Source organism: Fusarium tjaetaba (genome assembly GCF_013396195.1).
Source record: "Fusarium tjaetaba strain NRRL 66243 chromosome Unknown NRRL66243_c0000254, whole genome shotgun sequence".
NCBI lineage: Eukaryota > Fungi > Ascomycota > Sordariomycetes > Hypocreales > Nectriaceae > Fusarium > Fusarium tjaetaba.
This window is the reverse complement of record NW_023501450.1, coordinates 6,348-140,917: the sequence shown is the minus strand read 5'-3', so window position 1 is coordinate 140,917 and position 134,570 is coordinate 6,348. Positions and strand designations below refer to the sequence as shown.

Below are 134,570 nucleotides of genomic sequence, written 5' to 3'. Positions count from 1 at the left end.
TAAGTAATCCGTAGGAGAACCTCGAGAGGGATTCGTTGGAATGGAGAAGTTGCTGTTGCAGCCACCGTCAAGGGGGTACTGATATCGGCCATGGCGGTGTCTGAGTCGGCTGTCATGTTGCGAAGTTTTGCAAAGTTCAGTAAAATTTTATAAAATTTTATAGAAACTTAGGATGAGTTTTGTAAAGTTTAGAAGAGGAAGAGATGAAGAGAGAGTTGACCGTGTGAAAAACAAGAGTAGGTTTATCGCGTGGGCGATAAAGTTGTAGTAAGTTGATCACAGTGGTAGATCTGAACAGGCAGCAAACAGGCAGTCGCTCCACTAAATGTACGTCTGGATAGAGAAGTGTCAGTAGGAAATTCATGCCAGTGGCACTTACGTACTGCTCGATGTACTTACGTGACTCAGCGCCGACCTTGAGCAACTTATGCAATCAAGTCGCAGCTCTTTCTGTGTTTATGCATTCTAAGATGAGACGATTGAATGAGGTGAGAACATGGAATTGATCAAAATGACGTTAAGGTTCGGGTGAGGGGACCTTGGACGCTATTGATCCACCGAATCATGGCCCTTGCCCCTTTCTCACATCCCTCCGTTCATCCAATGCCATCAGCTTCAGGGTATTTTAGTCTGACATGTCACTTGAACAACGATCCACGATTGAACAAGAATGAAGGGGAAGCAATCCAATAGTAATAGCAATTCATGTAAAAGAACTGGCTTTCTACCAGTATTAACACCATACATGCCCACACATGGTATCTCATGTAACAAAAACCCTGCGTCAATGCGTATCTCCAAAAACATCTAATCCTGAAAATGCATCCAAAAAAAAATAAAAAAAACTTCATCTCGCCCTCTATAAAGCATCCATATAAATCTTATAGACGCCCAAGCGCCAAACATAAAAACACGGGGGGTATAATATTCAGCACCAGCACCAGCAAGCAACTCAGCGACCACCCATAAACTCATTCTGTCGCAGGAAGCTCGTTGCCAGCTCGTCGCCTCCATGCTCAGCCGCTTCCATCCAGTGAACCGCGACACACATCAGTCCTGGGTCACTTCTCACATCGCTTTCCTTGCCTTCGCCTCCGCTTGAAAACCCGGTGCGGCCTCCTCCGTTGCCCAGACGTCCATATTTGTCCATGACCGTCTGCTTAAACACCTCGCGAGGCTTTGAAAGAGGGAGCGTTGTCCGCTCAACGTATTCCGGGTTCGAAAGGTAGAACAACGCAAGCTCGCGCTGTGCTGTTGGGAATCCTTCCTTGGCCGTGATTGTCCACATCTTACCCGCGTCATCCAATTTGTATGTTGTGGATGGCGGCGGTGGTGTGCCTGTTGTAGACTGTGGCACGTCTGGTATCGTGTTGTCGTTTGGCTTGCGCACATGTGTGTGTGCTGCAACTACTTCATCTGCCATCTCAACCATTGTTCGACACACTTCTGACTTGAGTTTGAGGGCAGCCAGTGCAGTGTTCCAAAATGCTTTGCCGCGTTCTTGCTTGTCCAGCACCGATGGTGGGACGAAAGATGCAATGAACTGCAGGTCGCGGAACAGTGTCTTTGGTCGAATTGATGCTTCTCGGAAGAGGGCCTGCAGCTCTTTGGTGATGATGTCGGTATTGACGTTTCCTCCCGACATAATGGACCTTGTCTCAGAATTGGCCTGTCGAGGACCAAAGAAGGGCGTTTGAAGTTGAGATTGTTGCGCTTGCGATCGACGTTCTCTGACGTTGTCGATTGTCCCTTCCAGTGGTGTAGGACGGGCATTTGTGTTGTGCTCCGTCACCACGCTTGACCCAGCATCAGATCGATTCCATCGTGGCCTCTTCTGTCCACTTGATTGCAGCGCAGCTACAATAAGGTTCTCAAGTTCATGCAGAGCATTGAGCTTCGCGTAAGGGTTGGGGTGTACGCAAAACATGTTCAGCAGTCGCTGGTATGCCTTCTTGAAAGGGAACTCTGTCTTGTCTTTGTCTTCCTTCGCTACCGACAGGCGTGGCGTGGAGGCACTGGTGCTTGATTCCTCAGTAGAGCCCAGAGGGAGAGATTCCGAGGTTTCTGAAGCCCGGTCATCACCAGCGCCCCGTAGATTGCCAAAGCTCTTCTTCTTCTCAATAACTCGTGGTCGCCCCGAACTTCGCTTCTCCTTGATCTCGGATCGACGTCGAGCTCGACGATCCAAAGCATCTTTACGATCGATACACTGCTGTCCCAACTGGTCGAACCAGCCATCTGTCTCAGAACCACGTGAGAAAACTTGGTTGCCGAGGTCAGAAAGCAAAAGGCTGGTAAGGGACTGTCTCAGTTCGTTGAGGAAGCGTGTCTTCTCGTCATCCACTTTCTGCTGCTGGAAAACTGTCTCTTGAGATGACGCCGAAGTGCCAGGGCGTCCTGTAGAGAAGCTTGAAGTAGATGGAGCAGTGCCGTGATGAGCTGGGTGAGAGAATGTGGTCGACAGGTTGGTTAAGCTTGTGGTAGGAGAGTACCCCCGAGAAGCTCCTGAACTGGGAGACATGATCGGCTGGAACGGTGACCAGAAGGTGCTTGCCGAATCATTTGTGTGTGCAGGCGAAGCACGATCAAAGTACTCTTGCCCATCGAGAATATCTGAGAGCGCCGAGCTTGCCCGAGGCATGCTCTGTCGAACTGAGTCAAGCGACTGCTGGCTGGGGCTGTGAATTGACAGCGACCTGAGATCTCGCGCAAGGGAGTTGGGCCTGCTGGAAGTCGGACTGAACTTGCGATCTTGTTCGCTGATGATGCTTCCAGAGTCATCTCCATTCCAGGAAAGTTCCTTTTCTCTGGCCCTTGCGCGGTCATAACCAAGCTTGTCGCGCTTGTACAACTCACTGGACCACAAGACAGGCGCCTCTCGAATAGTCTCACCGACCAGTCTTGATATGCACTTGTCAACCTCGTAGCAGAAGCGGTGAATACGTTCTTCACCCCTACAGAAGTTCTCGATGCCACGGTTCTGAAGCCAAGCTGCAGTCGCCTCGGCAGGATCATCGCTCAGTTTGTTTGGTCCTCCTTGTTCCTCTGACGCAGCAAGTAGATCCATGATCTGTGATTCGGTGCGATACAGATAGGATGCACTTGGACCTCTGGCCATGTGGGCGCGAGATCGTTGGAAAGAGTTCCAGCGACGAGGCATGCCCATGGTCTTCAGGGCTTGACAAATATCGCGACTGTGGGCATACTCTTTTGAGTTGCGCACATCTGTCACGTACCACATCTTGTCACGCACAGCTCGTACCCGCTTCATCATGCGGTCGATGATACCCTCGTGGCGTTCTTGACTCTGCTTCAGCCAGACAAGCCAAGCGTCATACTCTTCAATGGCGGAAGCAGATCGCCGGATAGAGTCTCTTGGGCCGCGAGAGAAGATATTGATGAGGACTGCGAATCCATTCTCTCGAAGCGAAGGAGATGCGAGCGCATTGAGCTGATTGAGTGTCTTCCAATACTGGTGTGACGAGACAAAGTCAGCAAGAGCTTTGGACTGTGACGAGGCCGCTTTGAGCATTGTGATAAGAACGGCTTCTGGCTTGTCGTCCTTAGTGTCAACCTCAGGAATAGAGGCCTCTCGCTTATCGTTTGTCTCTTTGCCAAGCTGTTTCCTGTATGGGTTGCGACTGGCCATTGACCGTTCTGTGGTGATAATTCTGGTCTTTGACTTGTATCGCTTCAGGCCAGAAGCACGGTTACTCAATTGTGTCCTGTTTTCAGGCTCGAGGCTTCGAGGGATCTCATAGTCCTCAACAAGCTTGAGGATGGAGTCTCGAAGCTGATGGTAGTCCTTGCCGAGTTCGGGTCCATCTGGAGCATCTTCCTCATCCGTGTCAGTGCTGGATGAGTTTTCATCGTCATCCAGTTCATCATCGGGATCGAATGTCATGTTTGTAGAAAGACTCTTTCCATCAGCGGAGATGAAGAGCACAAGCCATCGCTCAGCGCAAGGGTGGCATGATCCACGGACAATGTCAGAACCAAGATTCTGCGTCATCTCGTGGAGTGCCAGGCGCAGCCGGTAGCCGTCATCCTCATACTTGTTCAGACGTCTCTGCATCTCCGAGTCCATTGCTGGTGGAGAGTATCGCTGAGGTGTCACTGATGTCTGTTCATCTAGATACCCGTCTCTTGTGGTAGTGTCACTAAATACCGAAGAAGCGCTGGTGCTGATGATAGAGGCAGTCTCAAAGTTGTTCCTTGGGTTTGACATGGAGATGGGCTGCGAGATAGCAGACATGCCGGAAATGGAGGCCGGTCCTGATCTAAAGCTTCCTGAAGCCGAGTGGGGTCTTCTTTCGGGGAATATGGCATTCACCAAGGTCGCGATATCAGCAGGGCTAATTACCAGGTAAGGATGGACCTCCTTGGTTTCTCGCAAGGACGTGATGGACCTTGCTGGGAGGAGTTTGGCAGCCGGAACCTTGGATCGTGATCCTTGGAAACGAGCGAGAATACTTTCCACATGGCCCTTGATTTTGGGTGGGATGTCCACAGGAACACATGTTGCCGAAGGCTTACCACTCCACATGCTGGAAACATACTCATGAGCCTTCATGGCTACCTTTTTAAGGATCTTCTCGCGCGCATAAGGCGTGATGTGGTACTCGGCCAGCATTCCGTACGATTCTGGATGGATAATGACGCCCAAGAGGAAAACGAAGAAGAGGCATCTCCAAACTAACCAACGGGAGGTATTTTCGACATACTTGTTTTCGAGCTTTCTCAAAATGGCATTTCCAAGTTCCAAAAGTCCTTCAGGGATTCCAGTAGCATCTTCATCGTCGACAAGCTCAAATAGTTGGTTTACTGCGCGCTCGTAGAACTCCTTGGCTGCAACTTCATCTGAATGGTTCCAGTCGGACAAGTTGAATCGTGTCCCATGCTGGTCTTCTGCTCGGTCGAGCAAGAAGGCTCCATCCTCGAGGATCTTCATCAGATACCATTCCATATTGGACTTGCCAGACCAGTCACGCATTGCCGTCCAAATATTGAGAACTGATATCAAGAAATGCTCGCCAGTGGATTTGGGTTCAGAGATCAGTCGTGCCAAAGCAGTAGCCCAGATTTCTGTACGTCGTTGATCCTCAGAGCTGTCAGGTCCAGCAGAGTTGGCAAAACAGGTGTGGATGAGGATGGACAAGGGGTCGTGTCGTTGGAAAGACAGCAATCGTTCTATATCCACAGCAGTGCTGTTTCGTCCAGACGCGCTTGCGTGAGCTCTACCTCCGGAACGTCCATGGAAAGGAAGAACGGATTCCACGGGCTCCAAACCTTTATGATAAGACAAGAATGAGTTCAACTCGGAACTTGACAGGGAACATATACGAGTGGCCAAATAATCCGGGTTTGTACGGAGCTGTGTAAGAAAATCCAAAAACGTATCGCGAGCAGAGGCAGAAATGTCGTTCAAAAATGGTGTAATGGACTGGAGAGGACCAAGAGCTGCCGAGTTAGTAGGAGTATCCAAACTTTCAGAAGATGCGAGACCGGCTGAGGCGAGACCCTCCATCTCGGGATCGAGAAGAGCATAACGACGAAGTTCATCGCAGCTGTTGCGTACATCATGGATGGCGCTGTGGAGAGCGGCAAAGTTCTCCTTGTCGTCACGACGGAAACTGTCGACCAAATTACGATGAGCTATTTCTCCGCAACGGGTCAAACGGGCGCTGAGAGCGGTAGAAACCAAATTCCTCTGAAGGCGCAGACGGGTGTTTGCGCGCTTTCGCTCCTGGTATTTGGACAGTCGTACTAAATGAGCCAGCTCTTCGAGTGTTGTACTTTCGGATTCGGGGGAAAGATGTGGATTTGTGTATTGCGAAACATCTTGTAATAATGGCTTAAATGGAGAATGCCCCTCACTGTCGTTGTCGCTAGGCTTTAGAGAAGAGACCCGGGGGCTATTTCTTGGTGAAGGCTGGCCTGGCATATTCGGCTGTGCCACAATGGGCTTTCTTGACGACATGACTGGTGAATGTTGTTGACCATGACCCCGATGGTCTCTGTCTTCAGTCTGTCGTTGTGAAGTCTGCTTCGATTCGCGGGTTGGGCTAGGGCTCGGAGAGCGTCGTCGTCGAGATCGAGATGGTTGTACATGAATATCGACAGATGGCGGGGGCGACCCCGAATCTTGCGCTAAAGCGGACACAGCTACCGTTAATTAGCAAAAGTTGTAGACAGAGTCAGGCACAGCCAGCAGTCGGGTAGTTCAGACTATGGCTGAGGGGCAACGTCGGAGACGTACTAGGAGCAGAATGAATGCGGACAGGTGAAGACAAAGATCGTTGCATAGAAACCATTCTGAGCTCAGGGAACTCTACGTCGCAAATGAGCAGCTATTATAGCTGTCGTGAGGCGCCGCTCACTGGCTTGTAAACAAAGGTATATGACTCGACAAATGCAGGCGGGAAGAGCAAGTCGCAATGAATACGTGGTTGTACGAGGATTCGAGAACGGGTGCCAGACCTGCCAGCGAAGATTGGAGCAAGTAAGGAATGACAGGGCGCGAGGTTGGAACCTGAGATGATGGATGGCGCGTTCCAAAAAGTTCTAGCGTATGAAGGACCAGGATGGTATCACGAGTTGGAGTCGCACGTCGAGTTTTGGTGAAAACAATGCAAGACAGAGAGAGATACGGAGAACGAGGGAGGAGTATGTCTATTGCTGATCAGGAGAAGAGGAGAGAAGAGAGAAGATGTGGGAGGAGAGAGGAGGGAGTTGAGGGGAGTTTTTGGAGGTGGGGGAGAAGTAGGTAGGCAAGGCAAGGCAAGGTATCGTGGGAATAGAGGGACTATGCTATGGATGATATGGTGCTTGTAATAAACAGCGACCGAAGGGGCCTCACAACTGGCACCTGTCGGTTGCGCCGACCGACTGCAGCATAGACCAGACGCTGATGCAGGCAGGCAGGCTCAGACAAACCAGAAACAGAAACAAACAACGATGAACAACGAGATCGGACTGGACTTGGGACTGGGATAAGCACAGGATCCAATATGATGGGGTAGAAGTATCCCCTCCCCGTCCCTACGCTACCTCGCTATAACGGACGGGAACAGGCGGTGCGCTACGGTAGTGGGTACAGAGCATCGTTGGCAGATGCTACACGCTAGACCTGTTACAGTCGGGAACGTCGCGGCAATGCGGGTGAGCATGAGAGTCAATTGGCCCAACAGCACTCTTGTGGGTCGGTACCTGACGCCCTGTGCGATTCGCACGTGTCCATCAGCGCTGGGCGGTCTCTTTTTCCCTGCCCTGGTCGGTCGGGCCGGGTCATGAGTTGTGCGTTGGCAATGCCCAAGCGCTACAATCAAGTACCTATGAGTCGGGTTAAACAGTTATCAAGGCTGAGTTGTTTAAAGAGACTGGCGGCTCTTGAGAAGCTGTGGGTTTAGCCTGTGGACCTTGGACCTTGCCTTGGAGCAGAAAGACTTGCGCCCTGTCGTGAACACCTGTTCTTGTCCCGTCGTTATGGTTGAGAGTGGAACAAGCAAGGCATCCACAGGTTGAACCAAGTCATGATCGACTATGACGGTAGGACAATCATGACTTGCAGCGTGAATGTGTGTGCCTGATTTACAATGTAGGAGTAAGTAATCTCGGCGGCAGAAAGTGTATCTTGTTTACTCTCTGTGTAACTTGGAATTATGAGTTGTCATGCATTCCCGCCAGCCAGCAATTTAAGGGACATGAACATCGAACCAGGCAATTATGGCCACGAGGACAAGAGACAGTGGACAAGGACAAGAAGAAATTGAAGATGAATGATAGGAATAAACAAGCAAAACAAGAAACACCTGCATGTCCCCGTGTTCGGATTGACTTTTACTATCGGGTAATTTTACACCTGTATTGTAAGTTACCAGGGTTTAAACTATTGCCTCGTCCACTTATACAACTCACGATACTCAACAATGAAACCAAGAAAAACTCGAACCGTCGAATAACATGTGATGAAAGATAACAAGCTGTTCTTTTCAAACAAATACCTCCCCTCTAACAATTGATATCGTCCTCCTACCAGACCTTCAGCATCGCACAATGTACCCAAACCCCCCTCCCTCCATCCACACCAGCAACCAATCTGATCGCACCACGCCAGTTCCCTCTATGCGAGGCAAAGAAAACAGTTGCTGCAACTCTACAAGCAGCAGCTGGGTTGTGTGTGCCAACGCATCCATCCCCCCCAAGACCACCAAGACACCAATCATGCGCTTACCTCCACATGCAACCTCTTCCAATCACTGACTGCCAGACGAGTTCTGCGCTGAGAGCTCACCGAGAGGCCCCCAGCCATTCATATTTGTTAGACAGACCGACTCGTCGACTCTCTAGCCAGTCATGCAGCCGTATTCGGTATATCATCGACTATTTTCAGCTGCCTCCGGCTCTAACTCGCCACTTTAGTCTAATGCAACTATCCTTATTCGTCTGAACATCCAGTGAACGACATTTTGTGCTACCTGCTCGACTCAGATTGTATTTTGTACAGGCGGTGCGCTGGCCATGCTGCTCCACCATCAAAACTCCACCGCCTCCCAACAGTTCACGACAACTTCATCCGTATCTAGCTCCCGCCTTTTCCCCAGGCCCTATGTATGTCCTTATTCAGCCGAGTATGTCTTTCCTTTCATGCACGTCAGCGCGTGACTATCCCAACAGCGGTTGACAGGTTGCCATGCTTGGCCATGGTGTGTTGGCATTACTCATAAACAGTCATCACCACCCATCGACGTAGCTGTCTACAATCCAGCTCACTGCTGAGGCTCTACACCTGGGTTATACCCTACAGCCACATGGCACTTTGGACACCGTTCTTCTAGCTCAATCGGTGCACTCATCCCATCTACTTCGTCTACGTCTCTGACTGGCCAAATCATACAAGCTCGCCCTAGTTGCACAAGTTCTTCTAGAACCCTGCTATGCACACATTATTAAATGCATCGCCGGGACATGTCTCAAATCAAGAGCATTCATCTTAATAGACGCATAAATTCATAGATGCATAGACAAGTGAAGTCTACATCTTAGCCAATGAAGGGTATAATATCAACGCTCCAACCAGAACCCAAACCAGTGCCATATTAGGCATGCCGCAACTCTGTCACGAGCTGTATGCTCACTAAACCACCATTTTTCCTTTTTCATGTACTCAATATCTTTCATCCAGTTTAACGGCTTGGGATCCCATTAGATTCCCCTCCCAAACCGAATATCAAAATCCTTCAGGACGCTCATTATACTTGCTGCTTCAACCTCAATCGGCATCATTGCACCTGGCGGTGCTGGCCGAGTACTAGGTCTAGGTGTGGCCTTCAGCTTTGGTAACCAAGAACCAATATCGTCAGCAGCCTTGGAAAAGTTGCGATGGCTAGATAGTGTCTGGTATGCCTCAGCGCAACTCAAGCCCAGGCTTGGTAGACTTGGGAGATTGATCTTCTCTGGTTGTGGTGGCTTCTGGGTCTTACAGCAGCCGCCACCAGCACCTTTGCCACCACAACAGCCACCAGAGCTACCGTCCTTACGGTTCAGATTGGCGGCCATCAGGCGACAGAAGAGTCCAGACTTGGGATCGGCCTGACACTGAGCACAAGTACCAGGTCCGTTTGGACCACAGCCACGACGCTCGGTCGATTGATTTTGGGGACGGCGAGGAGGAAGCTTGACAGCACCATCGGCCGTCATCTCCATAGCGAGAATGGGAGGGTCAGTGTCTTCAGGAGGTGGGGTCTGAACCTGCTGAGAGATGGGAGGAAGAGTATCATTAGGAGTCATGGCGGGAGTAGCGAGAGCGGTATCAGCGCAGACGCAGTAGGTTCCATCCTTGCAGAAGCCGCAGCCATCTCTAAAAGGCATGGAGTCCATGGAAGGCAGTTGAGAAGGAGCAGAAAAGGCCTCTTGGGTCTTGCGGGAGAACATGGCTGTGAAATCAGTCTCGGCATCGGCATTAGACCGATGCCTCTTCTTGGTAGATACATTGGCCGATGGTGAGGCAGGACGCTTCAACTCTTGAGGCCGATCAAGAGCCTCAGCTACTTCGTCGAGACATTGACAATTTGATGTAAGAGTGCACTTGCCGCAGCCATTAGCCGCCGAGTTCAGTACCTCCTCGGCACAGGCACAAGGTCCATTTGGAGAACAGTTGCCACAGGTTATGGCCGTCTCAGTATCATTGGACGCGCTCATGTCGAGGGTTTCTGGGGGAGAGATGATTTGGGAGATGGAAAAGGAATGGCCTGATTGACGATCAGGTCGTGCATCAGGAAGACTGTGTCTCAGTCCCTGGCTGGTGGGACTGTGAAGTCCTTCAAACGGGTGCTGAGAACTCATGCTTCGGGACTGAAAATTTGAGTTAAAGACGCCTTCATCTAGACGACGTTTGAGGGTCTCGGCTTCTGTCTCGACTCTGATACGGTCCTGTCTCTCCCGCTCCAGCATGTTTTCAAGCAACATGCATCGAGATCGGAAGGATTGGACATCGAGTTCAAGTTCGTGGATCTTGTCCTTGAGTTCTGATTCATGTTTCTCCTGGGCCTCACGTTGCTGATCAAGTTGTTCCTCAAGCTCTCCAACACGAGCAGCCCTCCTCTCACGGAAGGCCCTCTGAGCTGCGCGGTTTTGAGCCTTGCGCTTAGTAGGTGGTGTATCGGTAGCGGGCTTCCTGCCAGGCTTGGGCCTTGGAGGGATCACCCATTCTTTAGAAGTCATAGACACCTTTGGAGGCTCCGGCGGAGCCGGCTGGGGGCTGATTACGGACGACATGGCCATCTTGTTGATGGAAGGAAGAGCAGTGCGCTGGTGAGGTTGTGTGGGTGGAGGTGGCTTCGCACTCGGCTTAATGGAGAGTGGCGTCCTGTGGCTGTGGGGACCGGATGTGGCTGGTGAGGCAGCAGGACTTGGTGCAGCTGAGATGGCACGATGCCTGGTTCCTGAGTGTGAAGCGACAGGTGTCCCAGCTCCAGGGGATGCAATGGACTGAGGTGATGAAGCCGACATGGTGGGAGTCGACGAGTAATAGATGTTGTGGTTGTGGCGAGATCGGTTCTCTTTTCGGTCGGTCGCGCCAAATCGGGTCGGAGTTCCGAGAGGTAAATCTTGAAAAAATTGCCGAACCAAGATTGTCAAATGAAAATCGTCGTAATGGAGTTGTTATTGTTTTGAGTTCTAATTCGAGCTCTTCGTGGACGTCAATGGTGGTTTCAGTTGACAGTCAATGCTGCAGATTGATAAGATTGATTGGGACCGAAGCTGACGCAACTGCGATGTGACAGCTCGGTGCGATCTCGGCTTTAGCTTCGGTTGATTGATAACGGGCTGAGAGCCAGGTTGTCAGATTGATAAGGTGATGAACCCATCCAAGTACAGAAGCCGGAAGATTTGTAAAAGATCATCAATCAATCAGAGCAAAGTTGGAGAGGGGAGAAAGGGTAGCAGAGAAGGAAATTAATCGCGGGGTGCCTCGTTACTTTTGTGCCCCGAGCACAACCGACGGTTGGGAAGCCAATGGTCCGATTCCAGGAGAAGATAGTGGATCTAATCAGATTGATAAGATTTGATTGATAAAAGTTTTGCGGACGTCACACGCCAGGCACGAAGTATCTGCGCCAGGCATTCAGAGACAACCACCCAGATGCAGTTTCATCAGATTACGACCGAATTGAACAGCAACTTTTCTCGTAATATGATTGCCGACCAGGCATTTTTCAGGCATCCAGTCCCAGCGGAGGATCTAATCAGTCATAACTTGTTGTGGCTCCGCAACACCTTGACCCCCTGAACGCATCCAACCGTGAGACCCTTAGAGCAAGTTATTAAGGCTCAATTATTGACGCGACAGCCAGAATTCGGCATTTTATCAGCAGTAGCTCGTCGATCTTGCTGATAATCCTCCGCGGCAGTTCAAATCATGTTGCAGGATATCCGCATTCTCGTCATAATGTAACGAAAGGTAGCATCATCACTGAAGATCTCCAATAGTTATTCTCTGTTGAATGGATTCCTCCACTAAAGCCCCTCCAAGCCATTGACACTCACCTTCTTAATTCGTCCGAGGCTCGGGGCTCACCTGGACTTGGCCGGCATAAGTCGGAGTTGCACGAGCGAATCCGTGATCACGCAGCCATCAGATAAGATCTTTTCAGCATGCATAACTTTAGTGCCGATCCCAGGGTCTTACTCCGACTTCGCTGTGCAATAGCTTCAACTCTTAACCGTTTCTTTACACAGGTGCGGAATCTCTATGGAATTTGCGGCGAACTGTTGGGAAATGTCCCGCTCACGTGGGTGAAGTCGTTATATCCGGACTTGAACAGCCGATCATAGGACCTCAATTGAACCTGCATCTTCCTTCTACCCAGCGGCTGGTGGTTCGTGCGGTGGACGTTGGGGCAAGCTTCGGTCTACCGAGCTTGGGGCCAGATGATGTGACATTGAACTGTAGCAAGGGTTCAACGCCGCCTGAAACAGTCGGGAATTTTTACATCTGACATGGCCAATTTGAAGAGGCTCGATGTTTGATGACACCAATCAACTCAAAACTCTTGTATCGAATGCGATATTGACTGACTCCAATACTTGAACTTCAATATGCTCAAGCCAGCTGTCCTTTAGCCTAGACTTATCCTCGGTAAACACATCCTTGGGGTCAGCTCGTCAAACGTAATGTGATCCGCTTCGTCTCGGTTTCTCTTTGCCCCCATCCACCTGATCCAGTCATGGTGTCCAGCACTCGATCTCCACGGAGCTAATCCTTTTACCAGGTTACACGGAGCAAGTCTCGAACCAACATGTCGATAACGGCCAATGAGAAGTGACTCCTCACACGGAACTTGGAGTTCCAGATGAGGTGATCTTGGCAGTCGGTATTCGTGTCGGGAACAAATGACTTAGATCCAGGACTGTGAGCGAGAGGAGGGTTTTTATGTTCCCTCGTTTTTAGGAGACTATCACAGGAAATAAAAACTAAATTCGCATGGACAATAGCCATTCCCTACGTGAAATTCTTATGTATTATAATTACCAAAGACAGATATTATAACATGCCTCTTGTTTTGAATGGAAATGAATTCGCATGAAGAGTGATATGCCAGTTCCACGATCTGGGGTCCATTGATAAGATCACAGCGTCCAATCAGGGCTAGCACCGCCGAACCTCACCCTCAGAAGCTCCTCCACCAAATCCATGCCACCTAACCTTTAGCCTACGTCGAGACACTTACAGACAACCTACCACACGGTACGGAGTATACAACCAACAAAAATGGCCGCCGCGCCAAACGACCTCTCGTACCCAATGGCAGATCTCAGAGTATCCGCTCCATTTACCCTCTCCGGCTCCGACACTTCCTCTGTCGACGAAGATGCTCCTCTACCATTTCCTGAAGCTCTCCCTCGCGTCGACTTCTTAGCTCCAGACTTCCAACCTGCCGCTTATCTATCTGCTCTACCACATCGTCACCAGACCCTTGAGGACTTGCGATCGGATCTTCGCGACAGGAGTGCTGCGATCAGCTCTGAACTTCTCGAACTTGTCAATTCGAACTACACAGCCTTTCTTTCACTCGGTAGCGAATTGCGCGGCGGCGACGACAAGGTCGAGGATGTCAAGGTTTCTCTACTTGGTTTCCGACGAGCAGTAGAGGAAGTCAAGATGAAAGTTACGGAGCGGAAAGAGGAAACGAATGCCCTCAATGGCGAGCTACGTGGTGTACGATCAGCTATCGAGAAGGGCCGAAAAATGATTGAGCTATCTGAGCGTCTTTCATCATTAGAAGAACGGTTGTCTCTGGATAGTCTGCCCAATAACGAGGACTGGGATGAAGAAAGCGAGGAGGAAGACGAGGACGACAACTACGGAAGCTCCCCAACAAGACTGCTTGTCTCGGCACAAGAGTGCAGCCGCATCACAAAGCTTCTCGAGTCTTTAGACCCAAATGCCCCGTTTGTGATCAAGATGGAGGAACGTTTGACACGGTGCAGAAACACATTGCTGCTAGACTTGGGCAACGCTCTAAAAGAAGCCAAAAAGGCTGGTATAAAGGGACAGGATAGAGTGCTCAAGTGTTTGGCGATATATAGAGTGCTAGATGCACGAGCAGAGGCTGTCAAGGCCCTCAGAGGCAGTTCATAGCCGCAATGAATAATGATACCCACGACGCTCACAAGGTCTATTCGTAATATGACATATGATACAATTATACAAGCTCAAGGCTATTTTTACATGATGCTCGACAATGCCTCGGGGGTAATCTGCTCCTCTGCATCCTTCAACTTTCCATTCAAGCTTATGCCAGGTCCATGGGTTGTGCTGAGAATGACCTCGTGGACCTCCTTGTGCACCTCCTCTGAAATCTCCGCACACTCCGCCTTGACCTTGTTCAGCAACACCTTGATGTTATTCTTGAGCTGATCAGGCGAGTAACCCAGCTGTCCAATGGCCATGCGGATAACACCCTGTCTCTCACGGTAATCAGCTGCACCAGCAGAGTCTCGCATCGACTTGACGACATCGGGGACGATGGTTCGCATTCGCTTGCTGGGCATGAGACCCTTGGGACCAAGGATCTTTCCTAGACCGGCTTTGTTGAGCGCTGCTTCGCTGGCCTCGTGGCAGATGAGACGGTCGAAGTTGATCTGCTCCTTTTTGATGGCTTCGAAGAGGGTTTCTTGACCGACGGCTACAGCACCTGCGGCGGTGGCTTGCTGGGCGATCTCGCTGCCTTCGGGGCAGATGACGGCAATTCGCCAATCGCTCTGGACTGGGTGAGGAAGTCGGACGCTATTCTTGATGACGGGTCCGTTTCGGGCGGTCTTGAGGTTGATGTGAATTTCGTACTTGACCGAAGCAGGCGGTTGTCCAACTTCAACAGCTCGTAGGACTCTGCACGATATTAGTCTCCCCCGCTTAGTGCCGTGTTCCCAATCCAACTGACCTCATAGCTTCACATAATGAGTATTGAGGGAATTCCCTCTTAGCCAAATTATGTCTCTTAAAGTCCTTAGGCAACGCCTTCTTCTTCTTTCCAGTCTTCTTGATTCTCACAACCGAAGCCTGTCGAACTTGTTGAGCAGCTGCCGGGGCGAGGAACTTCGGTATCGTGGGAATTGCCGGCCGAGGAGTCTGGAGGAGGGATAGCCTGGCCATGGAGGCCAAGCAGCGGTCGATTGGCGCCATTGTGAGGGGGTAATTGAGAGCTCTGGCGACCCGGCCCTTGATCGTGATACTCGGATAGCGCAAAAAGTCGAGGTTGCTAAAGTGTTTTAGGTGGGCCTGGAATGTCAGGTATCAACGCTTATCGATAAGCCCATCGACTCATTGAAACGTGAACTTGGGAATGGAATCACTTTTGTTTTGTCATACAAGTAGAATTATTTGAGATATTCAATTGATCATGCTAATATAGTCTATATACATATTAATCTACTCAAATCACCCGTTATGCCACTTGCGATCTAATCGACACAAACAAGCATGTCCTTCAACTTACCCAACACAACCTTCTGTCGCGCAGCATCAGCAGTGGTTTTATCAGCAGCATCTCCAACACTAATAGAAGCATAACATCCGCTCTTAAGAGCAATCTCGGTCTCAGTAGGGAGACGATCCTCACCACACCATTCAGTATCACGCTCAGACAGAAGACCAGTATTGATGCGAGTCAGCACCCACTGGAACTGGGACGCATCGGTGCATTTGCCCTCAACCTTGCCAAAGTTGACGTTGAGATAGACGTCCTCGGGCAGATAAGGCTTTCCAGAGTCGACAATCTTCTTGACGAGAGTGGTCGCGAGCTCAGCGTAGATGAGACTGCGCTTGGGAACGGGGCTAGTGTTGAAGGCCGTATTTCCGGTAGACGCTCCAGAGAAGGCAATGGCTGGGATGCCCTCTTCGTGAGCAGCATAGCAAGCAGCGCCGACGGTGCCAGAGAAGGGAACTTGAAGCCAGAGGTTGGTTCCAACGTTGGGACCGGCGACAGCAAGCTCAGGAGCCTCGCCATCCCACAAGCTGGGACCAAAAGTGTCGATACCGTACTTCATGGAAGTGACAGGGAACGAGTTGACCCAGTTGAGATCAGGACGCTTGGGATCGTGCCCAACAGGGCCGCTGTTGGCAGGGCAGCTATCGTACTGACACGCTGTGGTGCGGTCCTTGGGTTTCTCATCCCTAGAGCCTATATGATGTTAGATGTGATTGAAACGCGTATTGATGTGACTTACTGCTGCCAGACTTGTTCTCTGCAGGCGCGGAGAGAACGACATCGTAACCCGCGCTGTTCAGAGCGTCATTGAAAGTGCGGATATAAGACTCTGCCCATCCATCATCATTGGACTGAACGATCCTCACGGCCTGAACCGCGAGAGGGAGAATAGCAACAGAAACGAAAGACTTCATGATGATTGAGTTGAATGAACGAAATGAGTATGTACCCGTATGTGTTCCTTGACCTTTGTGTATTGGGGCTGAAGCCTCTCAACCTTATACCAAAGTTGAACGAAAGGAGGTGGGAAACAACAACAACGCGAGTTTCAAAGTAGGAGTTTCGAAACTATATATCCCCTTTCGCATATCCATCCCAATATCTGATTCCTCTAATCATCCACTCCGTCCAATACCACCCTCGTGAGCTCTTAGTGCACCCTAGTCCCAAGCCACCAATCAGCATGCAAAGCATCCTCCTCACCAGGTTCGCATCAAAGTTTGAAACCCCCAGGTCATCAGCATCGACCACCCACGTGCCGATCTCCAGAGCTAATCAGCGATAGCCTTCGACAGTTTCGACGTTTATTCATTTCCACGTTCACAGCTCAGTGGTGAATGGCCCCTGGAATAATGTAACTTTGTATGCAGGTCCAAGAGCGCTTTATTCGTTTTCAGGTAACGGCCCGAACCGTTCGATAAGTTTTTAAGCTTTCGAGAAGGATTCGGTGACTGTTTTGAGGATTGGTCCGGGGTGGAATCGCGAACTGCCGTAATCGGGTCAAGAGCCGGCCCCGGTTCGGGCGCAAGTGGAGAAAGCTCCGGGCTCGCTACCGGAGTGCGAATGTAACGGCGACGATCATCGAGAATCACTTGCATGTGACATTCAAGATCTTGAACACTTCCCCAAGGATGTCCCGGCGATACCCAGTACTTATACAGAGTAAAGATGTCAGGATTCCAACCCTAGCACATGGACAGACATAGACAAGTCTAGGGTAGTGTATGGTTTCATAAGTAATAGTTTCTTTCTGTGGTATTTAGACGAGTACTCACTAGAAGAACAGGCGTGTTGGTATTTACTTAAATGGTCTGGCCATGATAGAAGGCGCCTAAAACGGTGACGAGGTTAATGAGGGAGAGCTTAATGTATACGATCGTTCACAGACTCAGTATGGAATAAATGAATCTTTTTGTAGTGCGCAATTTACTCCCATCTTACCACTCAAGGAATGCCAAGTATGATATATCTAGTGTATCCTCATGCGCACACAAAGCATTCTGAAGACGCCCGAACCATCACGGTTGAGAAAGCTTGCACCGTCTTTGGCTTTAAGTTGTCCATAGTGAACGCCATGATTGACCTTCATCTGGGACATGCTACCGCGGAGGCTAGCGACACATCATTCAAGCACAGAGTCCTGTATAGAGCCTTTTAAGTGCGGAGATTTTGCTGGCTACTTTGTAAGTATGAACGTTATCATATACTTTTCACATATCAGACGCGGTGTCCATCATGGCGCACCGCATGTCCATCAGCCCCTGAGGTCCAGACTGCAGTTCATAGAATTATAGCAGGAATGAATAAAAGAAAGAGGGAACAATAGTTATCAAGGAGGAAGAATAGGCAGTATTTGTAGATATATTACCATACACTGTTTAGCACTGGTGAGCCTCTACCCTAACAAGTGGCAGTGAATCACACCTAATGCCGGCAAACAAAAGTCCAACTCAGAAACAGCCCAAACTGTCAAACTTCTTCTCATCCTTAGCATTTCCGTCATCTTCAACGCCCTCGAGATGACTGAATACTCTCCAAATGATTTGGTGCATGTCTCCCTGCCTCTCCCGCCACTGGCATCTCCGGTTCCTCCGTTCCCCGGCGCGGAGCCAGACATAAAGCAGAGGCGCGACTATGTTGAAAGACTTCTCTCTCACAACTTTCCGAGAGAAAACAACAAAGAGGCAAGAAAGGTTTTGCACAAATACGCCACAATCATCGCAGCCAAACTCCTCATCAATGGGGACATAGAAACAACCACTGTCTCCCGCTTTGCATGGAAAGTCGACAAGGTATTCTGGGACCTTTGGCGTAAGTACCACTCAACCCAAAATCGTTTTATCTTGAGCTGATCAAATAATTTGCAGTCGCCGCAGTGCTCCCGCGCTCGAAGCCAGATTGGCCATGGCCGCAACCCCCCTCGCAAAAGAATGGAGAGCCGCTTTCGACAGTGTTTGCCGCTCTGAGAGAAGATCACCTTTACGACGGGTACCTGGACACCAACCGTGAGTATTTCACTGAGGAACTAGAGTTCCAAGAGGTACAAGCTCAAAATGAGTCTACGTCCATCCAAGCCCCTGTTTGCGATGACATGCATGAACCCCTGCCCATTACACCCCCAACTCTGGAAAGCCGAAGAATCGCTTGGGAGGCGCTCTACCCAGGGGTGGCTCCCAGAAAGATAGACCGACCATTCACACTGATCCTCCCAGCCGAGTTCGATTTCTGGACATTTGTCTACGGCCCCGATGGCCGCGACTTCAACAAGATCCGAGAGCGCCTCATGGAGGAGCGTGTTGACCTGACTTGGAACTATGAGGAAATAGGGCATAGTAGCGAGTCGTATCGCACCAACCCCGAAAACCCCCCCCGAGAAAGGCCATGCTCTTGTACTTGGACCTGCCAGTATCCAGGGTATGGATGGAAGCGTACTCTTCGAGGCATGTAAGCCAATCAACTTGGAAGGCATCAGCAGAATCTGGCACGACATTCTAGTCTGGCACCGCGAATTCACCGAGACTCGAGTGACTACTCTGCGAAGCTACTTGGAGGACCTCTCAGAAACCCGAAAGGCACGAACAGTCAAGGGCGCTGCAACTCTCCCAGGAGGATTCAAGGACGTCCTGGACGGGATTAAAAAAGAGCGAAACGTCTGCAAGGATCTGATCACCAAATTTCTCGACAAGAACAGCCCAGAGTTGACTACCATCGTTTTCATCAGCAACAGGGCTATTAAAGGCAAGGAGGGCAACTGGCTTGGTATCCCTGAGCGTATCAACCTCGCTGGTGATCTGTGGCGAGAGCGGGCTGAAACTCCTGAAGAGAAGTTGAAGATCTCGGAGATGATCTTGGGGATCAAGGAGCGTGCTAAGTCTGGTCTCTTGCGCGACTATGGGCTTTTGATGATGTAGTTTCATGGCATGGGGTAGGGTGCATTCAGAACAAATTGGTACCAGATTGATGGATTCGGCGGGATGTGTAGGCTATCGTGGAAGGATCAGCTCGCTGTCTTGCTGCATCAAGGATACATATGAGATCGTGCGTTCATGTGTAAGACGGGACGGAGTTGCTAGATACTCTGTGGCCTGGGACTACCTTGTAGCTAGAAACCTCATGAAAATCGACACCTACATTAAAGAATGCCAAGCTCTGTGTATGGTCTACACTGATGACTCTATGAAGAATAACAAGAAAACAGAAAACCCCAGTCAACAGAAGTCCAAGTTCCGCGCAGCCCGTTCACGAGCTGCATAACACTTACAGGGGGAGGCTGCTGGGAAGACTTAATCTTCGAGAAAACCGTGTCTCTTGCTGTACCTGAACTCGCCTCATACATATTGTACAGTAATATCCGAAACCCATTGCAACAAGCCCGCGAACAAACTACTTGATGATGCCATCTTCATCGGTCAAGACTTTGGAACTATGCAAGTTGCGATACAGCCCCAGGATATCAGATACTAGATATTTTTGCAGGCAATTCAGTGCAATCATGCGAATCGGAGCTGGCATCGCGGCCAGCTGAAAATTCGAGTTTAGCCACTGTTTCTACGTTAAGAAAGCGCCAACTCATATTCGCTATGGCTACAGTAGCCGGGACGGGACGAGATGATCAACAAGAGCACAGAGCGCACTTGCAGGTGGAGGCTCCAACTCATCCTCCTGATAGTTGTTTTATGAATATGATGAAAGTGAGAGAGATTAATTCCAAGTTTGATGGTGTGATATGCTATCCTCCACCGTTTGACCACTTCAATGGTTTGTAGACGTGGACTCATTCTCAGCAGAGCCAGTTCCTTTTGGTTTCGCGGACAAAATAAATATTAGATGCGAATGATATCTAGACTTTCCGCTAATATGAGCCTGTGATGCAATTCTGCTGGTTCGTGTGTCTGAGTAGGATTGCTCTGATCGCGCGTGAAAATTGGAAGAAACTCTGCGATCAATCTGCATTCGACGTGTCGTTTGTGTAGCTGCAGTGCCAGTGCAGGGCATGGCGCTTTCTGTTTCTCTCATCAAAAGAAATTGAGGAAATGGTCAGTATGATTGTTTGATCATGCTTGCCAAATGCGACTAAATCATGTTGATTGCTCACTACCCGTGCATGGCGTTTGCTTTCTTTGTTTCATCCATGCAGCTATCCGAGCCATCATTTCATCACCCATTCTCGCCACTGCACGCCATTTTCAATGCATATTATGATGTTCTTAGTACTTAATGAGCAGGACTGAAGATAAAACTTCAACTCATTATCATTTTCTATTGTTAGTTCAGTACAAAATGGGCGACCCTTGGAAAGAAACCATTCGTGATATGGCGAAATGGCTAATGAAAGACCACCCCATCATGTTTGCGCATATAGAAGGCCAACCCGCAATCGCAAAGGCTGTCAAAGTTCCTCTTTTCTTACAAGATTCTTTTTGCAGATCGAAATCAAACGCGGAAATCATCCATATCACAAACGCGACAAAGAAGGATCAAGTTTTCAAGGAACGCGAGAAGCTGAGAGCCAACATGCGTCTCACCACACAGACCGCGAAAAGCATCAGTACCATGGATTACGTCGAAGCAACAAATATGTTAAAGATGGCTCGTCGGGAGAATGACTGGTACCTTCCAGACCTTGGCAAGAACGCTTGCGCTGTTGTTGTCATCATCGAGGCAGACCCTGATTACTCTGCCGAGTACGCCCTCGCACTGATAGCATGGACTACCATGATAAAAAGACACAGTTCATCTAGTTGCCGCATACGCTTGATGACAATGTCATGGGAAGGCCTGCACGATATGACAAAAGCCATCTGGAACTATTGGCCCGCGGCCAAGGAACCCCTTCGAGAATACGTGCTGCCATCTATGCCGCGCGGCGGGGGGAAACTCATCTCAAACTCACAAAGCAAAAGCCCAACATCAGAAATGATGAGCTGGGTCAAAAAGACTGCCCCTAATGGTACTCACACTTGTATCAGCTTCCGAAGACCGACACGACTTGATGACTCCTGGGATCGGTGTTACCAACATCATCATCAAGGCCTAGACTCCGCAACAAAACCTCTACGAGCACTTCTAATTAACCTTGACTTCAAAACTGCCGAAAGGATCCCCGACGCAGGCAAGCCTCACCTCATCACGAGCACCACCCGTCGCCGGCTGATCTTCGACCTCGAGACACGACAGCCCATCACCGTCACCACAAAATGCTCAACTTCCGAAGAGAAGCAACAGATGAGTTGGGTGCATCGCTTCAGCGGAGAAAGCACAAATATATATACACAGCCAGGGTTCAGCTACGGGGCTAAGAACCCTCGACGCATGAGATTTGCGGATGATCAGATTGGCGGCTTCTTGGCAGCTTTGAGCGAGTTGGATAAATGGCCTCTCGGCATTTCCAACGTCATAACTCTTTTCGATCCCAGGGGAGAAGAATCTCAGATCGCTAGCGATATTGGACAACGACTCATCCAGCAAGGTATCCTTCGACTTGATCCCACATCAACCATAGGGTTTTCACTGGCTCTCCCCAACGAAACACAACAGGCCTTCTACAATATTCTCCCCCTTGTTGATTACGACCATCGCCTCGCACTCTTTCTGAGTATCAAGTCCAAGAACGTCATGATCAACACAGCGAAAGCGCAAATGGCTGCGATAATCTCGGGGAGTAACACGAACTGCTTTGCATTTGTGTATAAAACAGCCCCTGAGGTCCACGAAACCAGTGACGCAGCCCGGATTGGACTCTTCAAGCATGTCGCACATACTGGTACGGTCATGAAGGGCCTTGGACTCATGAAGACTGCGATAAGCGCATCACGATTTTCTATGCTCTTTCCAGAGATTTATATCGTTGATAAGCAGGTTCTGGTCTACATGGACGAAGTGAAGCACGTCATGGAACGATGCAGAGTGCTACTCCAAGCCCTCAAAACGTGTGGATACAGCGTTGATGATTCATTGCCGTTTGAACAGGAAGAACCAGAGGGTATCGAATCCGATGTATTCATGGAAGTCTGGGGTCATCTCCTGAGAGCCTACACCTACCAAATTGCTCTCGTCACAGTCAACGAGGACGGCGATATTTCCATAAAGGACCTTGTGTCTCAAACTCCCATGGAAGCAAGTTTCGAGGTACGGCACAGTTTCGAATGGGAGACCATCCCGAAGGACGAGTGGGACTACGCTGTGGGTATTTACACGAGAGCTGTTCGTGAGCGGGGGATGACTACGATTAAAGATTGGAATTGGATCCCGCCCGAGGTTTGGGAGCGATGGGGTTCGGGATTGCCTGGGGGTGTTAAAGGGCTGCGAACCAAGTTTGAGTTGGCCAAGAATCATGACGAGGTTGATGATAAATGAGTGGTACGTTGTCTTTAGCAAAACAAGGGATAGCAGGTGCATCTAGAGGAGTGCAATATCACATCGGCGCCGTTTAGTTCAAATCATCCATCAAAACGTTGATTTAAGTTCATCCAATCGGAGAATAGACTCGACTCCTCTTTCAACGACACAACCGTCCATCGAGAGAAAGGTGAGGCTTCAGTCAATACACTTTACAGAGGGGAGCTACATTTATGAGCAATCAAGTAGCTTGGAATTAATTATGTCCTTTATTATTGCTGTTAGATTCGAATAAATATTGACATGTTTCCCCTCCCCCTTTTTTCTTTTGGGCCAGAACTCTAAGAAAGAGCGGTCAGGTAAATGGTACGAGACAGATGGATCTTTAAGCTGCACTTTGCGGAAGGCTGGCAGTGATTTAAGATACAGTACAGCAAAACCCTTGGATACACGCAGTCATCATATTCTCTGGAGCTTGTCTGGTCTCTTTGGCTTGCGTGCAGGTGGATCAGGACGTAGCGAGCATTGAGAAATCACGTTCCGGTCTGGTCTCTCAAAGCTTGCTGTAAGTCGTCAATCTTTGGCCTTCACCACCTGGTCAGTCTGTCACCTCTCATATCGTGTTTTGACTGCAGATGAGACTTGGCTCAAAGGTGAAAGACTGTCTATATTATCCTTTCACCTTGACATTCTGCCTTATTGGGTTTATCTTTTCACCTTGACATTCTGCCCTATTGGGTTTACATGATATTTCTGACAGAAAACCACTGCTGCAGAACTTTTGGTCTACCAGATAATTGCTGGCAGGAAAAAAACCCTCTCCCGCGCAGGGATGTGTTCAGTACTGGCAGTGGCAGTAGCAGTGGCAGTGGTAACGCCTGTTATGGATGTGATTCATTGAGGTACCTCCTACTAGGTACCTTACAGAATTTTCAAAATGTTCTCGACCTTGGCTTTTACTCAACCTTCGCATCATCCTCAAACAATGTGCAAGAATGCCTGCCAAAGGATCAAGAAAAAGAACGGCGCCAGAGCCACCCACCGAGCCACCCGCCAAGCGAGACCAAGGCCGGCCTCATAAAGATTCTCTCCCTATTGACGCTCTCGTTTCCGGCAGTCATACATCCGCCAGCCGAAGAACCGACATTCAGATGGATAAGCGGTCACAAGTGCTCCATGACATCGTGGAGTGGATAAGAGATGATTCCTCCCCCATCGGTTTCGCTCATGTACAGGGGCAATATGCCAGAAACAAAATGTTCCGGGTGCCATCCGAGCTCGCGAAGCTTATGGAGGAAGATGAGCTGGAAACCCAAGTGGTAGTGGTTGTCCCGAACTTCAAATTCGATGCCGTTTCGAGACAATTTGTGTTCGGACAGTTCAAAACGCCAGTCGGAATCCTTCGTTATCGAGATATGATAACTCTTCTTGCCAGCGCCCCTGAAGTTGAGGATTAGAGACTCCCATGCTTCAGTGGCCAGAAGCAAGTTCTTGTCATGATCGATGCGGATCCTGACTACTCTGCCGACTTTGCGATCGCCCTTGCTGCCATCACCACATACAGTGCTGTGAGTAGCACACACATGCGAGTCGTTACGCTATCGGGCGACAGACTTCACGAAATCACGCGCGATCTGTTCCAACACTTCTCGGCACCCCGAGAATTCCTCATACCAGATGAGCATCGCATTGAGTTTACGGCCGTTGAGATCCCTGAAGAACAGACCGCTTCTGAGGCACTTTTCGAGTTTGCCAATATATTGGATGCCAGTTTCCCGCATACATGCTTGCGATACACCGAGTATGATACCTCTTGGCTGATCAATCCGTCTATGGACTGCGAGCACAGTGAAGAATGGGCGAAACAATGGAGCGAGACCACTCTTACTCCCTCAGACCAACATCTCATCCAGGACTTCATCAAGCCTCGACCCATCTACCCTGGCGGCATGTTGCTGACCTTACCACCAAGTTTCCGATATGCTCCTCAAATCAGCTGTCCTGGTCAAGTCATTGTCGTTACGAGCAATACTTGCCGCCGAAAGATTTTCGACCTCGTCACGAGACAGATCGTCGATGTCACGCTCAGGACATCTTTATCAGAGCGAAACAGCCAAGCAAACCTGGTTCATCGCATTGCCGCGCCAGCACAGAATATACATATTCTAATGCGGCCCGATTACTTGACGAAAAGCCCCCCTACCATGCGCCGCATGAAAATACTGAACGACCAATTGGGCGGATTTCTCACTGGTTTGACCCAATTCAATCCCCGGAGTCAGTACATGTCAGTTCTACTCCGGGTACTGAAGGGCTACATGGACAACCACCACATGGTTGTGACGGACATGATGAATCGCCTTGTCTCGCAGCAGCTATGCGACTGGGCAAGCTCAAATTCACTGCTTTCCCTCAAAGTTGAGAATCCAAAGGTATACTACACGATACTTGACCAAGTCGACTACAACCATCACATCGCCTATTTTCTTTCAATCCCCTCGGATGATTCCTGGATCAACATGATCAAGGTCAAGATCGCTTCTGCCCTTGTAAGCGGCTATCCAGACACGGTGCTTTTGACTGAAAGGGCGAGGTCGGGCTTAGCGCATAGCCACGAATCGTTGACAGATGTTATTGAGACAATCGATACTTTCCTCCAACGAGATTTGGCCAACGGAATAGTAACCAAATTCAACCACTATGGTAATGTCTGGGCCTCAGTCAGTGTGATCGATGCCCATGTACACCAAGTTGTCCCGCCTGGTGTCAAGATCAAATCTGTGGCCAATGGCTATTTTCAAGTTGATATGACCCAGTGTACAGAGGGGGAAAAGAGCTTCCGTACTTTGCGATCCTCGCTAGTCGACAATTCGATCCCAGTTGGCGAACCTACGCCCCTGAGGATCCTCAAAAAGCCCGAGTACCTGGTCATCTGCGAGCATTTGCTCCTTGCCTTTGCCCACCAGGTCGCCGTCGTCGATTTCTCAACTGGGGAAAACGTGTTTCATGATCATCTGTCAGGGGTCAAACTCGATGCCAGTCCTGAAGTCCAAGTTCTCGTCAATTTTGCATTAGTCAAAAAGCACACAAACGCGGATCGTGCGTTCGGTGTGTATACATCGTTGATCCGTATGATGGACGGTCAGACGGCTGTTCGTGACTGGAACTGGATCCCGCCCCAAGTCTGGAACATCTGGAACAAATGGAGCGACAAATTGGAGTTATACACCGGAAGGAAGCCCAATGATCTTTGGCCATTGCCTCCCCCCAGATACAATGAAGGCGAGACCATTGGTGTAAAGTTAAAGAAATAAGTAACTAATCCGTTTATACTACTGCCTTTGATGCCCCGTTCTGATGCAAGCTTAATTCCCCTGTGATGGTATCGTGTATGTGTATGTGTATGTGTACGGATAACACTTCATTGTAATGTTACCTTTCCTGTACCATTCTGTCTTGTCTGTAGTCAAAACTTGCCTGTATAAATTCTCCTTGTTAATGATATCCACATTTGCGAGGAACCAGGATAACTAACAACATACAATGTATTCCACTTTAAACAGACAGTTCTTGATCTCCCTGAAAATCTGCCTTTATGACCGAAGTGTATCTATATGTAAGGTAAGTTAGTCAGTAGATAAAATTCATGCAACTCGCTCCCTGGCCTGTTTCCTGGTTATTTTAATACCTAACAGTCACTGGCACTGATAGCCACTGGCAATAATAGCCACTGATACTGACAGTCACAGTTCTGTCTGGAGAATGATTCAGGCACCGCACAGATCATCTTCATTCGGGCTGTTTACGTCATTGCCTTCCACCTCTCGCTTCCTCTCTTTCTTTCTTTTCTCCTCATCTCTTCATCGACACCACAGCTACAGCTCCCACAACAACAACGATAGCAGCAACAGCAACAACCAATGACGAAAGGAAAACGACCAAGACGTGAGGCCGCAGGTGGCGGTGATGGTCGTGGTCGTGGTCATGATGGTGGCGGCGGTGGTTACAATAATGGTAACTACCAAGGTCATGGAAATTGGGGAAACACTCCCAATTATCCTACGGCTCATCCCAACTACAACCCTCAAATGGGACAAGCTTGCAACACATACCAAGGTCAAGGAAATTGGACAAACATACCCAATTATCCTACGCCTCATCCCAACTACAACCCTCAGATGGGACAAGGTTACAACACATACCAGTTTGAACCCAATGTCCCATGGCAACCTGGTAACGAGCCTTCAAACCCATTCTCTCAGTCTCACCAGGCCTCGCAAACCCAGCAGAGCCAAAACAATGGTGGACAACAGTGAAGAAGAAGAAAGAGGAGACAAAAGATCAGCGAGCTGAACAAGGGTCAAAAGCGCAAGTTCAACAAAAATGAACAAGTCCATCCGCTGATTTGGGAAGTCCCTGTTCTGGCTCGTGGGAATAAGGCAAACGCAACGCCCGTGGTGCTGTTCGAGCCACTCAGACACCTATTGATCGCGCCAGAAAATGACGGCTTCGCAGATGATGCGGAAAGCCTGCCTGATGCTGAGGATAATGAAGAGTCGAATGTGCAAGTTCCGGTTCAGACCGAACCAGGAGTCTGTGGCACGTGCAAGATGCCTGGGCATGAGGTCATTCAGTGCTGGCAGATGGGACCAGACGGCTTCACGCACGGCTGTGGTGTATGCAACTCTGGGGCACACGAGACCGATCAGTGCCAGTCTTTCCCACAGGACCTCGACGGAAAGATCGAGATACTGGTCAAAAGACGTGCCTGTCTCCCTCCACTCAAAACCGCATTTTGGTACAGCATGATGTGGAAGTGGGTAAAGAAAAACCCTTCTACTGACGTAAACCATCTTTTCCCCTGGACTACGAAATTCGCTATCGATGTCCTGAATGGCGATCGCAAGTCAGAAGTTGAGGGGATGCTTGCCACCATAAGGAACGATCCTAGTATAGAGCGTTCTGAGTTTATCGTCGATCCCGCAACAGCGAATTGGGAAAAGGTGAAGGAAACATATGGTGGTGATCCCAAAAACTTCTTCGAGAAGCTTCGCGCAACCAAAGGCGCAGACCAAGAACAACGGGTCACCAACGTCGGTAAGCTTCCTTCTTCATAAGACATCATTTGTTGTAACATTTCCTAACTACACATTCCACAGCAGTTGATCCGTTGCGTTCATTGTCACTCAGTTCATCCCCCCAAACGTTTGTGATACCATTCCAAACTCACCGTCCCCTGGATCCAACTTCTGACCAGACGACTCTGGTCTCACGTCAAAATGGACCAACGCACCCTTCAAGCGTGGATACGTGGGAGGATGGGGCCGGATACAGAATCGACTGGTGGCGATGATGACATTCGTATCGGAGCATATGTACCCAGGAGCTTGCATTAGAAGAGATGGTGAACATGTGGTCATAACCATTTGGAACTTGGATACATCGTCTGGGACGTGAATCTATATTGACTGAGTTGCTCAATTCAAACTCACCTTGTTTTCTCCCGCTGCCCTCATTCAACTTGGTCGCTGTGAAGGTTTTGTTAGATGTTTCTCATCTATCTCTTACAACTAAGAATGTGAGTATTGTCCTTTTTAGTAAGGGTGATTGGATAACTCTTACACAATCGTGAGGAATAGCTGTAGTGGTAGTGAAGTAGTGATGGATTTGGCACCAAAGAATTGGTTGCACAGGACGAAGAACGCTCAATGTGCGCCAAATAGACAGTTAAACCGCTTGAGTGACGAAGATAAGTGTAATTCCATTTGAATGCACTGTATACAATAAAGACGACAAACAAGTATTGAATTGGTCCACCAGACTTCCATTCTCAATAAGCGAAACTGGTATCGATTAAAAGCACGTGTCACTTTAGTACACGAGGCAGGTACGAGCGCGACTCCTTTTTAATTTGCTTGTGTCTCGACAGTCTTGTCCCGTTCAACTTCCAAACATTCACTAATGGGACGGACTTTTACATTTACAGAATCATTTTCATTCTTTGACTTAGGTACCACTCGTTTATCATGGAGGGGCAGGACGCCTTTGACGAATGCATCAGCGCAAATCAACCAAGAGAAATAGAAGCAAGGCCTGCAGACTACCTCAAGAACCCGCCCCAGACTCCTCCAAGGAGCTCAAACAGGCCATTTGCAAGAGTCAATCTGTTCCCCGGAGACAATCCAACTACACAGCAAAGACGCCACTACATGTTCCTGCTCTTCGAGCGATGGCTCCGTTAGAAGAACTTCGCCGTCAATTAGTGGGAGATGCGCCAGAGAACACAAGCTATCCTGGAGTCTTCTACGGGAAGATCGCTGTCCACGATCGGATCATATCGAGAGAAGCGAGAGTTAGACCTTGCGGTCGACTTCTTCATGTGGCGTTACAACGGTTGACCCTCCCTCTACCCTCTGATCTTGGAACACGATACTCACTGTCTGTTATTAGGTCTAAAAGCACCGAATGATGTCACCCTGCAACAGAAAGTGTGGCCGTGGTATCCCGATGATACTGTCGAATGCCGAGAGAAGTTCGATAGAGGATACTCAATGCTGAGGCAACTCTATGACAAGCCACTCGACGCTTGCAATAGTATCAGCCCATTACCTTACCCCTGGACACTGGGTGCCCGAAGGAGAAAATACATCGAGAGTTCATATCCCGAAGAAAGACCTACGAAACGTCACTGCGGAGGCATGGATGATGGAAGCGACAGCCCAGGACAAGATGAACCCTCAGATCGCGAGTACCTTCCAGTCTTTGACTGACAAATTTTGACCTCGAGGCAGGCTTGCCCACTCCAGGAGAGACATTCTTTTATCTAGAGACCATGAGCGCCGTCAATATGGCTGTTGTGGATTGAGTCTTAGCATCTCGGATTGGGGGGTTTCTTGTATCGATATTATTGGGACAGCGTTTAACAAAAGTTTGGATATGAGCATAGCGACCGTATTTACAGCGTTTTGTACGGGCTATTTCGCAAATTCAAGTTATCCTCATCGCATCTGTGAGATATTTGTAACAAATACACCTGGGGAGGTAGCTAGGGGTGTCACAAGCGTATTAAGTGAACCCCCTGAAATGACCATGCCTAACATTCCATTGTCCACAACAGCAATATACCAGTCCATAACAGTCCAGACATCTCGGCTTTCAACAGACATGTCCCTCAATATGACATAAAAACTCAACTGTCCTACCAACCCATTTCGCCTCCATCCCAGCCCTGCCAGGAGTTCGCACACTCTCTCTCATCGCGTTTGAAGCAAAGATGTCTGGTAGAATCGACGACAGCAAACTTGACCTGTCTGCAGCGAACACCATTATGTTGTCCATTCTCACAGATGTTGTCATTCCATGAACCAAAGCTGTATCCATACTTGACAATGTCTTCAACACAGAACCATGAGTTCTCGTGTCCGGACTTCAGGAATTCTTTGAAGCGCCTGAAGACTCTGTCGGATTTCAGATGGTCAAGCATGATCTCCTCCGTCTCGAGATCGAAGTTCTCGTCTTCCACGACTGGGAAACAACCAGCAAGCAGTATTATGTTGCTCGAAGGGCCAGCCGCAGGGGTCTCTGGCGGTGTTGCGGCGGTAGCCCTGATCGAAGAGCGACGTTTTTGGCTTGGTGGCGGTGTGGCAATGTTTTGGTCATACTCGTTGGATTTGTTTCGGACAGGAGAGCACGGCGTTGAGGGTAGCATATTATCTAGATCAACGGCCTCATCGAAGCTTTCGTCCAAGGTGACGGGAGATTCTCCAGTGTATGGATCTTGGGCTGTCTGGGTAGCCTCGTTCTGTGATTGCAGAGAAGCTTCAAGCTCACGACATCGCTCTTGAGCCTCTCGGAGAGCGGTCGTAGTCTCATTCAGGGTCTGATAGGCGTTCTTGTTGTCGTTTCGTAAAAGGTCAATCTCCAAACTCTTTCGAGCATTCTCAGATCGTTCTTTTGCCAAAGCCCTCTTCTCCTTTCGGAGCTCCTGTCGCAACCTGCTCGTTTCATAAAGCGCTGAAACATTTTCCTTCTCAAGCTGTCGCTTGGTGACCTCGAGGCGCTTGCTTCGTCTATCAGTGTTGAGGGTCTTCTTTTTGTTGGCGCCTCTGCGCGTGAACCCTTTTCGTGCCGGAATGACGGGCTTTTGAGGATGCTTCTGTGACCGAGTTAGCCATGACACTGCGTATATTTCTTTCACTGACTCACCGGAAGTTTACTGCTGTGGAGCTTGATGCTGCGCTTGCGTTGTTTCTTCGACTTTGTCTTCAAATCCTTCAGGTATTTGGAGTGGCTGTCGAGTTGCTGCTTCATCTCTTTGAACTGCTTGCGATCTGGAAAGTCATCAAGCCTCTTCTAAAGGCGATGCATCATATCCTCAAGGCGAGACTGATCATCTCCTTCGGATTGATATCTCACGAGTTTCTCATTGAGCAGCCGCTTGGAGTAATATGAGTCTGTCGCATTCTGAGCGGACTCAGTGACCCTTCTGAGTTCTTGGATGGCATTTTCGAGAGGCGTTTCATTTGTGCGCAAAAAAGAGCCGCGCACTAATTCGAGAACATTTCGTATTTCTGTGTCCAGTTGCTGGTCCATTGTTGTTGTGTTGAGATGTCTACTATGGTAGGCGCTTGTCTGTTGTTTACTTTCTGGAGCCGAGACCGCATCGCATGGTGAGAATACTATCAGGTCACGTGACCACCCTCAGAGCAGACAGACATTGCTGAGCCTCGACTGGCCATCAAGCAACTTAAAGAATTGAACATGATCTCAATCTGTCGCTCACAGTATTCGAGAGACTTCTATACCTTTTTGACAAATGCTTTATGTCATTTACTTCGACTTCCACAAGAGTCCAGCGACATCCTCGTCCATGGCGTCCTCGGGCAAATGTCACTCAGACTGGTCTCATTATCCTCGTTCCCAACCCAAATAATCTCAATCCCTAAGAAGTCATCATTAACAACGGCAAGCTGTCGATGTAGTGGTTGCGCTTGGCTTGACACGAAGCTTTGTTGGATTTATCTACATCACATTCACCGATTCTACTTCACCTTTGAATACAAACATTTTACCTTCACTCATTTTGGAATCTATCAAAACCCAGACTACGCAAACTTCTAACTACCCAAGGCCTATACAATACTGGCATTACATGAGCTATCCAAATAAACGACAACCATAAACATTCAACCAGACTCAAACTCAGACCCGCCGTCCCGTTTCCAAAGGCCTTACAATCATTCCTTACATCCTGTACACCCACGAAGAACAATATACTTACACACGCCAGTAAAGAGTACACTCATTTCTGAACTTCATCGGGATTCCGGTGAGACTTGTAAACCCGACGTGAAGGGCCAGTGGCCCCTTGCGTCTTGAAAGCTTCCGTCCCCCCCTGCACCTCATTGTTCCAGTCTGCCCAGAGCCTAGCGGGGATCCAGTTCCAGTCGGAGATCTCAGTTCTAGTCCTCTGCGAGACTCGAGATGCTGTGGTATAGAATCCAAGGAAACGCGAGTCATTCTCCTTCTCAGCGATGTATGCCCAATCGACCAGATTCAGAACATCGGCCGTGCAATCGAGCCGTTCTCCAGATGCAAAGTCTTTTATGTGCAAAACGTCGCCGCGTCTCATCGTAACTATTCCGATCTGGTTTGAGTACACCTTTATGAAGTCCCGACACAGCTGGTCGTAATCATCTTCCGAGATCACAAAGTCTCTGAGGAAGAAGCCATCGACAGACGGCATTGCAGCACCTTCACTGGCTGCCAAAGCGGATATGTTCTGCCTGTAGCTCATCCACGTTGACCTCGCGAACGTAGAGGCTGTGATGCGGCCATCAATGATCTGTGAAGCAGTGCTATCGGGACAAAATCCTGAAGCGTGCTTCGACCATAGAGCCTCCATCAAGCCCAGCTTGGACCACAGCGTGCCGTACCGAGCAATGGCGGCGGTACTGCTGAAGCCAATAAGGCTGTCAACCTCCCGGCTGACATCTTCGTCATTGTTTCGCCAGTCGACTTGGATGAGTTGCTTCATACCGACCCAGAGAGCCGCAAGCAGGTGCATCTTGAGCTGACTGAGCTTTGGCGTAGATTCAAGTGCCGTGGCATATGCGGCCTTACCAATGTAGTTTGTAACCCGGTTAAGGCCGTGGAAGAACCTCTCACGGTTGGCAGGGATGGCTGTACCAAATGTATAATTGAGCCCGATGAGGCCTTGGAGCTGCAAGCGTTGCTGGGTTCGATCGAGAGCAGAGTTGATATGATAATAATCAATGCTATCCCCATCGGTTGTGGCAGAAGGAACTGTGTTAGGAGGGAGAGCAATGTCGTTAGCCATCGCGTTCTCGACATTCAAGATATGGCTAAGAATGTCAAGCGTTTCATCAGGCCAGTTTCCTAGATCCGTCCATGCCGCGACAAATCCTTCGATCTGCTCACAGGCAAACTTCATGCGACGAGGAAAGTCGACCTCGGGAGACGTAGTGTAATCATAGGGTGCATAGAACCGCACAAGCCTGTCCTCGAGGTAGAACCATGACGCCGCGGATATCTGGGCTTTGCGCTCTCGCTTCGACAGCACCAGTGTGGCTTCAACTTCGTGACCAGTCTGCCGATCCAAGATACGTCGTTTCCGTACAAGACTCCCTACTATGTGTACATTTCCAGAAAACTCAAGTTTGAAGTCGGTCTCAAAGGTCTCGGGAAAGGAAATCAGCATATCTTCGTTACTGAACTGGATGATGCCTAGAATCCCATTGTGGATCACTTGGATCTGTCTGAAGTTTTCGATGAACGGGTCTCCGCGCCATTCATCAGGCATAATATCCGCACCGCAGAACGTGATGATGGTATTCTTCTGATTTCTGCCATGTCGCTCGATCCACTCCCTGATGTTACGCAGTGCTTTCTTCATGTTCCGCGAATCAACATGCCGGGGGGCGTAGTTGTCTTCAATTTCGGTTATTGCAAAGAACCGGACGGAGTCAAATCGCTGGAACAGTTTCAAGATGAATGGGTGGATGGGCTCAGGCGACATGGTGACCAGCCTCGTAGTGATGGCTGGGTTCTGCTGGTTGAATGTTTTGGTGAAGATGGTCGCAGCGTTCAGTGCCAGGACAAATTCCGCACTGAAATCAGGGTCCACGTCCATCAGGAACGCTGTGTACCGAAGGCAAAAGAGCTGGGAAGCTTGGTTCCAGAAATTCTGGTCTCGAAAGCTCTTGAGAAGAGTGAAAAGCTCGCTGTACGTATAGACTACCACATCCGATCTGACCGGTTGTCCAGTACTTAAAGCTTCCCGTACGGTTGTGCCAACTTTAGGCATCAGACTCTTGTCCATCATTGCCTTTTTGCTTTCCGCGACGACAACAACGAGCTTGCAGGCATCTTCAAGTCTCCACCTAAACAACTCGGCCGGGATCTCAATGATGTCTCCCTCAGCTGCCCTGAACTGGACGTGGGCGAAGATGCTCTCACTTGTAGGTTCTTCGAGGAAATCATTAAGATCGCGGGCGACAGGGTACAAGTCCCAGTCCATTTTGTTTGCTGGTGGGGATGAGTACTGATATTGCTGTCTAGTTGGCCCCAGACTTTGGGGGAGCATGGCTGGGTATTATACATCTTTCGAAAGCTAGTACTAGTAGAACAAAGAAACTTCAGCAATTTGCAGACCAGAATTACCAAGGCAGAGCCTCACCAATCCGCCAGATCGTCTCTCTTTGCGATTTAGTATAGTGTTGACGTGAGATGCTGCAAGTGGCGATGGGACGCCTCCAGAACACTCATCGTTCATGATATCATGAGTATGAATCTAAACCTTTTGAACAGTTCAGGAAGTCGATTTCAAAAGCATATCCAGAAATAAGAGAAACAAATTAGTAGCCATAAGAACACCAGTAGATGGCTCTTGAAGTTGGCGCCAATGTTGTGGTGACAGCTTTGGGAATGATTGCAGTACTAGACTATTGTTAGTCTCTTCCCTTGTCAATGAACTGATGTGTACTAACTACTTTTATTTGGGTCTTGCCATCTCCGTCGCCATCAGGGTCATTCAAATTGATCATTCTTTGTCTAGACGTTGGTGGGTGGGAGCAGGGATCACTTGTTGGTTGGGAACAAAGGACTTGGTCTCATGAATGATCACTCCCTGTCCATCCGTGACAATAATCTTGTATCATCAAAGAAAACTGGCTTATGTGTTTTCCAGGATGCCCATCTCGGCGATCTCGTGCTTATTGTCAAAAGCATGCTAGGCCTTGGTCGACATTGTTGCAAATCGTACGAGAATTCCCGTCGCTCTTCTGAAGTAGGCCCAGCATAAACAAAGCCCTTGTAGTTGCCGGCAGGAGACTTTGGGCAGCATATATCACGGCGCAGTATTGATACCATAGACTTGTCTCTGCCGTGGACATTCAATGTCCAGTTGTATGAGTCTACTGAGTCTGCTGAGTCTGCCGAGGGCTGCGTTATGCCAGAACCCTTCATACCCAATTGCCAAAAATGACAGTTGCGATGCGCGTCGGTCAAAAGGAGCCATAATTCCTTATCTGGGTCCTTGAATGGTGCCTGAAGTGTGGTTAGACCTTGTCGTCGACTCTGCTCTGACTGGTTCGTTCATTGGAGTTTGTTGCAGCTCTTGAAATGTATATCGATGGAATGACTCTGTGATGAATTCAGGGACGCATCAGTGATTCTGGGTAGACTCAGCCATATCAGTATGGGGAGAGGGCGTCGGCTGGTGGTACATCGTCCATATAAAGCCAGGTCCCGATATACGAGGTAACAGCACCTGAGAGCCTAGGTAGGTACTGAGCAGCGAGGCGATAGACCCATCGGCGTTTTGATAGTATTCCAGAAGTGAGGGAACGGAGAAGAAAGTTCCATTCTGTTCTTTCTGGCGTTTCAAATTCACAGAAGTGATTTCTGGCTATGATACTCGTCTGCGGAGATTGAGTGCGCGGCCTACATGGTCATTGAGTTGTTTCTGGAGGAGACAACAGTCAATCAGGCCAAAGACCAAACAGGCAACGTCAGAGATCAGCATGCCAAACGTGTAAAAACATGAAATGGCAATATAATGATCTCACATACTCATCATGTTTGCCAATCGTCATTGCGTGTTGATGCTGAGCAACAAGCATCCGCCATCAGCCTTTTTTTCTTTGTTCCGTAAGTTCCATGCCAAGAGTTCAACATCCATTTGCTTTGTTGAGCCCAAAGAGGTTAATTATTCGGTCTCCAATCAAGCACTTTCGCCATCTTGATGAACAAACCGCTGTGGAAACGATTGCAGCGTGGACTATCCCCATTCATCAGTGCCCTTCCAAGTTGACACTAAGGTATCGTTGAAGGCCAAGACGGGTTACCAGGGTCCTCAGTAACACTTTGGCTGGTAACAGCCGCTAACTTGGGTTATGAAGGAGCTCATTTGTGAAATTGGGCTGCGATGCATTCATACCGCAGCACGGCCCCTACCTAGCCTTAGGCCAAAGCCTGGTGAAGCCGCCTCACGGGTGGGCCTCTCTCTTCGATTTCCTTTCACAACCTCACCACCAACATCCGCCTCGAATCCCACAACAGCACGCACGGACTGATCAAATACAATCACTACGAACAAGGAAAAGAATGGACGAAAGTCATCCGCCGCCAGGCGAAAGCTCACTGGGCGTGGGGCTACCTGTAACTCCCCAGAGCCAGCACACTCAGGCGGAGGTTGGAGACGGGAGCCAGCTTCTTCCCATCGACCTTGTGAATGACAGCGCGTCTACTCCTTCTCAAGCACAAGTCCCTCCCATACGTAGAGGGAGAGGCAGACCTCGAGGATCCAAGAATAAAAAGACTCTCGCCGCGGAGAATGCTCCCCGTCTACCCCAGAGGCGATATCCATCGCCAGCGCTAGCACTGGGTGATGAAAGAGACAACCACCAAAGTTGGATGGGTGATGAGTATATTCCCAGCGATCATGGAGGCTCTCCATACCGAGCTATCGACAGACCACAGCTCGGCCATGGGAATGATTTGGCATCGCCCGACCCATATGAGAGTCAAGCTGTCGCGGACTTCATCAAGAGTTACCGAAACTCAGTCCATCTTGCCACGGAGAGAAACAGGCAATCCGCAACCATCAGCAGGGAAAGAATGAGGGAAGAAGAGCAATACGAGCTGGCAAAACTTATCGACTCTCACACCTGGAGCCAGGCTCAGGAAGATGAGCTGGACGCATCCTGGGAGAGTGGTTTAGTCAAGGCTGCAATACTTCGCTTGCCCGATCGCGGTACTTGCCTTTCCTCCGTCTTCGAGACCTCCTTTCATCTCTGCAACATGGATCCCCTCTCCCTACTATCGCTCTATCACAACTTCGAGTTTGACAATAGCGGTAGTGAAAGCTTTTTGCATGGTGGGCAAATGAAGCGAAGCCCCTTGTGGACCTCCCATTTCTGCGATAAGCTCAAGAGAATCATGGCACATCCTTTGTTCTAGGAGACAAATGGATACCGATTCCTCCCCATCATTGTCAGATGGACAGTCATCTGTCGGGCAGACGACGGCAAAGGGTTCTCTACGGAAGAGGCCAGTATCTTGAGCCACCTCGGCTGTGGCAACTTCTCAGTTTCTCCAGTACTAGAGTGCTTTCGCTTACATCAAGAACGATCAAAAACTGCTGGCTTCATTACGACACCTCACGCCAAGCTTCTGGCATTGATAGCGGATCAGGCTGGGCTGCGCGCAGTACCGAAAGCAGCTGATGTTATGCTGGTTCGTACTGGAGACCTAGATGTCGTAATCGGCGCCTTGGACCGTCTAAATGATTGTGGGCTGAGTATCTCTTGTGATGTCCATCATCTACAATATTGCGCGAGTCAGACCTCGAGAACTTACCCCTCAAGGCCGGAGGAGCTATTGGAGGAATACAAATGGGTTTGGATGAAGCTTGAGAGGAGCAAGCTCTGCAATGCTGCAGTAAACCTGCCTGCCGCCCACAGCGATATGTTGTATCGTCGGGATGATAGACTGGAAGTCCCAGCCTATAACGTCTTTCTGCCGAACAATTCAGTTTTGGGTGGCTTTCCTAGGAATCCTCAGCCAAGGGGACATTTCAAAGCAGAGGGCAGTCCTATCCGTCGGTCATTCAACCCCGACGCTGGTGACTTGACCCAGAACATAGCTCATCACAAGGATCAGCTCAATCCATTCCAGGCGTTTCTCACCCAGCCTGACAGAGCGCAGGGGAACCTCCAAAACCCCTTCGCTAAACAGCCCGATCCAAGTCCTGCACAAGATCCACAGATAGGTGGTTCTGAAGACGGGGAAATTACACCAATTAAGTTATCTGACGAAGAGATGATGGAGGAACAACTTGAACACGTCCCCGACGTTCCTGAGGCTGCAGGTGGTCATTCACGAAAGAGGGATCAAGTCCGATACCAGGATCGCCAGCGTAAGTTCAAGACCAAGAAGCAAAGACAGCGCCGTCGTGGGGGCTACGGACGATCTCGTTCATATGCACCGCAAGGACAGGGCGGAAAGAACTGGGCAGCTGGGGGTGGTTCTGGTTATGGAAGGGGATAAAAGCTGAGCCTGGTAGATGATTTGCTTCCGAAGACAGCGACAAGTTCCAGGGCCCAGAAAAGAAACCAGTATGAAAAGTCTGTTTCCGTCGGCAGTTTTACGTCTTGTAGAGTGCTTCCGTTGCCTGTGTCTTATGTGCCGACTTCTGTAACAGTCATGAAGCTAGTTCTTTGAACCTTTCTTGGACCATTGCCTTGTTGTCGATTATTCTTTTTCTTTTCTGGCTTAAGGATTACTCGAAGCAATTATGTTTGGGGATCCGTAGAATGTCAAATAATAATCACTTCGATGAAAGCAACCAACATATTCTGGTGACCTTTTATCATAATCCAGGTAGTTTTCTCTTTGACGGCACAAGTCGAGAAGTGATCAATATTGGTACAACAGCAGAATCTTCTTCCTAGCAAGAACTTATCCAGCCCCGGGTACTTCGCTATCCCATGATTGTTGACATCTTTCATTACAATGCATACCATTTCCCCTCGTATACTGCTTCATATTCTCGTTCATGGCCTTTGCTTTTTCCAACTCAACGTCTGTGAAGATACATGATGCTAGACATGATGAAGAGATGAGGACGCACTGTTTAGCGTCGGGCTATCAATCTTTAGTATGCAATAGAATCAGTGGCACAATGCAGAATCAGACTCACGGCGGAAGACCTCAATCTTGTCACCATTCAGGTTCATGGAGAAGCTTCTACCAAGACCAGAGCGACCAGCGAAAGAGTCCCAGCTGATGTTGTCGACGCGGCTGGCGTCGCCCTTTGCACCAATGCTGAACATGATGCCTCCAACTGGAGCACCGGGATTCATCGCCTTGACGTGGCGGTAGGCCTTGAGGAGTGCCTCCTCATCATTGACATTGAAAGAGATCGCCTTGGAGACGGAGGGTACTTTGCTGTAGACGTTGCACTGAGTGCCGCCTCCATAGCTGTTACTGACGACACGAAGGTCGGGGGCCTTCTTGCTGTTGCGAGTCACAGCCTGGAGGACCATGCTGTCAACTCGCTTCAGAGGCTGCTTCTGCCTCGGAAGCGGTTGGGTCTGTAGGGACCGGAACTCCTGGTCGGGCTTGATATCCTGAGCAGGTTTGAAGTCTTCCGCAGGCTGGGACTCTTGGGCTTGTGTGTTCTCAACCACGGTAGATTTCGGGAGTTCCCCAAAAAGGACCTCTCGAGAGAGCTTCTCAGTAGTCCTAGCACCGCATGGAGGAGGCGGGCAAGCGGGGGCCAGCGGCTGGCCGCGGGTCATCTCAGGAGGGGGGACGATCACATCATAAGGGTCCTCGGGAGACCCGAAAGATGGAGGGCCCCAGGCGCGTGGCTGCATACCGAAAGGCGGGTCGTCAAAGCGAGAGGATGCAGGACTTGGGTAATAGTTGCTTTGGCTAGTGAAGCCGGGAGAGATCCAAGTTCCGTAGGGGTTGGATCGGAAGTTGCCCTGACGAGGAGGAGGAGCAGACTTGGGCATCGCGATGGAAAGGCACCTTTTGTTGTGCAGATGAGGATTGAGGTGAATGGGGAAGAATTCAGAAGCACCGCGTTTGGTGGGGAACGGAAGTGAAGATGAAAGGTGGACGAAATTTGGTTGATGTGGGCGGCAAACGGCAAACGGCTCAGCAAACGGAAGGCACCAAATGCTCCTGCACCTGCTCGCTACCTAAGGGTACCTATCGTACCTAGTTTTCCAAACTCCACTGTCACTTGAAAGCAATGACAGATCGCTCAATAAAAGACATCTTCAACTCTTCAAAATGTCTTTCCTTTTATCCTCAACTCCGAACTTACTACTTGGTCCCAACCTCCAGCTCGACAATGTCCTCACCTACAAACTGTAGCTGGCCCGATTCCCTTTCCGACAAAGCCATAGCGTCCACAGAAGATCTCAACAAGCACAAGCTAGTCCCTCATCTCGACTATGAGCCTCCTATAGCAACTGTGAGGGCCAAAGCCTTCTCGGAGCCGTGGCCGGGCGATAACCCCACGAAATCTCGAAGAACAGAGTATGTCAATGCGTATCTCATTTGGGCACGGCCCGATGACCCAGCTTTGCAGAAATCAGTGCGAAGTCAAGCTCAGGCGAGAATTATGAGTGCTCTCCCGATGGTCCAAGCAAAAGATTGGACGGAGGCGGAGACTGATCACTTATATTATCTCATCGACGAAGAATATTGGCGTCTCTGGCGTGAGTCCCCCGACCACTCCTTGAACCTCCTACTGACCATTTTCCCCTTGTAGTTGAAGACGTTGATCCCAAGCCTTTGTGGCCTTGGACACACCCCGAGCCCGTGTTCTTTACTTTCAATGAAAGCTCCCGCTGCCTGATCCATCGTCCACTCCAAACGCCCCCGAGAGTCCGAGACAGTGAGCCATCAGAGCTGCCATATCGCTACGACTTGACCACCAAGACTAATAGCGACATTCACGATGCAGAGCCAAATGTCCCTGCGACAGGTCGCGGTCTTTCTCGAGCGCTGCAGTGGCTGGCCAGTTTTGGTCTGGGGTTGTGATGAAGTGGTTATATAATTCGATAGAGATTTTGGGGGTATGATCTCTTTTTGATGGCATCTGTTGTCATCATTGGTGTGTGTCATGTCCGCGTGGTCAGTCGCGACTGGGCTAGATTGGATACCTTGTGTCGTTTGAGTTGGATAGCTATTTCTGGACATGTTAGACAGCGATTGGCGGCAAGATTAGTTCTTCTCCCAAGTACTAGCACGTAACAAGTTTCTGATGATAGATAACCCTCATTCATTATTCCATTCACATGTGAGGTTTCGTGGCGGCTGGATTAACAACAACAGCTTCAAGTTCAACAAGTGAGGTCAATTAACTTCCGGCATAGTGGGGTTCAGGTCCGGTGTCTGTCGGTGTGGTAGATCCACAATTTCGGGACTCCGCCGCCTGCCTAGCTCCTCCCGGTAAGAAGTTGAAGTGTATCGCAACTCAACAGTAATTCAGAAACCATAAAGCACGGCAGGATTGTAGATCTGCAGCTTCCTATGAAACCCAACACTGACCGCCTTGACCAAGAAGTTGCATTTGTCGCTCCCGAGCTTGCATCCACCACTAGACCAGCGCTGCTCAACCCAGGCATCAGGTCCCTTCTCGCAAACCTCGTGAAAACAGTAGTAACAACCAGTCTTGCCTCGATCAATGAAACCGCGCAGGTTCCTCTCGACGTTGGCCTTCAAAAGAGCCTCTTGAAACTGAACCTCGACTTCAGAAGTGAGATGCGCATCACGGATCACGCGATCGCGCATAACATCTTCAACCAACTCCTTTCCAACCAATGCTTGGGCTGACGGTACAAGAGATGGGGCCTGGCCAGGGGCAGGGATCAGAGAGGGAGCAACAGCTGCATTGGCGTCGGAAGATGCGCTAGGTTTCCCAGACTTCTTCTTCTTCTCTGACTTTGTTGATTTGGAGGACGTTTTCTTTTTCTTCATCTGGAGTTTAACTTGACTGAGCTCTGTGACTGCCTTCCTTTTCTGGATCTTCAACTTCTCGATTGTCTCGGTTTGTTCAGTGATTTGCTGCTTAAGAGCCCGTATGGTACAGCCTGCGGATGTTGCAGCATCGACCTTGTCTTGTATTTCATTGATGATGTTCCCAGTGGCAAACGAAAGCTGGGCACGCATATTTGCGACTTCCTCTTGCAGGCCGTAGTTGCTGTCTTGGAGCTCACGGATGCGCTCAGTCGATTCCTTTTGCGTGTCAAGAAGTTGGAGACTGGTCCTCTGTGCACGCATAAGGTCTCGTCGAAGCTCTGCATTTTCGGCCATTACGGTTTCAACTTGACGATATTCCTGCTCCTATGCGGGACTTCGGTCGTTGGCGTAAGAGCGCGAGTGAGCTTCATCATTCCATTCGGGAGTATCATCGTGTTGGCCCCATTCTGTAAGTAATAATGAGCGACCAAGCAAGGTGAGTGCAAAGCAGGTTAACACTTACGGGGAGCTACGTTGCCGTTGCCGTAGCTGGAGTATTGCGATCCATCGTCTCTTCAGTCGCGATCCTCTTCTCTGTTGCGAAAGTACGAACACATGGTGAGGGTTGCAGAAAAGTCGCTTCGCGTGGTTGGGAAGTGGCATATGAGTGCCAACACAGGTGGAGGTTGCAAGTTGCAGGTAACTACGAGTTGGAGGTGGAGCTTGATGGCGAGGATGGAAGCTGCCTGTAGCTGCAAGTGTCTGCAAAAGACCTTCCTTCGAAAAGCCCAAAAGCAAGAGAACAGCTTTTGGCCCTCAACGCCATGCAAGTTGGACTTTAATTGCATCCATCTTACAATCAACCATTGGACGGTAACATCTCTTTCGTGACTCATCTATTTGAACCCCTTTTATCATCAGGCACATCATTTATAAACCACTACATACCAGAACCCTCGACCAGACCTAAGAAGGATCTCCTGCCCACGAACAGTCACCGCCATAACTCCAGACTCAACAATGCCTCGAACCCACAAACATCGGAACTCACGAAAACAAAGACGCCAACGTACCACTATGAGGAAAAAGCGTAATGATATGAGATAAGCCGTCTTGACCTTCTGCTGATTCACCACAGAAGCCTACTATTAGATAAAGAAGGACAAAGAAGAAACACTGTACGAAGGTCATATCAACTCCTTGGAACAAGTATCTAACTAAGTCCAAAGTGATACAAACGATGACTATCCCACCGATGACGATCCTACCGATGACGAAGATAGCATTTCTGTCAATGCAGATGAAGGTACCACAACACTGGAACCACCACCTCCAGAGAATGACTTCACTCAGCTAACCGGCCACTCTTTGGAACAGAGGCAATTAAAGAATAAACCCCACACAGAGAGAGACACTCTGAGTTGTCGGGGTTTGGCAGCAATTCGCCTGAGTCGAGTAAGCGACAAGTTCCGGGACGATATCAAAAACTCAGCTTTAGTCATCGGGAAAACAAGAACAGATCATGATTTCGAAGCTCAGGGTGCCCAAAAGGGGCAGATAAACAAATATTGTGAACGCTTGGTCTGGATCTATAGAGCAAGCAAAGAGATTTGAGCTCTGCAGCTGGGACTATGCAAATGCACTTTATCGGGCATGGAGAAACACAAATTTCGGGAGGGGTTGGAGAGGCTTTGGAGTATTCCTACAGCGATTTATCACACAGCGAATAGCCATTGAGCTTTGAATACAACATAAGAGTTTCAGGTCGGAAAGAGTGTCTCCGGCGAATCTTAGACTTTCTTGTGCTTTTGTTGTGACCTTGTTCAATCCCCTCAAGGATGAACAGAAGCCTTTGAGAAGATCCGTCACCAAAGAGACTCTTCCGGGACCAACCGCGATTGGTATTCCTAACATTCTAATAGTCGAATCTTCATTTCCTTCAGCAAAATCCCGACTATTGGAGATTTATAAGTGGGTACATTGTTCTCAACCTTTTGTACCAGGTCGATAGCTGAGACGGAACCTCATGGTGCAGAATACGAGAAGCACAAGTGAGATAAGATGGTAGGATTCTAGCCACTATTTTGTGATATCTCAAGTGACCTTGCTGTCTCCGATGCCCTAACCATTGTCGCACCCGAATGAATCCTTCGTCAAGCCACGGCGCTGAGCGGACTAGGCGATTTTGTTCGTGGAATTTTCGATGTCACTGAATGATGCGAAACTGAAGTTACCCTTATTGCTCAAGTGCTTCAAGATAAGAAACTCGCAATAGGGGCCATGGAGCGGGCAAGCGGAAAGGTTTTTGATCTCATCGGAGAGCTTGCCTTTCTCACAGACCTCTCGAAGACAATGCCATCCAGATTTAGTTCCGGAGTAAACAAAGTCTGCCAGATTTCGTCGTATCTTTTCGTGAGACAATGACGATTGTGATTCTTGTGCACGACTTAGGTCTTCGATGAAGGGTTTGAGTGCGCCGCAAAAGGTAATGGAGCAACGGATTGTCTGGTTGTTGTATTGTTTGCAAGATTGGACAAATTGCATTGCCGGATTTTCTTCTTCCTTTTTGTCGGTGTCTGAATCCGTGCGGCGTCGCTTTCGACTAAACTCCTCTTGCTTGAGAAGTACAGAGTCGCGAAGTTCTCGTGCTTTCTGATGAAGCTCGCTGCCGTGTCGTCTCACTTCCTGGATAATTCCTTGCAGTTTCCTCAAGTCCTGTGAGCTCATTGTCGCGCTGGCACCTGGAGTGGCTTCATTGCTAGCGGTTCCAGCCAGCTGACATCGAAGCGCGGTCATGTCTTCCCGCAGCTGGTTGTTCTCCTTCTTGAGCTCCGCATTCTGGGCAACAAAGAAGTCTTGCGTCGCTTTCTGCTCGGCTTTCAACCCGGTGATGGTATGTTCGGCCTCATGCAAGCGCTGGCGAAGAGACTCCTGTTCGAATATTAGTTAATAACCCGGGTTGACAGGGAGGTTCATAAACTGACAACTGAGTCACCGTTAGCATCCTGTCCGGAGCCTGCGATAGTGCAGGGAGTAGCTGGATGCGACGCCATCTTTCTTCTCAACTGGCGTTAGAGGGGGACGTTCCTGGATGTCGATGAAGGCTGAAATTTGGATGATGTGGAAGGAAAAATGTCAAGAAATTCTTGCGGCAGGAGCCGAGTGCTAATCGTGGTTCAGTGTCTGGCAGAGATGGAAGGTACCTAGTGGAAGTGGCAGTGACTGACAGTTCTCAAAGGCTTCTAGGTGCCTACAGATACAACCAGAATGGGCAAACACTTTAAAACCAACTATTTGTTTGCTCAGGTCGTAATAATCTCCCCTCAACTTTGTTTATGTTGTTCATTCCGCTATGTTCAACATCTTTTGTCATCCATCAAGACGCATACATGATGCCTGGTCAAGCGAACGACAAGAAGGTTTTAAAGAGCAATAGCTCTGGGACAGTATGTCAAAACGTCTTATCCATGCTACTGGAACTGACGAATAAGCAGGCGAATTTTGACGAGACCTCCTTTTCCGAACAGTCCAGACGCGACCTTCGAGAGTTGTTCACCATGATCGCGCGTCTACATGCCGAAAACACTGCTCTCCGCGCCACCGCTCATCTCGAATCTATCGCCGATAGACTCGAAGAACAAGTCGAAAGATTGGAGCCTCCCCAGCCCGAAGAAGGACGAGGCAATCCCCTTTCTCGCCGATTCCAGCGCCTCGCCTCGGCCGCCATCGACTTGCCGCTTGATATCAACGATGACGACCTTAGCATAAACGACCTGGCACTCTTATGCACTGTTCTAGAGGATGAAAAGCGACGAGCTGCACTGCTGAGTTTTGCTGGAGACTCAGTCACCTTTCCCGACCTGTCATTTTGTCTTCGGTCACTGGGCGAAGGAACACTGGTTGACTTTCTTGTGGACGAAGGGGGGCGAAGGCCTCATTGCTCTATCCATGGAGATGTAAAATGTACCTGGTTGACAAGGGAAGATGGGCTGATCAAAATGCGACGTGAGCCATGAGGATTTGGGTGCCTCATGCGATAGGGGCTAGGGATAGAAGGGGAAAAGGGGGTTTGAGTTGGCAAATATATCATCTTGGGTATGTGGAGCATCTATTCTATCTTGAGTTCAAGATGAATGTGATTTGAAGTTTTAAAGCATGTTATTCAGTTAGTGGTACAGTTCACTCACTTGTCGATGTGAATATGCTGCAGACCCCCTTAGGCATGGACAAGAACATGGTTCGGACCCTTTCCACAAGTATCCCGTCATTGCCTACACAAACCTCGGGGACTCTTCCTAACTTTATCTTTCCACAATGCCCCTTTCTAGTTGTTCTAATGGTCCGCTGGACCTGCTGGATGTGGCTTTCCACCTCCTAGCTCCTCCGTGGAGATCAGTATGGTGGTGGACATAGGCAAGTTCCTCCACCTCCGCGTCAAGCTCCTGGTAATACCACGAACCGCTCTTCGACTGCTTAGGTATTATGAGCCTCAGCCTCCCCCAACATCTGCGGGCCAATATACTGTACTTATTTACAGTCCTCTGAACGACTGCGGCACACAGATGGCCGTTCTCAGCAGTATGACTTACGCGCGAGTAGACTCGAGCTCAGATACTAACATAGAGCAGCCGGTGAATGATATATGAGATGTCCTCATCCGTGAAAGGCGCTTGGAAATGTTATCAGCATGACCACATGATAGACAGATCAAGGAGACATGATCTGTTGGACGCCCACCACGAATGGTCTAGTCAAACATGGCAAATGGTTGCAGACAATCTTTTCGCCATGACTCCTTTCACAAATATTCTTCTCTGTCTCCAGCTGCGAGATCGTGTGAATGGTCGGTTGAAAAGAGTGCTGTGAGTCTCTCAATGTGTCTCTATGCGGGCTTCCGCTCTCAAAGACCTTAGCATTGCAGTGCATGAAAGGCCAATGCTTTCAAACAAGTTGTCGTACATGAAAGGGGACGCATGGGTGAATTCATTCAGCAGGTATTGAATAAAATCCTCCATGTATAAATACCGATCCTATCTTCTTACAGAATCTGTGCCACTCACTCCCATAATCACATGCCACTAACCTACATACTATGCGCTCACTGCAGACACTTATCATTTCCCAATCTACTACACATCAAAATGGCCAAGCGCCGCTTGTCTAGCGACTCTGAGGACGATGCGCCCCGGAAGTTCCGCAAGGTCAGCTTTCAACAACAAATCGAGGACTCTGGCAACCTCAACGGGACTATTTCTAGTCTGCTGAGATGTAGTCTCACACAACCACTAAAAGAGGTCGAGCCCGAAGCGCAGTTATTGACACCAGAGAGAGACGTGAGGTCCAGCAACGACGAGCCGACCAACCTTGACGAGCATTCCAACTCTGTAGGAGCCGGTACAGACAACAGCGCAGAGGAACCCAGCGATGATTTTGATATTGAGGAAAGCTTGAAAAGCCCACGTCCACAGACTTTACGAGAAATGTCCGATTACATTAATGAACTCAAGAAACGTCTCAAGTCGAAAACCCGTGTGATGAAGTATTGGAGAGAGTCGACCATGCTTCTTTTAGAGGAGGTAGAAGTCTTGGAGGCCGAATTGGAGGAAGTCAACAAGAAACCTACCCGAGCCTGAAGGCAAGACTCTTGGAAATTGGTTGGAGTTCTTTCTAACTGGAAGGAGAATCACTTGAGGAAAGCAAGGACAAGGACGGGGATAATGTGGACCTTGGTCAAGGAGTTGGGAATTTTGCTAAGGACGGGATGGGAGCTTTGTGGTGTTTACGGTTTCGCATTATGGGCGGTATGAGGGAATTTCTTATGTATAGTATATTAGGAAACTGGCACTTTCATTTCGTTGAGAAAAGATTGCTTGAGGTCTACAGGGAAGGGGTGATGATGAGACAAGTGACCCATCGGGCATCACCCATTCGCACCTCCTCCCTTCCGCGCGTGAGTCTTTATCCATCGTATCTCGTTTGTGATCTCAGCACTTCCATTCTACATTCTACATTCTCCGTTCTTCAGACTTCAAGCTTCAGACTTCAGACTTCGCTCTTCACAACTCATCGACATCAATACATCAACAGCACATTCTTCTCCATCATCATCAGAATCACCATCATCATGCCATCCGATTCAGAGATGTTAGCTTCTTGGGTGACGGTCGACGTGAGTTTGGAAGATGCCCTCCTGGGAACTTAGTAGCAAACTAACTATTTCCAGCATTTGGACTTTCGCCGCTTTTTGGCAATGTCTAGGGAAAACGTGGGCGAGCCCCCCGAGGACGCTGAAAGTGCGGCAACCGAAACGGAGGGAAACCAAGAACCACAGGAGCCCGAGCCTGAGAAACAACACGTTGAGCCTTCCGAAGAGACACAAGCCCAGAGCTTCCTCAATGATCCTGGCAAGATCAAAGCGTGTGCGGTCTCCCTTCTGTGTGGATGCAATACCCCAGGTGCAAAGCCGAGGCCGTCGCCTTATTACCTTATTCGTTTTTCCCCGGCCCTGAATTGTTCTGGTGTGGACTTGTTCACCCCAGTCTTTGACCGGCCTGACGCAGCCTCTGTTGAAAAACACTGGGACACTGATCCTCGAAAACAAAATGTATTGCGGTTTTTTATCGAGAACCCATATTTCAGCTCTAAGTACTTCTACTGCTATCGGGCTATTGTTGAAGGGGTTACTGGTGATAGGGCTGCCCACAATTGGTAGAGTGCTGATGGGCAGTTGCGATGCTTTACCCACCCGACTCATCCCTGCTCTTGCTGTTGGTTCACCAAGAAGTTTACGTCCTTACCCACAGAGGATTTTGACAATGGAATCGTACTAGAATCAGAATTCTGCATGAGTTGCGGTGATCATTTGATATACGAAGATCCCCTTCGCTGGGTGCAGGACTAAGGATGGAAGAAGACTTGGTACCCCTAATCTAAGTTGTGGACAGGCGTAGGCAAGCTTTACATAACCTTAGCACGCCCTTAGACCAGTTGTTTTTATTATCTTAATAAATGGTCTAAAGTTTTGATCATGACCCAAGCTCTCGGAATCGAGAATCGCAATGTCACTCCTGGATCTTGCTTCAATATTGACATAGTTTTAGCAATTCACTACTTAGGCCATTTGGTGTATGATTGTGGCCCAAGACTGAACAGCAGCAATGTTCAGCGTAACAATCAGTCCATAGGCTGAACATCGACTACAAATGTCTTGCAGGTCCACGCGCTCATTGTAATTTCTTCTCTTCTAATTAGTGCCCGAGAAGTTTATTTGAATGACATTGCATGTTCAGAAGTTGTGGTCGGATGAACATCCACCTTCTTTTAGAGTCACGATAAATCCGCCTTTGTTGGTTGAAGTGATCGTTGAACTTGTAGTAGCTCCCCAGAACAACACGCGAACGAATCACTCTACTGTCGAATTTAGTTACTTGCTTTAAAACATCTCGCATGTGTATATAACTCTCACAGCGATCCTAGATCAGAACCACTCTCATATCCCGCAGAGTTCATCAACCCCCAATCAACAGCACTACCCTCTCCGCAAACAAGCACCGCTTTAATATCACTACAAAAATCATTTCCGACTTTTAAATCCTTTCTAACCTTCAGGCTCTCTTTGCAGAATGACTGTGCCTGCGATCACAGTCTCCTTTCCTAACGCCACCGCCGGATCTCCTATGACCCGGCCGGTCACGTCCCCTGTCGAGTGGGATCACTATTACTCTGGCACACGCTTAGCCGAGAACCGAGATATCAAAATGAACGGACCGCAAGATGTTGAGTATGATCGTGTCTTTGATGTTGAGGAAGAGGGCCTAGACGCAAACTTTGTCTATGGTCGTCTTTCACCTGTCCCTCCCCCTGAGCAAGATTCGAAGACACTGTCGGAATTGAACGGATACCTTCCTGGATACCAATTTGTCGGAAATCGCGATGCTGAGATGGATGCAGCCGATGTGACGTACGAGGGCTCGTTTCATGAGTTCACCCTTGAGTATCCCATTTTCCCTGCTGAGGACTTTGAGGGTTTCAGCGGCTGTTGGCAAGAGGATGACTATGAGGCTGATGTCTCTGAGTCCTGCTTTGAGGAGTCGAGCGGAGAGAGTTCCGACACTGGTGGCTCCTCGGGTGATGATAGTGTCTCCTTTACGATTCCTCGAAGAGTTTCTGACAGCGAAGACAGTTGCTCGGGACTGCGAAAGCGTAAGTTTGACGAGTACCAGCAGGGTCAAATCGAAGCCGATGAGTTCGAAGAGGATGAGTTTGACAAGGACGAATCTGACGATGTTCGGCTCGAGGAACAATGCCCTGATGCGTCTGATGACGAGATGGATTTGGAAGATGTCCTGGAATGCGGATGTTGCTCTGGCTTCTACTTCAACTCCATTGACGCTCCTCAGGATCACGGATGTTCCCTTGAGGATTTTACCTTCCAGGGCGATGATGTTGAGATCGCGGAGTTCCCTCGAAGACTCCAGACCATTCCCGAGGTAGATGAACCCGGGAGCCCTGTGCCCAGAAGCTCTGGGGCTGAGGATGACGTCCATCATGGTAGACTTAGGTACATTATACTGGAGGCGAAGAGTAGCCCCCCCTGGCCTGTCTTGCCTGATGAAATTGTGCTTAGTGTGGAGGAAGAGGAGGAAGAGGAGGAAGAGGAGGAAGAGGAGGAAGAGGAGGAGGATGGTAATGGGCCCTACTTTAATGATGCTCAGCTTGACTCGGCGGAGGTGAAGTACACTATCGTTTGATGGGTGTGAAGTTGAGCGGTTTGTGGTACTGCTGGTTATTTTACTGACCTCCTGCAGACCCGGCTTGGTCACGAAAGAGCTATCGACAAAAAAGAACATAAAAAGGTAAGTTCAATCACAGCTACTTCTACATATTTCTTTTGTCAATCTTTGTTGGGAGTTCGTTTGTCTTCTTTGGAGGGCTAGGTGGGATGGGATGGAACAGGTAATTCTCAAGGTCAATATTAGGGGACAGCAATAAAGGGATGCTTGATACACGCTGAAATAAGATTACAAAGTTATACAATGTTATGATGGTGAAGATTTCGTGCCGAAGGAGACAAAAACTCCTAACCCCTGAGACAACATTGGAACATCCAGATGATCCAGTTCAGCGGTTGAGACTTAGAGGCGAGCAAGTCTAAGTATCAGACTTGCAGCCCATTAATCTTCCGAAGTGATATAAGGAGAAACAAACTAACCTGTAGGTCATATGTATTCGACCCAAAGGGGCATCGGGAAGCTGAGCGATGATGACCGATGCGACACGGTTCATATCACGTAGCCGCGAAAAGTCTCCGTACTAAAGCAGAGATTTATGCCAATACCAGGCGCAGAACTTTTATGGCAAATATTTACCGTAATTCGGTGCAGTTTGGGCTTATTGACCGGTCTTTTCTTCCCTAGTAGTGAATCCACTTGGCAGCTGTCAACAGTGTCATGGCCTGGTACCTAACGCGGCAGTCGACTCAGCTCTCTAACAGCTCGCCGATCTCAGATTCACACAAAACCTGTCACCTCGTTTTTCTGACAACTCATCAACTTCTCACATCATTTTGCCCCCGCCCATCGCCATCGGAGTAACAACACAGACTCTCAGCATTACCAACGACACGATCATGTCTTCCGCACCTCCGCGCATCGAAGACGCTGGACACTCCAGTAAACGCCAAAGAGTCGATGAGGACGTTCCGTCAGAGAATAAGGACGCCGTAAAGATAGGTCTCCTCGAAACTAGAATCAAGCAACTGAAACACGAGAATGCCGAATTGAAACAAAGATTGGAGGTTGCTCAGAACGCTACTTCCGCGGCAAACGAAGCGAAAGATGCTCTAAAAACCGAGAATGATGAGCTCAAGGAGGCACAGAAACAGGCAAGAGAAGAAATGGATCGAGAGAAGCGGGCAAGAGAAGATACAACAAGAGAAGATCGAGCAAGAGAGGACCAGGCAAGACAAGAGATGAGAGAAGAGATGGAGTCACTACGAAGGGCTCTCACTGAAGCGACAAATGACGAATCTCGGCAAAAGAATGTTCTCAAGTTGGTCGAGAAACACAACTATGAGATCAGAATACCTGCAACAGGTCATTCCCAAGTCATGGAAAATTTCAAACCGCTTGTCGCTTCGGGAGAAGAAGAGCACATCAACAATCTGCTGGATTTCATCTTCTTTGGGGAAACAGGCACATGGTACTGCTTCCAGGAAATTTGTGAGCAAGGAACAAAAGACCTCACTTGGCTGAATTCCTATGACGTTCAGAAAGAATGCCCAACTCACGGTAAAGAGTGCAAAATCATGATGTGCAGATCCCAAACCACTCCCCATTACCAAATGATATTCCAGCGGTTCAAGCCATCAGTTTCATCAACACGATGAACTTGACGGGTGAGGTCGTCGCTCGGTGCAGGGTAGCGCCGGCCCCACAAACCGTCAGGACAGGGTTCTGTTGCCGTTGAGCCCCTCCACCTCCACCTCCACCTCCACCAACTCTGCCGTCTTCCGATTTGTTTACTCTACCATCAGCCTTACCTTATTTACACTCCGCCTTTTCAGGTCGTACCAGCATATCTGCCGAAAAAACTACATAAACGGCACCTTCACTCTCGAAACACTTTCTTTCAACATGTCACCATGGCTGCAGTTCAGCCTCGCACGCGGTCTGCCCGCTTAGTGGCCGGCTTCACCAATAAATCTACTCAACACGCCCCAGCGACGGCGCCAAGTCCTCACGTTCACCATGGACCTCCAGCGCTGTCGATTTTTTTGACCAATCTGAATCTTTTGGACCTCGATCAACATGAGGACTGGCCCGGTATCAAGGCCCAAACATTTGCGAGCGGTGGTTCCAGTGCGCAGGGCCTGAAGAAGAGGGTTCACTGCGTTGAATGGGCGCTCTTCCAACTCTTTGCGCTATGGGATCCTGACGAAACAAAAAAGGTAGGACATCAAACCAAATGTGAGAAACAAGCTGACATTTGTAGAAACTAAAACCGTTCTTCCCTCCTCTTGACCAAACGCAATCGGTCAACCTGCGAGCCGCCCTACTACGAGCTCTCGAACAAGCAAAGAAGAATGGTGTCCTCGGACGAGATGCCATCGTACGAAAAACCATGCTGGACGAATGTCGAGGCGAAAGACTCGAAGAAGTTCTCGCAGCATTTTCATCCGCTGTTCTCAAACATGTTATTGCCCAAGAGGTCGCAACAAGCGGTGAACATACAGCACTTGCGCTCGGACTTGCGCTCGAGGACCGCGGATACAAGAGCGACAACACAGATCTCAACACCATGATTTTGGCGCACAAAGTTGCAATCAGTCACATTCTCAACAGCAAGGTAGCCGTAAACTCAAGGTTTCGAGACTTTGCCGACCTTTTGAATGTCAAGGAGAAGGGTATTGCCAGAAGAAAAGAAGCACTTGATGCCCTTGAGGGAGGCAAAACAATTTCTGAAGATGCTAGACGGGAAATGTGGCGGACACTTCGAAACAACTGGTCTGGCAATGAGCGATGGATGGAGACGCTGCTTTATGGAGACGCCAGCATTAAGAAGGATGGACTCCTGGGCATGCCTTTCGATCGCGTGTGGAGAAGAGTCCAGCAAGGTCGGCTTGGTGAACTTGAGGAACACTCGACAGGCCTACTGGAACAGCTCGATACTCGGGTACGTGTCCAGAGAGAACGACTTCAGAAGTGGCAAACCTTCCGCAACAGACTGTCCGCCGATCAGCCCAAACCATCCCCATCGAAGGTCAAGCAGAAGGAGAAGGAGAACGGCATCAATTTTGGCTTTGGTGCCCACGAGGCACTTCATCTTGGAAGTGCCAGCCCTAAGAAGGCGACTTTCGGCAAACCGAAGCTCCTCAACGAGTACCAGGATCTTGTATCCAATCTCAGCCAGGAGTTGCAGAGCACAAAACCTCAAAAGTCTTCAGCTCTTGACTTTCTGCAACGCCCTTCCTCTCAGAATACACCAGCCATTAACGCCCCGGCCCCGGAACCACAGGAGGAAGAGGAAGAGGCTATCAGTGAACTCGAAGACGAGGATGGGTTTGCTGAAACTCCGATTCAGTCTTTCAAGTCGAAGCTCGACAAGTCCAGAAGGCTTCCCGTGCGCCCTAAGCTGGCCCATACGGATGACTCTTTTGCTTCTGTCTCTTCGCGCGCCAGAAACTTGCGCAAGCCATCGGAGGACGAAGCTCGTATTCTTCGTGCTTCGTCAGTCGAACGGACTAGCTCACCCGAACCTGAGGATGAACCTGTCCCAGCTTCTCCACGGCCTGAGTACGATGTCTCACCTCAGCTGTCACCTCATATATCGCCCCAACCGTCTCCTCCTCCGTCACCTCTGCCACTACAAGAATCTCCAGAATTGATGCCGGCAAGGCCTTCTCCCACCCAAGAAATGGCTGACCAGATCCTCGAATCTATGGATATGGCTTCTCCCTCTCCCGTCAAACGACGACCCAAACCTCGACACACTCTTTCACTTGCAGAACGAACTCGCCTGACCATGGCTCGCGGAGCCTTCGACCCTGATAATGAAGATATCGATTTATCCCCACCAACGTCTTCGGAACCTGTGTCTGCGGAGGACCCCAGTCAAACATCTGTTGATGAAGAATTTGATCTCATTGCTCGGACCCGGAAGAGCATGGCTGGTTTCGACAAGGCGAGACAAAAGGCCCAGTTGGACAGGCGACGCTCTCTGCGGAAGACCAAGGCGCCCCCTAAGAAGGAGGGAAGTTACTTTCCCAAGGTGGAAGAGGAAGACATGACCATCATCACTGATGAACTCATGGCTCAGGAGGATATGGAGGCAGTCTTCAGATCACGACCCAAGATCAAGGCCAGCCCTTTGCCAAGTCCAACGAAGGATTGGGATGACGACGAATATATGTAGTCACGATAATGAATTCTCTTTAATCATAGTTTACATGCTCTCATATAATGTACACCGTGCTTTTACACTCTACCAGCCCTGCTTCTTGAGCTCCATAACTCTGCTGACAGTCGCCTTGAAACCATGCTTGAATCGTGATCGCCATCGCTGACTCCTTAGTCTCTTCTTCTTGAGTCCCTTTCGCTCGTGGAACTTTTGGCTGTGGAATTTGTTCTTGACTTGGTCCTCTCGGATGATTCTGTTGAGAACTCGAAGAGCTACCATGGGGGTGGGACCAGTTGTCTTGGTTACTCGGTCCTTGATGAAGACTGTACGGCCAGTGACGGGCTTAGCGCGAATTTGAGGTCGAGCAATTGGGTCCGAGTCAATTTCGGCGCCGTATGCGCTGGATTTGTTGGCAATGATGGATGCGATGTCTAGACTGAAGGGTTTCGAAGCATCGTAGGCGTGCCTGGGCTTTGATTCGGTGGATGATTCGGCGACAGAGCCGGCGGGAGGTGGCGAAGGAGGGAGACTGCCAATAAGAGGGTTCGACCGAGCTAGAGGAGCAACAGCTGGAGGTGCCTCGTCACCTGTGGGAATCTTGGGGCCTGCTCGGAAGGCGAGTGAGGTTGTAAATGTCCTCTTGGCGAGGCATGTTGAAGGTGTAGCTACTCTCGACAGCATCGAGCTGCCAATTCTTAACGAAGCGGCCCTAAATCTGTCAGCATCAAGTTCAAAAGTACAGGGCCAATTGACTTACATTCTGTCGATATAGCTAAACCGCCAATGGCCGTCGTCAATAGCCGTCCCAAAACAGGCGATGCAGAAAAGTCGCGATATTCGGAAAAATGTAGGGGCGAAAGAAGGCGGGATTGTGGACCGAAAACCGGCCCCACATTGAAACATTTCAGCCTCGTGCCTGGATGCCTCAACACGGTTTGCGCCAGCATAAAGAATCGCGAAACAACATCCAAAAACAATTCCATCGTTATCCTGACGTGAATAGTTTACTCGAAAGTCTTACGCGATCATCCTCATCCCCGATTCTCCGCGCGTGCACGCGACAGCGCCACTATGGCGTATAATCCTTATGGCAGTATGTTTCCCTTGAATCGCTATCAACAGAGCTAACTTGAGTAGACAATCCTTACGGCGCGCCTCCTGCGTATGGGGGATATCCCGGATCAAACAATGCCCCTCCAGGAATGGCTCCTCCACCTGGTCTAGGTGCGCAATCTCTGCAATACCCTCACTACCCTTCTAACATGTTTGCAGGACCTCCTCCAGGCATGTCTTCTGCTCCGGGAATGGCACCTCCAGGTGTCCAGCAGTCTAGCGCCCAGCAAGCTAATCGTCCAAGCGGCCTTCCACCCAACTTCCAAGCGCCTGCCAACATGCCCAACATCAACTTCAACGCCCCCGTGATCCGACTCGGTACATCGCAGCAGGGTAAACCCGGTACCCCCACCGCGGGCGGTCGTGATATGCCCATGCCCAGCGGTGGACGTCCTGGCTTGGGGATGGACCGAGGCGGTGATCGAGATCGAGGCGCGAGGGAAGTAACACAGGTACTTGTTCCCCCAACGAACGAGGAGAAGCTCCGAACGCTCTTCATAAACGAGATTCCCGAAGGCTTGGGCGGCGACGAGGGGATCCTACGACTTCTGGGTGCTTGTGGAAAGCTGCGAAAGTGGGATTCTGAAGCGAGTGTCACAGAAGACCATAAAGGCGTTAAGTTTGGTTTCGCTCTTTTTGAGGACCCTTGGTCGCTGAGTACTGCAGTCAAACTCCTCCACGAGCAACAAGTCGAAGTTCCCGTCAAGCGGCAACCGGTGGCCGCGGATGCACCCAAAGACGATGCGTACGAGGGTATCGAAAAGACGAAGCTCAAAGTTATGGTCGATGAGAGTTCGCTCAAGTACCTGGAGTCCTACGAAGAGAATCAGGACGGTGCTATCGGATCGGAGAAGCTCGAGGCGGCCAGGTCAGCGCTCAAGGACGTGGTTCACGATTTGTTCTACCCCAAGACCAACACAACAAATGAGGATATCACAATGGGCAACACCGAGTCTGGCGAGAATGTCGAAGTTGTGAATATTCCTTTGGCTCAAGAGGACGAACTCGCAGATATTCCAGCTGAGATGAGGGAAGTAGTGTCACAAGAAATCGCTGCTTTCCGGGAGCGCAGCAATCAACGAGATCTGGAGCGATTGAGAAAGGAAGAAGAGATGGAGGAGATGGAGCGACGACGGAATGGACCAGCCCGACACTCTCGACTCGATTCACCACCAGCTACCAACAACATTCCTCTTGGCCCAAGAGGCAGCATAGCAAATGCACCATCAGGACCTAAGGGGCAGAATGGACAGCGAGTTGCCTTTGTGAATGGAGGTATTTCAAACACGGACCTTTCTATTCACCAGGAAGATGACGATACAGACGCCAGCGATGGAGAACTGTACCGACGGTACAAGTCCAAGAAGGATGAGGAGGACGACAAAGCATACCTTGAAGCTGAGCGTAAATGGAGCAACAGAGAACGATCAAGACAAGCAGCAATAGATCGAGAGCGCGAGCGAGAACGTCAAGATGCAGAGTCATTCGAACAACGAAAGCAGGAGCAGCTTGAGCGAGAAAAGGCATGGGATGATGAGAAAGAAGCAAGTCGCAAGACACACCCTTACTATCGCGATCACAGCGGCTGGGCTCGCAAGAGAGCTGGTGATCGTGCAGAGGAAGAAGCACGAGACGAAGCAGACAGAAGGGCAGAGCACGATGAACAGCGTCGTGAAAAGGCTGAGATGGAGCGTGCACGCGGTATGGCCGACTCGTTCCTCGACAAGCAGGCCGAAGAGATGGACCAGCGACAAGCACCCGCCGCTGCACCTCAGCCGTTCAAACTATCCCTCGGAGCCGCAGCTCAGAAGGCTCAGGCATCCAGGGCAGCACCACAACGGCGCACAATCGCAGAGGTGGAGGGTCTCTTGGACGACGAAGAGGCGGATACTTCTACAAAGCGACAACTGGTACCTATCCAATTCGAGCCTTCTTCTGCTACGGCGCATATGACGGAGGAGGAAATCTCACAGGCTGTCCGATCCCTGGCCCAGGAGATCCCATCGGACAAGGATGGCTTGTGGGGATGGCAGGTCAAGTGGGAGTTTATGGATGATGCAGTGGTGAAGGACAAGCTCCGACCATTCGTGGAGAAGAAGATTGTCGAGTATCTCGGTGTACAAGAGGAGATGCTCGTCGAAGCAGTGGAGGAACATCTTCGCGCTCACGGTACAGCAGCCGCTCTAGCGGAAGAGCTAGAAGGAGTACGTTTCCCCCCAATTTATTATGTCTTGTGATCAAATTACTGACTCATGTTTCACAGGCACTCGATGATGAGGCGGAGGATCTTGTCAAGAAGCTCTGGCGTATGGTCATCTTTTTCACTGAGAGCGAGAAGCGTGGACTACCGGCGTGAAGGGGGTATGCTTAAAATGTACTATTATTATAATTCGATGGGGTTGCAATACCAATGAGACTTGGTGAGGGCGTTTTGAGAGCTGTGGGAATATACAATTGAGTCTACAGTAACTTACCAATGTCTCTGTCTGTGTCTGTCTCTGTCAGACTGTCTCTCTTAATGAGGGGGATCGTCGGCGCGTTGCCATTGTTGGGGGAGCTTCCGAGGTGCCGAGGTTCCCCACACTGATGTTACCGTGGTCCTGGAGCTTGTATCCGTGGTTAGTGATGTAAATAAGAGAGGTCAAGCTCCAGATTATCAATCGTCCAGACTGTGCAACATCAATCACAGTAACAATAATCATCATGTCAAAGTCACTCAATCCCCCAAAGGTGCCTCACGTCGCCGTCTCATTTCCCCATCCTCACATCGTTCTCGTCACCATTAACCGGCCTGAACATCTCAATGCCCTCCAGCGCCAGATGAGCATTGATCTCGACCGTCTCTGGAGATGGTACGACAACGAGCCCACACTGCGCTGTGCCATCTTGACAGGCACCGGACGCGCATTCTGCGCTGGCGCAGATCTCAAAGAGTGGAACGTCAAGAACTCAGAGGGAAATGTTAAGAACGTTGAGAGGTGGGCAGAGAACGGCTTTGGAGGCTTGAGTAACCGCCATGGAAAGAAGCCCGTCATCGCAGCAGTCAATGGTCTCTGTCTCGGCGGTGGAATGGAAATGGCACTCAACGTCGACATGGTCATCGCCAGCGAAACAGCCAAATTCGGTCTTCCAGAAGTGAAGCGCGGCGTCGTCGCCATCGCAGGTGCCCTACCGCGTCTTATCAGAACGGTAGGACGACAACGGGCATCAGAAGTAGCGCTCTTGGGCCGCATGTACAGCGCACAGCAGTTCCTTGACTGGGGTATTGTGAACAAGGTTGTCAAGCTGGAGGACGTTGTGCAAGAGGCGCTGAAGTGGGCTGTTGAGATGTCAGGTAATTCGCCAGACTCGATTATTGTGACGCGCGAGGGTCTCTTGGGAGGGTGGGAAGCTGAGGGGCCGAGGGAGAGCACGAACAGGATTGACGGGGGGATTTATAAGGGGATGGAAGGTGGTGATAATATGAAGGAGGGTGTCTTGAGTTTTGTCGAGAAGAGGAATGCTGTTTGGAAGGACAGTAAGCTGTAGAGTCACTACGAGTGTTACCAGAATCAGTAGAGCAATTGATCTTCATAGAGCTGAATGCTGCTCAGACTTGGGCTGCCACCAACGTCGATGGCTTGTTAGTGTCTCAGCTTCCAAATCATTATCAATTCACCAATTCTCACGCTTGTTTGCGCATTTCCGTCCGTCCAGGCCATCCTAGGGACGGCCCTTAATAGCGGGCTGATAGCTTCCGCGCTGGAGCAATTCATTCTCCGATTGGCATGCGCTCAGACTCTGACCAAGAAGAACCAGGGATGTCGATCGACAGCAAAAAAATCTCTCGGGCAGCCACATCTAATAGATCATCATGCAAATCTCCCAAAGAGGGTTCTCAGCTCGACGCGGGCAATCTGTACGTCTCCCAAAATGAGATAGTGGTGTACCAACTTCACAGCTATCGGCAATTGATGACGATCAGCGAATTCTGGTTGGTGAGAGGTGCACCCCCAGATGCAAGGATGACCTAGTGGAGTTGGCACGGTGAAAGCTCCATCTTGGTTCGACCATGGTCTCTTGTCCGCTTGTTGAGCTCCTCAAATGTCTTGGGCTGAATGCACAAGCCAGTCAGAGACAAGCGGCCCCTTTAGAGGGTATCGCCATGGGTGAGATCGACGGGAGAGATCAAATAGTCAGCCTGGAAACACCCACTACCAGTTCACTGGCGCCGCCATCTAAGACATTGAGCCGCTGTGGTATCTTGTTCTTGTTGTACCGCCGCAGGTAGCTGCGGGGATGCATACCGGAATTATTGTATTGTGTACCGCTTGGCTGATCTTTGACCGAAACATGGTTCAGTTCGATGAGATTTGAGAAAGTCCGGGCTAGTGGTCATGTCCAACATAAGAGGCTGCTCCCCAGCTGCACTCGGCTGCATTCGTGAGCACCTTGTGTGATGTTACAAACCTCCGCCTGGTGTAACCGAGTGAGAGTGTGCTACAATGGACTACAGTCATCTTGCCCCGAATTCTCTGAATGAGTCTGTCAAAGGCCATCCTGATTCATCTCGAGATTTTCAGAGCAGACCTTCAACTCCGGGAATGGCACCTGACGCAGGCATCGGATATGGGCGAAAGCCTCGGAAGCTTGTTCTCTGTTTCGATGGAACAGGGAACAAGTTCCATGGTGACGATAGTGACAGCAACATTCTCAAGATCTTTCGAATGCTTGACCGTCAAGCCGATGACCAATACCACTACTACCAACGTAAGTGACCCTCTCATCGCAGTCACATTCAACTTACACAATCCAGCTGGCATTGGAACATATGTCGTCTCAGGATCACTCACTCATACCGGCATTCGGGCTCGCTTTGGCTCTTGGTATCAAAAAGCCAAAGACTCGGCCATTGGCTCTTCATTCGACCAGCATGTCGTAGGAGGCTATCGATTCCTCATGCGATTTTATAACCCCGGCGATGAGATTTACATGTTTGGTTTCAGTCGAGGAGCTTATATCGCACGTTTCCTTGCTGAGATGCTCGACTATATCGGACTCTTGTCGCACGGCAATGAAGAAATGGTCAAGTTCGCGTGGAAGGCATTTGCTCAGTGGCAAGGCCGTGAGCAGGTTCCCGAAGACGAGGAAGACTGCGACAAGCCACCGAGCAAAGAGACCGAGGCCGCAAAGAAGAAGCGCGACGAAATGTTTCAGTTCATGAAGGGCTTTCGAGAAACGTTCTCTCGTCCAGTTGGTCGTATCCGTTTCCTTGGCCTGTTTGATACAGTCAATTCTGTTCCAAGGTTCGAGACAGCTTGGATGCAGCGCAGCAAGTTCCCGTACACCGCACGCAGTAGTGCACGAGTAATCCGCCACGCCGTCAGTATCGACGAGAGACGAGCCAAGTTTCGTCAGGATCTCATGTACCAAGATCGGCCCAAGCAGAAGGATGACAAAGGCCATCACTTCCACAAGGCAATCAATGACGTCCGCGAAGAACTTAACGGACACGATGCCAACGGACACAACGATAGAGGCAGAAAAAGCAACCATCTCTCTCCTAACGACAAAAGAGGCGGCCGAAAGAAGAAAGGCAACGCATATGCCCCGTACCGAGCTCGCTCGAGATCGTGCAGAAGACCAAGCCAATGTGGTGATCCAGATAACTTCTCCAACCTCTCTGGTCTGGCACTTGATGAGATCAACAACATCGACGATGACGCCGCCCAAGACATTGACGAAGTTTGGTTCTCTGGTGGTCACGCTGATGTCGGCGGAGGCTGGGAAATGCTTGAAGGCAGCAAGAGTACCAGTCACATCCCCCTTGCGTGGATCGTAAGAGAAGCTCAGAAAGCTGGCCTCACGTTTGACGACGAGAAGGTCGCTGAGATGGGATGCTGTGCTGCTCATGACTGGCAAGAAGCTACAGGACGGCCTCCGATTCCTGATCTTCGAGTTTCCAGCGGCAGTGGAGGTCCAGGTCGTGCACCTGATATGCCAATGGACGAAAAAGAAGACCATCCCAAGAACGATTTCCACAGCGTAATGCACGGGGCATGCACAGCTCGAATCCACGACTCCCTCGAATACGGCCAAGGTCTCGGTCCCTTCGCCGTAACAGCCTGGAAAATCATGGAATACATGCCCTTTCGTAGAATGGATCTTCAGTCCGACGGATCATGGAAGCCAATTCGCTGGCCCCTCCCCGGAGGTGAAGTCCGAGATATACCTGATACAGTACGAGTCCATGGAAGTGTCATTCGTCGTATGAAGCTTGATGAAAATTATCGGCCTGGAAATCTCATCATTGGCGGTGGTGGTAGGGGTGTTAGAAAGGCCTCTGCTCAACACGGTATTGGTGATTGGGAGTGTGTAGCTGATCCCGGTGATCCAGTTGGTGAGATTTGGATGAGGAAGAAGAAAGATGACAGATATCGAGATTAATCATGGGAATGGATTACGAGTCAGATATAAGTAGTCAATTAATATTTTATTTGTCGACGTCCAAGCTGTTGTGATGATGTTCAAGTTGAAGCTCATGGCAAGTACAAGGCGATCACGTGAAGATCCTTTAGAGGGCCACGACACCAAATCTCCATCATGTCTTCCTTAGCGCAGCAACCCTCCAACATGCGCTGAACAACACCGCATCAACTTATCGCCATGCCTCTCGTTCTCTTCCTCGGCGTCCTCGAAAATGGCATCCCCGAACAAGTCCGGCAGCACAGCCGCACAATAATCTACACCATTCTCACCCTCACCCTCCTAACCCTCCTCAAAATCTGGACATCCGGCCGCAAGAATCCCAGCCCTCGCCTCCTCCATGGCAAAGTCGTCATGATGACCGGCGGAACGTCCGGTATAGGCGCCCAAACGGCCCTCGGACTCGCAGCTCAGGGCGCGCAGCTGGTTCTGCTATCACAGGCGCCTCCGTCGGATCCCTTCCTCGTCGAGTATATCCAGGATCTAAGACAGAAGACGAATAACCAGATGATCTACACGGAACAAGTCGATTTGTCGGATTTTTACAGTATTCGGACGTTTGCGACCAAGTGGATTGATAATGCGCCGCCTCGACGATTGGATATGATTATTCTGTGCGCTGCTACCATGACACCCCCTGGTGGAAAGAGGAGGGAGTCGGATGAGGGTATTGAGGAGACGTGGATGGTCAACTTTTTGGCTAATTTCCATTTACTCGGTATTCTAAGTCCTGCTCTTCGTGCGCAGCCCATCGATCGAGATGTTCGAGTTATTATTCCTACCTGCTCATCCTACATCGGATCACCGTCCCTCAAGGAGCCTGTCTCAACGGCCAACTGGAGTCCTGGTACCGCATATGCTCGCAGCAAACTCGCCATGAACGTCTTTGGTCAAGCATTCCAGAAGCACCTCGATGCCTACGAGCGACCCGACAAGGCTCCCAACAACACCCGAGTAGTCTTCGTAGACCCCGGTCTCGCTCGAACCCCTAGCACCCGTCGCTGGTTGACGCGTGGATCTCTCTGGGGACTTGCAATCTACCTCGCTGGCTACTTGGTTCCCTGGTTCCTCCTCAAGTCTCCTCACATGGCCGCCCAATCCATCCTCTACGCCGCCATGGACAATGACTTTGCTCGAGGTCCCGGCGGAAAGCTCATCAAGGAGTGTATGGAGGTCGACTTTGCGCGCAAGGAAGTCAAGGATGAAGAAGTCGCCAAGAAATTGTGGCAAGAGAGCGATGCTCTGATTGAAAAGGTCGAGAAGATTCAGGCCAAGAAGAGAGCTGCCAAAAAGGCTGCTGATGAGAAGAATGCCAAGGAAAAGACTGAAAAGGAAAAGGAGGCCGAGATCGAGGAGCTCGTCGATGCCATCAAGAAGGGCAAAGAGAAGCATAAAAAAGCTGCGGGGAAGAAGGGTAAAAAATAGTCAACGATGTACATGAACATAGACATAGACGGAGTTTGGGTATTGGTCCGACGGTATACGGGATGTAATATGTAACACAAATGAAAGATCCAACGGGCGTAATTTAATTGCTATCAACAACTCCGACGCTTCTCCTTATCCGTATCCGTACCAAGGTATATAAGTCCATTGCTCGACCCTATTGTTGACGCTCACCGAGAAAGTCAAAAGGTCCAGTAAACAGCAAGCTTTCCATCCCTGGGTCAACCTCGAGGTCTGCCAATATGTTGGTCATCCACGTATCGTCTGATTCGCCTGTTATTTGAAGACTCGGCACCAAGCCAGGGTCTTGAAAAGATGATGGGGTGAGTCCAATATCTGCGGTGAATGGGTTTGAAGGGGATGTCTCGGTAGATCCGAAAAGACTCCCAACTTCAGGCGATTCGACAGGACCACAACGCTCAAGATACCACCTTTCGATACGCCGGGCTCTTCTTGCAAGACCAAAGTATGGATCTGATTCACCATCCCCTGGATTCGAGTTTGAAGCAGATTCCATGCGGAGGACAATTTGACGAAGGGTGTGAGGCATGTCGAGAATACGTCGAAGATGGCCCGCAGTTTGTGCATTTTCGGGTTGTGCTGCTACAAGGTCGAGTCGTACTGATAGAGAGACTGCGCAGTACAGCATGATCCAGCCGATGTTAGGCATCGTGTCTTCGTCGCCTTGTGGGAGAAGGAGGATCACGCTGATGAGGGACTTTGCAGCAGACATGCTTTGTGAGAGCCAGTCGAGAAGTCGGCTTTGATCTGCACCTTGCTGAAGACTTTGGAAACCGTTTGGGCCATAGGAGATGCCATCCGGTGAGGGTTGGCAGATAAGGAGGTCAAGGACGTGCAACTGAAGAAGAATCGTGGCTAGGCGTGTCAGTTGACATTCTTCAACTCTGATCAGAACAGGCACTTACGACTCTCACTGAGCGGAAACGGCAAGGATGATTTTGTCGACGTATATCGCTCTCTGATTCTATGTAGCTCGGCAGGCAACTTATCTTGCCTTGACCCTCGTATTGCTCCTGTGGCTTCGATCACTGCATCGTCGACCTCCTCAGTGAGCTTTTGAAGATATATGATGTATGGAAGATGTCTGTCAGAGGGCGCAGTTCCCCCAGATAAGAGGCTGTGACAGCATTCGAGGATAAATGGAGAGTATCGAAAGTGGTGCGACTTTTGCAACAATACAGCGGAACTTTTGCGTGTTAGATGTGGCTTAGACTTTATTGTACGACATACCTTGAAGAGAGATAATAAGTCCCGGCCAGAGCTCTCATCTCGTCGTGCGTCATTTCACCAGACCCATGCTTGCTCTCTCGACTCAAAGCCCATAGACTTGCAACTCTCGGTCGATCAAGTCTCATATCTGAGATGATGCTTGCTGCGAGTGACAGGTGCTGGGTGTACTTCATTGTTCCTTGATGAAAATGCGCCCTGATCATTAGCGACGAAGTCTGAGAAGACGTAGTACTCACCAAGCCAAATGCACCAACAGCCCTTGCAGCATATCCAATGTTGCAAAAGGTCCTTTTATCATCCTGACAAGTACAATTTCGTTGAATAGCTTGCCTAAACTTTGTTGAAGCTTGAGATCCTCATGCGAAGCTGCTGCGAGTATCGCAACACACAACGTCGGTCTGTCTTGAACCAACCCCTGAATGGTTACCGACTCTGCAACTATCACGAACGGAAAATGAGGCGACATGCGCATTCTAAAGGTATCAAGAAACTCTTGCCCTTTCTCGAATGACAGCAGCCCCCTGGAGAACGGGTTGTGAGATGCTTCGGTATCAATGCTGGCTGGTGTCGTGGACACGCCAGGCGAAGTATCCGTAACATTTGCTGAAGTCGCATTGGCTGAGGTCAAGGATGGTGACCTCGATCTTGTAGGGCTTGCAGCTTCAAGATTTCTTGACGGCCTGAGTCAAGTTAGTGATTGTAAGTCACAAAGGACAAAATTCTCACCCAGGCCTCAAAGCCTTTCGTCGCCGAGAAGGATTAAAAACACATGTCTTGTTCAGGCGCAAACACCTATCGCATTTTCCAGACTCTTGTGATTTCTCGCATCGGATCTTGGCATGAAAACACGTTTGGCACGTCTTGAGCAGCGGAACATTTGGGTCTGATCTCGAAGCCATTGTGAACACGGTTTGAACGGTTTGTTTTGATGCTAGCGTTGATGAAATTGAATCATTAAACTTCTCAACGGCGGGGAAAACGTCTCATTTAGATCCACGACTCATGGATCCTAGCTTATCCTTTTCATCGCATTGAAGTTACCTCAAAGGCGGATCTGATGATTTTCCTGTATTCACCGTGCCCGTAGGTCAAGAAATCACCAGAGATTGAGTTGTTGTGGTTGAGAAGCGGACTTGAATCTTGAATGTGGCTGTGACACTGAAGCCAGAGATCGGACTCGGGCTTGGTTTCAGGGCAGTTGCAGCGGAATTTTCTGTGTCGGTGTGGCGATGCAGGTTTAGTTCAGTGCTATATTCCGGCTTTGCAGGGTTGCATCGTCATCTCAAGACGAACGGACTGTGGCTGGGTTTGGTGCTCAAGTCCGTGTCCGTTCCAACACGGCACTTGAAGGAGAGAGGATTAATGACGGCTCGCACCGACGCACTCGTTATTGGCTTTGCTTCAGGGACGGTTTTAAGAAGGTTATGCCGAACGGATTTGATTCAGGGACGAAGCCAAGCTTGTTTCTCCACATCAGCTAAAAGCTTGTGTTTAAAGCAGCCTTGTAGGGCGGAATCGGACCCCAACGTTTCCCCGCCTGACGAAACCGTTGCTGTCATCCCGGCGACATTTGATTTGAGTGGTGTAACCAGCGTCGCATCCTTCAATTCATTCGACGCTCCTGGTCAGCGCCCTTAAAATCGAGAATCTCAGCCTGATCTTGATGGGGTCCTGAGACGAAAAGTGTCCGACAAGCAGCAAGCTCTGTAATTGAAACGGAGTTCGGACAGTCTTGACTCTGGACGAAGCTCTTGTTGGTTTGGTCTTTTTTAGGGTCGGTGACCTGAATGTCCAGAAGCTGATCCAAGAAAAGATTGAACGGATCATTTTGAGGTTTATGGCGATGCAAGAGTTGAACTTTCCACAATTTTCCAATGGTTCCCGACGCAACTTCCCAAGTTTACACCACCATCACAAGTAGGTACTTTGGCTCAGGAACTGACCGTACATTAGGTTCTTTTCGTTCGCTTTCAACTTGCATTTCTTAACATCTCCAAGTAACTCGAGTCTGAGCATTACATCTACATTCCCAGTCACAAGCAATTCTCGCAACAACTGTCGCACAAATTGAAATCCCTGTCTACACTGCCCAAATCTCCAGCATCAATCCAAGATACTTGTTTGCGTATGTAGACAGAGCCCGATGTCCTCAAGCTCGCCAATCATCAACCCGACGTCAGCACTGCTGACGAATTCGACTTGACAGAGTCGACATATTTTCGATCACTCCATCAATCAAGAATGCAACACCAAGAAAAGTTGTTTCGGTCAGTGTCTTGATCAGAATCGCACAGATCTGGTGTATAACTTCCGGGAATCAAATGTTGACTGATCCGCAGTTTTGAGTCATTCTTGAGGCAGTTGCTTATAGCCGCTTTGTGAAACATTGACACGGCATTGTTAAACACTTCTAAAGGGGACACAAAGACGTTGCAGGCCCTTCGCATCTTATGCTTCTTCCACTTTTCTGTGTCTTTCCTGGTGCGGATTAAGACTCAGTCAATCAAGAGTCACGCCATACTGCACCTCGCTGCATGTCGACTTCGCAATCACCTGCATGACCAAATTATAAGCCATCCTAGGGGAGGAAAGAAAACTCAGGACCTTAACCCTAATAGATTAAAATCTTTAGGTAAATTTAGCCTATACTTAGGGGACCCTTTACTTGGTTTATTTTAACACCCTATATCAAGGTTCGGTGTTTTCTTGCCCCCGGAGGGCCATCGCCCCAAGACCAGCACGCTGTCAGCCAACAGCATCAATCATTTCAACCCCCCTTGTTGCTTGTGCCTCTCTTGGCGCCTTTTCAGCTGCAATATGGCGTACAGAGGTCACACTTCGAACTTGATAGGCAATTGATCCGAGAGCCTAATCCCCTAAGCCCGGCCCGTTGCGCTGCCTAGCGAGGATCTACCAATCGCCCTCTGATACTCCGAGCAAGCCCCGCGTTATCTTGAGCCGCAGCCATCGGTAGAGCGAATATCTAGCAACCTGGCCGTCATGAATGGCACAGTCCTCAAACATCCCCGAGGCAGACTATCTTCAGGTGACAAGAACGCCCAAGGCGACCTTTGCGCGGTACAGAACGGAGCAAACCAAGACCCCGTCATCAGAATCTAACCGCATTGTACAATCATCAATCAATTGGCTGCCACCATGAAGCACAACTCTATTATGGCATACAAGTTGCGGCTAGAGGATGTACGAGCGTACCTTCAGGCCTTGTTTAATGACCAGAGTATTGAGGTCGAGGTATGTAGATCGGGACACTGAGAGTGGCAATGCTTTCATGAATCAGAAGCTGATCCGTGGCTTCAGCCTGTAGATAACGAGCTTGTATTCTATCTTCCAAGAGACTTGACTGAAGTGGGTTATCTTGTCGCATTTCTGTGTCTCGTGATGTCCCTAACCCAGCAGCTGACATGTGGAATAGGCTGAGAAAGAAGAAATCCATGATCTCGCGGCATGAAATATGCAAATGGCTATAATACATTATTGACATATCTTTTCACAGTATCCAATTTGAACCCCTGCGTTTTCTTCTAGTCATTTACGAATATGAGCAATACTGAGTGTTCTGTTCGGGTTACATGAGGCAAGTTGTATGCGCCTTCGACTCAGCCACTTTGTATATCAGTGCCCTACCTGGCCTCATACACATTGTCTCTCTCTTACCACCTTCATTCACACCTTCACAACCATCACTGCCAACTTCCTTCTGAGCACAGTCAATACCAGGCACTCTTCATCGAATTTGCCGTTGCATATGATCTAGGCTGTGCGAATCTTGGATCCTTGTTCTATGGAATTGGAATTGTCTTCATGGAAATAAAATAGCTTGGTCCCGAGTAATCTATGAAGTCTTCAAGCACTAGCTCATTTATCAAATTTCCATACACTATCATGTCCTCCCAAAATAGTATCACTACTATGGAGCTATCCGAACAAGAACGTTACTTCGACAGGATATGCGATGCTTCTCACAACTACCCTCAAAATTCTTCCAGCAGCAGAAGGAGTGCCAGAGCCCGGCAAGCAGTAGCCACTACTTGGAATCAAGAAGCAGCTCGGATCTTCCACCCGAGACCTGAAAATGCTTGTCTTAAGATCTTTGAAACCTGCGATTGCATGACTCCGTGCAACTGTCAATCGCTCTCGGGTGATGTCAAGACCATGGGAGATCTCTTACTTCGGCTGCAGCCAAACAAGAAAGCCCCAAAGATGAGATATGTGTAAGTTCCATGGTCTTTACTCTGGTACAGGACTTAACAAATGCAAGTCTCTCCAATCCAGATCTTCCAAAGATCAAGTCAGATGCCCAATTACGATGTTCAAATATCTATGCACGTATCAACAAATTCCGCCTTCGTTCCTAAGCTGCCTCTACTCCTTCCGACGGTCACACTCTGCTCAGGAATGGTGTAACCTTCCTCAATTCAACGACGACAATACGCTGCTCTCGTCCGAGGACGATATCCTCCCTCTCGATCGAATGGGTCTCTCGGGGCGAGAAATTAGGTATTCTTTTGTCTTGAGATCCGTCGAGAGCTCCACCTCTGTCCCAAACAGATCTTGGGGAGTCCGGCAACTCGCAGTATATCATTCCTTTGACATCAAAAGCGGGCAGTCGTTTTGGGTGACCTGCAAGGGAAACTCACTGAACGAGCAGTTGTTCCAAGAAGCTTTGGCTGAGAATAAATGTCTCCAGTCAAGCTTTCTAGAATCTGTTCCACGGGCGTTCTCGTCTTCTCTTGAGGTTCTCACTTTGCTGATTGACTGGTGTGATGATGATTGGATATTCTACATCAACGAACTCTTTGATGGGATCAAACCACTTGTGGACAAAGCGAGAACCCCCGCCATAAAAGACGAGTCAGCCCTTACAAAAGACGTGAAAATCATAACAGGGTTGGCTGAGTCTCCTTCGAAAAGGCTCTCACATATGACGAGTCTCGAATCTGGGGCAGCGCGCAGTCAAAGCAATGAAAAAGAGGATCCGTGGGGTGATCTCAATGACCGAGTCAAAAGACTTGAGAGACTTGAAGTGTTTTCTTTTGACGAGCTCCAAAAATTGCAACAAGGCTTGGAGACGATTCAAGAAGCGCTCCTGGTTCTCAAGCTAAACAACCAAGTCATCAGACAGATCCGCGAGCACTACCAGTGTCTTATGACTCAGTATCGGCTTCCCGCTCTGAAAGAGATCAAGAAAGGTTGCGAGGATTCGTTTCTTCGATATTGTCGGCACTCTCGAAATGTCGAGGCCAATATAGACGCTCATCAGGCGCAGCTCAATGCGCTGCTATTGCTCGTCAAGGAGAGCAAAGAAATGGTAATTCACTTTTCAATACTGAGAGACTCAAGACTGACTTCCTTAGTATAACACCATTCTCCAATACAAAACCATTCAGATCAACAAGATCTACGCAGAGAGCGCACACTTGTCGACTCGAAATATGGAGAATATCGCCAGCAAGACCAAGCAAGAGACGAGCTCGATGCATATCATCACTTTTGTGACTCTGATTTTCCTCCCTGGAACATTCATGGCTGTATGTCACTGTGTCCTTGGACATTTTGCAACAACTAATTTGGCTGGCAGTCTTTCTTTCAGAGCGGTATCCTTGAATGGCCTCAAGTGGGCGCAAAGGCGGCATGGAGACTGAACAAGCAGATTTTCTCTCTATTTTTTGGCCTTTCCGCCACTATCACGATCGTCACCATTGCTATTTGGATGATCATTCTTATCATGCTGCGCAGGCCGCAAAGCGAAAGAGTCAAACACGCATCTTAGAGGAACACAGCACAACCTAGGGTGTCGATTTCATGTTATTTCCTACCATTTATTCCTATTTATACTTTTTATAGATAATAGATTTCAACACGAGTTATGAGCTTATGAACAAGATGTATCTCAATACTTATTACACAAATCAGGATGTGCCTGATGATGTCGATTCATGTCCATGTGTGGGATCATTTGTTAGGCTGCAGCCTGGTTCCCCGCGCCGATTGGCATGTCGCACCATCTCCTACACTCTCACCCTCTTGTGAGGCTCTGTCATCTGGTCTCGAACAAGCCCTCATGATAAACTATATCCATGTCTCATCTCAGCCACTTTCAAGGTATAGATCTTCGGTTCAGAGATCCAAATCATACGAGAAGGCAGACAAATAATGGCTTTGCTTTTCAAGGCATCCCCCGACACAGCCTACTTGGCCAGATAGTGGTGGGCATGATACAATGTTGCAGAGGAGAGCCTTGCTGCATATGCACACCCTTCCTAACCAATCTGGAAAGATGATGGCCTGAATTAGTATGAATTGGAAAGTGCCTTGTCGGAAAAGATCGCACAGCCTTTTATGCGAACCACTCTCCCGCGACCTTAAATAATTTATCAGAAAAGACCTCCACCACTTTTACCATCCATCAACATCACCAGATTCCCCTCTTCTGTATATCTAGATTGTACACAATTGGAACACAAAGATTGCTGTTTTCACCTACACGCCGGACTCTGATGGTCCTCCTTGAATAGCCGACCAGTTGAGATTTGTGGCTGTGAGCTTATTCCAGCAGAGAGAACCTCCTTGAATAGCCGACATGTCCAATCCCAGAAAGCGCCCGCGCGACGAGCGCAATGAGGAGTTCATACGATATGTGCGGCAGGAATCGCAACCGGGACTCGACGGAAACGACATTGTGACCAGGTTCGTGAGTCCTGCAGTTACGGCAAGATGGTGGAAGAAAAGTGGCCAGCGAAGGTTACCTCGAGCGATCGATCGCAACATCCACGCTCTTCCTACGACGATTGAGAATGGCTACTTGAACATCTTCTCCATTTTGGTGTACATCAGCAGGACATACCTCATCAACAACTTCACCTCCAATGGTTACCAGGACCTGCAACTGCCTTTACTCAATCCGCGATGTTTCGGCGATGATCCTGCACTTGTCGACGACATGAAGGAGTTTTGCGATAACCAATGGATGTTCTGTCCTCTGATATTCTCGAGACATACCCCCATGGATAAGCGATACATCGATCCTCGGCAAATATTACCTAGCAAAACGACTTTCACGATAACAACTGATTCGAGCTACTCTAAATCAATTATTAGGGTTGTAACCTTGTACCCTGAATGCTTCGATCACGAATGGAGTCCGACGGTAAATTGCCTCCTCCGCATTTCCCACGCCAACTAACTTGAGCAGGGTACCGTTGTCTTTAAAGAGTACCGCACACGAGAGAAAGAAACTTTGCGCGATGCATGGATCAAGGAATACAACGCATTCGCCGCGATCGAGTCCTGTGATTACATTGTGAAATATCTTGGTTCATTTGAGCAGAACAATCATCCTGGAACATGCGAGTGAAGGCAGCCTTCTCGAACTGTTCAAGCGCAACGAAAGACCAATAACCGAAGAAGAGCGGCGGTATTTCTTATATGGCTTGATGGGTCTTACGAAAGCCATCGACAAGATACAAAACCTTGGAGGCGGTCCTAGGAATCAACGAACAGGGTTGTACGTGGCACTCCCAGTTTTCTTGGTTGTTACTAATGTCGTAGTGCTCACCGTGATATCAAGCCTGCCAACATCTTGGTATTCCCTGGTCAAGATGGGCGATACTCATATGGCTTCCGAATGAAGCTTGCTGATTCCGACACTGCGACACCCGATCGACCAATAGATGAGGATGAATCCAGTTTCCAGGATAATGATGGAAACAGGACATATTGTAACCACCCTCTTCTCACAGTATTGGATTACGCTAACAAACCTCAACAGGCTCTCCCGAAGCAACCAGGCTCTACAGGGACCAGGAGAAGGGTTTTATGCAGGTTCCAGTAGCCTCCGATGTCTGGTCTCTTGGTTGTGTCATCAGCGAAGCAATTGTCTGGGTTACTGGCGGCACGGCTGCCCTTGATGAAGCTGCCAGCGATCGCAGAAGGGAGATACTGACACATTGGCCACTTCTTGCCGATGGCAGCTTTGGCGAATGTTTCCACAACAGTTCCACAGCGCTTACTTGTGTTGTGAAATCACATGCAGCTGCACTCGATGCGCTACAAGGTCCCATCTTCCTCTCACGGAATGTCTGCAGTCTCGTCGAGCATTGGATGCTTGTACCATATCGAGAAAGACAATCCCCCATCCTTATCTGGAAAACCTTTGAGAGAAATTACCGGGAAGTCTTTCACCCTGTTCCCCCCTTAGGTCATCATACCACGCCTATCTTACCTCAAACCGGCTTCCACAACACTCCGATACTCACTCAGTCACCCATGAACATAGCTGAGTCGTTGTTTCAGCCAGACCGATCTCCTCACCAGCGGCCATCCTCCCATCCAGGACCTTCGCACCAGATGGGTATGGCTTTGGATCGCCCCGATATACACCAGCGAGACCCCCTTGGCATCAACACTCGCATGGTTTCGAATAACGGAACCTCAATCGATCGCCACATATCAGCTCAATGGAGTCACAATGGTTTCCAGGCTATATCTGAGCTGGAAGGCAAATCGTCCCCTGCGTCAGCGGTATCTTCCAAGGAGTTCAATCTTGGAAACACTCTGGGTTCTCCAACACATCCTGGCATCTCACTTCCTGCTCAAGATAATCATTACCATTCGATCCCCGACGCCAACACTGCCAAGACATCTGTCGACATCAACAGACTCACCCCACAGAAACAGAATGAAATGGGTTTGTATGGGTACCTCACTGTCGACAATGTTGTCAGTCACCGCAAGAAGAATGGTAAAAGGGAATCATTGGAGGGCTACGAAAAGTTCCGCAATCGGATGGGAAATCGGCGGTTTGTCTTTATAATAGACGATTCTGAGACGATGCGTGATAGGGAGCGCGAGGTACTTAAAGTGTTGGAGGTTTTGGTATGGCTCGTCTGGAAGATCGATCAATCTGGTCCAGAAATCCGCTTCACTTCGAAACCAGACAAGAAATTCCCGATAGAGCGTCGGCCTCGGGTTCTTCTCAAGATGGAGTTGATGAGAAACGCTCTGGACAAGTTCATCAACCCAGTACGGCACTGGCTCAGTGGCAACGACGCTGAAACCCTCTGCAATATGAAGCACTCATTCAACCAGATATTCTCAGATGCTAACATGGTGGATCCCAAACGTCCAACGAGCGTTATTATCCTGACAGATGGAAAATGGGAGCACGGTGATTCACGTGAAGAGAAAGGTGCCGAGGCCTGTATAACGAAGATTATCAAGCGAATGGAAGATAAGGGCATTGGCGACACCGCTTTCGCCTTTCAGTTTGTGAGCTTTGGTAATGATCCAGTTGGTCTTGGTCGGCTGAAATATCTGGACGACGATGCCCTCTACGGAGGGGATGAGGATAACCGGACGTAAGTTCTTGTCGCCGTCGGGAAGATCGAGGCTGACCTTTTCAGTGATATTGTCGACCATAAGAGTTCTGAATCGAATGTCTGGGCAATACTGACAGGGTCGGTGAGTCCAGGTAACGATAAGATCTCGGCGAGTCCGTCAATTGAGAGGCCGTCATATTCTCAGGGAGAATGAGCGATGATTTATATGGTATGCTTTGGGGACATTGGAGTTATGTAATAAACATTTACAGGGTGGCAGTTAGATTTGGTTTATATATACCCATATACTGCACCTCACTCATGGAATTAATCCGTGTTATTGAACTGGTTTCATGTTTAACGTTGAGATGATAGACGAAACAAGCTATACTTGTACAGTTCTAGCGCATTCTCTTGTTTCCCTTCCTGGCTTTTAGGCACTCTGGGATTGGATGGTGTCGTTAGCTCAGTGGCTTCGCTTGGTTGGCGGAGTGTTACCCTATGCCTTGGGTGATCAACACTTTGGCGAAGGGACTGAATGTGTATAATGACGAAGAGTACCATGAAAAGCGAAGGCTAGTCACTGGTATCTGAATCTGATGTTTCAAAAAATTTGGAGCATTATGTGCTTGTTGTTTTGTAGATGCTGACTTCCATCACACGAAACAACAGCACGATTATGGTACCGGATCGCTGTAAGGAAGAGAACAGGAATGGAACTTCATGTTGATGCCAAATATCAGAAGAAGGACCACTATAGAGCATACAGAGAATATTATCCTGAGCGAGCATGCTTAAAACTTTCATCCACTAGATTTTGTGGTGAGATTAGACGAACTGGTAGTTTAACCCCGTCTCAGCTGAACAAAATCTCGATGACTCCCACGAATCCCTACTCTGTCAATTGATATACAAGGGGAAAATACCTTGTGACTATATAGCAAGTGAAAGGCCATTTTAAAAGGAAGGATTCAAGTGTTTTGTGTAAATATCCGCGTGGAGTGCATAAATATTGTCTGACAGGAGATAAGGAGTGGTGTTGGCATGAGTTGTCCTCCTATAACTACAGCAGCAGTAGCACGGGATGATCCACTGGATTGTCAGTGAATTACTATATAAGTGTAATGTCGGATCGTTTTATGTTTGATGTGATTTTTGAGTCAACAGGCTGTCATGTTACAATTAAGCATTGGTGTTTCAAGTGGTTATTCGGCGAGGCCTAGTCTTCGTCACGAAAATAAAGTCGTACACTTCTATTTCTAGCAAGCTTCCCTTATCGTGTTGATATTTCTTGGTTATTATTATTGAGGTTATCTGTTCTCGGTGTCGAGTTCTATCACTGAGTGCTGCATAAGAATGAACCTGTCCCACGCATCAGCACCTGGCTTCACCAAGTCCTTGTTTACCTAGGCGGCATTGACCTAGCAATACGACCCTAATTTGTTATACCAACTTCAGTTCTCGGAATTAAAGTAATAAAATATTGTCAATTGCACTTTATCCACGCATATCTACAACATGTCCGATGTTGGCTGATGCGGAATATAGCAGATAGACAGAGCTCGTTCTGCGGATACAGTATCCAGAAGCTCTCGCCGAGCTTCACAGAAACTCGATCCATAAGAGAAACATAGTTCACTCAAGACTCAGGTAAAAACACAAACAGAACTTTAGCTTACCAAAAAGGATACAGCAATTGGAAGACCAGCCAAGACGTTTCATCCTCTGACCATATCCGGGGACGGGCGCTAAACCCCAAAAGACGCAAGCGCCAAAAGCTAAGGCAAGCTACCTTTCATCACGTCCCCTCCACTGCAACTTTCCAACCCTCCATCATCACCAACACCAACACCAACGACCTCACATCATGGCCTCCTACATCGATACCTCCCTCGCCGAGGCCCAGCCCGCCCCCGAACTCCTCGGCGAAGTCAAGAAGCCCAAGAAGAAAAAGGTCCTCCTCATGGGAAAGTCCGGCTCCGGCAAGTCGAGCATGAGGAGTATTATCTTTAGCAACTACATTGCCCGCGACACGCGAAGACTGTAAGTTTTCCCCCGTTACCTAGTTCTGAGGGTTATGCTGATTGTTTAGGGGCGCAACTATCGATATCGATCTTTCGCACGTCAAGTTCCTCGGAAACCTTACCCTCAACCTCTGGGACTGCGGTGGTCAAGAGGCCTTTATGGAGAACTATCTCTCGCAGCAGCGCGTGCACGTCTTTTCCAACGTCGGCGTGCTGATTTACGTCTTCGACATTGAATCCCGCGACGTCGACCGCGATCTCGCAACCTACGTCTCCATCCTCTCCGCGCTCCTGCAATACTCGCCTGCCGCAAAGATTTATATCCTCATTCACAAGATGGATCTCGTTGTTCCTACGGCACGCGAGTCCGTTTACGACGAGCGCATTCGGGTTGTGCGACAAAAGACCTTTGAGTATGCGAATTCAGTCGGTATTTCTACGTCGTCGATTGAGCTCACGCCATTTGCGACGTCGATCTGGGATCAGAGCTTGTATAAAGCGTGGGCGTCGATTATCCACGACCTTGTGCCTAATCTTTCTGTGATTGAGCGAAATCTCGCAAACCTAGGTCTCGCCATCGAAGCTGAAGAGCTGCTGCTATTCGAGCGCACCTCATTCCTCGCCGTATCATCCTGGACATCATCTGAAGGACAACGAAACCCAACTGAGGATCGACTAGAGCGCATGTCCAACATCATGAAGCACTTCAAGCAGAGTATTTCGCGCTTCACCGGTACGCCGCGCAATGCCGAGCAGTTCATTCGAATGGAGCACAAGGCCGGTAATCGATTCAGTCTGTTTATTCTCAAGTTCACGACAAACACGTATCTCATGGTTGTTCTTCCACCTGGAGAAGCTCGGTTCAACGCTGCCATGCTCAATTGTCAGATCGCTATTGAGCACTTCAGATTCCTGGATGGCCCCGCAACACCAGCTCACAACACCGCCACTGCTGCCGCCTAAACTGACACGACCGCATAGATCGGAGTTATCACGGCGTATGGCTTGTTATTTGGCGTTAGGTGTTGAGATACCAATCAATGTGATATTTTGAGTATCAATTACATATATGCATACACGGCTCATTTACAATTCATTTCGCATTTTAGCTATCTGTGATTCTATCCATGACCTCTATAAGTCAATGCTAGCATCTGCATTTGTTGGCCAGTCCGTAAATCAACCTCAACGCCGATTTTTCCATTTCTAAGTCCACTTGACAACGGCGGTACCTCCCTTCTTGAACTCGGGCATCTCGCCAAGAACCATGCTGCGGTCGGTATGATCCTTGTTGGGGAATGTTGTGGAAAGAACCCACGATCGAGTTCGGGTGTCTGGCGACGCTCCCTGTACGAAGCCGTAGACATCGTCAACAGTGTGGGTTGTGTTAAACCGAGCAGGTAGACGTGTGCCATCGGGCATCTGGATTCGAATCATGATGGTAGGCTGAGCATCATCGACGGTGGGAGCGTTGGATGACGAGGGAGCGGCGGAAGAAGCAGCAGGGGCAGGAGAAGAGCTTGAGCCCTCAACACCGGGGACAACAGCTCCAAGTCGCTGACCAGAACCACCGAAAGGTCTGTACTTCTTGGGCTGTGCCTGGTATGGTGTGTCGTGCTGGTGAAGCTTGACATCGATGGGCTGGTCATGCTGCACGTTCATGAGGTGAAGGGGTGCGCGACCAGCTCGGATCAGGGCGAGGTCAGCCTGGTTTGCGGGATCGTCAAATCGGCGAAGGTCACCATCATCGATACTGAAGCCATCTTGCCAGATGTGAAGAACTCGTTCTTGAGGTTCGGCGTTTGAAGAGCGAGCTGGGCCGTGAGGATCAGGAATGCTACGACTCTCGACACCGTCTCCGCCAAGGGTCTGTCCAGTTCCTCGGAAGCGACTGGGCTCAGAAGGGCCAGCCTCGTTCTCGGCTTCGGGGCGTTGAGCGTTGCTAATCTGTTAGTTAAATTCACCTTCAAATGCTCAGAGACTTACGCTCGTGCTTTGGCGAGAATGTCGCTGATGATCTTCTTGGGGCCGCCCTCCTGGTGCGGATCTTGAACAGCCAACCCAGACTTCTCACCACCGGCAAACAAGTTTCCTCGTCCATCATCGTCTTCGCCGTCGAAGTCATCATCATCCTCATCACCGTGGTCGTGCTGGTGGGATGAGCCACCGAGAGATCCTAGAGTAGCAATCCCCTTCTTCCTCTGTTGTGATGCGGCAGGTTTGCGGGCAGGTTGGCTGTTGCGGGCAGCCTCTGGAGCTGGTCGACCGTCGAGGGTTCGAGGGCCAGTGTAATTGTCAGGAGCTGCAGCGGCAGGGGGAGCTGTGGATGTGTCGCGGTTGTCATCTTCGGCGTCACGAAACCAAGCATTGCTGGCCTCGGCGAGATCCCAGTTGTGGGCTTCGAGATACTGTCTGGCCTTGGGCGCGTTAGCTGGAGTACTCAGTGCGAGTCAGACAGATGCGAACCTCTTCAGGGCTTGCGCCGCTCAGGCCTGCAAACTCCACGATCTGGGCTTCGTGGTCTGCCATGTTGACGGTTGAGGGCGGGGTAGTTGAAATGTGTATAGATCAAATTTTCAGAAGTCGTAGATTTCTGAGGAGTGTCGATAAATTTGGACGTGATTTAGCTGAGATTAAAAAACACGTGAATCTTAAAGTGTGTTTGTTGATGAATGAAGGTTCCAGCAACAGGCAGGCAGCTTGCTCGTCACCTCTAAGCAGAGGAACCTAAGCTCTAGGTCTGGGTTGGTGGCGGTGGGCTCCTTCACCCCACCTTCCTCGACTGGGCCATGACACAAAGTGGGACCCACTCACCACTTCAAGTCCCCGGTCTGCAGCCTTACGTAAGGATCTGGGGGAATCAAGCGCGACGGTCGACAAGCCGAGATCGTCAACAACCTCTTCAGAAGCTAGCTCAAGCCGACAACGACCAACAATCGAGCTTCAAATCATTTCCTCCTATAGTTTCATCCGAACGAGCGCTCACATCTCGAGGCCTGCCATGTCCGACGAACACAACCACCTCACCGAGTCCGGCGTCACATTGCACTCCGACAGCGAACTATACTCTGCAGGCGATGATCTCTCTTCACCTCCCTCGTCAAACTCTCCCGTCATTCTTTACAAGCCCCCTACAGTGTGGTCTTTGATACGGGGAGCTGCTATCAACCTCCTTCTACCTTTTGTTAACGGCATGATGCTTGGATTTGGAGAGCTCTTCGCTCATGAGGCTGCTTTTAGGCTGGGATGGGGAGGTACAAAGGTATACCATACTGCGCAGTTCTCAAAGCTATCAACCCTTACTAATAAATCCAGGTCTTCCCCCTTTCGCGAAGAAGAGTTCACCCTATCGGACCTGGTATCGAGCTTCGAGAAAAGCCATATGCTCCTCGCCCTTCGCTGGACGATTTTGCAAGCCTGGAGTAAAATGTCGGAAACCCTTCACCTTGCAGATTCTTACCCATTACACCCAAGGCACACTCATCGCTATGAAATATCTACGAAAAGAGCAAGGACGGATGAATGCATATCATGTTAAATAATTTGAGATTATATATTAGACAGGAACATGGATTGTGGCGTTTCGTTGCACCGGTGGTTCAAAATGTAAAAAGAAAATCACTCATTCGAACGCAAGCGACGTCAATTACAACCACTCGACTCAGTCTCTCAACTCTAATCAACTCCCAATCGACTCGTCACAGGCCGAGGCCTAATGACAAGGTGATTCGGAGATCATCGGCGGCGGACTATCGCGAACCCGACATTTACCCGCCGGTCCCGGAAAACCAAACCTCCAAAAAATTCCCAGCAACATCGCGCAACTTATTGTCCGACCCATCCCACTTCATCACCGCCGCAATGCTTCCCAGCCGAGGAATTGTGCGCTCTTTGCCTTCGGGCGCTTTCCAGAGGCCATGTGGTCCTTCTGTGTGTTTCTCTCCGACCAATTAAAAAAAGACTTCACTAACAATTGTAGATGTCAAGGACCCTGGGTAGAAAATTCGATGCTCGACAGTTCGGCACAGCGATGAAGAGCGCTCGCACACCTCTCACGGCTGGGACAAGAGTTGGTGTCAGGAATATTGCTGCGCCTGTTGTTTTGGGCGGAATTGCTTTGTCAAGGCAGCTCTCGCTATGGGGTTATAACATCTATGGAAAGAAGAAGACAGAAGAGCCCGCTGTTGAAGCCGTCACAACGCCAGAAGCTCCCATTCCCCCCGAGACCATCGACCCTACACCCATTAACGAAGCTCCTACTCCTGCCGCCGATAAGCTCGCAGATGTGACACAGTCTGCTGAACCATCTTCCGTTCTGCCCTCCGAATTCGACCTCGAAAGCATTGCCGACCTTGCCAACCCTAGCATTCTCACTATGCCCGAGAACATTGGTTTTCTGAAGGAGATTGGCCTCGACTACGGCTGGGGTCCTACATCCGTTATGCAATGGGTCCTCGAGCACGTTCATGTGTATACTGGTCTCGGATGGGGAGGCTCAATTGTCGCAACAGCTCTCTTATTACGTGTCGTCATGATCTACCCTCAACTTCGAAGTGTCAAGTTCAGTGCTGCCACGGCCAAGATGAAGGCGGATCCTCGTTCTCAGGAAAGTCTGGAACTATTGAAGAAGGGTTATCAGACAGGTGATCGGGAGATGATTCAAAAGGGACAGTTTATCGGCAACATGGTCCGAAAGGAATACGGCACCGAGATCAAGAACATGTTCTGGGCTTTTGTCCAGGTTCCCTTCAGTTTTGGTCTGTTCCGAGTCATCAACGGTATGATTCACATCCCCGTTCCTTCTATGGAGGACGCTGGCTGGGCCTGGTTCACCGACCTTACTGTCGCCGATCCCTTTTACGCCCTCCCTATTGCTGGTACCGTTATGCTGGTCGGCACCTTGAAGGTAAGATTTCTGACCTCTATATGAGATTATGTCTAACGTCAATCTAGCTCAATTCTAAATACACACCCCCTGAGCAAAAGGCCATGATGCAGAACATGGTCTACGTCATGAGTGCAGTGACTCTCATCGCTACAAGCTTCCTCGGCGCTGGCGTCAACCTCATGATGGTTACCACCGGAGCTGCCACATGCGTCACAGCCGCCATCCTCAACAACGAGTCCATCCGTCGCGCCCTCGACCTTCCCATCCCCAAGATCGAGGAGCCCGTCTACAAGCCTCCCCGCGTCACCCAGGCCAAGGGCTTCGAGGGCATTCGTGAGCGTCTCACCGACAACCTCGACAATATGAAGAAGAGCGTCTCCGACTCAGTCGGCAACATGACGAATCAGTACAGCGGGACTGCTGAGGAGCGAGCTGAGAAGGCGCGAAAGGAGCAGATTCAGAAGCTTGAGAAAATGCGACGAAAGTTGGAGCGTGATGAGTTTGAGAAGAAGTACAAGCGATGAGCAATCTGTATGACGGATAACTGTAAAATAAGGATAAATCTTGTACACTGTTTCAACTGGACCAGGCATTGTATAATAGGCATTGGAGGGAGAACGACATGATACCGCGGGGGCTTTTGCATGACTGGATATAAAAGTGTCTGCATGTATCTATCGATGTAATAGAAACAACAACCATCCCAATTAATTCTTCAACTCAATGAATTAAGCGGTAAACGCCTTCAACGACGTGACTTGACTTGGGTCTCAATTATAAAACTAGGCAAACCCCCTGCCAAGGATTTCTTTTCCGCCCTGCAGCTCCCTTTTGCCCATTCCATCCATTTCAATTCATCTTGCTTGTGTTTTGTAATAAAATAAAACCCGCCACCCTTTTTGCAGCATACGGCAAAAAAGAGTATAAAGAAAACACATCTTCTGGTTTTAATTTGAATAAATGCTTTGAATGCGAGTTTAAAAAAAGAAACTTTAAAGCTTCACGCTCTATTTCCTCCCCTCCCGTAATGTTTCATTTCAGTTAATACATCCAAGAAGGGCATGTGTTGCATTAAAAATAGCGCCTTTGTTTAGAATACGGTGCCGTCGCTCTCGATAAGGATCGGGGGCTCTTTGGTATTAGGTCTGTTGATCTCGGCAATCTCACGGCCGCCCTGGGATGAGTTAGTGCTGGTTCGTGGTTTTAGGGAATCTTGTTGGTGGAATAAAACTTACCCTCCAGCTACCAGCCTCTAGCAACTGTGCCAAAGTCAATTCATTTCCACCCAGCTCTGGCTTCAGTGCCTTGTTAACCTCGACACACAGCATATCGAGGAACCCGACTGTGACACCTCTCCACTCAACGATGACATCGTCGCTGGGCTCAAACATGGGTGCCACCTCGACACCCTTGGCGCCTGTCCGTTGCACCCACTCGTTGTAGTTCTGAAGACCCCTCTCCGCATCATCCTTCCTCAAGTTCAAGACACCCATATCGACGAAGAGACCACCATTTCGGTACTCGGGCAGACCAGTGAGCAATTCTGTTCCGGCAAAGTGCATCTTGAGGAGTTGTTGCATCGGTTGCATGAGCGAGTAGGTGAGCCATTGGGTGAGCTTGTGGAAAGGAAGAATAGACTCCCAAGCAGCGGCGTTTGAGCTGTTGGGGAAAGCGGAAACCTTGGGAGATGCGCCAGGTTGAGGCATAGCCTGGCAGGGCCAAGCGTCGCCGAGAGAGACACCGTTGATCGCGGTTCGGTTTGCGGGCCAGATGGGAGCGAGACCGGTCATTAGGACGTTCCACAGGACGGGCAGGGGAACGATAAGCATGGACGAAGCTTGTGTTGAGGGGTGGCCGAGGAGATGGTCTAAAAAAGATTAGCTTTGTCGCGGGAGACCGAGACCGTTAAAGTTACATACCGATTAAGCATCCAGGGCGACCCTCAAAGCCCCAGAAATCGTCCTTAGCGGCTAAAGCTTCTCCAAGGCGGACCAGAAGATCGGTGCGACCCTGAATACCAGCCATTTCATTGCCAGGTTTTGATTGAAGACCAGCAGCGAGCTTCTCGACAGTGAGATTCTTGAGACCATCCTTGTCGACCTGGAATTTGTTGTTGGGGTTTCCAGAAAACAATCCCTGCCGATATTAGCATATTGTAATGCGACAGAAAAGCTGTACTCACACTCTTGAACATCTCCAAGCTGGCAACTGCAATACCCTCTGATCTTCTGTACACGCGACCATTCTCATTACTCTTGTATTGCCAGGAAGTGCCAGCGCCCGCATCTAGAAGAACGCTGACTAGGAAAAGGTCGATCAAACGTCGGCATCGCTCTGTGTTATCCACATTGGTGGGCCAGGTGGAAAGAAGCTGGGCAATGCGATCTCGACCTCCAACAGCAAAGTGCTGGTATCTGCCATGGCCGGGGATGCTGAGGAATGGGGCATCATAGTCTCGCTGCAAGCTGTCAGCTAGAGATTTCGCGATTTTCGTTGTTACTCACCTTGATAATTCCTGTAACAAAAGTAACCACATCAGGAAACTTGCTCATATCCACATCGAAATGCTTCAACTCATTGCGCAGCGCCTTGTCAGTGACAATCTTGCTTCGCTCTCTCACAGCACCAAGACTTCGCAAGTAACCAGCAGGATCGAGCTGAGGGTCCGGAGGTCGAGGCAGATCGATCTTTGGGAGTTTGACTGGAGACATTGGGCCACCGGGGGATGTACTGGTAGCTGAAGTTCGATTGAGGGGGTTGCGATTGGCGCCAGGAGCAGGAGATCTCAAGCTCGAAGAATGCGAGTTTACGCTCACATTGGATTGGGAGGTGTTGATGGCCTGGTCGCCCTTTGGCGTCTTGTCTTTACGAGAAAACAGGCCCATCTTGACGGGCTTGTCGGAAATAACGGTTACACAGCTGTTGTACAGAATCGAGGAAATTCGAGTATGTTGTATGTAGAAACTGATTCTGGGCTGATAGGAAGACCAGACGAGAAAGCTGAGGCTTCGGGGAGGTGGGGCCTCTTAGAGCGATGGACTGAACTGGACTGGACTAGAGGGGAAGGGTCCGTGAGTTGGAGTGGGAGTGGGCGCGCAGTCAATCAAGTCAGAGGCGGACGGAAGAGGGTTGAGAGAGGGACGAGCGTCTGCGGTGCGTCTGCGTCTTGGTCGTAGGTGCGTCGAGGATCGGAATGAAGCGAGAAATGATTCGATGGCTACAGCGCGGGATGCGCGGGCGTTGACCTCGTGTCTTTGATGCAAGGGAGCAAGCAATTGAGATCTGACAGGACCTGAATCAGCGTCTAACAAGTCTCTTTTCTGCTGCAGAAGCAAAAAAAAGAAAGAAAAAGGCTATAAACGACAAAAGCAGAAACGGTAGACGAGAGGGAAGGGGATGGGGGTAGGAAGACGGGGCACAGCGCTTTTGAGGAACCCAAAAAAGACCCAAGAGCCAGACAGAAACAGAGCCAAAGCCAGAGCCAGCTAGAACTAACAAGCCAGCCAAAAAGTCGAGTGAAGTGAACTGACTGACTGACCAGGGGAGGCCCAGGCATCTCGGAACAGATGAGCAGAGGCAGTCAAAGTGTATCCACACCGGTACAAGGACCCTACCAGTGTCGAGCGAGTGGGAGAAAAAGAGGCGTCAGGGGTGGGAGACCCTCGACTCCTCTGCGGGGATTCGGGGGCTTGAAGGCTTGGAGCTAGACCCAACAGCGGCCCAAGCAATGGGCGAGTTGGAGGTGACCGAGCGTCGTTCGGGGCCCCTGAGTCCGTCGGCGATCGCGCAGGGTACAAGGGATCCGCAGGGATGCTCTGCCTAGCACTGCACCAAAGTTAGTGGTCTCCCTGGCGGTTTTGGGACTTTGCACTGGTGAGATTCGACGGTTGCTGAGCTTGCTTAGGTCAACGGGTCTCACGAGTCAACTGGTTTCTGGCGTATCTGCGATTTCTCGGCGTGAAATTGAACTCTGCGGATTGTTCGCCGAGCCGCAGCTTTCTGGACCTGGTCGTTGTTGATGATCTTGCTGGGTTCAAAACTGGGGAACAGTTATGAAGCGGCTCCGTTCATGTCGATTACCTTATGAATCGCGAAAATGCTCTTGGCGACACGGTCAAGCATTTTATGATGCAATGGCGTATCCTGTAGAACGAGGCTGCTTCGGGTTTGGCTTTTAAGGGAGTGAAGAGGATAGTGTTCCGTAAAGAAGAACCCTGGCTGCAGCTGCAGAATGGATGGGATGTGTGATGCTAGGTGACAGCCTTGCTAGAATTGCCAAACTCAGCTAGGTAAGGTAGGCAGACTAACTAAGCTATTGGAGACGGCTCGTCTTGATTGACGGCGAGCCACAAGACGGAAATGAGATGGACGCAACGAGTCATGAAAAGATTCATGACAGCCTGCTAAGCCTGGTGCATTTGCATAACGTCGATGTTAGTGGGTGACGGACTGTCCAAGATCAAGCACTAACAAGGCGGACTTGAAGACAGAAAATTGTTGAGGCCGAGCACAATTAATCGACATTCGACAACAAACAATCACTGTAGGAATTGAAATCTCGAAATAACCGCCCGGGAAGAGGATCGGCACGAAGCGAGACAAGAAATAGTCAACGATCAAGTCAAATTGCATGTAGAGTGAGACATTCTGGAATGACAATCGCGCGTACGGGCTCAGACGAGATCAACTCCACAATGAACCGATAGAAGCAGCTAAAAAAGAAAAGAAAACGAAAAAAAGAAAAGGTTCTCCTCAACTGGCGGCAGGCAACCAATTCGGTAACGGGCATCGTATCCCCAGGCTAAAGCGTGCCTTTGTATTGGCGGTTTACGATAAACAACGCCAATCGGTCGGGACGTCAAGCGAAAAGAGGAAAGTGGCTTTTGTTTTTTTGCTTCGAGAAAAAAGAAATGACTGACTTGACAAGCGTCAGAGAGACTGTCGAATGAAGAGGGTATGCCAAGAGGGAAATGTTGGAGAAGAAGAGAGAAAAAAGTAAAGAAAAAGCAAACCAGGCCATTAGTGGTGTTTCGATGTTCAGAATCGAAAGATGTCGAGGAAGGGACTACGGTACCCATTAGACATGACTTTCTGTTACTGAGATGAGACATGAGGCAAACGAGATATCAATTTGTGTTTGCTTCACCAATTGATTCCATCATTACAAGCCTCTACTGTAGGTACTCATTCGACTCTGTACGGATATTCATCTTCTTTCGGTCCCCCACTTCAATCTTACAGCACATGGCAAGGGACGGAACCGCACGTGGCATCAGAGACAGCCACGGCCCGGAGAACTATTGAACCTTTGAAGAGCATATGCAATGTGATTGTGATATAAACATCCTCTGATGCAGAACAAGTTCAACTTGAGAGTTCAATGGTGATAATATAATGACTCGAGCAATTGAGCAATTTATGTCCCTTTCACAACATCCTATTTGGGCATGCTAATGTTGCTAGATTTCCGAGTCAGCCTCAATCCCACCCACCCAAAGTCACTTTCTTTAACTCCTACTGTCAAGCCCTGCGATTTTCTATGCAAGTCGCCCAGGCACAATCACACTGTCACATTTGAACCCTTGTTCTTCCCCGGTGCATGATCCCTGTAAGAAATCTAGGTACGTTTTCTACACATCTCTAGACTCTCCTCTCAAGAATCTATCTCTCCCTTCGTCCTATCTCACTATCCTTTGTGTACCTGCTCGCTATTCACACACTGCGCTGACTCGAGTACCAGCAACACCTTCTCAATGATCCACTAGCTCTTGTCGATCCCGTCTTCGAGATGCAAGCCAGGATCTTTGTGCAGATTGTCCGGTTCGCTGATCTACCAGAGCATTGACCACGCACCACGGCCCAGTGACAACCGCCGCGCGCGTGTGGGCAGCAGGGCAGGGCATTTCATTATTCGCTTTCCCAATAGCTTGCGGTCGGCCTGCCCTCTTTGGTCCCAAAAGGAACACCGGGGCTGAGGTAGTCTTACGCTTGACAAGGGAGAGACAATTTACACTGGTAAATCATCCGGGACTAGTGAGCACAAGTCAGGGGTAACCTACTGCACCTCGATCAAGTGTGACAAAATAAGCCTTATAAGAAACCTACTAATTTTATAATAACTTACCCAGTATGAGGATAACTTGCATCAGTATTATTGTCATCTAGGATCAAGGTCCCAGGTTTTCTGACCTCCCCTGGATTGGAATTGCATGCTCATAACGGCTTCTTCTTTCCATCAAGCTTCTGCTGACTCTCCCCCAAGAGTTGCACTCCTGTGTCTATTGGTCGCCCGATGATAATAGCGTGGGCTATTAAGAGTCTGTGCGAGCATGTCCTTTAATGTTGTGCATCGTCAATCCACGCCTCACCCGCACGCACGAGCTTGATGGTTTGTTAGTGACGTTACTTTCCACAGCACAACTTTATTTAAACGATATCAGAGTTTAAGCATGAATAATGAACAGAAATGCTATCTCAGGACTTCCTCACTCTTGACAAAGTTCTTCCCAAGGTCTCGCATCATCGTCGATCTAATCGATGAGTATCCACAGCTTCGACCCGACAGGCAAAAGAACCTTTCCTCACAGCAATAACAAGACAAAAAACAGAAGCTTGGTACCAAGAATGGCTCTGACCCTTGATACCATCGGGCCGGATCGTCTTCCCCCGGCGGACCCAAGCCAAATATTTCCTTCACCGGGGGGTTAATCCGACTGCTCTTTTGGATCCCAGTCGGTTCTGTTCCTGGCTAAACGAAGCGGAACCAGTCAACCGCAGTCCAGAGAAGCCAAGGTTGCAGCGAGATTAGGGGGGATGGAATTTTGGAAATGGAAGCTCGGGAGAAGGGCTCACGAATGTGATGGCTCATGTGGAAAAGTGCCGCCTTGAGGCTTCAGCATTCCAGTCAGCGGACAATATTAGCGACCCGAGAAACTCTCCAACGTCCAAGTTAACTTGTTCAGGAGATCCTTAAGCGATTGCACGCTAAACTAATGAATTGGGTCTTGGTAATGCACTCAATCTTGCATATCCATTCCGCACCATTTTTTACGATTGTCTCAATTCGGACGAAAGGGTGCCACGAACTTGGCCGATATCTACAGAACAGTACAATGGCCGATATTAACGGTACATCCCCAATATCTCAGTAGCATTTTGCGTTGTTTTTCATCACTGCTCATTTACCAGCTTTCACAAATCCCATGTCTCCCCAATAAAAACAAAAGCCCCCCTGCCACCGGGAATCTTCCCCGAACGCTCCCTCGGTTCCGTCATTTCATTTCCAGTTTCTCGTTAACAACGCCCTTTTCCCTCCCATCCCACATGGCAACCTTTCCCTCTTTGCTCACCCAGCAGGTAAACTCTCATTCAGCCTTTACTGGATATCGACCATGTGCGTGGCGTCGGGCTTTCTGTATTAGGTTCAGCTAGGCTTGTCCTAGATACAAATCCGTGTCTGTGCCGTGCCCCGGACTCTGGACGGTTTTTGTCTTGCATGACTCTTGCGCTTTGATCTCCAGTTCACGCTGTGATGACCTGATTCTTATCCTTATCCCACTGCCAGGACCATCTGTGTGCCCAGGTTGAGAACATGTGAAGGCTGGCTGAGAGAACAAGTGATCGAGATGGCAGAGAAAACAATGAGATACCAAAAAGAATATACCTTTTTTCAGGGTTCACGAGGCAGCAGTAAATTCCCCTGTCATTACCACGTTTTACCACACTCTGGGGACTCTTGACGCCGCAGAAGTGCATAAATCCCATCAACCCATTCCATGCATCTCCCAAAGAGCACACATATCCGAATATCAATCAACACACGCCCATCTCCCACTTCCCATCCCTAGACCCAACGACTTTTCTTCGAGAACAACTCGCCAGGGGCAATCCCGGACCGTTTCAGCCATGGCCAGAAACAGACCGTCCCTCCGAAGATCCCCTTCGCTTCGTTGACCAGAGAGCCGGTAACCTAGGCTGTTCTCGTCATTTAAACTTTCTCGCTTGGGTTTCAGAATACGGGTTTTGTCCTGACTAACGACGGAGGTCTTATTTTGGAGTGTGTGGATTTGCGACAGGAGAGCAGCAGAAAACGGTAGCTGACTCGCTTGGGGATGACGATTGATTGCCTGAAACGCACTTGGAATGACATGCTGACGATGAGATAGATCGAAGCTTGTCTGTTTCCGGGTGAGGTTGGGCTGAAACTGAGGTTCTTTTTTGAGTGGTGACAGTTCCGATGAGATTTAGTCTGGATGAACATGAATCGAGGATGATCGTTACGTCAACGATATAATAGGAGACGTTGCAAGTGTCCAAAGTTGTCCAGTGCTTGCGCCTCGATGACCAAGTTGGCGAAAGAATGCGAGCCTAAGGATACTCAACGCCTGGTGCCTAGACAGCATGAATGCTAAGCTTTGTCTCATCAGCAGCCATAAGCGGTTGAGAAGCTTAGCTCCTCGGAAGTGCTCATCAAAGGACACTCAACTGAAGATGGATTCGAGCGGCGTCTATATCTGAAACCACCTACCTTTGAGTTTATGCACTGATAAGTGCCCACGGTCTTTCAGCCTTATTCATGCCTTACACTAGTTCAGCTAAGATAGCATGATAAGAGCGTCACAACATTTACAAGGCATAAACGTTCAGTTGTGGCATTCATATTAAGTTCACATTAATGAGTGTAACGTTTGCTTCGCCGGCAATGGGTTGCGGATAGAATGATATGTGACTGTAGTGAACTGCCGAGTCGTTGCAACGAGCCGTGTTTGACGTTGCGTTTAAGCTCATGGATCATCAAACGTCCTGCCGCGCGTATAAGTCATGTTACCTGACGATATGTCCATTGGACAGGGTCCAGGTGGGATTGAGAGAAGGGCAATCATGGGAATAAGTGTAATCTGCGGACATGACCTTTAACTTCAGGCCCCACTGGAAATGTCTTATTGTTACTTTATATGAACCTAGAAATAGAACTGAAGGTGTCCTTCTTATTATGAATCTTGTCCCGGTTCATACATGGTGCTAGAATATGCTTCCAGTCACAATGTTCTTAGAACTGAGACATGGAGAGAGACTGTTTAGGACGCAACAATAACCTTGAGCTTACTCCGTCTAAGAGCTCGTAAATGATTCAGAGATAAAAGACAGACCTCAGCAGTAATCCAAGACATGCATCCGTGGTTGGTTCCCTTAATTTTCTCGTATCATCTAGCCTGTTGGAGTGGCTTGCTACATGGACGTGTCTCGGCTAGGATCTAAATAACCTCATCGCCTTAGGCTTGGTCGAGAAAGAATTAGCCGTGCTACAATTTCGGTCCTCAGAATAAATGTAATTGGCAGACCGTTTGCGTGTGTTTTTACCGCTCGCTGAGTAGGCTGTGTCCTCTGGGCTTCTGAGTGTGATGTATGAGACAGAATGCTGCAGGTCTAATTGGTTGCAAACTACACCAATACGGAGCTTTCAGCTGATGTTGGTCACGCTCTTTTCTTGAGCAATTCACCCAAGGAACTCGCAGTAAACTCTGGACTATACAGAGACAGTATGGAAATGAGCTTCGTGGGAAGCTGTATTGTCGAGCTTTCTTCTCTCAATCGCTAATTACGTACATTCTATCGAATAATCAGAATGGAGGAGTTGGCCTCTTGAATGCCATCACTTGTCATCTTCGACTTTCAGCCTCACAGTCTTACCTAGGTGGCGCTTTCCAAAACCAAGGCACACCAGCACAGCCTCGTCAGGCTGCCAATTCGATCAGTGCCGTCCACCTTCTCATTTCTTCCCCATTCACATCCCGATCATTCCAGGCCTTAATAGCAAGCATCATCTACAAAGTTATCGAATTTCTGCGATCGATCTCAAATTGGAACGTCCGAGATGTCGGGTCTCGAGATTCTTGGCGCCATTGCGAGCTCTATCGCTTTGGTGCAAGCCGTCCAAGGGACACTCAAGGCTGTCGAGTTTCTACGCCAAAACTCCGATATGAAGGGGGAATGCAACAAACTGAGGAAAGAAGTATGTTGAAGGAATGAATGTTGAAATACCTTGTGCTGAAATGGGTAGATACTCATGATCGACTGCTTCATCATGCAGGCCAGAGAGCAGACAGATCCCATGATACCAGCGCAACGTCTCATTGGATCTCCAGAACACCCACTAGTCTCCTTGACAGTACAGGAGCTTGAAGAGATATTGGAAGAGCTTAATGAGATTGTGGAAAAGTACTCACGCTCTCGCAAAGTCCACGACCCGAAGAGGTACACAGATAAGGTCAAGTGGTTATCAGATGCAAGCAAGATCGAGGAGCTTCGAGAAAGAGCTCAGGCTACTAAGTCTAATCTGCACATGGCCATCACGTTTAGGGTTTCTTCCATGGTGGATAGGGGAAATGTGCGACAAGAAGTGTGAGTTCGCATGGTGTCGTCCGCTGTCTAAACTGACGCATTGGTAGTCTCTTTCACCGTGTTACACAGCAGTTGGCTTATTATACTCAAGAGACTCACAATATCTCCCAAACTTTACCCATGCTACCCCAGGGACCACAACCCAAGTCAGAAAGTTCAACCACGGACCTAAAATCCGTGACGCAATGCACAACAATCCACGAGCCTGTTCCAGCCGCAAGGGAAGAGAACAGATTTACTGAGAGCTCGGAAGCTTCCTTGACAAATGATACCGAACAGACCGTCACTGTAATAAAAGAGGAGAGCTTTGTTAGTGTGACATCCATCCAACCCCTCGGCACTCGTTCATGTGGCTCGAAATGCCAATGTCAATGTCACCGAGAACGACGAAACTGCACTGGCGCATGGGCAGTCTCCCTCTTCTCTTCGTGGCTCACTCATTATGATAAAACCGATGACAATTCGAAAAGCAGATGTAGATGCAGGCCCAGTGTTGAGTTCGAATTTCGACTTCCAAGCTGGCTATGGGCAGGAGTCCTATCATTTCAGGCATCCCGAGGACCCAATATTAGCTTCTCTTTGCGCCTATCCAGGGTCCTTGAATCAGTCGATGACTTATGGGTTACAATGGCGAACCCAGCCTTGCTAGAGACCCGTATTAGACAGGGGTTTGTATATTTTCCAGATGACACAGCTGGAAATGAGTGGCCCTTGTTATCGGTAAGTAAGGCATGTGTACAATAGCGTGGCAAGTTTGTTGATGAGATTTCTAGATGGCATTGTATAACCAAAGTCCGGACTGCGTAGAGATTCTTCTCAAGCTTTGGGGAAATATATTGCCAAGTCAGAGACTACCCAGGTTCGTGCCTAGAAAAACAAGCATGCAATGGTACCACTGATGCTGGTTAGGAACATCGGATATGAACTTAATACATATCATACCGAAGGTGATAAACCTGAAATCGACATGGCAATAGACAAAATCTTGCCTTTTGTGCAAGACTGGGACGAGGTGAGCACAACTAAAGTTCACATAGCAGCAGGAGGGGGAGGAGGAGTGTTGGACGCATTGCGCGAGCAACCTTGGGCCATTGACGAGCTTGACGAAGTTGGAGAAGCCCCAATCCACATCGCAGCGCGCAGTTACAACTTTGAAGGGCTCGAGCAACTGATGGCGGCCAAGGCTGACGTCAACCGGCAAAATCCTGTGGGCTATACCCCCCTCATGGCAGTAGCTGAAGACGGCAACGACGAAATGATACAGAAACTTCTGGGGCACAGCGAGTGCAAGAAGCGTATTAGCCAAGGCACTGGCCAAGGTATAACTGCGCTACATTTTGCTGCCAAAGCAGGGTCCCTAGCCTGTGTCAGACTGCTACTCGCGGCGGGTGCGCCTGCATCAAAGACCGACGAATATGGTAGAACTCCAATGACTTACGTCGCGTGGGGGAATCAAGAAGATCATCAAGAAATCTACGATACAATAAAACTTCTACAAGATTATGGGGCAGACATCGAATCAAAAGATAGTCTTGGTTTAACGCCAATCCTATGGGCATGTCAAAAAGGCAATGTCTCGATCTTGAAGGCTCTTGTTCGAGCAGGTGCATCACTGGGCGCCATCGATTCGGTTCGGCAGAATATTATACATACAGCAGCTTTTTCTCATAACTTTGATGTTGTTCATTACCTTGCAGAACAAGATCTTGAGGGAATAGACCCACAGCTTCGAGACCTCGAGCAGAGCAGCACTCCTCTGGGCAGCTCAAAATGGATTTTTAATAAGTACAACTTGACTTCCAAACCTCTTCCAACTCAAGAGCAACAACAGACCTTCGTCAAGTTCTATTTCAAGATGCTGATATGCGACTTGAACCGTCACATGTCGACTCTTCGGAATATTCAAGAAGCAATACAAGATAGGGACTCAGAGGCCACATCAGGGCTCCTCGATGTACTGATCAAGAGGAATGAGGCTGGTTTCCGGCAAGAACTTATTGGCTGGTATAGAGGACTGAAGTTCTATGTTTCAGATGGTCAGTGGGATAAGTTGAAGGAGGCCATATGCGAGGAATACGAAGAGATTTCGGAAAAGGCTGAAAGAGCGGCGATTGCGAGACGGAAAACATTAACGGATCCTGAGATAAAGGAATTTTTCTGAGACCAACATGGAAACAATAGGATATCTCATCGTCGGGACGCAAAGCAACAGATTGTGTATACCTTGAAAGTTAACTATCTACAAATCATTTCTTCTCCGTAAGTTCCTCCGTCCTTGTCTGTTCATCGTCTCCCTGGCCATAGAGGACATGATCAGACAGGTCTTCAATCTTCAGGAAACACTTTCGCCCCTTGATGACCCAGAACCCAAGTCCAATTACCAACATGACTCCAAACACAACAATAGCAAAGTTCATATCTCCAATAGCTGGGTTTGGTGACCCCGGGAAGAAGAAGAAAACGGTCGTGATGACGGTGTAGATGATGGAAATAATGTTGAGTGCTGGTCCAAATCTTCCAAGGCCAAACTCTCCTCCTGCAGGCAACTTATCTCGACCAACGGCCATCAAGACAGCGATAGGGATGGCGTATGAGATTGTCAGAGCGATAGTGCTGACACTCAAGATTGCTGAGAGGGTGGTGCTTGAGAAGAAGTACAAGAATCCAAGGATGTTGATGAAAGCCCCTTGAAGGATAAGAGAGCGTGCAGGGACTTGCCAGTAGGGGTCGACGTAGGCGAAGTAATCGCCATATGGAAGTCCTCGATCACGAGCAAAACTCCATGTCAATCTCGAAGCTGAAGTCAAAATCGACACTCCCTGACCAAATCCGTTGAAGGTGAAGAGAGCGATCAAAACTGCACCTCCTTTGAGGCCAACGACATTCTGAACGACCTCGATGAAAGGGAATCCAGATGGAGCATCCAAAGTGGTAGCAAGGTCTTGGATGCAGAACAGGCAAGCAACCAAGAAGATGAAGCCTGAAATGGCACCCATGACAATAGCCAGAACCATTGTTCTCGGGGCATTCCGTCGAGGCGCGGGGATTTCCTCAACCATATGAAGAACAGAATCGTATGCAGTGAGAGCATACGCAGACTGAACGAGCCCAAGGAACCATACAACGCCATCAGCCCAACCAGTTTCGTTGATCCAAGTTCCAAAGACGAATTTCGGCGATTGATATTCGAGGCTTGAGTTCGTTCCAACAAGGATGGGAAGGGCGAGACAGAAGGCGATGAAGAGGCCGACGAAGCCAACGGCGACGAAGTTGTTGAACCAGGGGAGGAACTTTTCCGATCGGCAGCCGACGTAGTTTACGAAGGTGAACAAGATGTTGATCCCAGTATAGACGAGAAACATGACCCATCCGTTATTCATCCCCGTCCACTCAGGATCGAACATGAGTTTCATCGACAGCACGAATTCCGCCATGAATGCGATCTGCGACGCAGAAAGACACCACCATCCAACAACACTGATAAATGCCGTCAAGTAACTCGCAAACCTTCCCCACGAAGTCTTCCAAAGCTTGCCCACCCAGAGCGCCTGTCCAAGAGCAGACGGCATGCTAGAGCACATCTCCCCAAGGGACATGGCGATACACACATTGCAGAGTGTGACGAGGACAAGACCCCAGAGACAAGTAACAGGTCCGCCGTTCTGGATACCTGTGGCGAGGGATTGGGCGCAGACGGCCCATGTTCCGAGAATGCAGAAGGCGAGGGATAGCATGCTCAAGGTGCTGAATTTACGAGAGAGTGCCTGCTCGTGCCCGAGGGCTGCGAGGTCAAGGGCATCGCGTTCGGCCTGGTTCATTTGTGTTGCTTTCTCCATGTTACGCCAGAGCTTGAGTCGATGGTCGGGTGAGTGTAGTAGAAGGGTGTGATCATTCTCTGGCAGTGAGCAAAACGAAGTATATAAAAGAAGTATATCAGTATGATATTGAAGTCTCTGGTATTGATATTAAACTGATATATGGGACATCGGCGTCTTATATATGCATCACTTATCTTTTACCCCAGACTCCAATGTTACACCAGCCCGTGCGCTAGGAAACCTCCGCATAGAAACAACGTGCAAAGTATACACCCTTTTCAGTCTAGCGCAGGCGATTCGGTGGGTTTCCAACTGGAGAATAGATCGCTTCCAGGGTGACTCGGCCGGTTGGTACCTTATCTAATGGCCGCATTACCTCATGGGTTTTTGGAGGGGGGAGCTGATAAGGACGGGAGTTGGAGATATTGGATCTAGAACGAGCGATTGAGGATTGTTATTGGTTGTTAATTTACGAGTAGTTAGCTATCGCTTTAACATTCCTAAGAGGGTAATGGGGTACAGAAAAGGGAGGGGTCGTCATCTGCAGAATTTAGGGACTCGGTATTCGTTACAGCTTCACATTTTCTGAGCCCTTTAGAATGGCTTGTGTAAATTCCCATTTCGAGAAAACGAGTGAGAATAGAAGCTTTCATCTAACTGTATACGTTGTGAACTATTGAGCATTGGTCGTGGGAAGAAGAGTCTATTGAACTTTACTCAGAGAGCTGTGTCTATAAAGATGAAGCTGTATTCGCTACCCCAGATTTTGCCTCCTCAAGCCTTGATATTAATACACACATCGATCTGCTATACACACCTTCAATGAACAACATGGCTGATACCGAGTCTAACACAGTAGTTGGAAAAAAACAGTACGAAGAAGCACGGAAGAACTGGCTCGACAAAGCCAAAGCAGCCCAACAAGCCAAAAACGAAGCCAAGCAGAAGTACGACCAGGCCAATCCGGGCACAACCTACGTTGAATGGCTCTTAAGACAGGTCCGATACTATCACAAACCCATGTCAAACCTTGACTGACCCTTGCAAATAGAGTCCCGCATTCATCAGGGCCTACCATGAATTCGGTAAAGCCCAGGTCAAATTCGACGAGGTCTATCTCGAGTATGATAATGCAGCGGCGCAAGCGTGGATTGATGCGAGGAATGCAGAGAAGAAGAGGGTTTGGAATAGGGATGATGATGGGACGCCGTTCGTGATCATTCTGCCGGAGAGTATTCCTGGGCCGCCCAAGACTTTGGAGGAGTTGTGGCGGGAGGATCCGAGCAGATATCAGTAGGTCTGTCCGTATGGACCTTGGTGAGAAGCTGTGGAAGAAGTTTGTATTTCCGGGCCGAGAATATTGGCATTCGTAAGTCGATGTCAAGTTATGTAAGGATTAGGAAATGTTTTTGACCAGATAATGGATGTTCGTGCATTAGTAGTATATGCTTCTGAAGTCTAAGTTTCGCCGACGTATTGTTGAGGCTGAGTACAGCTTGGTACAGGGCTTATACGTACTGTAGCTAAAACGAACGTCAAGCAATACAGTGTTCTCATACTCAAAACACAACACAATGATGTTACAGTTGCAATCTCTTTACCCCGTGGGGAAGATCTCACGATGATCCCCAAAAGCAATCCATCACGTAAAAGAAACAAAACTCCATCATCTTTGATCGTGATAACAGCAAAAAGCATGGACGTTAAAATTGGGCTTCGGCATCGACCAGGGTCTTCATCTCCGTCCCACACGCGTCAAAGATGGTGCTTGTACGGATTAGGAAACTTCGGGCGACAAGACTGATAAGACGGGATCATTTGTTCTGTATCAATTTTTGGAATTATTCTGTTTGACTACATTGTTCCAAAGTTCAGGGTCCTTCTGAGGCCCCCCTTCTTCACTTCATTTTGACAATCTGGTTCTCTGCGCACTTTGAATCTGCTTGAATTAGTTGTGTTCGGGATGTAGATGTGAGATGGGCAACCTACTAAGCATAGTACACGGCCCCCTTCCTCCACGCTCTTCACCACGTCCTTCGACGGGAGTTCTTTTTTCTTGGTTTCTGTTTGACTGTGCATGTCACTGAATTACCGACTCTTTGCTTATGCGATGAGGTCGGCAACGTTCATGGGCATCTCGTCGATCTGGGTAGAGTAGTACACTAAAAAGTCAGCTTCATCCATGACCAGACGTTCTCAAGGACACTTACACTCAATGTCTCTCAGGATGCGCACATCTTCGGTTGTGACAAAGTTGATAGCAACACCCTTGCGACCAAACCGACCACTTCGACCGATGCGGTGGATGTAGTTCTCTCGGTTGCTAGGAAGGTCGTAGTTGATAACTAAACTGACCTGCTGAACGTCGATACCACGAGCCCACACATCAGTCGAGATGAGAACGCGGCTGTTACCCTGTCGGAAATCCTGCATGATGCTGTCTCTTTCCTTCTGGGGCATGTCGCCGTGCATGCTGCTGACTGTAAAGTTGGCCTCGCGCATCTTATCGGTGAGCCAGTCGACCTTGCGTCGGGTGTTGCAGAAGATGACGGCTTGCGTGATGGTGAGGGTGTCGTAGAGATCGCATAGCGTGTCGAACTTCCAGTCCTCCTTCTCCACGGCGATGAAGTACTGCTTGAGACCTTCGAGGGTCAACTCGTCACGCTTGACGAGGATACGAACGGGATCGGTCATGAATTTGGTCGTCATGTCGAGGACGTCGTATGGGAGGGTGGCGCTGACAACCACGACTTGAGTGGCAGGGGGGAGGTATCGGTACACATCGTAGATCTGCTCGCGGAATCCCTTGTTCAGAAGCTCATCGGCCTCATCAAGGACCAGCATCTTAATGTGTCTGGTGCGCAAGTGTCGCCGTCGAATCATATCGGCCACACGGCCGGGGGTGCCTGAGACAATGTGTTGACCGTAGTCGAGCTTGCGGATATCCTCTCCAACATTTGTGCCTCCAATACAAGCATGGCATTGCACGTTCATGTAGTCGCCCAGAGCCATGACAACGGACTGAATCTGAGTAGCCAATTCTCGTGTCGGAGACAGGACCAGGGCTTGTGTCTCGCGCACTGCGGTATCGATGACCTGCAGCATACTGATGGAAAAGGTAGCTGTCTTGCCGGTACCAGACTGCGCCTGAGCAATAGTGTCGCGACCCTTGCAGACCTGAACGATCGCTCGAGACTGAACAGCAGAAGGCGACTCGTATCCGTAAGCGTAAATACCACGAAGCAAGTTCTCTGCCAAAACATTAGCTACATCACAGAACTGAGCCGTACGACATACCCTTCAGCGACATCGATTCGAAAGTAGGATGGACCGTAACTTCCTTAGAGGTGGAAAACTCCATCCTCTCATCGGCCTTTCGATCAATTCCTCCAGCGCTCTCAGCCATGATTTCGTCTGTTGATGATGGATATTTGTAAGGTGAAGAATTACACTTTCGCGATGAAGTTGGGGCTTTTTTCTGGGGTCAAAGTTTTGGTCTGTAACTTTTAGAGCAAAGACGTTAACATGGAGCGCGCGCCGGATATTCTTCGGAAGGGAACTGCGCGCCTGAACGCCACTGAAACTCGCGACAGGCTCCGTAATTTTTTAAGCATCAAGCTCATCTCAACTTTATCATCTGCATTCACCCGAGATCATTGTATTTTCAATTTGTGATACCCCCGAGATCTTTTGTAGGCAAGTTTTGCAAAGATGCTCGTTCTCGAAGAGCAGCGCTACATCCATGAGGATCTAGAGCGTCTGGAACAGGGTATCGCTGATCGCATTCGCGATGAGCCCAGACATGTGAGTAGCTTGAAACGCTTGACGAAGCGTCCACTGACTTTGTAGATCCGTGATCGCCTCAACAGAGATCATGAGATTTCTCAATTATTAGATCAGATTCAGGTTCAGTCGAAAAACCTCCTCGACATCTACAAAGACGAAAACGGTGTCCGGTCGCAAGAGATTCAGCAGATTGGTACAGGCGACCCTTTCACGGAGTTCTACAAGCAGCTCAAGGGCGTTCGCGAACATCACGAGAGATATCCCTACGAGCAAGCAGAGAACTCGGAGCAGCGATATCAGATTAAGAAATCAGATGGAGAGCCGATGCCATCTATTGTGGACTCTCTGTTCTCTGGAGAGGAAGCTTATGGACGATTTTTCGATCTCAACATCTGCCACGAAGCCTACCTCAACCTTCCCAACGTTCGACGGCTCACATATCTGCAATACCTCGAGAACTTTGACAACTTTGCACCTGGACATGGTGGAGTCACACGAGCCAACAAATTGACGGATCAGTACTTCAAGTATGTCGGACAACTAGCAGAGTATCTCGAGAGCTTTATGCGACGAACACGACCGCTGGAAAATGTGGACAAGGTGCTTGCGTCGTTTGACCAAGAGTTCGAGACGGCATGGGACAAGGATGAGATTCAGGGCTGGGAGAAGGACTCACATTCAACGAACGCCACTGCAAAGGAGACCAGCACAGCAGAAGCTGTATGGTGCGAGGATTGTGAAAAGGAGTTCAAGAACGAAAACGTCTACAAGAACCATCTGACAGGGCGAAAACACATCAAGGCTGCCGAGCAGCGAAAACAACGACAGGAGCAAGACTTGCCAGCTAACGGCGCAACTGGGACAGTCTCCGCGACACGGCTAAAGGAGCGCGCGGTAGCCGAACGAGAGTACAGAGTGAAGCGCCTAGCCAGCGCCATGAGCACCGAGCGAAGCGACACTAGAGTCAACGTCGAGCGCAAGCAAGGCATGACGGAACGCGAGCGCGCCCAAGAACTCGAGAACCTCTTCAACGCCGACGACACACCCCAAGATGCCCAAGACGACGGTGAGGGCGAAGACGAAGATGGCGAGGAGCGAATCTACAACCCCCTCAAACTGCCCCTCGCATGGGACGGCAAGCCAATCCCCTTCTGGCTGTACCGCCTGCACGGTCTGGGTGTTGAATTTCCCTGCGAGATCTGCGGAAACTTTGTATACATGGGTCGACGAGCCTTTGACAAGCACTTTAATGAAGCGCGACATATCTACGGTCTTAAGTGTCTGGGCATCACCAATACGACGTTGTTCCGCGATATCACACGCATTGAGGAGGCGATTCAGCTGTGGGAGAAGATTCAGAAGGAGAAGAAGCGTACAAAGGTTGATGAGGGGAGTGTGGTCCAGATGGAGGATGGGGAGGGCAATGTCATGCCTGAGAAGGTTTACTTGGATTTGCAGAAGCAGGGATTGTTGTAGATGTATTTGTATGTATGGTAAACTACGAGACCGGAGTCTCAAAAATAATTTGGGCGTATTACGATCATGATGGCTGTCTCATCACTAGTGAATGTCTGTTCGTGAAAGGGGTCAAGGCATCATGACTTGATTAGTCATGACTCCATCGCCCCTCCAACTCACGCTCACAACAAGTAAACATCACCATCAATTCCGTCATCAACAATCATGTCACAGCTCGCAAGACCCATACCAGCCCTTTACGCCGTATACGTGCTCCGTTCAACGAAGCGCCATGCATCAATCTACATAGGCTCAACGCCCCATCCTCCAAGGCGTCTAAACCAGCACAATGGCATGGCTCGAGGCGGTGCAGTACGCACTGCAAAAGACACACTACGACCATGGGAGGTTATGATACTTATAACAGGGTTCCCAAGTTCGATTGCTGCTCTGAAATTTGAGTGCGTTGAAGTCGTGACGTGTGAAGTTTCTAGCTGACTGAGTTTTCAAAGATGGGCTTTAACAAACCCTCATTTAACAACACATATCTCAACAGAGGAGCGCATAACGACAAGGGCGCCTAGGAAAAAGGGACAACGGAAATCCCGGAAGCCCATTCACAGTCTGAGATCTGTGGTTTCGAATCTTCATTTACTCGTTGGTGTGTCGAGTTTTGCACGGTGGCCACTTACCCTGCACTTCTTTGTACCAGAGCCCAAGAAAGCTTGGGATAATTGGTTAAAGGCTAAGGAGACAACACCACGAGAGGGTATCAAGATCACTGAAGACTATGAACCAGATGAAGGGTCAAACGGGACCAAGTCTGTCGAACCTTGGGGTATTCGCGCCCTGCCACTGGATTATGCGCCCATAAAGCCATACGTTGAAAAGGCGCACAACGTCGTCAAGTTTGAACGAGAAGGGAACTGTGTCCACTGCCACGAAGCACTAGAGTCAGGAAAAGGACTTCAACCAATGTGTCCCCACGACGGATGCGAAGCAATGGGCCATCTCGACTGCTGGTCGAGACACGCACTCAAGGGTGAACCAAAAGAGATATTGCTCCCCTTATCATGCACATGTCCAAGCTGTGGTGGCAAGATAAACTGGAGCGACATGATGAAGGAGTTGACGCTTCGTGTGAGGGGACCGAAGGAGGTTGCGAAATTACTCAAGAAGAAACGGCGGACGAAGAAGGAGATTGCGGCTGAAGCTGCAGCTGAGGAGGATATTTGAAGATGGCTTGTTTTTTTTGCTTTTGGCGTTAATATGAAGATACCCGCTCTGCATTTCGTTAAAATTGTTGTCAATGTTTGATGTTTCGGATGTGAAAATGCTTTTGATCAATTGGTGACTCCAGCTCGAGCTCGTTGTTATGATGGCAGTGCAGAGAGAGTTTAAGCCTTGAATTATTAAAGTGTTGATGTCATTCTGTTTTGAAGCGTCACTTTAAGAAGCAACAAAACCTGACACGTTGAAGCAGAATACCAATATAAACTCAGCGAAATGCCTGCTAACTCTTTGCAAATGTACCTGAGTCTCTTTATCTTTCAGGGCTGAGATCCCAGGTTTTCTTGCTCCAGGTACTCTGCCTGTCTGTTTGAAGCCTCACTTAATATCGTGTGCCCCGGTTCCCCACGCAATGATGCTTACCAGGACCCCGGCGTTTGTGCTGAACGTCATCTCATCGTGATTGGCTCGTAAGCGGTCCATTATTAACTAACCCCTGTTCATTGAGAGTTCGATATCAGATTGGATTTTTTCTGGGCCCGCCTTTTGTCTCTGTGGCCGTCAGACTTTTAGGGGCAGGCCATCGCTATTGAGCGGGACAAAAGGCAGCCACACAACTGGACAAGGAATATGATGATGCCAGTCAGCGCGTGACTGGTTTCAATGTCACCCATGCCCTGCCGCATTCGGATACCTCCTTCTCCATGACGACGTGGCCGTAAGATAAATATTTTCTCGTCTGTCAGACTCGTCCCCTTTGCATTGATCGTGATATTGATGCTGGATGTGTCGGGTCACAAGCTGGCGATGCTCAATGGATACCAATATGCCTCATAAGGCTGTGGCATTACTCCCTGAATTTAGCGGTTGCGTCGCAAACGTGTTGGTTAGAGTTCCACTAGACCCAGACGCTACATTGACCGCGTGCCGACACAGAGTCTTTCTTCCAAACCGACATCTTCTTTGTTCTTCACAGTGGATGCTACTTTTGTGGACATTGACGATGTGATTCTCGGTAATGGGGGCACCGGCCGGATGTCGTCGCTAGTGGGTCCGCCACATGAGTTTTCGGGGCCCTGTATCAGGACGGCGTTTTTGAGCGCTGAAACAGCCAACAAAGCCTTGATTGGAAAGAAAAGGCATCGTTGGAACGCGATATGGTCTGTAATACAGAAATAATGATACGATGGGCATTTTAGAGTCGTAGTTGTCCAGAAAATCCACTGCAATTATTGTACTTGCTGGTCCGAACCCACCGGCCCTGCTTCCGTACAGTCAGTGACAGAGAAGGCGGCGGGTACTTGTGCCTGGCGCCAGAATCGTGCTAAACAGAGGTACCTACCTGCCCGTCCAGTCCACTTTTGTCTTTGGCGTGCACTTACCAGGAACCTCCTGCCGCACCTTGGCCTGGGCTTCCTTCCCTTCACACACCCTCGTCCCTTGTCCCTTCTGGGTTCCCTTTGTGTGTCTAGGTACCGTCCGTCCTTCGTCGCTCGCTCGCGCCTCCAAGATCTGGGATTCCCTCGACCCATTCCCACCTTCCCAACTTCCGTTCCCACTCACACCCTTCACCCTCCGCTCCTTCCTCACTCTTAATTCTTTCATTCAGCATCTACAGTCCCTATTAGAGTGGCTGACGGGTTATTTCAAGCTATTACCACTACGAACATCAACTTGGGGTACTTCATTCGAAAGTCACGATAACTTCTGTGTGTTTTGCACAGTCGGCCATTTTATATCCACTTACTCGTGTGTATATCCCGTGTTAGTTGGAGATACTCCCTCGTACTCCCTTCCATGGTATCAATCAAGTACAACTCACCACTAACATTAGACTCCAGGTGCGAAGCTCGATATAAATCGCCTTTCTAGTCATCATTGATACTTCGGTTCCTCGTCGCGATTGAGACCTTGTGGCCTGCGATGCTGGTGAATTATTGACGACGGCCTGCCCGAGTATGAAGTCGACGTACGCCGCGTAATCGTAACGCTCGACCGATCCCAATCCGCTCCTCTTTATTAGTCGCCGCTCAACGCATCGTCGTCCGCTCCCACCATGGTGTCAGTGCCAACTGTAGGCGCCGCGGCTCCTGCAGCCGCCCACAGCACGAATGCAAGCACGCGAAGCTCACCCAGTGCTCCCGCTGGCGCCTCATCGAAACCGAAACCCAAGGTGAATTCTAATGGATACCACCCGATCAATCCACAGACACCTCTCAGCTCACTCACGAGTGCTCCTCTGGATCTTACCTCTGTCGAACGTCGCGGACAGCCTACCGCAGTTAGGGAACCAGTCGTCAAGCAGAGCCGTCCTCACGGTCTACAAGAAGCACCGACGTACCGGCCAACAGAGGAGGAATGGAAAGACCCTTTCGAATACCTACGGAAAATCACACCTGAAGCAAAGAACTTTGGCATCTGCAAGATTATTCCACCAGATTCTTGGAATCCAGACTTTGCCATTGATACCGAGGTGCGACAATCGGCGCAATCCCAGCGCGTCCAAGCTATCAATGTGCGATAGCTGTGGGTGATTTGTGCTAATTGATTAGAAATTCCACTTTAGAACCCGAAAACAAGAATTGAACTCTGTGGAAGGGAGTATGTGTTACTCATTTTGACATTATCGCACTCGGCTCACATGTTGCAGGTACACGTGCCAACCTTACATATCTTGATGGCCTCTCAAAATTCCACAAACAACATGGCACCAATCTACATCGCTTACCGTACGTGGACAAGAAACCGCTTGATCTTTATAGATTAAAGAAAGCGGTCGAGTCGCGGGGCGGCTTTGAAAAGGTTTGCAAGCATAAAAAATGGGCAGAAATCGGCCGTGATTTGGGCTATAGTGGGAAGATCATGTCCTCTCTTTCGACGTCACTCAAAAACTCTTACCAACGATGGCTTTGCCCATACGAGGAGTACCTCAGACTCGCGAAACCCGGAGTTCACCAACAGCTAGAGCAAGAGTATGGTGGACCATTGACCCCGAGTCCTGCGCAAACTCCAGCTAAACGATCAAATGTCAACACACCTCTCAGCATCCGAGGTGATTCCCCAGCGCGCAATGCTTCCGACGCACTCCAAGCCAACATCATTGGGGTGAAGAGGGAAACGGATGGTGACACGCCCATGCCCGATGCCATGCCTATTCAAGCTCCAACATCTGGCGGATTCACACCAGTCAATTCGGGCGGGTTTACTCCCGCGAATGCTGGCTTCACAAGTGTCAATCGCAGTGTGACCAGTGAGCCAAAAAGCTTCACCCCTGACCCTAAGCGATTTGACAGCCCTGCGTCTTCAGCAAAGAATACTCCAGACAACCGAGCCTCCAGTCTAAAAGAAACAGCATTGAAGCGTCAGCTAAGCTGCGAAAGCTCATCTGAATCGGCCAGGAAGGACACCGATATTGAGGATCCTGAAGGGGCTAGCGGCCGTCGCAGCAAGCGACTCAAGAAAGGTGAGTGATGACTGTTGGATTTCTCTTCCCTGCTGTCAATCCACATTGTCGCAACGTAGAGCATTTCCGTTTCCGACTTGAGGACCTTACGCAGGGATTTTAGCTGCGATGACCGATCTCGCTTTTCATTGGTTCCATGATCATGGACTAACATTTCTGTCGTAGATGCTGTCCCCACTGTGGCTGGATCGCACATGACGCCATTCCGTCCTTCAGTGCCTAGGATTCCACGAGAAGAGCCACCACCACCAGGCGAGGTAAGTCAAGTCACCCTCAAAGGGGGATAAGCTGACTTTGTAGAAATGCGAAACTTGTGGCAACGGTGAAGATTCTGGTTCTCTACTGATTTGCGAGTCTTGCGACCATTCATACCACCCAGCATGCCTCGACCCACCTCTGAAACGAAAGCCGGATAACGAATGGAACTGCGCACGATGTCTGGTTGGAGATGGCCAGTTCGGATTCGAGGAGGGTGGGCTTTACTCGCTAAAGCAGTTTCAACAAAAGGCAAACGACTTCAAGCAGGGTTACTTTGAGAAGAAGATGCCATTCGACCACGAGCTCAACTGTCATCGACCTGTCACCGAGGAGGATGTTGAGACTGAGTTTTGGAGATTGGTTGCCGACCTGGAAGAGACGGTTGAGGTCGAGTACGGAGCTGACATTCATTGCACAACTCACGGCTCAGGATTTCCGACCGCGGAACGACACCCTCAAAATCCGTATGCGACTGATCCTTGGAACCTCAACGTTCTTCCATTCCATCCCGAGAGTCTGTTCAGGCATATCAAATCCGATATCTCTGGCATGACAGTTCCCTGGGTCTATGTCGGTATGATCTTTTCGACATTCTGCTGGCACAACGAGGATCACTATGCCTACTCTGCCAACTACCAACACCTCGGCGCAACCAAGACCTGGTACGGTATTCCGGGCGAGGACGCTGAAAAGTTCGAGAACGCAATGAAGGAAGCCGTCCCAGAGCTATTCGAAACACAACCGGACCTACTCTTCCAGCTTGTCACGCTCTTGACTCCCGAACAATTGAAGAAAGCCGGTGTTCGTGTATATGCTCTGGATCAGAGGGCTGGCCAACTCGTCATTACATTTCCACAGGCTTACCACGCTGGATTCAACCATGGATTCAACTTCAACGAAGCTGTCAACTTTGCACCACACGACTGGGAACCTTTTGGACTGGCTGGTGTTGAGCGATTGCAACTCTTCCGAAGGCAACCGTGCTTCTCCCACGACGAGCTTCTCTGGACCGCTGCGGAAAGTACTGCGACAGGCCTGACCATCCAGACCGCGAAATGGCTAGCACCCGCCCTCGATCGCATACACAAGCGAGAATTGCATCAAAGGGAACAATTTGTCGCAAGGCATCTTGAAACAGCGCCTCATCACTGTAAAATCGGAGGAGGCAACGAAGATACATGTTCTTTGACACTTAAGATAGAAGACGAAGATGTTCAGGACGAAGACGAGCAGTGTTGCAGTTACTGCAAGGCCTTCTCGTATCTCTCGCGCTTCAAGTGCCTCCAGTCGGGCAAGGTGCTTTGTCTGCTTCACGCAGGCTATCACGCTTGCTGTGATCTGCCCGAGCAAGCTCGATTCCAAGGCGAAGGACACATCCTATTCTTCAGAAAAGCGGACGAGGACATGGAGTCGATCTACCGCAAGGTCATGGAGAAAGCACAAACTCCCGAGCTATGGGAGGAAAAGTACGACAAGCTACTTGAAGAAGAGGCAAGGCCGTCGCTCAAATCACTACGCGCGCTGCTTCACGAAGGCGAGCGTATTCCTTACCCCCTCCCTTCATTTCCTGTGCTTCAGGACTTCGTCAATCGATGCAATGATTGGGTGGGAGAGGCGACAAACTTCATTGTGAGAAAGCAGCAAAACCGACACAAGAATGACAAAGCCTGGCAGTCAAGCATGCGAAAGTCGATCGGCAACTCTGAGCAGGACCAGAAAGAGAGAGAGTCTCGGAACGTGTCAAACATTTATCGACTTCTTGATGAAGCCGAACACATTGGTTTCGACTGCCCAGAGATTTTGCAGCTTCAAGAGCGCGCCGAAGCTGTCAAACATTTCCAGACGACTGCGGCGCAGGCTTTGAGGAACACCTCCACCTTGTCACAGAAGACGGTCAAGGAACTCCTCGAAGAAGGGCGCGGCTTTAATGTGGACATTCCCGAGGTTGACCAATTAATGAAGGTGCTGGAGCAGTCAGAATGGAATGAGAAAGCCTTTGCCAACCGAGGAGTGTACATGACTCTTCAAGAAGTCCAGGATCTCATTGAAGAAGGATGCAAACTTGGCATTCCAACATACAACGACCATTTGACCTTCTATCGCGACCAGATGCACGCTGGACAGCAGTGGGAGAAGAAAGCCAAGGAGCTCATTGTTGCTGAGTTTGTCCACTACCCACAGCTCGAAGCACTATCGCGTCAGGTGCAGATCAACGTGCTTCCCGTTTCGCAGGAGACTCTGAGCGCAGTTGATCAAATCCTTCACAAACAACGGGAAGCCCAGCGTCAGATCGTTTCATTGCTGGACCGGTGTCGACTCCCTGATTTGCACGACCGGCCCAAGTACTCGGAAGTCGTAGAGATCCAGAAGAGATTGGAAGACCTCAACTCGAAGCCGGACGGAACTCTTGAACTCGAAAACGAACGCAAGCGTCACGAAGATTGGATGCGAAAAGGCAAGAAACTCTTTGGTAAATCCAACGCCCCTTTGCATATCCTCAAGAGTCATCTTGAGTATGTGCTAGAGCGCAACATGGATTGCTTCGATATCGAAAACGACACGCCTCGAATGCCCGGGGAGCCAGTTTCAAGAGAGGTCAGCCCTGAGCAAGGGTCCAGCAAATGGGATGAAAGCCGATCCCGACAAGTCTTTTGTATCTGCAGAAGGGTAGAGGCAGGAATGATGATTGAGTGCGAGATGTGCCACGAATGGTAAGTTGTCACAAGAATGTTTTACACGTCACTAACACCATTAGGTATCACTACAAATGTCTCAAGATTGCCCGCGGCAAGGTCAAAGAGGACGATAAGTATACTTGCCCGATCTGCGACTGGCGGATGAAGATTCCCCGAGATGCTTCGCGACCGAAGCTGGAGGAGCTGCTGGCCCTCGCAGAGGAAATGGCATCATTGCCCTTCCAACCTGAGGAAGAAGAAGTTCTCAACAAAATCATCGATAACGCACAGAATTTCCGAAACCATATTGCCAACTATTGCAACCCTTTATTGTCTACGGAAGCTGAGGCTGAGACGCAGCGATTTTATCTGCGCAAGATTGAAGGGGCGGAGGTCTTGCTCACATACGAGACCAACTTCTTCCGCCAAGAACTCCATAAATGGTGCCCTGTGGCCCCCGAGGCTCCGCCGATCCAGGAGCAATCCAGAAGTACACGAAAACCACGACCGACAAAACTACAGAAGATGTTGGTTGAGTACGGCGTTGACAATCCTGACGACCTACCGGAGCACGCCCGAGGAAAGGCTAACAGTCTGCGCCGAAAGGCAGCCAACGCTGAAGCGGCCGCAGCGGCGGCGTCGCATACTATGGGTGGAATCGGATCCGGGTATGGAGGGTCGGGATACTACCCACGTTCCGGTGAAGCTGGCAGCCCCAACAGCCATGGGGACCGTCGTGAATCGCAGTCCTCAGGCCATTCAAGAACCAATTCGGTAAGCATGGGCAATGGTATGCATGCTGGACCCCTGGGAGCTGGCGGTCCGCAGCTGGTTGTTGACTATTCATCAATGTCTTTGGAGGACAGAATTCTTCAAGGTCACGACGATGGTCTCAGTTTCCAGACCGACGCTGAGAAGAGCAAAGCTTTGGAGATTCTCGCGAGGACCGAATTGGGCAGAAAACAAGCCGAGGCCATGTGGGGGCCAAACGTTTGGGGAACTGGACGTGGATCTATTGAGAGACGCGTATCCAATCCGATAGACGAAGAAATGATCAAGCATGAAGATGGCAACGTGGATCAAATGTTCAAGGAGATGACGAACCAAGACGAAGATGACGAGAAAAAGATCGATGCTGGGGGAGATGTCACCATGACCACGGCGTCCTTGGAAAAGGAGAGAAATGGGATGGACGCTCTTCTGGACGGGGAATGAGTTTGCAGGGGATGGGATGACAAGGGGTGAAGGCGTTCTCGTTCGGTTTAAAAATATCAAGAAGGAAAAGGAGTCAGGTCGGGTCGGTTATGCCATTTTGGTGTTTGTTCTTGAGCCAATTTTGTTTGTACGAGATCCATACAAGGGCGTCAGAGATGGGTGATTCGAGAATACCACACGACACACATGAGGTTGTACTGGTTATCAGACCAGGCTATGTTACATAAACAATGGGCAGCTGCGTTGCGTTACGTTATTAATGAGATTATTTCATTCAATTCAAAACTCTAAACATGGTTGTGATATATTCTCCAGGGCGTTGAGCCCGGACGTCTAATGGGACAATGGCTATTAAACGCTGTACCCGCCTGTTTTCCTAGAAAATTTGATGATGACAACTTGGACCCGACCGAATTTGTTGAAGACATGGCCTCTTTCTTTCTTTTGTCCCAAAACCGCCCTTTGAAGGAGAACCTTTCCTGAACCGTAACGCCGAAAATGCAGATAAATCAATGGTGATGGTACTCGGTGCATGCACGTCTCATGAGATGCACCCTTCCTATACATGATGAATGTTCTTCATAGGCTTATCGTTTCCATCATAAGCATGTTGAAGATTGCTTCGGCCTTAGTTTGTGACCGTGTGTACTCTTTATCGGTTGATGCCGATAAGGTTGAGGAACTCATTGCGCGTCTTGGACTTCTTCTCGAAACAGCCGAGGACACAGCTCGTGATGGTGCTGGTGGTGGTCTTTTCGACGCCGCGCATCACCATGCACAGGTGGCTCGACTCCATGACCACGGCGACGCCCTGGGGCTTGAGGATCTCCATGATGGCGTGGGCGACTTCCTTGGTGAGACGTTCTTGGATCTGAAGACGGCGGGCGAACATCTCTGCGATTCGGGGGAGCTTGGATAGGCCGATGACGGTCTCGTTGGGGATGTAGCCGATGTGCATCTGCGGGGGGAAAGTCAGCTGTTTTGTTTCGTGCGATTTCGGAGGGGGGAGCGCAAACCTTGCCGGTGAATGGTACGAGATGATGCTCGCATAGAGACTGGGGAATTGTTAGCTGTGTTTTTGCAATTGAGGGAAGAAAAGAACTTACAAAGATCTCAATGTCCTTGACGATGACCATTTCGCTGTGTCCCTCTCTGAACAGAGCTTCGTTGACCATGGTTTCAATGTTGTCCTGGTATCCCTTTGTCAAGAAGAGCAGGGCCTTTGCGTAGCGCTCTGGCGTCTTGAGAAGACCCTCGCGATCGGGATCTTCACCGACACACTCTAGAATAGTGCGCACAGCACCGCTCATACGTTCCAACCGCGCAGCCTGCTGCTCCTCCGTCTCCTCTCTGCGCTCTCTCGTTCCCCGACCTAAGCCCGTCAGTAAGCGCAACCACAATCACCACTGGTAAGATTAAAACATACTGGGTCGACTGAGCCCATCAAAGTCAATGACAGGACTAGGAGATCTAATCTTCACCACAGCGCCCTCCTCTTCAGGAACGCTCTGGTTCGCAGCAGCGCGACGCTTCCGGGGGAGAGGTTCATCGCGGGGATCTCGCGAAGCTTTGGCCAAGCTATTGCGACGCTGGGCGAAAGCACTAGGCTTTGCGCCATTGACAGCGACAGAAGTGTCGCCGTTCTTTCTCTTCTTCTCCTTGCGCTCGCGACGGCGCCTGCGGGAGTCGTCGCTGCTGGACGAGGAGCCCGAGATGCTTGCGACGTCGTGGGATCTCTTCTTTCCGTCTTCGGAGGTGGGCATGGTGGCGATGGAAATTGGAGAAGAATTGAGGGAGAGAGAGAGGGAGAGGATGGAGGAGAAAGAGGGGAAATAAGTACGAGGCTAGGTACTCTTTATGAGTCAAGTCAAGAGAAAAAACAGGCGATAATTGACGACGAGACTCAAGCCAAAGAAAGAGTAAAGTACGGAAACCGAATCGATTGAGTCAGGGTCCAAATGTCTCTCTCACAGCAAATGTAAGCCAATGACCGGATCCAAACGCCGAAAAAATTAGAGGGGCTCCACGGGATTCGCGGGGAATGGGCTGCTGCTACTGTACAATTATTTTCTGCTTTATCTTATCAGCAGCTCTTTTGACGTCAACGGCCTAGCAGCGTTTGTCTCAGACTCTCTCTCAGTGGATGGCAGTAGAAACGGTCGTTGGCGCCGTGGGTCCGATCATGTGGGTACGCACGTGACTGGACATCACGTCCGTTCCGTTCGGAATAGCAGACGCGTTTATGTGCCTGATGCACCGGATCATCCTCCGAAAGCCGTGACGACGAGAGACGCCATCTTGTGAACCACTTTGCGAAAAACGCCGATATCGAAGAATACGTATCCTTCTGGAAGAACGCCTTCTCGGAATACCTCGCGTTGCTGTATCGCATTGCTTAGTCACAGCGCCTTTCATTTCGAACCTCTCCCTTTCACATCTCGAGATCAATCACGATGGCTTCTCCGCCCTACGCAACATCTCCATCGGGAATGTCACCTCCCTACCCTTCACCCGCTCAGATTCCCAACAAGAAGCGTCCATCAACGCTTGATGGCTCTGCACCTCCCCTTAAGCGCCGCAAGCCCTCCCAGACCTCCGTCTCAACCAGCTCCGCCGCTCATCCCCTCCGCCAAACCTCCTTCCCTCCTGAAGTACGATCTCCATTCCCGCGATCTCCCTCCGTGGATGCTCAGTCCCATGTGAGCGGCAGCGCAGTCAGCACAACAGCCAGTGGCGCACCAAAGAAGAAACGCGGCCGCAAGGCGAAGAACGCCAAGGCAGATGATGCTCGCGAGCAGACGCCTAGTCTTGTGGGAGGACGGGCGCCTACCGCTGTGAGCGGACAGGGGGGCGAGAAGGAGGATGACGATGAGGATGATGAGAAGGCTGAGATGGCGCTGGAGGATGTCGTTGCGCGAACTCAGGAGCAGAAGCAGGAGGAGATTCGACTGAGAGCTATGCTTGTTGAGGCTTTTGATTCTCAGCAGTATAACCGATACGAGCTCTGGCGTGCAGCTAAATTGGCTGATAGTGTCGTCAAACGAGTATGTTATCTCTACATGGGTTCAAGTCTTGATACTGACATTTACAGGTCGTCAACGCTACGGTTTCTCAATCGGTTCCGCAGAATGTTAGCACGGCGGTCAAGGCGGTCGCCAAACTCTTCGCTGGTGAGATCATCGAAGCCGCTCGCAATGTCCAGGGAGAATGGATCCACGCTGGAGAGAAGCAAAGCGAACTACCTACACCTCCACCCTCGACAAACGACGACCCTGCCGCAGCAGAGGAAGAGATTGATCTCAAGCGCGGTCCCCTCCGACCTGATCATCTTCGCGAGGCCTGGCGCCGCTACAGACTATCTGGAGAGAGCCGCGGTGTAGGTGTGCAGCAACTCTGGCATGCCCAGCAGGGCGATGGAGTTGAGCGCTTTTCGACCCGAACGGGAAAGCGGCTTTTCAAGTAACCTATGACGAATGACAGGCGGCTACAATGAGGATGAAGAAGACTGCGATGCAGGAAAAATAGCGAGTCACGATGGGTGGAAAGGAGATTGCACAGGACGATCGCCAAGACATGGTCCAGATCAGTGACATCGACCTGACTTGGCAGATATGGAGATGGGATGGAAATTCTTTCAAGCGTAATAATGATACCCCCAAAAATCCTGAAACAAAACAGGAAATAGAACTTTGTACAATACTACCCAAATCAAGAACATGAACGAGGCATATGCCAAGAAACGTCGTTTATCGGAAATAACAATGACCCGAATACTTACTCCTATCCCTTGACAATGGAAGGGACAGTAAAGGAAGTACCTTGTAACTCGTAAAAGACCGAAATTTGCTCATATTGATCCAGTGGGCTGATTGTATTTCCACGTGGTTGATCGGGACTTGCGCAAATCACATACTGAAACGAGTAAAGCTTTGCACGGCACAATTTATCCAGATTGACAAACCTTGTGTACGAAGTCACGAATGACATTCAAGCGTTCCTGTGCCTTTTAGACCTTCGTATACTAGCTAGCTGCTCTAAACCCGGTAAATAAGGCACTGCCGGCTGAGTCTGGGAGTGTGGGGAGCTAGTTACTAGAGAAAGGATGTTGGCTATAGGGCGAAGCTCGGATTTAGCGCACGCCATTTCAGTCACAGAGTGCCGGGGGGTGGTTGCTGTTGACAGGGAGCAATTTCCGTGGAGTGGAATCATCTTGGATCGCTGATAATACAACGCTCGTACTTGGCCGGCGGTAATATCTATCTCATGAGACTTGCCAAGCGGGACCGCGGGGCATATGGGAAAGTCGGCACGTACACAGCCACTTTGTGCAAGTTGTAGCTGTTGAACAGCTTGATCGATTGGAGCCAAGTCTTGGCTGCTGAGGTCTCGACTCTTGACCTTGACAATCTGACTGTGGGCTCCGCTTGTCTTGTCTATCAAGTGCGGAAACTCCTACGGCCTTTTTGTATGATGTAGGGAATACCTTGGCCAGGCTGATGATGATGTTGCATATTCAGCCTCGGTTCAGCATGGCCAAGAACACCATGTCATCGTTTGGTCAGCTCGTAAACCCAACAGATATCATTCCGACGAAGGGGAATCCTTCAGTGACAGCTCCAACGCCCAAGGAGTTCAGACCTGGTCTTGGCAAACCTTGCAGGGCCTAGACTCATCAATCAACATTCTGTCCCTGAGCTCACCGACCCTGCAACAGTGGTCTCTCCTCCAAGGAGATTGGCCTCAAGCTTGCCCTTCATCACCTTAAATCGCCAACATCGCAGCTTAATCGGCTATGAGGAGCCGAGAGGCTTGCTTGGCGGTCGGCTGGACCGAAAGACCGTGGCGCAGCAGCTGCGAGCCCAGCAATGCGTTGAAAATTATGGGGCGCCTAGTCGCCTGGGCATCCCGCAATCAGAGACAGAGCTCCCTGTAGCTCCCTGTAACACTCGGGTCTTATTCAGTCAAGGGAGGTTAGGGCGGAAAACTCGACATGTGTATCCACCACCAGCTTCTGCCTGTAAGCAACGTTTCACAGGCAGCTTGTAATTTGAGCCTTTGCGTGAGATGGTCGGGTCGCTGTGAAATGCTGTAATTATTGTAAAGAGCTTCACGAAATTCTGGGTATGTTAAGCTTTGGAGCTTCTCTCGAAAAAAAGACCCATAAAGTCAACAGATCCGATAGAACAATGCAATGCACGAAGTCGTGATAGGGTTGCCATGGTTCAATATGTTTAAACATGACTGGCGCTAGCGTTCCTTGACATCGGCTGGATCTGCACCGTCAGGACATGGATCTTTTGCCAAGAAGTCAGTGCTTGGCCATCAACGCGCGTCCTGCTTGGCGAGTCAAACGGTACCTACATCAAGAAGAGCTCGAGTCTCATATGGGCTGGCTTTCGCCGCCATCATTGACGTAGCTTAGACTTTGGATCGGCATCCAGATGAACTGTATTTGCCAATATGACAGGAGGAAAGGTGAGTTCTGATCCTCATCTTGCTGGTGATTGTCGCCAGCTGGGTTCGTCCCGTTTTGCAGTGTACTTTGTCTGACACATTCCCCTGCAGAAGGAGGGCTCAACCAACCCGTCAGCTGTCCGGATTCGTGACAACCAACGACGGTCCCGTGCACGACACAAGGAGTATGTCGAAGGTCTGCAGAAGAAGCTTCAAGACTATGAGCGGCGAGGAGTTGAGGCGACGTTGGAGATGCAACAAGCAGCTCGTAGTGTTGCTGTCGAAAATTCACGCCTAAAAATCCTGCTAGGGTACCACGGTATCACTAACGAGGACGTTGAAAAGTTCTTGCAGAGCTTTCCAGATCAACCCGCTTCAGAAGCCGCCAAGGCAACGATTTCGCAGTCAACATCTGGCCAACCACTTCTTGTCGCAGCGCCCAAGATCCCTCTTCAACCTCTGCCAAGAGGACACTCAGCAGAACCTCCGAAGCCAACGTTACCGCCTCCCCATATCGCACCAGAGAAGACGAGTACTCGAGACGTGGTGGACGCCGTCGTAGGGATCAAGAGAGACGCTCGTAAAGCTGGTCTTCCCAGTGGACCAACACTTCCTTTACCAGTAGAGCAGCGTCAACCGATGTTGCAACCTCGACCTCAACCACCCATTCTGCCAGCGTTGCCAGCTCTCGTCCTCGGTCAGGGTAGGCCAGACCCCAATCCCCTCGATAAACTCTCAGTTCTTGCGACAGCGAGCGTACATCAAGAACCTGACAAGAATAAGCACCACCGCACGCATTCAAATGCCGATAGCCTTCGTGTACCGAGCCCGTCAATACTGGGGCAGAGTTCGCCAGCGTCGTCACGAACAACCCCTAGTCGAATAAGTTCGACATCTCCATGAAGCCAGAAGAGCGGATACAGCTGGAATACAGCACAACAAGTATCCATACCAACGTACATATTTGACAGCACAGTCCATCGAGAGGCGTTGAGTTGACCAAACAACAACATACAAGGTAGCTTTGCCTTTGCCTCGTTGCATGCATGGCCAGGCACTACCCGACACAAGCACAGGCTAACAAACTCCCCGACACCAGCCTCAATGTCCAGGGGGATGCACCAGTTTGATGTCAATGGTGCTCAATCCAGGACCAGAACCGAAAACAGAAGCAATGGATAATGCTGCCATCGAGCAGACGTTGCCCACGAATAGCCGCATTGGGAGAGTTTCGATACATGATTAACGATACAAGTCGCTGGCGAGATACGAAAGATACCGAGCTTTGGAGTTGGGATAGATTAGAATTGGTTTCAGGTTGACATTGTCGAGAAGAGTGATACCAAGGGTATTGATCAAATCCAGGGGAGGCTGTGAGTCTTGGCGATTGAAGTTGAAATCTTGTCGGGTATGGCGAACTCTGGGCGTGAGATGGTCGGGTATAAGTAGGGCTGTCTCTAGTCGCTCAGATGGGAGGCCGCCAGGTGGAGATATACCAGTAAGCTTGCAAGGGCGAAAGAGTCCAAGAAGGCGGGGAACATGGGTTAGCCGCGCGAGTTGGGGGGGCGTCTCTCGAAGGTCGTTGGAGGAAGGATTCTCAACATCTTGGTGTGTCGAGGCGAACACGAGACAGAAGCAACAATTAGCCACACGAATAAACGTCAAAGCAGCAGCACCTTCTTGCTCCAAGTGTGAATCTCATCGCCATGAGCGGCTTGTTGAGCGAAGCAACAAATCATAGAACCTTGACTGGACTTTGGTAAGATATCACAAACCCAGGGCACCGATTGAGCAGTTTTTTCCCCGTCAAGGGAGGCCAGAATAAACTTCTCAATATTCCCCTCGTTTAAGATATCGTACCTGAGACTTGCCTCGCAAAAGAAACCCCTTTCAGAGAAGTTCTCTTGTCGGCCACTGATATTGGAGTCCTCCCAAGCCGAGAGAACCGGGATCCAGTTGTTGATCCACACCGGCGTCATATTGACCCATAGAACGGCAAGGTTGTCGGAGGTTTGGAAATGAGATAAGATATGAAAGGATTGATAATCTCTCGGCCGAGTGGGATGAAGCAGAATTTGCTGTAGTCTGCTGCAATTTGCCGTTGTTGGTGGCTCGATTGGTGTGTGGTTTCCGCGGAATTGTCGAGGTTGGCAGGGGCGGAGCTGCAAGTGAACTAAAGGGGTATTGCCTGGTGCGCTCTGTGCTTAGGTGAAAGCTTGGCGAGAATGGTTGTAGCAGATCCAAGGTGAAGAAGGCCGGCGAGAAGATCAAGGAGGAGTAAGAATGAGTTGAAGAAGAGAAGTCGAGCAGAGAGCACAGTCAAGCAGGGAAAGGACATCCAGAAGGACGGGAAGTGGGCACGCGATCGCGTTCCTGCCACGATGGGGGCCAACCTGGAAATCTTGAATGACAAAGTCTCTCTTGAGCAAACAAGAGATACCTTAGAACTGAAGAGAGGTATACAATTGAAGAAGAAGGAAGCCAGATAGAAAAGTCGGTGATGTGGTCTTGAACGAGCCGCACTTGCAAGCATCAAATTCATGACGTCGTGGGAGCATACCAATCGGCACACGCCGGTGACAGTCACCGTAGCTTCAGGCCCTGCCAGGGACCGGAAAGTGGGTGCTAACCCCTGTAAGCCACCGTAACGATCGTCATCTCATGCGTTGACAAGGGGGTCAAGACTCCGTGGGTGAAATTTTGGTGCATGATTGGTGGACTCGCTCGGGGACTCGCTTGGTTCAAATAAGCTTAATCGTCTCAAGGTGTGGCTTTCGGGTTGTTATCCGGGCAAGGTTGGAGGGTTCTTGGCCTTATTTCGTTGTGAAGGGTTGGAGATGAGGAGAGCTTTGTGCAGTTGTTGCGTCGTTCAGTTGGGTTGAAGAGAGAGATTTGTTCGTGTAAGTCAAGGCCAACAACAGAACAGGCACTCGCACGACTGTTGGTCGTTATTGTAGCAGCCATGAAGTGAATCAGGCTGCTTGGAATTGGACAGACCAACGAACCAAAGGCCTTCGAAATCTCACTCGCAACGGTTTCGCGGGAGGGTTCGAAGTTTAAATGTTGGTGAGGGCTAAGATGGCCGCGCGGCCTCGCCAACGAGTTGGTTCCATAATTGGTGGTGGCAGTGCACCCAACCTACTAACTTGATCCTATCCAACGTCACTCGTCCGCGGGAGCTTTACTTGTAGTAGAAAGGCCCTGAAAAAAAGTAACGAGATATGCTTCAAAGAAGAGCCACGCCAATTGCGTAGCTGTGCTTGGTGGCTGTACAGCTGGAGTTGAAGTGATTTGGGATTTGAGGTTATTACCGACCCCAGAAACATCAAGCAAAGTAGTCAAAGTGAGTGCAGATGAACAGATGGACTGTGGCTCCCGTCTCTGTTCAATTCTTGGTATTCAGGTAGGTGCTTAACCGGGGCAGTGCCTTACAATCCAATCTCGTAGTATGGATGTTCTCTCCTTGAGGCAGCGCCTAAACCGTCTTCATCTTCCTTCCTTGCCAGGTTAAGGTAGACGTCTAGCTTTCCAACACTGAGCTCATGAGAACACTTCCATCACACATCATCCATCATCAATCCATCCATCTTACATCAAACATCAAACATCACCCATCATCAATCCATCCATCTTACATCAACCACATCAATAATCCCCATCACATTCTACCCAAACACATCTATTTTCTACCCTCTTATCACAATCATGGAAGTCTTTCCGGGGCTTAAAGACCTTATACCATGGCTCATTGATGACAACCCAAACTACCGCCTGACCTTTGCTCATATCGAGGGGTCTCCAGGCTCAGGCAAGGCAATCAAATTACCAAGGCAAATCCTCGATTCGCGTGAAATTCTTGATCGTCACCGTACCACTATTGTTCAAGTTCTTCCCGGCTTCAAGAGGAATGCAGTGGTCCAAGGTCAAGGGTCTTGGTCCCCGGACCATAAACTCAAGAAAGGCCAGTATCAACCAGTGCTGAAGGTTCAGACATACCGCGAAATATTAGAATATCTCAAGATCGGCTACCGGGAAAAGAAATAGGAGAAAATGCCCCATAGGTCAGGTCGTATAATCTTTCTCCTTGAGGCTGACCCTGACTATTCGGCGGATTATGCCATAGCATTGGCTGCCATCACGACATTCGCCCTGCAAAAAGCAAAAAACCAAAAAACTGTGCATATGAAGGTGGCAACTTTATCATGGGAACCAATCCACCCAGTCACGAGACGGCTGTTTCAGACATACCTTGGTGCACTTGGCACCTGGGGGAGTATTTCCGAATTCTTGCTTTCAAAATCTGAACCCTTGCCAGCAAACCCTGTAGTTCTCAACGACATACCCTCGGATCTGCTGAAGTATGGTACAGTGTCTAATGACACTGGGAGTCTATGCCTGCGTTTTCGGGACGCAATGCTTGATGCTGAGGACCAGGATGAACGGAACACTGAGCCATCACAATGGGATCCTTGGATCACAGCATCCACCTCAAAGGGGAACTATACTACGATGCCATCAGCTTTGAAAGACCCCGGAGTCGAGCTACAAATGCTTCATCTGAATGCAGACTTCAGATTAGCAGAACGCTTGCCCTCCTACTACACTCTCAACATTTTTGCGAGTCCTACGGTCCCTCGACTCATCTTCGATCGCCGCTCTGGTCAGTTACTGCATACATTTCTGTGGATCTCAGAATCGGAAGAACTTCAGCAGTTGTCTTGGCGTTCCCGGATTCAGAGTTATCATCCTCACGATGTTCTGTGCCTTGATCACTTCACCAAGCATCGCGCGAAAGAACGACGATTGAAAATCCGAAATGAACACGCCGAAGGGTTCTTCGCTGCCCTCCTAGGTTATAATGACTGGCCTCCGAGCATTTGGGACTTGTTTAGAGTTGTTCGACAGATAGATGATGTTATAAAGCTTGTTCATGATCGCTTTCTCTTCTCAGGACTTGCGCTAAACACAGGAGACATATCCGAACTTCCCAGATTACCACCAAGACCAATGAACGCCAACGTACTCTATGCTATCTTGCCACAGGTCAATTACGACTCGCGTGTCGCTCATTTCCTCAGCGTTCATACAAACTCCTTGATCGTCATGCTAAAGGTACACCTTGCCCCGATGTTAGCAGCAGCAAATGAACCTTTGGAACTGCTCCATATCCAGAAATTTGACTCGGAAAGCAAGATAGAAATCGAAGAATGCTTAATCGAATGCTCCCAGGTATGCGACGCCGGCGAGTGGGTACGGCGCAGCACTCTATGGGCAACCATAGGGCTAGGGGGCATGATTGATGCCGATGACGACGACGTACCGTTCCCTCGTGTCACTACTTCTTTGGCTGATGGTAGCATTCGGGTTCTCACGGCTGTATCCGCATGGTTGTCGGGATGCAGTCGGAACATCGACAGAATCCTACGCGCGAACAAAATGGAAGTGGAGGAATTGAACGACTTTCAAGAATGTGTGAATGAGGACAACTACAAAGAGATATCCCGAGACCTGCTGCGCGCATATTTTCACCAAGTGGCTTTTGCAGCCAAGCCCAGAAATAAATTGAAAGAGGGAGAGCTGCCCAAGCTGTACGACTTTATGACCAGGAAACCTTTCCAACCAAATCTAAATCTTGCAGTGATCGATTGGAACTACCTCTTCAGTCAACAAAAGAAGGTACATGGTGTTTATACGCATTTGAAGCGCTTGGGAGACGGAGGGACCACTGTTTGTAACTGGACTTGGATTCCGGATGTAGTATGGGACGAATTCGAAATGGAACTGGAAAAGTTCCGGGCGATGCATCCACTTGGGGATACGAAGAATAGCGATGAGTTTTGGCAAACTAGACTTTGAACCACAAGGCTCAGAGAGGGAAATGGGGTATTATTTAATCACCAGAAGCTGTAGAACAGAGAATACCGTAATATAACTTTAGTGCTCTTTGATCATCCTCAAGTTTCGTTGTCGTGGAGCGTGCAGTTATTGTCAAGGTCACTCTTAAACCTAAGGTCATTCCCAAGACCAAAATGCGGCAGATGGTGAGGCACGAACTGGATGTGAACGTTAGAAGGGCGTCTCCAAAGATGGAGAGAAGCATGCGGTCTTGTGATTCGAGATCAAGCGTAGTGATTTCGCTGCGAGGCTGGGTAACAAGATGGACGAAGTACAGGAAGCATCTTCAAGGGCTTGTCCTTTTCCAAGGATCTTTGGGCTCCTGACCTTGGTATCTGTTCACGAGAACAGCCCACGAAGCTGAAGTGAGAGGAAGAACTGTTTTTCTTGAGAGTTCATTGTTCTCGTCTACGCAGCTTAACCAGACGTAATGAATCGTATTTCACGGTTTCTATTGTTGCTGCAGAGATTTGCTGGGCGGCTGCGTGCCAGTTGCGAGCTCTAGAACGGGGGTTTTGTGGGAGAGTCACCGAGCTCCTGAACAATAGGGCGAGTTCCCCTACTTCAACTACCGCCGCACAACATCCCTTTTCCTCTTTTCACACTCAAAACTTGGAAACCGCAAAGACAAAGCAAGCCAGCCTGATAGTAACTTCTTCAAGAATCCCAAGTCTTATCCTTTCTTCGCCAACATGCCTCACCCCCGTATCCCCGGATTCGCCGCCATGAAGCGTGCTGACCAAGGCGCCACCCGCCCCGAGCCTGAGAACAAGGGAATTACTCTTGTTGAGAGTTTGACACTTCGTGGTGTCGCGGCAGAAAACATATCTGGCCTCAGACTTGTGAACAACTCTCCTGGTGGCGGGCGCCAGGAGAACGTCGTCGCCAAAGTCCCTGGTCTCGCGGGGACCTATGCTGCCCTCATAGATAACCACGAGAGTCTGATGGAGGCATATAGAATGCTCCCACGAGGCAGAATCAGCGTGATCTTTGCTGTGCCCCCGAACGGGTCGGGGGTGAGCATGACCTCCACCGAGATTCCGTGGTCGGTTCTCAAGGCCGGAGAGGACGAAGCCGCCGCCACACCAGACACATCAGAGAACGAGGAAACCGATGCTGCCCAAGCGCTCGACGACGACGAGACTGTGTTTGGTGATGACGAGACCGTCGTCGGAGAGGATCACAGCCCTAAGAAGGGGACTCGTGAAGAGGATACCGAAACTCCCCCTCAGCCCACCACCACCGCCGCCGCACCCGCGACCGAACAGGAGGTGCCCTACCCAGACTTGCTGGGTTTGATCATTTAATTTCATGGTTAGTGAAGCCTTGAGCGAGAGTTGGAGCAGTTACTGACATTCTACAGGCCATGAACGCAGAGTGTGCACACCAGCGCACGCAGGTCCACGATCCGACACGAAGAGTAAGTGCCTTCGAACCTCCGACTGCTTTGCTTGATACTGACTGTTGAGTTTCAAGGACCCATAAACCGCGATGATTCCTTCCATAGGTAGCATTGGATGATTGACCGCCGCGAGTGCTCTTGCTGGAGATAGACATGAGCCCAGAATACACCTTCTCTTTCTTGCCCGTAACCATATCCCATCGTCGAGTCCGACTTTCCTTTTCTGATTCCCATTTGCTTCCACATCACTCTTGAGGCAAGAGTGAGCTGCGCTCTCCGTGACACGAGTACTTTAGAACCATCATCCGTCTTCTCCTTAGCCAAAACATCAACCAAACATCATTCTCTTCTTGACCCCATCATCATCACATCAACAAGTTTACACATCTCATCACAACAACACTTTCTTTATCATCACAGAAATACCATCACAGAAATACCATCAAAATGGTCTGCTTCTCAAAAGTCTTTTGCCCCTGCTTCTCCAGAAGAAGTCGTGCCGGGTCAAGCCGTGGCGGATCATCCGTGAGCGACAGGCCAAGCTCGGAACGAAGGCTCGGCAACGGGCAGCCAGAGGCTCAGGGGGGCGGCGAGCCTCAGCGAGAGGTCGAGCTGCAAAACCGAGATGCTGCTGAGCAGCCACAGGCTCCCCGAATCGGCCCTCAGCCAGCCGATAGTATGGTGTCATTCCCCCGACTCGATGAAAGCCCGGACGGCGACAACCCTTCAAACGATGTCTCTCGACAAGATACCCCTCAGCGTGACACCGGCATTGCTCCACAGGCCAACGACACTCAGACGAATATCGGAGGCCCTTCAAATAATGTCTCGCAGCAAGGTGCCCCTCAGCATGGCACCCCTAAACCACGCAGCAGACGAGAGTCTCGCAGCACCGCAGCAGTTCCATGCGTTTCTTTAACATTACGTGATCTTCTGGACCACCCCAGAAGTTCTTCAGCTAGTGCTCCGCAAGCCAACGACACTCAGACAAATCCCGGCAGCCCTTCAAATGATGTGGAAAGCCCCAGCAGTTCTTCAGATGGTATTAATAGCAGTTCTTCAGATGATTCGGAAAGCTCCAGAAGTTCTTCACATGGTGATTCTCAGGCGACTAGCTGCAAACCTCCAGATGATGAGGGAGGTAACACCGGTTCTTCAGATGGTGCTCCGCCGGTCATCAACACTCAGACAAATGTCAGCAACCCTTCAGATAATATCTATCAGCAAGGCGCCCCTCAGCATATCACCCCAAAGCCACGTATCAAAGGAGGGCCACGCAGAACGGCAGCGGGTTCATTGACCCCAGGCGGAGATCTACTAGGTGGATTTCTGAACAGCGTCAGCGGTTCTTCAGATAGTGCTCCGCAGGTCATCAACACTCAGACGAATGTCAGCAACCCTTCAGATAATATCTCTCAGCAAGGCGCCACGAAGCAAGGCGCCACGAAGCAAGGCGCCACGAAGCAAGGCGCCACGAAGCATGGCACCCCGAAGCCACGCAGCAGACGAGGGTCACGCAGCATCGCAGCGGGTTCAGTGGCTACATGCAAAGATCTCTTGGGTGGATTTCTGAACAGTGTCAGCAGTTCTTCGGATGGTGCTCCGCCGGTCATCAACACTCAGACAAATGTCAGTAACCCTTCAGATAATATCTCTCAGCAAGGCGCCCCTCAACAAGGCGCCCCTCAGAATGGCACCCCGAAGCCACGCAGCAGACGAGGGTCACGCAGCATCGCAGTGGGTTCAGTGGCTACATGCAAAGATCTTTTGGGTGGATTTCTGGACAGCGTCAGCGGTTCTTCACATGGTGATCCTCAGGCTAATGGCTGTAACCCTTCAAATGACGTGGAAAGTGCCAGCGGTTCTACAGATGGTGCTCCGCAGGTCATCAACACTCAGACGAATAGGGCCCAGAATAGCAGTGGTTCGAAACGCGGCCAAGATCCGATTATCTCCGAGAAAGAAAGAGAGATCCTAGGCCTTTTGAATCTACTCCATTGATACTCTGAAGACCAGAATGATGACAATCATCCGAATGCGATTCCGCAGTCCAACAATACTCATACCAACATGGTACTTCAGGTCACCCAGGCCAGTGGCATGATGGGCATTCGGGCAAGGTATTGATTGGATTCATTTGGGCTTTCTTGTACTGGTCATTGCTACAAGCATGTTTTGCGTTACGTTTCTTTATCGTGCCTTCGTTTGAGGGTTGGCGGATTTATGTCCATGGCTTTGCTAAGTGGAAGGAGAGTTGAGCGAAGCAATCACAACAGCGAGCCTAATAGCGATTTAATCACAAGAGTTAATTTGGAACTTGATCAAAGTCTTGCTCTATCATTAGTGATGTCCAGAACGTACCTAGGGTCAGCAATGAAGATTGGTCCGAGGATCTATGTTGCTGAAAATGCCACCCTCGAATTTACACGACAGTCTTTACTCTGGCGACAGCTTGCATCTGATACGTTCAAGTTGTTTTGGCCACTTGCACGAGGGCAAGACACCCTTTTTCTGTGTAGTTGGTATGCTGCCTGAAATGTGTATTCAAGCGTATTGTTTTGAGTTGATGAGTCCGACAGCTGATGCTTGCGCTGCCCACCTTACCTCGACATGTTTTGGCGTACATAATTATGAGAAGACCCTTGATTCTCTCAAGCTTCTCTCATTCTGTCCAAGAGACTCCAAGTAGATTGTGCTCTCAGATGCAGTATACCCTTCACCATCCGTCTTCAAGCCCGCCACTTCATAAATCAGTATCAGCCTTGCAAACAGAGCGCTCCCCATTAATCTGATCACAATTATCGCAGAGTCCCTCACACTGATGAACACCAAACTCGAAAGGATAAGTGTTCCGAAGAGTGCTTGGAGACAATCGCCTACGTACAGCGCTGAAGCGAGAGTGAGGAACCAGCCTGTGTGTCGTCCGCTGTCTTTGACGTGAAGTTTTGGCTGCCATGCTGTTGGTGTGAATTCCGACCGTAGCCTTCCTCGATCATCCCATGCGCTTTTTGCGTCGGCGGTGATTTTTAATCGTGCGACGATGTATCCGAATAGATGGATTGCGAGGGCTAACGCGGTCCAGATGGCGGGGAGGAAGTCTTCGGCTGGGGCGAATGTGCATACTGCTTGGAGGCAGAGTTGGTATGTGAGATATGCATTGTTTGCGACTGATGCAGCGGCGATGAAGTACTCTGCCAGCGACACGATCCTCTTCGCGCCAGCAAAACGCGGTACACCAAAGGTCGTGGACGAGTCCGCTTCCATCTTGGCGATAAAGTCATCATAGTCCGACGCCGTAAGCGGCTTCACCCCAGAACTACACATCGCCAACAACACCGCCAATCCCGGTCTTCGAAACGCCAGTATCGCAGTATCAAGGTACGAAGCACTCAAGAGCTGAAGCACAGATGGAGCGAGACCAAGGATTACAGCTGCAGAAGCTAGCTCTGCTTTTCTGAACTCAGGCATGGTGGTGAGGATACAGTCGATGACGCGGTAGCCTGGACGAAGGGCGGGGCTGGATATGTTGAGGTAGTCTTGTATTTCGGAGGAGCAGTTGTTTTTGAGTTGGTCTTGCAGTAGGGGTTGCCATGCTGGGAAGAATTGGCGGAATTGGGCGTTTGAGCGGCGGAGGGCTGTTGTTGGTGGGATGAAGAGGATGATGGAGAGGATGAAGTTTAGGCTGCATAGCCTTGGTGGAGGAGCGATCATCTTGGCTGAGGTCGAGATGATAGCTCGTCACAGTCGAGTGATGCATTATGGGAATAACAGGGCTTCAAGAACAGGGAAGACCGTACTTTATGACTGCTCAGTCCATGCTAAAGATCCCAATCCTTCAGCTTCAGCCTCAAATCCTTCCCGTTTCACAGGATCAATAGCAAGCCCAATGATCCGGTCAAAGACAGACAGGCCCCTCGGGGGGCAAGAAAACAGCGAACCCTGATATGGGGTGCCAAAATAAACTCTTTAAAATCTATCCTAAACTTAGACTATATTACCTAAGTCTTTTTGTCATTTAGGATCGAGGTTCTGCGTTTTCTTTCCTCCTCTAGAGGCCATCTTCAGCCGCCAGCCTTATTCAGATTTGGCAGTTATGATAGGCGGCCTCAATCTGACGGATGTGACTGTCGTGCATATCACATGCAGGATATGAGACATGGGATGGAAACGGGTTTATTTTTGGAATGCTAGATTTGTGCTGACCTGGGAGTATTCGAACCATACATTAGGAACGACGATGAACTCTCTGGCGTGAATCACAACACGATCAAGTGGAATAAGAAGCTTGAAAAGACTTTGAGATTACTAAACAAACATACATCTCGGATTACGGCTTAATTCTGACGAGTTATAGTCGTTACAAGCTCTTCATATCAGCGATGTAACTGCCTTGTACTGTCGCATCATACATGCTGCCCTGAATTCCGAAGAAATACCAAGTAGAAAAGGGTGATATTACTTTGCAGTTTCTCACAAAATAGACATGTGGAAATTCCAAAACTATCTCGCAGCAACCATGAAAACCCGAGGTCTTGCAGCAAGCGAAAAGCCAGATGTGTATCCTAGCGATGAATTTGCCGCAGAAGCAATCGATATACCCGTTGAATTTCTGGGAGCTCTTTGTAAATCTGGGTAAGTTATTCCTTTCTTTGTTGAAGGGAGTTCTGACGACGCAGGGGTCATTTTACCAGAGTATTGGGTGGGAACCAGAGTGGAATAGGGGGCACTTTTTGAAGAATGTAGATGCTGAGATTGGAGATGTTCTGGAGTTGGGGAAGGCCAAGAGTGGTTTGATTGATTCTTTGTTTGTTGCTGTCGGGAGGGCACGGTGGTATTTCCCATCATTGAAAACACATTCGTGTGGTGAACAGCTCTCTCTATATAAGAATTTTTAAAAATGTCAGATAACTAAGAATCCCATAGCAAAGTCTGTAGGCATCATGATCACCATCTCCCAAGGCTACTATTCTTGCTCAACGACAAACCCTTCCCTTGAACACCGACAGGAAAGTATAAAGCACCAGACTTCACATCAGGACTAATCGCTGTCCATACTCACTACTATTTATTCATCTTAGGAGAATATGATTTTGATATAGAGTTTAAGACAACATGTAGGCCAGTTGGTAACATCTAGTTCCATTCCTATTCGACAAACGGAACCAACGCTAGAGCTGCTTCGAGCTAGCCATCTGGTCCCTCATACGAACTCCCACCTCCACACGGCGGCCTAGTTGATGCGCCGGTACCGACATGAGCCTACGCGTCTATTCTATTAGAGTTGCAGCTACCGGTTCGTTCAAGTTAGAGCATCGCACATCGGAACAAGTAAAAGTGCGAGGGAGAGACTGAAAAGCTACGATAACACCCTGACATACGAATATCATATCTCTTGTCACGTTAGCAGCTATTCTAAAAAACAAGTTCGAGACTTGGAAATCCGATAGCTCCGAGCTCTACTCTGGCAGCAATGTCGATGAGGCGTGTTCATTACAAGGATAAAGAATCATTTTCATGTCTTTGTCACGCTAGAAGCTATTTTAGAAAAGTTCGAGACTTGGAAATCCGATAACTCCGAGCTTTACTGTAGCAGTAATATCGATGAGACGTGTTTACTACAAGTATAAAGAACCATTCTCATATCTCCTTTACCAGAATTTCCCTTACAGCACTATCAAGCATCAACAATCAGCATTCACCAAGTCACCTGTCATTCAGAAATCACACGCCAAGAGTATTTCAAGATCTCGCCAGAACCAGAAAACAATGTCTCAGAACCGTGGAGCCGTCAACCCTGCAGCCCGAGCCCCCCTCGAGGTCAGGCCACTGGATACACGAACCCCAGGACCTGGCGATATCCTCGTCAAAAACGAAATAATCGCCATCAACCCAGTCGAAGTCAGCATCACCAAGAACGATCTTTTCAAATCCAAGTACCCCTGTGTAATCGGTACTTCTTTCGGTGGTGAAGTCGTCGCTGTTGGCGAGGGTGTATCCGATTTCAAGGTTGGAGACAAAGTCGCCGCCTATTCCAGTCCAACCGATGGCGATAAATATGCTGCCTACCAAGCCTACGCACTGGCCAAGGTTGACAAGACCATTCTCGTCCCTGAGGCCGTTGATCTGGCTGTTCCTGTGAGCATGAACGGGAACCTTACTACTGTCGTCGGCATGATCAGCGCCACAGCCGGTGTGCCCAAGCCAGACATCGAGAACGAAGTAGCACCTACTGGCAAGAAGATCCTCATCTACGGAGGGACTTCTAACCTGGGTAGCTTGGCTGTACAGTATGTTCGCCGGGCAGGCTACAGCGTAGTCACCACTACTTCGCCCAAGCACAAGGCCTTTGTTGAGGCTCTCGGCGCCGACAAGGTCATCGACCACAATCAGGATCGTGACACTCTCGTCAAGGCTTTCATTGCAGAGGGACCATATGATATCGTCGTTGATACCATCTCCCATCCCAACACTTCAGCATACTCGCCGATGTTCTAGCTGCTCAGGGCGGTGGTATAGTGTATGCTACCAGGCCCGCATTTGGCCCGGAGACACTGCCAGAAGGTGTGGTCCGCCACTTTGCTTCATGGTCATCTGTGCTGTATAAGGAGGGAAATGAGCATTTCACCAGATGGGCTTTTCATGAGTTCTTTGCCAAGGGCATTGCGAGTGGCAAGCTCGTGCCGACAAAGATTGAGAGGCTTAGTGGTGGGCTTGAGGCGATCAATTCTGCTTTGGATATCTTGGAGAAGGGAATTAGCAATTCCAAGGTTGTTGTTGAGCTGGAGAAGTGAGAAGAGGTGGATTATTGGACGATTTTGATAGACTAGAAACAGTTGTAGATGATAGTAATGGGAAATAGACTAGTGTTGCAGATAAGGATTTATCAAACTCAAAATAGGACGAATAGTTATAGTGAAACTTTATACCCTTGGTTTGAAACAGACAGCCATGGCTTTTGCTAACCGCTCACCATCGCTTGTAACCTTGACAGAGTGTCATACACGTTCCTCTCCTCTGCCTACCTGTGGCGGTATGGATTCAGAGTCTGCAATAGAGGGAAGACAGTTGGTAAGGGCAAGAAAATCACAACGAGTGCTAGTCAGTACAGCTCACCTATAAGCTCCCTGTTCTTTTTTTGGAAGAATTATTTGAAGCTGGAAAGGAAATTTTGATGTTGGTATTAAAGCCTTATAGAGTGAAACTGCCTCAATTTACACGGGATGTGGGAGATCATCATTTAGTTCGGGACTAGCGGTTGGCATTGGATTTGACCTAACACGGTATTTTAAAGCATGGGCTTAAAGGATAGAGAGATGCTAGTATATCTCGACTCAGTTTAGACTGGCAGATCTTTGAATAAGAATAAACATAATCTCCAATAAATCCATATAGATAGAGGGTAAACAGACCAACAAAGCGTAGACCAAGATCTCGATATGACCCCGAGACACCATATCACGCTACCACTTGCATCCCAATATAGATGAAAAAGGAAATTCTCACCACTATGCTCCGGACCTCCGAAACTTACTTAACTCAAGTCAACTACGATCCAATCGTTCTTATCCTTGTATACGAGACGGTTATTCTAGAATACGCGGCTTGACTTCTATTGCTGGGGAAATTTAATCTTGAGTCATGATTGGTGGAACATCTGACTAGATCGTTCGGTAGTCGGCACTTATGGGGCTATAACTTACCAGATATGATCATATCGTCCGAATAGGAGTTTCAGGTCAAACACGCAGCCAATCTCCGAAGCACGGATACCTTTGGGAGAAACATTATAAAGAAGCCGCCAAGGCTATGTCTACTCTTCAATTTCATCTCTAGTCCATTCAATTCAGCCCTACAGTTTCAGTTTCATACATTCCTTTCACCATGAAGTTCTTTACTGCTTTCTCTGCCCTTTTGGCCGTGGCTTCCGCTACACCTACTACTTCCCCTTCAAAGACCCTTGATAAACGAGCTACCACCTGGTGTGATGCTTTCGGGTCTCTTCAAACTGAAGGATACACCGTTTACCACAACAACTGGGGCAGTGGCCAGGCTACATCTGGTTCTCAGTGCACGACCTTCAACTCCGTCAAGAACAAGTCCTTCTCGTGGTCTACCAAATGGAGCTGGGCCGGTGGAGACATCCACGTCAAGAGCTACTCCAACGTCGCCCTCGAGAACATCAACAAGAAGGTCTCAGCCATCAAGTCCATTCCTACAAAGTGGACATGGCGCTACAGCGGAACTAACATGGTCTCCGATGTCTCCTACGATCTGTGGCTTGCTCCCTCCGTTGGCGCTGCTAACAAGTACGAGATCATGATCTGGGTTGGAACCTACGGCGGTGCTGGACCTATCTCTGACTCTGGCTCTACGCCCCTTGCGACGCTGACCATCAACGGTGCGCAGTGGAAGCTGTTCCGTGGGCCTAATGGCGATACTACTGTTTACTCTTTCGTCGCTACCAAGAACCAGGGCAACTTTGAGGGCGATCTTCTTCCTTTCCTTACGTACCTTACCAAGAGCCAGGGTGTTCCTAGCAGCTATGTTGCTACTAGCTTCCAGGCTGGTACTGAGCCTTTCGTCGGTAAGTTTTGTTCCATGTGTGGAATTGGTCTGAAGCTAATGTGTCAGGTTCAAACTGTGTCTTTTCTACCTCTGCCTACAGCCTCTCTGTCAACTAAACTGTCTGCAGTGCAGATTAGCTGGCTAGTCTTTTCTTGTACTATAAATATTTTCATTGTATATAACCTGAAATCTGTCTGTCACAACTCAATACTTCTGAAGGAAGATTCTCTTATTTGTCTGTCTAAACTGCTATGAAATCTCGGAACGCCTGTGATCATCGAATATCAATGGCCTCAATCGCAACCTCTCCCTTCTCGAGTAATTTCGAGACCTCGCCACTCATCAGACCTATCATAAAGCAACATCCAACAAAAAGATAGTGGTCCCCCTCAGGACGGAGAACCGCAAGCTCGCTGAAGCCTGTAAGTACACAGACCACATCTCCAAGCCGCACATCGTCGGGCATTGTGCCAATATAACCATCTTTTGTTGTGAATAGGCGGTTTCCATTCTGGCTTCTCTTCGCATTCCTCCATCCACATAGTATTGAACCTAAGTCATAGTTGTGAAGCAAAAGTCTTTCCAGTCCATCCATTGAAAGCAGATTACATTGTCCTGAATGCCTAAGCCAGATGCATACTTGGTGCATATAGTCATCGCATGCTTCTTTTCCAAGTAAGGTGCAGCATATTATCTCCAATACACTTTTTCCGTTGCGATATGCTTCCCCCAGCCGGCTTTTCAAAGTGATGATACACTTTGTCAACCGGGTTTCCAGGAGCTCGGGAGAGACAATCTCGTCATAAACATAGTCCACAGATTGAGCTTTGATGCCTTCGATCCGTAGAGTTAGACCATCGTCGAGAATCTTTATAGGCAGACGGTTCACAAGCTCAGGTACTGTTCCATTTGCGGAGCGACGCTCTGTGGGTTCTCTGACTATTGGTGTTCGCCTGTCAGCCTCCGAGAACACCGGTGCCCAGCTTGGGAGACCGTAGAGGCGTTTGACACCAACAGCATGACTGTTGAAGATGTTGGAGATATCATAGCGCCACTTATCTCCATATACAACCTCCCAGTTTCTTTTTACTGCCGTTTCGTGTATCTCCTTCCATAGAGGTAAAACCCATGCCATAAAATCTAGGCTGACTTGCCGAAAGTCCTTGGTATAATCAGGGACAATGGAGGATTTGGCGACAGACAGAAGGCCATAAATATAGTCCCGGTTATCAGTGGCATTTGCATTGGTACACAAATGTATTGCCAAACGCCACATCTCAGACCGAGGTAGGTCACCAATGCTACCTTGGAACGACTCACGTGTGCAGAAGAGCTCGTATGGCCTTTGAAAGACATATTTGTAAATTCTGGCCTTGAATCGTCGCCCGGGATCTTCAGTCGTCTCATTCGTGGTTTGCAAGTAAATATATAGTTCAGAGAGTGCCGCGATGCAACCTAAATGTTCTTTTCGGTGGGAAGGGGACAGAAGATACAGTCTTTTCGCGAGTATTACCTCCTGATGAATCCACGCTCTACTCCAAAACGGAAGTTGGCAGAAATTGAAAACTGCAACAAAAGGCTCTGCGGGGTGTAGAGTATCAACATCTTCAGTATTGAAAAGACTGCAATATGGTGGGAAGAGCCACGAGAACCTTTCCGCGCCCCAATGAATCGGGCCACCGATAATGTGAGCAAATTGAATTCCTGCGAATTCGGGAAAAAGCTCCTCCGGTAGAGATATGCCTTGGCGCATCTGGTTTATCTTGTCGAACACGTCAAAACCTTCGCTAACAACTTTATCACTAGAAGAAAGCCAGGCCAGAACCATGGCTGCCAAGGAGTATATATCCGCCATCATGCTGACTTGGTGCAGTCTTTCGGCAAGGTCACTTTGGTTGATACAGAGTGCATCAGCCCACAAGCGGAACTTGGAGGTGTCGAGTTCAGCATCTGACTTTCGTTCAATATCAATCCAGTGCTTCTTCACATGCCGAAGGGCAGTGGCAAGGGTGACGGTAACTTGTCGTGAGACGCCATCAACAATGATCTCATCCGTGACGCTGGGGTCGCCCCATACGTAAGAGAGGCAGGTGTAGTGAAGATCTCGTGTAAGAAGGACAGTGTGGAGTTTGCAGTTGACTTTGCCGTCAGGAGTGTTGGGGAGGATCTCGAGAAGGCGTATCTCTCGTTTATCCTTGTTGAGGGGTTGAGAGAGAGGCGGAGATGAGCCCGCGTCTTTGCTGGAGGACGCCATCTGGTCAAAACTGATCAACAACAGGTGAGATTGACTTGCAGTTGATGAGGTTGATGAAGAATGAACAATTCTGCATCACCCGAGAGAGACTTTATATAGTTATTCTGGGTTACACGCAAGGCTGCAACTTCTCAGATTGTTTTCTATGTGACAGAAGGATTATGTTTCATTTGGTAAAGTGTAGCCTGTATAAACACAAAGCTATCAAGCAAGGAGGAAGCAGAGAGGAGCAAGAGGCAGAGAGGCGCAAGAGGCAGATAGAAGGTTTCATGGTACTTTTGTCTAAGCACTTTCATGATTGAGAAACGGCTTGGGCTAATCTTTAGATGTTGATTGATTTAAAAGCTTCATCTCAAACAAGCTTGTCAATTGAATGATTGACAATTTCTCTTGCTCTCAACACTCTAATCGGTTGATTTCAGGCTTCTCAGCCAATCTTCTGCAACCTACCTGAATCCAAAGCTTTCGAAAGAAACAAATGAATTGCTGTCTAGGCAGAGGTTTGGCTTGTTTTCAAGCTTGGCATGGAACTTTCCGTAAATAAATCAAAACGTCAGAAAGTGGAATCAGATGAAATCTCAAGGACACTAGAGTTAGACTTTTCTCAATTTAGAGGAAACAGCAAAGTAAACAGCTCATTGAATAAGAAGAGTGAATGAGAGGAAATCTGTTGATGATTGTTCTGCGGATCTCTCGGTGTGTTGATGGCTATTCTTGATTGTGTCTCAAACTTCTAGCATATTTTATGATTCCAGATTGTCTACAAAGTCGATCCGAATACATTTTGATCTTCCTGGTTCTGTTTTGGTGATCGGCAATTCAGAAAACAGTACAGTGCCAAACATGAAGTACTCGTGAGTCTTCAGAGTTTCACCTCGACAAACACAGTGATTCAGCGTCGCACAGAAAATATTGCCCCAAACTGGATAAAACCTAAGGCCTCACTTTGCTGAGAGACAGATTGTTTCGGCCAAGCACTTGTGGCAAGCTAAACAGAATTTTCTGCCAAATATTGAGCCCAAGCCAATAGCTCAGCGGCCAAGACGCGTCGCATAAACTCAATACCGATCGGCCAACATGATTGATGGATCAGATAAGATTAGACAATGGACCGACGCTAAGGCAACACTGGAATGCTCTACCTGAGACTGTGTCTAGTGGCTTGAGTACTAAAGAAAAACTCAATGGCACGCCAAGAAACGTATTACCCAACGTCCAAGCTTAGTCCAACCGAGGAACCGACATCATCCGACATCGCAAGAACAACAAATCGAAGGATCAGCAATGGAACTGTAATGGATGTGATGTGATGCAGCTGAGATCGACGAAAGTGGGTTGATATATGTACACTCATTTCACAATGAGACGTTGTCAGATCGATCCCACGTTGACTGACACATTCTCTCTTCACCCCACGAACATCTTCACATCTTGACTTGACTG

General features: G+C 49.3%; 49 protein-coding genes across 49 annotated transcripts in view; 31 read left to right on the top strand and 18 right to left on the bottom strand.

The window, feature by feature from the left end:
- Positions 1-116, bottom strand: part of FTJAE_10795 (uncharacterized protein) — a gene marked incomplete at both ends in the record, with an annotated part of 1,521 nt that extends 1,405 nt beyond the window's left edge. Inside the window, one exon of the mRNA XM_037343672.1 lies at positions 1-116. This exon is cut by the window's left edge and continues 1,405 nt beyond it. Coding sequence (XP_037202198.1) covers positions 1-116 — 116 coding nt within the window.
- Positions 117-952: 836 nt separating this feature from the next.
- On the bottom strand, positions 953-5,980 carry FTJAE_10794 (uncharacterized protein; the record flags this gene model as incomplete). The annotated part of the gene is made up of 1 exon (XM_037343671.1): positions 953-5,980. The coding sequence occupies one exon, from the start codon at positions 5,978-5,980 to the stop codon at positions 953-955; it is 5,028 nt and encodes a 1,675-aa protein (XP_037202197.1).
- Positions 5,981-9,204: 3,224 nt separating this feature from the next.
- On the bottom strand, positions 9,205-11,010 carry FTJAE_10793 (bzip transcription factor; the record flags this gene model as incomplete). The annotated part of the gene is made up of 1 exon (XM_037343670.1): positions 9,205-11,010. The coding sequence occupies one exon, from the start codon at positions 11,008-11,010 to the stop codon at positions 9,205-9,207; it is 1,806 nt and encodes a 601-aa protein (XP_037202196.1).
- Positions 11,011-13,273: 2,263 nt separating this feature from the next.
- FTJAE_10792 (conserved oligomeric golgi complex subunit 2) lies at positions 13,274-14,143 on the top strand (the record flags this gene model as incomplete). Its single annotated transcript, XM_037343669.1, has 1 exon — positions 13,274-14,143. The coding sequence occupies one exon, from the start codon at positions 13,274-13,276 to the stop codon at positions 14,141-14,143; it is 870 nt and encodes a 289-aa protein (XP_037202195.1).
- Positions 14,144-14,229: 86 nt separating this feature from the next.
- FTJAE_10791 (ribosomal L1) lies at positions 14,230-16,405 on the bottom strand (the record flags this gene model as incomplete). Its single annotated transcript, XM_037343668.1, has 4 exons — positions 14,230-14,893; positions 14,946-15,283; positions 15,481-16,184; positions 16,231-16,405. 4 exons carry the CDS (start codon positions 16,403-16,405, stop codon positions 14,230-14,232), a joined length of 1,881 nt encoding a protein of 626 aa, XP_037202194.1.
- Positions 16,406-18,010: 1,605 nt separating this feature from the next.
- Positions 18,011-19,402, top strand: FTJAE_10790 (uncharacterized protein; the record flags this gene model as incomplete). The annotated part of the gene is made up of 4 exons (XM_037343667.1): positions 18,011-18,302; positions 18,359-18,833; positions 18,898-18,935; positions 18,987-19,402. 4 exons carry the CDS (start codon positions 18,011-18,013, stop codon positions 19,400-19,402), a joined length of 1,221 nt encoding a protein of 406 aa, XP_037202193.1.
- A 1,369-nt stretch (positions 19,403-20,771) lies between these two features.
- On the top strand, positions 20,772-22,847 carry FTJAE_10789 (uncharacterized protein; the record flags this gene model as incomplete). The annotated part of the gene is made up of 1 exon (XM_037343665.1): positions 20,772-22,847. One exon carries the CDS (start codon positions 20,772-20,774, stop codon positions 22,845-22,847), a length of 2,076 nt encoding a protein of 691 aa, XP_037202192.1.
- A 977-nt stretch (positions 22,848-23,824) lies between these two features.
- On the top strand, positions 23,825-24,286 carry FTJAE_10788 (uncharacterized protein; the record flags this gene model as incomplete). The annotated part of the gene is made up of 1 exon (XM_037343664.1): positions 23,825-24,286. The coding sequence occupies one exon, from the start codon at positions 23,825-23,827 to the stop codon at positions 24,284-24,286; it is 462 nt and encodes a 153-aa protein (XP_037202191.1).
- A 39-nt stretch (positions 24,287-24,325) lies between these two features.
- Positions 24,326-26,143, top strand: FTJAE_10787 (uncharacterized protein; the record flags this gene model as incomplete). Its single annotated transcript, XM_037343663.1, has 1 exon — positions 24,326-26,143. The coding sequence occupies one exon, from the start codon at positions 24,326-24,328 to the stop codon at positions 26,141-26,143; it is 1,818 nt and encodes a 605-aa protein (XP_037202190.1).
- Positions 26,144-26,749: 606 nt separating this feature from the next.
- FTJAE_10786 (uncharacterized protein) lies at positions 26,750-27,946 on the top strand (the record flags this gene model as incomplete). Its single annotated transcript, XM_037343662.1, has 2 exons — positions 26,750-27,131; positions 27,327-27,946. The coding sequence occupies 2 exons, from the start codon at positions 26,750-26,752 to the stop codon at positions 27,944-27,946; spliced, it is 1,002 nt and encodes a 333-aa protein (XP_037202189.1).
- A 2,081-nt stretch (positions 27,947-30,027) lies between these two features.
- On the bottom strand, positions 30,028-31,421 carry FTJAE_10785 (uncharacterized protein; the record flags this gene model as incomplete). The annotated part of the gene is made up of 3 exons (XM_037343661.1): positions 30,028-30,984; positions 31,035-31,181; positions 31,245-31,421. 3 exons carry the CDS (start codon positions 31,419-31,421, stop codon positions 30,028-30,030), a joined length of 1,281 nt encoding a protein of 426 aa, XP_037202188.1.
- A 709-nt stretch (positions 31,422-32,130) lies between these two features.
- FTJAE_10784 (uncharacterized protein) lies at positions 32,131-34,434 on the bottom strand (the record flags this gene model as incomplete). Its single annotated transcript, XM_037343660.1, has 1 exon — positions 32,131-34,434. The coding sequence occupies one exon, from the start codon at positions 34,432-34,434 to the stop codon at positions 32,131-32,133; it is 2,304 nt and encodes a 767-aa protein (XP_037202187.1).
- Positions 34,435-36,455: 2,021 nt separating this feature from the next.
- FTJAE_10783 (uncharacterized protein) lies at positions 36,456-38,399 on the top strand (the record flags this gene model as incomplete). The annotated part of the gene is made up of 2 exons (XM_037343659.1): positions 36,456-37,192; positions 37,718-38,399. The coding sequence occupies 2 exons, from the start codon at positions 36,456-36,458 to the stop codon at positions 38,397-38,399; spliced, it is 1,419 nt and encodes a 472-aa protein (XP_037202186.1).
- Positions 38,400-38,985: 586 nt separating this feature from the next.
- On the bottom strand, positions 38,986-39,871 carry FTJAE_10782 (uncharacterized protein; the record flags this gene model as incomplete). The annotated part of the gene is made up of 2 exons (XM_037343658.1): positions 38,986-38,996; positions 39,052-39,871. The coding sequence occupies 2 exons, from the start codon at positions 39,869-39,871 to the stop codon at positions 38,986-38,988; spliced, it is 831 nt and encodes a 276-aa protein (XP_037202185.1).
- Positions 39,872-40,215: 344 nt separating this feature from the next.
- On the top strand, positions 40,216-40,910 carry FTJAE_10781 (uncharacterized protein; the record flags this gene model as incomplete). The annotated part of the gene is made up of 2 exons (XM_037343657.1): positions 40,216-40,585; positions 40,639-40,910. The coding sequence occupies 2 exons, from the start codon at positions 40,216-40,218 to the stop codon at positions 40,908-40,910; spliced, it is 642 nt and encodes a 213-aa protein (XP_037202184.1).
- Positions 40,911-41,357: 447 nt separating this feature from the next.
- On the bottom strand, positions 41,358-42,185 carry FTJAE_10780 (uncharacterized protein; the record flags this gene model as incomplete). The annotated part of the gene is made up of 1 exon (XM_037343656.1): positions 41,358-42,185. The coding sequence occupies one exon, from the start codon at positions 42,183-42,185 to the stop codon at positions 41,358-41,360; it is 828 nt and encodes a 275-aa protein (XP_037202183.1).
- A 1,821-nt stretch (positions 42,186-44,006) lies between these two features.
- Positions 44,007-44,884, bottom strand: FTJAE_10779 (uncharacterized protein; the record flags this gene model as incomplete). Its single annotated transcript, XM_037343654.1, has 2 exons — positions 44,007-44,762; positions 44,816-44,884. The coding sequence occupies 2 exons, from the start codon at positions 44,882-44,884 to the stop codon at positions 44,007-44,009; spliced, it is 825 nt and encodes a 274-aa protein (XP_037202182.1).
- A 339-nt stretch (positions 44,885-45,223) lies between these two features.
- Positions 45,224-45,847, top strand: FTJAE_10778 (uncharacterized protein; the record flags this gene model as incomplete). The annotated part of the gene is made up of 2 exons (XM_037343653.1): positions 45,224-45,277; positions 45,326-45,847. The coding sequence occupies 2 exons, from the start codon at positions 45,224-45,226 to the stop codon at positions 45,845-45,847; spliced, it is 576 nt and encodes a 191-aa protein (XP_037202181.1).
- Positions 45,848-46,972: 1,125 nt separating this feature from the next.
- On the top strand, positions 46,973-47,464 carry FTJAE_10777 (uncharacterized protein; the record flags this gene model as incomplete). The annotated part of the gene is made up of 1 exon (XM_037343652.1): positions 46,973-47,464. The coding sequence occupies one exon, from the start codon at positions 46,973-46,975 to the stop codon at positions 47,462-47,464; it is 492 nt and encodes a 163-aa protein (XP_037202180.1).
- A 491-nt stretch (positions 47,465-47,955) lies between these two features.
- Positions 47,956-48,543, top strand: FTJAE_10776 (uncharacterized protein; the record flags this gene model as incomplete). Its single annotated transcript, XM_037343651.1, has 2 exons — positions 47,956-48,000; positions 48,055-48,543. 2 exons carry the CDS (start codon positions 47,956-47,958, stop codon positions 48,541-48,543), a joined length of 534 nt encoding a protein of 177 aa, XP_037202179.1.
- Positions 48,544-49,453: 910 nt separating this feature from the next.
- FTJAE_10775 (uncharacterized protein) lies at positions 49,454-54,743 on the top strand (the record flags this gene model as incomplete). The annotated part of the gene is made up of 6 exons (XM_037343650.1): positions 49,454-50,391; positions 50,458-50,560; positions 50,639-50,686; positions 51,325-52,051; positions 52,553-52,779; positions 52,824-54,743. 6 exons carry the CDS (start codon positions 49,454-49,456, stop codon positions 54,741-54,743), a joined length of 3,963 nt encoding a protein of 1,320 aa, XP_037202178.1.
- A 69-nt stretch (positions 54,744-54,812) lies between these two features.
- FTJAE_10774 (ribosomal S21) lies at positions 54,813-55,409 on the bottom strand (the record flags this gene model as incomplete). Its single annotated transcript, XM_037343649.1, has 1 exon — positions 54,813-55,409. The coding sequence occupies one exon, from the start codon at positions 55,407-55,409 to the stop codon at positions 54,813-54,815; it is 597 nt and encodes a 198-aa protein (XP_037202177.1).
- A 102-nt stretch (positions 55,410-55,511) lies between these two features.
- On the top strand, positions 55,512-58,197 carry FTJAE_10773 (uncharacterized protein; the record flags this gene model as incomplete). Its single annotated transcript, XM_037343648.1, has 5 exons — positions 55,512-55,575; positions 55,732-55,821; positions 55,866-55,952; positions 56,001-58,045; positions 58,105-58,197. The coding sequence occupies 5 exons, from the start codon at positions 55,512-55,514 to the stop codon at positions 58,195-58,197; spliced, it is 2,379 nt and encodes a 792-aa protein (XP_037202176.1).
- A 347-nt stretch (positions 58,198-58,544) lies between these two features.
- FTJAE_10772 (short chain dehydrogenase reductase family) lies at positions 58,545-62,267 on the top strand (the record flags this gene model as incomplete). The annotated part of the gene is made up of 4 exons (XM_037343647.1): positions 58,545-59,358; positions 59,418-59,463; positions 60,337-60,590; positions 60,637-62,267. 4 exons carry the CDS (start codon positions 58,545-58,547, stop codon positions 62,265-62,267), a joined length of 2,745 nt encoding a protein of 914 aa, XP_037202175.1.
- Positions 62,268-62,486: 219 nt separating this feature from the next.
- Positions 62,487-63,731, top strand: FTJAE_10771 (alcohol dehydrogenase; the record flags this gene model as incomplete). The annotated part of the gene is made up of 1 exon (XM_037343646.1): positions 62,487-63,731. One exon carries the CDS (start codon positions 62,487-62,489, stop codon positions 63,729-63,731), a length of 1,245 nt encoding a protein of 414 aa, XP_037202174.1.
- Positions 63,732-63,909: 178 nt separating this feature from the next.
- On the bottom strand, positions 63,910-65,176 carry FTJAE_10770 (cercosporin resistance; the record flags this gene model as incomplete). Its single annotated transcript, XM_037343645.1, has 3 exons — positions 63,910-64,628; positions 64,679-64,857; positions 65,004-65,176. 3 exons carry the CDS (start codon positions 65,174-65,176, stop codon positions 63,910-63,912), a joined length of 1,071 nt encoding a protein of 356 aa, XP_037202173.1.
- A 3,730-nt stretch (positions 65,177-68,906) lies between these two features.
- Positions 68,907-70,794, top strand: FTJAE_10769 (uncharacterized protein; the record flags this gene model as incomplete). The annotated part of the gene is made up of 5 exons (XM_037343643.1): positions 68,907-69,235; positions 69,297-69,521; positions 69,573-70,332; positions 70,379-70,552; positions 70,603-70,794. 5 exons carry the CDS (start codon positions 68,907-68,909, stop codon positions 70,792-70,794), a joined length of 1,680 nt encoding a protein of 559 aa, XP_037202172.1.
- Positions 70,795-71,604: 810 nt separating this feature from the next.
- Positions 71,605-74,384, top strand: FTJAE_10768 (serine threonine kinase; the record flags this gene model as incomplete). The annotated part of the gene is made up of 5 exons (XM_037343642.1): positions 71,605-72,171; positions 72,217-72,337; positions 72,381-72,528; positions 72,573-72,742; positions 72,793-74,384. The coding sequence occupies 5 exons, from the start codon at positions 71,605-71,607 to the stop codon at positions 74,382-74,384; spliced, it is 2,598 nt and encodes an 865-aa protein (XP_037202171.1).
- A 1,824-nt stretch (positions 74,385-76,208) lies between these two features.
- FTJAE_10767 (ras-related GTPase rag) lies at positions 76,209-77,328 on the top strand (the record flags this gene model as incomplete). Its single annotated transcript, XM_037343641.1, has 2 exons — positions 76,209-76,384; positions 76,434-77,328. 2 exons carry the CDS (start codon positions 76,209-76,211, stop codon positions 77,326-77,328), a joined length of 1,071 nt encoding a protein of 356 aa, XP_037202170.1.
- Positions 77,329-77,571: 243 nt separating this feature from the next.
- On the bottom strand, positions 77,572-78,894 carry FTJAE_10766 (SEP domain protein; the record flags this gene model as incomplete). Its single annotated transcript, XM_037343640.1, has 3 exons — positions 77,572-78,307; positions 78,352-78,782; positions 78,832-78,894. The coding sequence occupies 3 exons, from the start codon at positions 78,892-78,894 to the stop codon at positions 77,572-77,574; spliced, it is 1,230 nt and encodes a 409-aa protein (XP_037202169.1).
- A 472-nt stretch (positions 78,895-79,366) lies between these two features.
- On the top strand, positions 79,367-81,777 carry FTJAE_10765 (pre translocase subunit; the record flags this gene model as incomplete). Its single annotated transcript, XM_037343639.1, has 5 exons — positions 79,367-79,627; positions 79,681-79,787; positions 80,070-80,295; positions 80,345-81,271; positions 81,319-81,777. 5 exons carry the CDS (start codon positions 79,367-79,369, stop codon positions 81,775-81,777), a joined length of 1,980 nt encoding a protein of 659 aa, XP_037202168.1.
- A 566-nt stretch (positions 81,778-82,343) lies between these two features.
- On the bottom strand, positions 82,344-84,138 carry FTJAE_10764 (urg3; the record flags this gene model as incomplete). Its single annotated transcript, XM_037343638.1, has 5 exons — positions 82,344-82,427; positions 82,489-83,120; positions 83,173-83,389; positions 83,436-83,711; positions 83,758-84,138. 5 exons carry the CDS (start codon positions 84,136-84,138, stop codon positions 82,344-82,346), a joined length of 1,590 nt encoding a protein of 529 aa, XP_037202167.1.
- A 6,989-nt stretch (positions 84,139-91,127) lies between these two features.
- Positions 91,128-93,815, top strand: FTJAE_10763 (endocytosis ankyrin repeat Nuc-2; the record flags this gene model as incomplete). The annotated part of the gene is made up of 3 exons (XM_037343637.1): positions 91,128-91,265; positions 91,314-91,654; positions 92,564-93,815. 3 exons carry the CDS (start codon positions 91,128-91,130, stop codon positions 93,813-93,815), a joined length of 1,731 nt encoding a protein of 576 aa, XP_037202166.1.
- Positions 93,816-93,900: 85 nt separating this feature from the next.
- Positions 93,901-95,490, bottom strand: FTJAE_10762 (HNM1-choline permease; the record flags this gene model as incomplete). The annotated part of the gene is made up of 1 exon (XM_037343636.1): positions 93,901-95,490. The coding sequence occupies one exon, from the start codon at positions 95,488-95,490 to the stop codon at positions 93,901-93,903; it is 1,590 nt and encodes a 529-aa protein (XP_037202165.1).
- An 813-nt stretch (positions 95,491-96,303) lies between these two features.
- Positions 96,304-96,769, top strand: FTJAE_10761 (uncharacterized protein; the record flags this gene model as incomplete). Its single annotated transcript, XM_037343635.1, has 2 exons — positions 96,304-96,471; positions 96,524-96,769. 2 exons carry the CDS (start codon positions 96,304-96,306, stop codon positions 96,767-96,769), a joined length of 414 nt encoding a protein of 137 aa, XP_037202164.1.
- Positions 96,770-97,575: 806 nt separating this feature from the next.
- Positions 97,576-98,878, bottom strand: FTJAE_10760 (ATP-dependent RNA helicase FAL1; the record flags this gene model as incomplete). The annotated part of the gene is made up of 3 exons (XM_037343634.1): positions 97,576-97,634; positions 97,683-98,723; positions 98,770-98,878. 3 exons carry the CDS (start codon positions 98,876-98,878, stop codon positions 97,576-97,578), a joined length of 1,209 nt encoding a protein of 402 aa, XP_037202163.1.
- Positions 98,879-99,183: 305 nt separating this feature from the next.
- Positions 99,184-100,734, top strand: FTJAE_10759 (RNA splicing factor PRP9; the record flags this gene model as incomplete). Its single annotated transcript, XM_037343632.1, has 2 exons — positions 99,184-99,276; positions 99,322-100,734. The coding sequence occupies 2 exons, from the start codon at positions 99,184-99,186 to the stop codon at positions 100,732-100,734; spliced, it is 1,506 nt and encodes a 501-aa protein (XP_037202162.1).
- A 207-nt stretch (positions 100,735-100,941) lies between these two features.
- FTJAE_10758 (structure-specific endonuclease subunit SLX1) lies at positions 100,942-101,952 on the top strand (the record flags this gene model as incomplete). The annotated part of the gene is made up of 2 exons (XM_037343631.1): positions 100,942-101,177; positions 101,229-101,952. 2 exons carry the CDS (start codon positions 100,942-100,944, stop codon positions 101,950-101,952), a joined length of 960 nt encoding a protein of 319 aa, XP_037202161.1.
- A 2,050-nt stretch (positions 101,953-104,002) lies between these two features.
- FTJAE_10757 (histone demethylase JARID1) lies at positions 104,003-109,557 on the top strand (the record flags this gene model as incomplete). Its single annotated transcript, XM_037343630.1, has 6 exons — positions 104,003-104,419; positions 104,499-104,547; positions 104,597-105,409; positions 105,575-105,666; positions 105,710-108,378; positions 108,423-109,557. 6 exons carry the CDS (start codon positions 104,003-104,005, stop codon positions 109,555-109,557), a joined length of 5,175 nt encoding a protein of 1,724 aa, XP_037202160.1.
- A 652-nt stretch (positions 109,558-110,209) lies between these two features.
- Positions 110,210-111,320, bottom strand: FTJAE_10756 (GTP cyclohydrolase I; the record flags this gene model as incomplete). Its single annotated transcript, XM_037343629.1, has 4 exons — positions 110,210-110,515; positions 110,574-110,612; positions 110,664-110,929; positions 110,984-111,320. The coding sequence occupies 4 exons, from the start codon at positions 111,318-111,320 to the stop codon at positions 110,210-110,212; spliced, it is 948 nt and encodes a 315-aa protein (XP_037202159.1).
- A 690-nt stretch (positions 111,321-112,010) lies between these two features.
- Positions 112,011-113,020, top strand: FTJAE_10755 (transcription initiation factor tfiid subunit 11; the record flags this gene model as incomplete). The annotated part of the gene is made up of 2 exons (XM_037343628.1): positions 112,011-112,601; positions 112,649-113,020. 2 exons carry the CDS (start codon positions 112,011-112,013, stop codon positions 113,018-113,020), a joined length of 963 nt encoding a protein of 320 aa, XP_037202158.1.
- Positions 113,021-115,017: 1,997 nt separating this feature from the next.
- FTJAE_10754 (bzip transcription factor) lies at positions 115,018-115,889 on the top strand (the record flags this gene model as incomplete). The annotated part of the gene is made up of 3 exons (XM_037343627.1): positions 115,018-115,032; positions 115,123-115,767; positions 115,824-115,889. The coding sequence occupies 3 exons, from the start codon at positions 115,018-115,020 to the stop codon at positions 115,887-115,889; spliced, it is 726 nt and encodes a 241-aa protein (XP_037202157.1).
- A 2,827-nt stretch (positions 115,890-118,716) lies between these two features.
- Positions 118,717-119,055, top strand: FTJAE_10753 (uncharacterized protein; the record flags this gene model as incomplete). The annotated part of the gene is made up of 1 exon (XM_037343626.1): positions 118,717-119,055. The coding sequence occupies one exon, from the start codon at positions 118,717-118,719 to the stop codon at positions 119,053-119,055; it is 339 nt and encodes a 112-aa protein (XP_037202156.1).
- Positions 119,056-119,424: 369 nt separating this feature from the next.
- Positions 119,425-122,213, top strand: FTJAE_10752 (uncharacterized protein; the record flags this gene model as incomplete). The annotated part of the gene is made up of 3 exons (XM_037343625.1): positions 119,425-120,599; positions 120,971-121,052; positions 121,455-122,213. 3 exons carry the CDS (start codon positions 119,425-119,427, stop codon positions 122,211-122,213), a joined length of 2,016 nt encoding a protein of 671 aa, XP_037202155.1.
- A 542-nt stretch (positions 122,214-122,755) lies between these two features.
- On the top strand, positions 122,756-124,309 carry FTJAE_10751 (uncharacterized protein; the record flags this gene model as incomplete). The annotated part of the gene is made up of 1 exon (XM_037343624.1): positions 122,756-124,309. One exon carries the CDS (start codon positions 122,756-122,758, stop codon positions 124,307-124,309), a length of 1,554 nt encoding a protein of 517 aa, XP_037202154.1.
- A 627-nt stretch (positions 124,310-124,936) lies between these two features.
- On the bottom strand, positions 124,937-126,019 carry FTJAE_10750 (uncharacterized protein; the record flags this gene model as incomplete). Its single annotated transcript, XM_037343623.1, has 1 exon — positions 124,937-126,019. One exon carries the CDS (start codon positions 126,017-126,019, stop codon positions 124,937-124,939), a length of 1,083 nt encoding a protein of 360 aa, XP_037202153.1.
- A 2,055-nt stretch (positions 126,020-128,074) lies between these two features.
- FTJAE_10749 (zinc-binding alcohol dehydrogenase domain protein) lies at positions 128,075-128,803 on the top strand (the record flags this gene model as incomplete). Its single annotated transcript, XM_037343621.1, has 1 exon — positions 128,075-128,803. One exon carries the CDS (start codon positions 128,075-128,077, stop codon positions 128,801-128,803), a length of 729 nt encoding a protein of 242 aa, XP_037202152.1.
- A 1,386-nt stretch (positions 128,804-130,189) lies between these two features.
- Positions 130,190-130,989, top strand: FTJAE_10748 (murein transglycosylase; the record flags this gene model as incomplete). The annotated part of the gene is made up of 2 exons (XM_037343620.1): positions 130,190-130,892; positions 130,940-130,989. 2 exons carry the CDS (start codon positions 130,190-130,192, stop codon positions 130,987-130,989), a joined length of 753 nt encoding a protein of 250 aa, XP_037202151.1.
- Positions 130,990-131,147: 158 nt separating this feature from the next.
- On the bottom strand, positions 131,148-133,127 carry FTJAE_10747 (heterokaryon incompatibility het-6; the record flags this gene model as incomplete). Its single annotated transcript, XM_037343619.1, has 1 exon — positions 131,148-133,127. One exon carries the CDS (start codon positions 133,125-133,127, stop codon positions 131,148-131,150), a length of 1,980 nt encoding a protein of 659 aa, XP_037202150.1.
- Positions 133,128-134,570: the final 1,443 nt, after the last annotated feature.